Here is a 143,294-nt window from a genome sequence, read left to right on the forward strand (position 1 = left end):
GTTATCGCGTACTTTTGTTTTCCGTAGTTACCTTGCTCAGTTTCAGTGCCACAGTTGCTGTCGAGTTTCATGAATTCTGAACTAAGTGAGTGTACCTAATTTAGTGTCACAAAGTATAAGTAGGTACTATTACGTATGTACCTACATCATAGCACCAACAGTAAGTATTTGTTTGAGTGTAATTAAATCGCTAAAAGAATATCTTTGTTCAATTTGCATTTCAATTTATAGATCTTATGCTGAATCGTAGATCGTAGGTTGGCATGACGTATTTTCTTAAGAAAATCTGAGCCTTCGTTTTATTGTACTTTATAGTGTAAATTATAATAAAATAGGCATCTTCCTCATTCATTTATAATTTCGAGAAATTGATGTCGTCATGGAGGTATTTATTTGCACTTGTGCACAATATTGTTTAATAACTCAACCACTGACATCATATCCCGAATATTGTGATTGTCTAATACAAAAAAAAATAAGAACACTTCTACCCCTAGGTAAAGAAGAAATATGTAGCTCTTTGTATTTTTTGTCTACACTGTTATCTACTGAACAAAACATACCGTTTGTGTAACAATTAAACTTAAAAACTACAATAACGATTTCAAAAATTCTGTCACCCGTAGAATTTTACTTAGGTACGTATAACTATAAAAGGTTTAAAAGTAAGTAAATATGAAAAATGCTAAGAAATGGAAGTCTGAAGAACTAGACGGGGAATTATTTTAAGGCCAAGTGGGGCTGGTGGGAACCTAAAGGTTTTGCATCACGCTATTTATTAGTTAGCACATTGATATAGGCACTGCCATCTCCCAGCGATGTTGTTGAGCGATGTGTGATGTGTGATCCATGCAGTAGCTAGACAGTGGAAGTTTCATTATGTGTGACATCGTAAAACATATTATAAATATAAATATGACACAAAATAGCAGCTAGGTATAATAAATAAATATTTTATCCTCAGAGCTTTCCTAGTTAGCTACTAAAAGTTTTATTTGGTGTAGTAAGTATAATAAATATTGTCTAACACACAAAGAAATATCATTATAATTATTTTTAATTGAATGTTCTGTTATTTAAATATGAATTTCAAATTAATTTGAAACACAAATGAAATAAAATGCCTGTTATGAATATAAATCCAAAGGTTCTTCTGATTCCGCCATAGCAATTAGAAAATCCATCAAAGACACCCATAAAACTGAATAAATATTATGTAATTAATTCATAAGTGCTCTATAAAGGTGCCATAAACACGAGGAATTCCACGGTCGTGATCGTGAACCGCAGTCAGGTTTCCACGTCCATTGCTCGCTAACCTCCGTCATGATATACAAACAGGTGAAGTTACCAAGCAATGTGCATCGAATCGCTGTTAGTGAGTTTTTAATAAGAATATAAGTTTATAGGTGACCTGCGGAGGTAGGCATTGTAACACGTGTTTGATATAAAACCATTAGTTGTTGGTACAAAAAGTGGTTCTTTTCCCGGTAATTGAGAGTCAGGGCGGCGGGTCGGAGCTCAAGCTCGCTGCACTGTCATACTGTCATTAGCGATGCGATAGCACTATAATGTACACTTGGAGAAACAAACAATAGACGTAAAATTTACAATTATGGGTGCAGTTTTAACCCTAACTGAAATGATGATATATTAAAATTGATAGCTGGAGGGTAAGTCATGCTGCTTCGTGGTATTGGTACGAGTAATTTACCGATTTCTCGCGGTGGAACCTGCGCAATAGCAGGGTGAATCCTTTTACAACGATGACGTCAAGCTAAGAAGTAGATTGATCATAAAATCCAAGAAAATCACCAGTTATGTTAAATAATTCGAATCTGCAACTCATGGAAAGCGGTTACCCGCTCTGTGGCACGCCGAGTGGCTTTGAAGCCATGAAGATGTTTCAGTATGCAAAATTGTAACTCTACGTACTTACAATAAACAAAGGATGCTAAGGGGATGCCTTAGTAGGAATTTTAAAATAATATGTGTTCCAATCAAACTTATCCATTTGATCAGTAGCTTCTATCAAAGAACACACATAGTAGCATGACTGGTCATTAGAATAATATACGAGTGTAAACTAATTAAAATGTATCTTAGATCTACTATACGGCTATAACATCATTTTATTGAATAAAAAATGCTTGCGAAAATGATCAAATCAAACCTGAAATGAGAAAAAAGCAGTTGCTTGATGACGCACGTAGCAGCGGCGGTGGCGGCGGTGGCGGCGGCGGCGCAGGCTTGGGCGTCGGAGGCTCGACTGTTGATCACAATCACAATCTACATGAAAACAAAAACACTGCTAATATTTTGGAAAAAAACAATTAGAACGTCATTGAAAATAAGTATTGAGGGAGAAAAAATAAAGTTTTTTAAATAGTACAGTTTTGTACTCATCAAATAACGCATTCTTTCGAATTTAATTGTATTGGTGTAAAAATTACAAATATGTATCATATTCTTCAATATAAACGTGAAATAATGAAACAGATAATTAACCCACTTGATCATATTACGCATATTCCTCAATTTAAATATTGTCCATAATAAACTTAAAGCTTCCTTGTTTGTAGTGAATGAACTTTCTTGCATTTCGACCGGGGCTGAAGAACAAGTTATGGAAAGAGAGAAATGAGTGCGACGTACGTTGTCGCTTGTACCTCGTGCGTCATCCACAGAGGAATGTTTCAGCCTGAGTTGTCATGGTTTTACCACCCCAATTACGTTGATTTATTCACATAACCTTTACAGGTTGGCTAGAAGACAATGCCTGTTGTATGCACTAAAGTTTATGTTTTACAAGAAACACATTAGCACCTTCTATTGCTTACCTACTTTTGTTTCGAACGTGGGTGCCGTCCAGCCCCTTATTTACCTTATCAGATTACCTTAGGTGGCTTACAGGTGGTAGTTAGTGATTGTATGAGGTAGGCCGAGGAGAGTACGTGACGATACTTGGGAGTGGCTTATGTCCAGCAATGAACGATAATTTGCCAATGATCTTCTCAGTGTGTAGGTGACAAACGCTAGGGCTGAAATAAGGCTTTTCACCCCTGAAAAGGATAAACCAGTCAAAATATTTAGTTGTTAGTCGCTGACTGTCGAGAATGCCCTGCATGTGCCTACCTATAAGGTACAGGAACGTTGATCATTCCAGGAGGCTCCGTTCACGCATATGCATCATGTTGATAATGACTGCTTAGCTGCCTACGCAGTATAACTTTGAAATCCTGAAGTGAAGGCATACGGAAGTTTCTTTCCTATCTATATAGAGCCGAAGATCCTGGGCCCCGATCAAGCCAGACCTATTTGTTTTATTTAATGTTGAAAATGCGTTCTCAATTTTCTTACTTTTATGAAAACACATTGTTTATGTACTTACTTACTAGAAAAAATAAATTAACGAACAAAAAAGTTTTCTTTGTACGCATTACTATATAATGATAAAAATTACAATGAAAAGCTACAGAATTTAAAGAAAAATAGATGTATTATTTCATATATCTACACTACACCGTGATACCGAATAACCGGAAAGATGAATAGCCTAACTGAACTTTCCTAAACCAGCGCTAGATAACAGCAGCGGTTGTGGTGTTCTTACGGCACATAAAAAAATCGCATGAGAAAACTGAATTAGCGATTAGTGCCACGTTCCGTATGCTAATGAGGGGTGGGTCCGCGGCGGTCGCAGGTTCGAATCCAGTCTCCTGCGTCACTGAGATGTAACGAACACCAACAAAAAATAACATCCGATAATCGCCAGACGAAAGACGGGTGCGGCGCGAGACACGAGCGCGGGCGGGCAAGGACTGTGCTGAGACTGGTGAAGGCTTCGATAGGATGTAATGATACTCAGTAAAGTTCAAAATAAATAAGATATCTTGATGGTGGAATGTAAGTAGGTAGGTATTTTGAATTTGTTTAGTATTATTGTTATTTTTAGGCACACTATCAGAGACGTCATAGGTACATTTTCTTTATATTTCCAAAAATACTCACTGCTGTTAATGAAAAAATAATGGTAAACTGATCTAATCAATTAAACTGTTTCTAGGTAAAATACATAAATAATTAAACATAAATCAAAACAACCATCGGTGTTTGCGTCGTCTTAAAAGTCGCACATAAACTTTTAATCAGATTAATAATTTCACTACAATGAGAAATTTATTGAAAGAAGCTACCTCAATGTTTATTACCTGGTTCATACCATCCTCCCTCCACCGACCGCTCGTCGCTCTCACTTGCACCACACGTGAAATCAGTTCTTCACGCCGGTTATATAGGATATCTCCCCCGTGGCGGCCGCAGTAACTAAACACAACCCGCGCGCGCACACTGCGCTGACACGGAACAGACACGACACGGGACAGACACGACACGGCTCCGACACGCCACGGCCGCGCCGCTAGTGTAGTGCACTGTGAGGACCAGGGACACAAGTGACTTGGATGTGTTCAGTGTGTGCCCAAAACTGAAGTTTTGAAGTTTCAGCTGTTTTTGTTTTTTTTTGGGTATGTTTTTTTGTTTTTTTATTTTTTTGTTGCTTATCTTTTTTAAGCAAGGGGGAATTGTTTTGGTGACGTTGATTAAAATTTAATTAACATAATATTATTAATAAAAATAAAATGGTTACTACCCTCATGCCGATTGATAATAAAATTATGCCTGTCACTATTTCACAAAAATATAGAAAACAATAGCCAACAAACTTTAATTTTATTTATATTAGGTACATAAACGTATTAATAAAATTAATTTATTATTTACTAGCTTATAAAATAATTGTTGTTACTACGGGAAACAGAAATTAGAATAACAGGTCTACTAGGTGTAGCTAGTTCAAATATTTAAAATAACAAAGCCACAAATATCTCAATAATAGGTCGAGGACGGAGTGATCATTTTACTTTAAATTTTAATGCTATGTATTTAAATAAAACATAAAAACCTTCGCATATGAATTTGTCTAAATTATAAAAGCCTCACATTGTAACTAAAATTCAGTGTTATCGCTAATAGACGGAGATAATATACATTATATTTTCTAAAATTAAACACATAAGTACTGTGACGAAACTGCAAAGATTCAACTGAAGGTGTCAGTAACATCTATTTATCTACTCGCTGGTATCAAGCACCTGGTATCAGTGAACGATTACATTTTAAACGTGAATGCACACGTGCTTGCATGCCTCTCTTAGGGCTGACTTTCATATTAACACTATTGCTCTTTAATTATTACAATTTGACATACATTGCTCAGAAACTTCACAATGTTTTATACCAATAAATAACAAAAGGATGCACGCCGAGCGATGGACGTTGAACTGTGGTAGTGAGGCGTGATGTCGGCTGCGGGAGACTCAGCCCTGAGCGTTGTTTGTGGAAGGCACACGTCCGACCGGCGGCGGCGCGGAGGTCACGATCACCTACATCTCTATGATGCCCTAGTACTCATGCAATATATACATAGAAATATTTAAATTAATATTTACACCTTCAATTACCTTTATAAGTTACTGTACGAGTAACTGCCTTTATTTTCAAGTGGTAGAAGCTCTGATTCAATACCATTAGTTCCTTTTTCTTAAACTGTGGTGCCATAAAATTTGGTAAGGATAAAATTCTAGTCATACACAGTCATGATCCACGATTTTGGATGGCCCGAAAACGATCGATATTGCGCTTAGCTCTGTTCACCGGGGCATCCGTCCCATTCGGTTTTGAGATATCAGAGTGATGGAACAGAGAGTGCTCATTTCATTAAATCTACCTAAGTGTTACTCAACGACAATTCAGCTAATAGCCAGTAGCCATAGTCAAGTTATGCTTAAGTTGTCGTTATAATGTATTGTGTTAGCCACTGTAATCAAAATTTCAATCAAAACAATTATTAGCAGCTGTGCTGGAAATTCGGTCCAGAACACATTACTAGGTATACCTATTTATTCATGAACCGAAGTAACGGTGAAAAATATGCCATTTCACGAAAGCTCATCTTTAACTTAAGTAAGATAGAAAAATGAACTTTCATGAAATGGCATAAATTAACTAAAATGTAAATTTTCAAGTATTTTTTCAATGATAAGATATTACAACCTAATTAGTTTATGTAAACAAACATTCATTTCTAATTCTTGTATCTAATTACAAACGTCTAATGAGTGATAGTGAGTACCCAAATACCCATATGTATACATTCATAATGACAAAGCTGTTAGATTTGAGCGAATGATTCTAATAATTATAATACATAAAAATATTACTAATTATAAATAGCACGATGACAAACTCTAATATACTTTAGGGTCAATATAAACAATCAATTACTTTTAAAACAGAGTAAACTTTCTTATTTTTCTAGAACCCTAGGCAGGAATATAATGAGATGCATAATGTAGTGTATTTTTGATGGGATTTATTGACTATCCGATTTTCATAAAACTAGACAAGTAGACAGTATATAGTTGAGCCTTAATTGTTTGAGCCAGTAACTAATTATGAAATTACAACCTTAGATTTATCTTTGTCTTGTTATCACTATGTCAACACCCCGTTTGCAACCAGCCGTAACATACACATAACAATATAACTAATTACGTTATAGTTTCACTCAAATAAAATTGTATTTATATTAAATGCTCCAGCAGCACCGTGGTGCTACTCAGAACACTGAACACACTCAGTCATAGAAGGAGTCATTATTCATACAAATAAGGACCTGATTGTTGTCAACGATATATTATGTTTGTTTAATTTATTATAATGCTGATATCATACTTACTTAGAATACAACGAAAACCGCAAACTTTAAACACAAGGTTATTTTAATTTTACATTCCACTAAATATGTATATTCATAGGTACTGCCATAAATACGAACACTAATTTAATTTCTAAAAGTACTTGTAGGTATAATCTATTTGTATACATATTAAATTAAAAAATAAAACATGTAAACATAGGTACTTATACCTAACAACATCCAAATAATTCTGAATACATGAGTAATTAACTTACGTATATTCCATTTCAAATACTTATATAGTTTAGTAGTAAGTACCTATAAGATCTATGATTATCCTGGAACAAAATAATATGTAAGAACAGAATAAAAAATACAAATAATACGAATCATACAAATCAAATAATTTAATTCTAGTAAGTGATTCATTCAAATTCGATTCCCGGCTGGGGCAGATATTTGTTTAAAGACAGATATTTGTACTCGGGTCTTGGGTGTTGATATTTATATTTAGTATCTATCTATCTATGTATTTGTGTAGATATATCAGCTGTCTGACACCCATAACACAGGTTCTGCCTAGCTTGGGGTCGGATGGCCGTGTGTGAGATGTCCCCACATATTTATTTTATATTTTATTTATTTAAATAACAATCTAAGCCAATTCCACTCTCAAAATATTTAAGTACTTATGTGTAAAAAACAGGATGAAAGGACAGGAGGAAGGATAGAGAAGAATCTCAATTTCCACGGAAACACTTGAAAGCGCGTGGGCATATTTACTTATAAATAATTAATACACTAAATAGAAAAACCCCTGTATTTATATTCGTTTAAATTCTTATTAACACCTCAAAAATTCTGCTTAGTCATATACATACATGTATACAATGTTAAGGATCTCTTACGTATGACTAACTGTTCATATTTTTTGCAAATATACATATAATTATTACGAGGATTATACAGCATTAGTGAATTATTTTTTTAGTTTATTATTTTATTATTATAATTGTTGTGTAATTACTTAACGGTTTTAACTTTTTACTCATAATACGTAATATTTGAGGTACTTACCTGATAAGAATAGTTAAAACAGCGTTCAAATCATATTGGCCATATTTTGACCACTGCTGGTTAAAGTATTAATCGACTGACTGTTTTTATCAGCCTATTTATTTTATTTTATTTTATTTATTTCTTAATCAACTTAAAATTAAATCACTAAATATTACATAAACATTTTATAGAAATATCTTCACATCTAAAATATTTTTTCATGTTGCTATTCTCAAAGCAAGAAAAATATAATTATATTTTCGGGATATGTACCTATTCATTTTTTTTTCGTTTTCAGTATCTATAAATATTACAATATTATGAAGGATGATAATAGGAATGAGGCGTATAAACTAATATAAATATTGATAAGTAAATAAAGATAACAAACATTTATAAACATTTTATCTTATAAGTATACTACATGAATAAATAGATCTTGAAATTAAAATATCAAGGACTATTCACGAATTTAATATAATTGCATTTACTAAGCCTAGGCTAAGTATTCATTATCTATATCGTATAGACTGGCTGCGTGCGCGCATCATCACAACTCTGCATACCAGGCGTAGGCAAGTCTACGTCTGATATAACAATGTCCAAGGTTACCGCTAAGCGTATTTACACATCAACTCAAACACAATTAAAAGTCAGCATTTTATTGCTAATGAAGCTAAAGCAAACAGTGAATCAATATTGAATCGGATATCCGCGGGCCTTCCCTTAAAGTTTGCAGAGAAGATTAGCTTTGTGCAGTGTTCATACGGCGCACTCCGGCCGGCGTCATCTACTGTGACCTTCCAGACTCGACCTCACATCCTGTGTCTCCAGTCCCCATCCATCTAGTGATGTGCAGCGATCACAGATGTACTGACTCTCTGCGAACTGTTTCGAGTTTCGCGCCATGACTAAACTTATATCGCTTGAGATACAAAACATTCTCCTTTCTTGTGATTTGTGTTATTGAATCCGAATGGCGAATTATAATTTTATTATAATTTTACTGTACAACTTTATTAAAAGTTCAGTGATACATTGATTTTATTCATAGTTATTTGATAATATTGGTTCAGTCACTTCCAGATAAATTAAAGAAACTCGCACAAAATTTCCCATGCGATGTGTTCTTCACTGTACCACGTGGAATAATTATAAATCCTATATCATGAGGTACTTCAAAATGTCATTGTAATAATTCATAACGCAAATTGTTGGTCCCATAGATTCGTACTTCATTAGGTTTTTTTTTTAACTATTAGTAGGTGTAAGATTATATTTAAATAACCGGCTTCTTTACACGTGCAAGAATTTAAGCTTTGACAAAGTAATTAAACATTTTAAATTATGCGCACTTATTACCCTCACTTATTCATGGGTTTTTTTGTTTATTTATCAATCTAGGCACCACATAAACGATAGCTAGAATGAATCTTGTAATAACTGAAGTAAATACCATCATAGGTAGGTATGTAAGGGACTTTAGTACTATTTAAAATCATTATCATATATCAAGTATATTTTTTACTACACATGGTGTCCAACTGTCCATTAATTATACGTATTGAGTGAGTAAGTGTAATGTAGTAGATAAAAAAATAGAGCGTTTGAGCCACTGTGACCCGCAGACGTGACCCCGCGGCCGCAATCAAGTGTCCGAAATAATAGAAGTAGAGACATCGCCACCACAACACGACGTAGTAACGAAGAACTGAAGGACCGAGCAAAAAAATATCTAACTTTAAACACTTACTAAATAAGATTCATTTATACATACATATACATAATATTATGTTCAATTCTAATGGTATATCATGGGAAAAAATTGGTAGTTCAGATGGAAAAAAATGGTTGATCCCACATAACCTAGGCGTTAGATTTATACTTACATAAAATCTTGTAACTAATTCGTTTAATGTAAATTATATCACGTTGAAGTTAATACCTGCTTATTATAACAGATCTACACTGAAGGGGAAAGGTTAGTTAATCACTCAATGTGATTACAATCACTGAGCCTTTTTTCTAACATAAAACATGTGACTGTATATAGCCACCAGCAACTTTGTAGTTAATAACAAAAACTGGAAGTTTTCTGCATAATTGCACAGTTCAAACTGTGAGCTGAAACAAAAACAATATTGTTTACAATGTTATTAAAATGACATTAGGTACATTATGTACTTACTAAGCAAAAAGCAGAACTATACCTGTGTCACTTACAAAGAAGATAAACCGTAGGAAAAACTTAAAAGTTATGGGAAAATAATCGTACACTTCCATTGCAATTATTTTCATTGTAACTAATGATGAATTCATTTTATTACACCTAATTATTGTTGTTCTTAAGTAACATTATAATTATTTTTTGCTACATCAAAGAGGATCATGTTTAGTTAACTGCATTTACATAAGAATGGGTAATAATTCTATGGTTCCATGTTTATGAACTCGTACACTGTGCATGGGATTCCCATTTTCGAAGACGTTATCCGCATAGACGTAGCTACGACCAGCCGAAGGTCCCGGGTTCGATTCCTGGCCGGGCAGATATTTTTTCAAAGATAGGTATTTGCACTAGGGTCTAGGCTAGGGTGTTGATATGCAATTTGTGAAAATATAATAATCACATGTATCAACATAATAATTATTATTATTTATTATTGTTTACTGTGCTCTAATAGTAGCCAGAGAGAAAGAGAGATAATCCGATGATGCAGTTTGAGTAAAATGATGTAATTAACTTGTAAATATTTGTTTCAGATGTGTAATAGCTAGAAGCAGACGTCACGATGACCATACAACGGATGTCCAGTAAGGGACGGATCTCCATCGTCAAAATACAGAATTTTACTATAGAGAGGAGACGTAAGTTACTTCTTTTATATAACTCCTGAAAGTATCTAATCAAAAGTAGACTATGGGACAGATATTTATGAAATTACCACATTTAATTGGTCTCCATGAGTGAGTTCATTTTGACACTATGATGCTATAATGAGCTGCACCATTGAAAATAATTCTGTCTATCTTTTGACTGTGTTCAGCCCTCACAAAAATTTTCATCATCATCATCACAAGCCTGGAATCTTCCATTTCTGGACATATTTTCACAATTTACTGAACATTTCAGAGTCGGTGATCCCGCTGGTGTACGGCACGCTTCTCCTCGTGGTGGCCGTCGTCATGGCAACCGTCAGCCCGCTCGAGCGGATCACCAACTGGGTAAGAAAATCTTCAAACGTTCATCGTTCATCTGTTAATTTGATTAATAATATATGGACAAGATGGTGTATCACGAAAACAAAGCCAAAAAGCTGTGAATTGTAAATTGTATGTAAAAACATTATCAGTTCAACAAAATAAGAGCTGAGTGGTTTTTTTTTTTTTTTTGTAAATGTACCTCCGGCGCACCCTGACCCTAGACCCGTTCTATTGTTCTTCTGTTACCGTAGAACCAGTCTACAATACCATGTATGAAACACAACGCTACGCCACATATTTCGATAACTTGAAGCAATTATCTTTGTACGTATCAATAAAATAATTGAGAATCAGGTTCATCACTTTTTGTCTTGGCATCAATGTTTCCTCATGGGTTCAATAATTTACATTAATAATTAGTTCTTATAGAAACATCTAAAAAATACCTTCTTACGTTCATCATACTGCGTGCGTACATCATACACCATGATTTTTTTTTCTCCGTGTCTTGAACTTGACCTCCCTTGAAGCCTCCGCCGCCGCCGCCGCCGCCGCCGCCGCCGCCGCTCGGTGTTCGACACTCGATAGATAAAAGGTCCTATGCAAATGGAAACGCATTTTTGGTGTAAACAGTCCCACAAGGCCGGCGAGCGCCAACAGGACATTGCCCAATTTCAAACTCGTTATTTCACTTCAATGATGTATTTAGATGACGTTATTGGAAGTCCGCTTCTTTGTATGATATAATTTGAAAAATTAAGCCGATTTTGCTATTTAGCATAATGTTATAATCTGATAGGAAAACTAACGAATATGTATGCATACATTATTTTTTTTTTAATTTTTAAGTAGTTTTAGTGACGCACGGCGCCGGCGACCCAGATCCATCAGTTTAGGACGAAACGGTTTCTAGTTTTCTTATTTATTTAAATTATTTTCCAACGGCGTACATTATATTAAAATCCGCATTCTAACAGTTAAAATAAATACTAGGTATCTCATTCATATAAAAAATGCGAAAGGTTGTCTCCTACTTTCATGTGGCACACGCAGTGGGGTGCCGGTTATTTTAAATCCTTCGCAAAAAGGGGGAGCTAGGTTTTGTAAGTTCCTAATTTCCACATTCAATATTTTCTTAGCGATGATAAACTCGCTACCTAAAGTTAATATAAATTATTAATAATGAAGTCAAAGTAGGTCAGTTTCATTGTTTGGAAACTGCTAGAAATAGATATTATAATAAATATTGTTATTGCACTGTAGGATGTTTGTGGTGACCTAACTTCATTGCCAACTTATCGGCAACATAACGGTTATTAGGTTGACTTACTTTTGACATTTTGATAAAAATACTCGCGGTACTTACATCTATTGTAAAATAGGAATACCGAATGAGGTCGATGAGATTTGGCGACAATCACTCGGCTTTTCTGGATAATTATCATCATTATAAATTTCTGAATTTGGTATACACTAACTTACTAGGTACATAGTGGGTCATTTAATTTGTACTGAAGGAAACATGAATAATTAATCTTCGTCAATACGCAAAATATCGAAGTATCTATTTGGTAGAAGTAGGTACTTTTATAGAATTTAATAAATTATTACAAGGTCTTAGAACTCTATGAATTAAGTACGTAAATGTACAACGTGAAATTTTAATAATAAGTTTTAGTAAAAAAATATTCTCCTATTGTTAATTGAATATTACTACATCTTCTTGGCTAGGTTAACAAATTACAGTGTATGGACCAATAAGACGATGGCAAATGATGATTGATTGGATTTAAATCGTAATTAATGTTTGTTTACAATCGTACGGAGGGCGTACTTTTCATTCGTAATTAAAAGCACGTTATCACAAAGAAATAAACGGAAATGTCGCAACTAAAAAGGAATTGAGAATGCGCGAGTTATGCTGATGTTGTGAATGGACCACACTGAGGCAACCACTATTTAAATTGAAACCCTCCATTCATGTAAATCACGTTTCAGTCACGTGTGGGTCTATGTACCTGGGGTTCACTGACCCTTGTGATGTGCAACCAGCAGAGTGACAGCTAAGCTAGGTACTTGCATGTGCAGATAGATCTAATAATTACATGTTGTCCGAGTAAAAGTGAACTTTTTAACGGGGACAATTTTGCAAGCCATGAAATCGGGAAGTGTGTTTACTGGGTCAGCTATGTGGACAAGCGTGTCTCGTGCACAGCCTGGGGGGTTACTTTAGCTTGACTAAAAGGAGAAACAAGTGCTTCAGCGAGAGTCGTGGTTCGCTAAGTAGTGATCCCAAACTTCGTTGTTCGTAAGATAGAGTGGCCCTCCTAGGCAGCAACGTGCGGCTCCCCTCACTACTGCGAAACGCGCACTTATTCCCGATCGGCGGCGGCCGCAACTACCAGTAATGCAAGTTTAGATCGCCTTTCGTTTATTGCGACGTGCACTATGTGATGTAATGTCTATTACGCTGAGAGAAGATTGCGAACTGCAGTTGGTTCTTGCGAGTGCTATATAGGTTTACGAGCGCGAGCGCGTCCTTAGCCAATGCAGCGTGGATTAGCGAGTGGTGACATTTGTCACACGATAGAAACATGTTTATTTTAGCGGCGAGGCTGCGGCGGCGGCGGCGGCAGACATTGATGCCCCTGCGAGGTGACTGAGAGGTAAATGTATCCAAAAATAACGCACTGACCGTAGGCAGGTATATTTGCCAAATGACGGGCCGTCAGTTATCCTGAGTTTTAATTGGATATCATTTGCAAACCTCACGATGATGCACAGAAGGTCAAAATAGTAAAAGCAACTTTGTATTTTTGAATGTTGCAACATCTATGGGTTGTTGTGATTAGCGTGTACATATAAATGCACTCTTGTTATTTTCCAGCTGTAAGCAAACGTATTAATTTTGACTGTATTTTTGACATTTGTAATTTTGTTGATCTCTGGCGGGTTAATTAATGTTTAACATCAGTTCTGCTCTGTACTAGTGGTATCTAAGTCAAGGTCTATTAAATGTTTAGTAATTCTACTAAGTATTGGGTTTATCGCACCACGTTGGTTTGAGATAATTATGCTCATAACATGCTATTTAAATTATCTAAACACGCCGCCATGACATTGAGACGCATTGATTGAGTAATCCTTTCTTCTGAATGGAGTCTGCACCCAGATTAGTCGAGACAAACATATTTACTTGATCCATCCGGCAACAACAATGTCTGTAGTATCTAGAAGCATTCCTTTTATTAATTGTGTAAACAGGAAGATTACATAATTAGTATCAAATATAATTAGGTTAAGTAGTTAACTTCAGTTGTCAATTATTATTACTTTCAAATGATTATTTTTATTTATAAATTGTAGGTATGTTTAAAATCTTAATTGACGTCCAGACTACGGCAAATATCGGCACTATTTCACACAAGCATTACGAGGCAGGCAGTCACTTGTGTGTTTACAATACAATATCGACTGCGATTTGCCAATGTTGGTCGCGTATTGTTGATTTTGTACATATTTTGCAAACGATAGGTATAGAGTTGGTTTCCTGCAGAGAGAGCCTTCGTGTGCTGATGTGTGTGTGTGAGAGAGTATATCTGTATGTGTGTGTGTGTGTCACGAGTCACCTGGCACTGGCAGTAAACAAGGTCCAGCCCATCCTGAGTGGAATCACTAATCCGCTAGATCTCCTTTGATCTTCTAATGATCTACTAATAAGCTCGCTCAGTCATTCGCTGCGGCTCTGAATTCACTTGTGATATTCCATTGATGTTTTGTCACGTGTTTTTCTAGTTTATTATTGCAATTCGATTAAATTTATGTGAATATTTAACGTGAATACATTATTGGCGGAAATAAATTAATTGTCCTCCAGAAACTGATTATTATCAGAAGTTCCTAATATGAGTTCTTTATATAATTTTGTGAGTAAGTAGATATAGAGGTAGATAGTATTATAGGATGCAGATTTAAAGTGATGAATATTTATAGCACGACGCGGTAATGGACATCCCTGGCAAACACCTTCCTCGCGTCATTTTCCTGTCGTTTACCTACATTATGTGACTCGGAAACCCATCTCCATCCAAAAACTATCTAAGCCATAATCATCTACACTCGAAATATAGCTAGGACGAGTTTTGGTAAAAGAACACACAAGGACAGCAACCAATAAAATTCTAAGGTCCTATTGCAAAAATCCGGGACTGTTTTGACTTGAGTACTGTCGCAGGTTTTTGCGATGCGACGTCGCAACGCAGTTTTGTGTACACAAGCCCTTAACCCCTGTCATGTGTACTTGTGCAATGTTCCATCAGCTTTCCAAACAAATGAATTGCCAGATTTGCCCTAAACTACATCTCTGAACAACAAAGTACCTTCACCGCCAATCCTAACCCCCAGTGTCCCTAGCCCGCAGCCACCAAACTTTTTCTCCAAACAAATAGGTACAAACCTTCTTCCCCAAACCTAACCTCCAGTCTCCTTTCAGTACCTGCGAGTCTCCGAGGGTTCGTTCGTGTACCGCATGTGGCAGAACCCCACGTACGACCTGTACTGCGACGTGTACATCTACAACTACACCAACATCCCCGCCTTCCTCGCCGGCGACGACGCCGTGCTCAAGATGACGGAGGTCGGACCCTTCCGGTACAAGTGAGTACTTTTCAACTGGTTATTGGACCAGCTGGTTTTTACTGTAAGGATAGAGATGAGTACAGAAGTTAACTGGCGATTGGACCAGCTTGTATTTAATGTAAAGAATAGAGATCTGATACATAAATGTTGAATATACCTAATAGCAGGTAATTCTTTCACCGTGGTGACAAACTCTTGTCCAGCTCTAGGGTTTGCCATTGCCACTAACACGCTAAGGATAAAAAGGGCAGAAAAGTACTTGAACTCTAAAGACTCAATTTAACTGTCCTATCTGATGGCCAGACGATGAACGAGTTATGCCAATGACAAAGTCCTGTGGCGCTTCTTCCTCACACCCTGTGTCCAGTAGTGGACGATTGCTAATGATTACGCTCTCTTCTACCTTCTATCCACCAACTAACATCACCCATCTCTCCCCAGTGAGAAGAGAACCAACCGCAACATGTCCATAGACCACGAGTCGGGGCGCCTGCGCATGACGCCGCACATCAACCTCACGTTCCTGCCGCACGAGTCCGTGGCGCACACCAAGGACGTCTACCTCAACGTGCCCAACATCGCGCTCATTGTGAGTATACGTTGAAGCTATTCAGAGATGATGAATATTAGAGTAGATCTCGAGAACCCATTTGAGAAGTCCTCGAGAGATCTCAAGGATGTGCAATTATAGATAGGTAGACAAAAGAGGATGGATAAAGAAGGCCAAAAACTGCTGATGAATAAATACCAAGTGTATCTTCGAATGACAACAGCACTATATAATGTAAAATAATATTTCAAAATAACATGATGAATGAAACTTTGTTATCGCACCTCGCCGTAGTTATGTCTTTAATCATTGAATTTGTCTAGCTCAAGTCAAAAGTCGTAATCTTAAAAGTAAACACCTAATGCTTGTTGTAACCTCGTTGTTAATAAGTTTACTTAATAATGTGGATGGAGGTTATCGTGTGTTTATAATGGGCATCGGAAACAACTGAAGACCCGCGGCGCCAAACAACGGCTGCTATCCAGAGATTTGGTTAGAAAAATGTTATTAGTTATTAGACAACAGATTATCACTTCAGTATAATAATAATAACCCTCACTCCTACTTCATTCCATTACGAATGAATCTGACCAATAATGATTATTGGAATTAAATAAATTTGGAATCTGTGAAACATCTGAAGATTCGACATTATAAACCACTTTTTTATTTACTTATTAATATTTAAAATGAATGTCAGTATAAGTTGAAAATTAATTTTCATGATTATACCCTGACTAACTGTTGCTAATAGAACATCCGCCACTGTAGATACCTTATCACATCACTAGGTAATAATTATTCACAAAATTCTTCTCCGTTGAAACATGAAAGGTTATCGTAATAATTAGTAGACATAGCGCAATTTCATCAATGATCAAGCCGAAAGAGGATAAATCCTGCCCTTCATAAATATAACAAATACCTACTATGTATGTACCTTCTACATTATAAAAAGATATATAGGTATACAACATTTCTATAATAAAATACAGTCATAATCACTAAAATTTTTTTATACCCTTTGTTGAGTAATGCATAAATAAGCCATCGGGAACTTTAAACAGCGTCAGTGGTGGAAGCATTGATAAAATGCCACTACTTTGTACATACGAGTATTATTTATTTATTACATAGTTCCGGAATTCAACTGACTTACTCTACTTTCTACCAAAATAATTTTCAGTTTTATCTTATCTGTTGTATGTTATTTTTCTTCCGTTACTGGGTAAATGTGTTGAAATAGGGTTCGCAGTATCAATCTTCTGTTTTTAATTAATGACAGCAGTATTTTAATTACATTGAAGATGGCATTATACATCGTAAAAAATACATATTTTTATACTGCATAATTTTAACTATATACATAGCTTGTCTATAGTAAATTGCCTTCTAGAGTAATCTATTCACGCGACCTTGCCATAGCTTCGTCTAGCAGGCCAATGCTTCGTCCTACCAAAACTTTATGCAGCAACTTTCAAATCTGCCCTTTAGTGGGTCAAGAATTAGATAATCGCAGTTTGGCCAGATGCAGTAATAGGCCACAAACTGGCTCGGGCTCGAGGGTGATGGTCTAAGGACATGGGAAGGCCGCCGTTTCCGTTGCTACTTGTTATGTCATTGGCTCTAGATATTCGAGAGTTGTTTATGATTGTTTTGCCTTCATTTGGTGTTGCTGTTTTTATTTTAGCATGATTTATATTTTTCTGCAATAATAACCAATCTTGCAGTTTTTTTCTCATTAATTAATTGAATGAACTTTATGTATTTATAGACAAATACTATGAATATGATACTATGTTAACAATAGATGCAGTAAATATAAGCAAAAGAGTAATTACGGTAACAATAAACAGTATCGATACTTTGCTAATGGCCGCTATCAACTAATTATTTTTAAACTCGAAGTCAATAACATTGGCAGTGGAGCAGTGGCAAGTCACACAGACATGACATGTGCAATCAATAAACACTGTCCACTACTCTGATAATACTACGGCCAATGAGTAACACTTCATTACGAATCGAACGAACTTTTATCAGTAAGGGAAGATATTATGTAAGAAATAAAACAAGATTTATATGACAAGATCTTGCTGTGTTATATGTCATGTATTAGTTGTATACATACATATATGTATACTTTACTTGATGAAACTAAAACTGTCGGCAAGTAAAACGCTAAAGAACAAATAACCATTACACAAAAGTAATTAAAACGTAAAACACTTATTCATATTAGATCATTTTAATCACACACGACCACATTCCAAAACCCAAAACCAAAGGCCTTCCACCATAACTACATCAATATTGAGAAATAGCTGTTACTCTATCCGTTCAAGTTCATTGACTTTTAGACCTTCTTAGTTCATTTTTATTTTATCTTATATTGCTTCCCTCAGACCAACAACGCGTTGGATTTTTGGACCTAATTCATCTTCATTTGTTTTTATGTGATCGTCTTTTGTTCCATCCAGGCTATCAGCACGTTAGCTGCGGACAAGCTCGGCTACATCGCGAACCTCGGCGCCTACTACTCCATCTCCGCGACCGGCTCCAAGCTGTTCCTCAACATCACGGCGCAGGAGTACCTGTGGGGCTACCAGGACCCCATCGTCACCATCGCCAACCGCTTCCTGCCCGGCTGGATCGACTTCGGCAAGATCGGCATCATGGATCGGGTGAGGATTTATTAATTTTTTGGACATTTTCGTTACCTAGTGTTCTTCACAAGAAAAAACTTTGGCAAATACCTATCATGCTTTTTATAATTTAACCTAACCTAAATGATCTAAACGGTATACCTATCTAACCAGTTCAAATGTTTGTTTCAGTTTTACGGTCAGAAGATGCTGGGTACAGAGGTGCAGATCCGGGACACGCACAGAAGGTTCGAGATCGAGACGTGGGACGGCTCGGCCGGGCTCGTGGAACAGGGGTTCAAGGATTTAAACACTAGGTAAATATACATCATTACTAATTATTATCTGTAAACGTAAGCTAATTACTTGGTACCAAGTTTAGAACATTAACATTAGTTGTTTTTTGTTGTTTTTCGATAGTAACAAAGTGCCAGTTTATTCAAGCTACTAATTTCATTTAGTTTCATAAAAAAACATGAGCATGTATGTTAAGTTTTCATTGGCGTCATAAACAGATTCCGGTGTAAATTTTTGCAATTCTAAGCAAAAAAATATGAAGCCTGTTCTCATGTTAATAAATAAATATGAGGTTTAGGAACCTGATTTTATGATATGGCATATTAATGAAGCAAATAAACTAAAGACGAAACTCGTACCTACCTCACGTCATCATCATCGGTCTCGCACCAAATCCAACAACATTTCGCAATCAACGTGTTTTTAATAGATAATACGGTTACGTTCTATACCGTATTATCTATTGCTTATACTTGGTGCCAGCTGAATAGCTTTTGAACGTAACGTAAATACTGTCCTGTTCAAAGTCCAATAGATTAACCGATTGTTACGTTGTTCCCAGTTCGCTGTGCAACACCATCAAGGGTTCGTTCGAGGGCCTGATGTTCTCCCCGAAGGTGTTCGAGGACAAGGAGATCCGCCTCTTCAGGAAGCAGGCGTGCCGGGTGTTCCCCTTCGTCTACCAGAAGGACATGATGACCGATTCCGGATTCACTATTCAAAGGTACTTTAATATTATATTTATCTGCAGAGCTATTATGTGCTACATTAGATAGACTAAGGCGGAAGCTAATTTCTGGTAAAATATTATTGTATAGACATCTCGCTGGAGTTAAAATTATGAATATTTTATTAAATACGACTAAATCTATATTTCTTTTCCAGATTCCAAATGGAGCGCCATGCTTTCAACAACACTTCCCCTTACGCCTGTAAATGTACCGAAAACTGTCTGCCTAATGGCTTCGTAGACATCAGCTCTTGCTATTATGGTAAGATATCTAATTATATGTATTGCAAAAAACATACTATAAATAGGATAATCATTACTGCAGTCGGTTTTTCTGATCTGCTCGATGCTAATTAATTGTTTATTTTCGATTCATAATTGTACATTATTTTACACTCACGGGAAAAGACAAAGTTCCATCAAGTTTTTCATTGCTCGTGAGTGTGTTTATAATGTTGATGTGAGTGTCTAACAGTGCAATATGGTTGCAGGTTTTCCTATCACGCTATCTAAGCCGCACTTCATCGACGTAGATCCCGCACAGAAGCTGCACTTCGAGGGCATGACCCCCGAGCCGGAGAAGCACGAGTCCCGCCTGGATATTGAACCGGTGAGCATCCATATCATGATGATGACGATGATCTCTCCTGACCATTTCCGGTCAACGAAGCTCGCAGTTACGTTGACCGAAGCTCGCACTTACATACACTCCTCATGATTCTACAATAGACCAATGGGTCTTTTCTCCAGTACAAATAATTTTATAAAAATGATTCATTCTCATGCATCCAAAAAGGATTCTTAATTCCTGCTTGTTAAGCAGTATCCTATTGGTAGAATATCTAGAAATTTCGAGCATTAACTAATGTACAGTTAACAATTTGCAGAACACGGGAGTGCCCCTGTCGCTTCAGTCCAACATCCAGGTGAATATCGCGGTGCGCACCAACGCCGGCAACCCCATCACCAAGCCGCTCAAGGACAAGGTCATGCCGCTCATGTGGGTCTCTCTGGTACGTACCAACCGAGTACCACTCAAAACTACTGAATAAATATCTCACACACGACCATCCGACCTCAAAGTAGGCATAGCCTGTGATATGGGTATCGGACAGCTGATATATCTACACAAATACATAGAAAGATACATATTAATATTAACACCCAAGACCCGACATATTTGTAATATTTGTCTTTAAACAACCGGGAATCGAACTCGGGACCTTCGGCATATCAGTCAGGGTCACTAACCACTACACCATTCGACCGTCAAACGCTACGATACTACGCTTCTTCTTGCCATTAGCTACAATAACGAAGATAGGTACCCAACAGGACTTTGAGCCGCAATTTAAAACACGTTCGATCTACATGACAAGACTGTAGAAATTTGCATAAAGATTTAAGAACATAATTTTTCAACTTGATCTTTGGCATCGTCTGACAACGTTTTATTGTTAGAACAACACGGTGCATTGACGCAAATTTCAATGGAAATTACCATACTACTGTGAAAACCCCCTTTTGGCTATTGTTGTTTATTTTTTATTTGTTGTTCCAGTACTGTCGGGAGGCGCCGCCCGAGGTGCTATCGCTGCTGCGGCTGCGCTTCGTGATCGCGCCCCCGCTCGTCATCACCGCCACCGTCCTGCTGTTCCTCGCCGGGGCCGTACTCGGAGCCCAGGGATTCTACCGCCTCCTGAGACCCAAGTACCGCCTGATAGAACCCGAGGTTGTCCCCAAACCCAGAAGGAGGAAGAGCAGCATCGCCATCAACATGTCTGATAACAAGGCATTCAAGGATGATGACGACATGGCTAAGGAAGCCGTCTCGCTGCTCGCCATCAGAGAAGAAGACTCAGATTTACCTGATCTAATACTTACTGATTGAGGCCCTTCTTCTGGACAACCAGGTTTTCTATCGATGGATAAAGCGGTGTCAGTGATGATTTACAAATTAACCTATTATTATACTAAAACATCAACTACCTATAAGAAATTAAGGTTACCTGTACATTATACGAGCAAATATTGCCTATAGGATACGACTTAGTTAGTCATGTAATTATATCTTGATTCAATGATATGAAACCTAAAGTCTCTAAGGATCAATCAAAGCTTTTATGATTTTCTAATAACAACGTGGATGGTAGTTTACCTGTTCATTCTCAAAATAGTTGATCCTTGGATACTTTTGATTGCCCTCTATTAAATGTCATTGCCAGTTAGTTAGATAGGTACTTGTTCTTATTGGTGATTGAAATCGTTTTACTCTTGATTACTATGCCCAGCAAGTGCATAGTAGCTGTTATAATAATACACACAACTATTTGCTCAACATTATGCTCTCTCGTCCATTTCCATTTGAATATGAGTCTTCAATATTTGAAGTCATTGCTCAAATACTATTAAGATTATTGTTAATTTATTTGTAATTTAAGAAGTATTCTTCTTTAGGGTAAGATATAGTCCTAATTTCGAATGTCTTTTCTTATTAGTGTACATAGTAGAAGCTCATTGTTCGAATCTCGCGGGTCGAGTGTTAGCTAGACGTACTAGAGTTACCTACAAGTTACCGTAATTTTGGTACAAACTGAAAAGTTTGTTGTTATCCTTTGATAGTTAGTAATTGAATATTACTCGTAAAGGTGTGTCAAGGGCTTGGTTTCCAAACAAAATTTAGTAGAATGAATAAATATTGCCGTAAATGATTACTTCCTAAAGCTCACACATTTGTTTGGAAGCCGGCGCGTCCTGACAGTCGACTATTGACTCGAGCTTTCGCTAAACTGAGAGGACGTTACTGAAAGTGATGCTAAATTGTAACGAATACGTTCCAAATGTGATATTATTATTAGTTATTAGTACTTAGTGTCTAGTAGGGTGAACACTATTCTTCAGCACATTGAAGATGTGTTTTTGTAAATAAAATTTTGAACATATCGAATCTACTCTTTAGATATAGATGTATGTAATAAGAAATGGTGTAAAAAGTACAAGAGCCCAAAAGGGGGGTTGAACGTATGCACTTCAGTTCCACAATGAGCCACAATCACAAGTGGATGCGTCCACGAATGTTACACAAATATCGTTGTACCGATCATTTTATTTACATTGTTTCCTGAAGAATTATTACCATTTAGATTTTCTACGAATATAAACTGTTTGTAACCGAAATAATCCAATAAACAATACATTGAATAGGCGAAAGTACATAGAAATGTGCAAGTGTGCATTGAATTATGATTAAAATAAAAGAAATGAATAAAATGTGGGATATTGTTATGTATACTGTGGTACATTAATGTGTAATTGTTTTGTAAATAGATGTAATATAATTTATATTAAATTTTATTGTGAATGAAACATTTCAATTAAATTACTTTTATACGATTTAAAAGATGTATTTTATTTTCTGTGTTCCAAACATAACATTAACATAATATTAATCACAGTTTGTTGAGTAACTTAATTAATATTTAAAGCAATCATCAATAATAAATTAATAACAATATACTCTATGATAAAATAGGTATTTAACAGTCTACGGAAATTCGGTACTAACTTATTAAAAAGACTAGAAATAATATTTACAAAAATGGTAATGTGGTTGCTTAATTCTATAGGTAATACTAACAATTTAAATTAATACATCAACAATTAAAATACTAGGTACATAATAGTAACATGGGTAACACTATACATAGATATTTTAAAAATACAATGCAGTCCTACTTGTTGAGTTGGTATTTATGTCGATTCTGAAGGCACAATTTCTATTTTAATGCTGTCAAAACCTTAATTGTTTGTTTATAATAAAACTTGACTCTTCTTGAAGATGTAAATTTTCGCTGCCAAAATTTTATAGTTTGACACCTCTAAGATTAGAATTTGAGCATTGTCCTTAGTTTTTATAATCATTAATTATTTGTAGAAATGTAAGTAAGAAACACTACTACCAGAGCACAGGCATGAATGAATGATTAAATAATTCTTCATCTTGCTATCTTAAATATGTTTTTAACATAGATTAAACTGACTTAAAATTCATAGAAATGTTGCAGATACGCGTATTAGTTAGTCGTTTCGTCGATGTATGTAGTTAGTTGCAGGCACCAGCACAGACCACTCACTGCGCCTGAAGTATAGGTATATCGAGTGTTAGTAATGTTCTTGTAACACTTGCTATATCCACATGTTCTCATTAACTTGGTAAGAGTAAGAAAACGTTTGTCATACACGTTATTACGCACATTTAGGCACCTAATATGTATGTTTATAATATATATTATACAAATCCTTATGGAATCCTTTCCAAATGGTAGAAGCTAAGCCAACCTACATCCTCAGTCACTATCAGCTGTAGATCCAGCTGCCTTAGCATGCAAGTTATTACACCATTCGAATGTTGGCGAGTAAACGAGATAGTCGTCACTCAGCGGTAGCGGCAACGCATCGCTTAAATTTTCGTTGATTATCACTGCTCGTGGCGCACTCTCGTGAAGGCCCTCTGTACCACTATGGTACCTTAGGACAACGACATTACTGCTCGAACGGCCAAAAACCTACAATAAACCTAATCTAGACCCTCTGGTTAGTCAATATCCTCATACATATGGTGGTGGATCCAGGCGACGTAGTGGCGCACGTTGGTGTAGACGTCGGGCACGCCGGCGCGCGCGCAGCCCGAGCCGAACGAGGTGAGCCCGCGCAGCTCCCAGCGCCCGCCCGCGCGGCACTGCAGCGGCCCGCCGCTGTCGCCCTGGAATGTTTGAGAACCACAGATATTATATTCGTGATCACGGAAGAATAGTAATAATGTGATTTTAGTGAGATAGACAATTCTTTATTGCACACAAACAGAAATTACAAAAGGGAAATGCACAACACAATTAGTGGCTTATTACTAAGTGTAATTTCTTCCAGACTACCTCGGAGGAGAGATTATACAAGAAATTGAGGTACGGAAAGAAACACTGCTGAATTTAATTTTGGAAACGCACCAATGAAGCTTCACCCTAAGGATTAAAAGCATTTTGAGTATACGCTGAGTCATGGGAATATCAGTGCTAAGTGTGTTTAGTTTCATTATTTCGTTAGAAAAGTAGTTTAGTCGGTATTTAGTTAAGTATGTCCAATATAGTTCTTACAGTCAAATACTGAAAATTTCATTTACTTACAACCTACTTGAACCTACGTTACTAAATGGGTAACATAGTAGATTCGTATTTCGATGCTGATACAATTAAAATACCAGTACCGATGAAAGATAAAATATCTTCATCTAAATTAATTGGAACAGCCGATGCTATCGCAGATCCCATCGTCTCATCGGAAGTTGTAACAATCAATTATGAAGTACCTATACAGTTCTACAACTCAATTTAGAAAGTAGGTACGTATGACAAGCAAATCTATAATCTACTCAAAATGGTTCCGACAATAAAATTCGTATTTTTATTTGGATTCTTCAGTGACTCGGATTATTACATAGTTACAGCGGTAGAAAACTTCATGTAAACCTGCTGCTAGTGCTCAATTTACTCACTAAACTACTGAAATGTGAAACATCTTCAGTTTTGTTGCACTATGCTTGTGGTTGTGACTTTTTAAAGCTATTAGTTAACTATATTTTTATGAATGAGTGTCGTGCTCTTACCACACAAGCGCCGGTGCTCCCATCAGTGCTGCCGGCGCACAGATGTCCGTCGTTGAGCGGCAACGTGAGGGCGTAGCGGTCGCGGCACGCGCGCAGCGGCAGCACCGGCACCTCGGCCTCCAACAGCACGCTCGTGAGGTTCCCGTCCGTCTGCTGCCGCCCCCACCCCGTCGCGTAGCACTCCTCCTTCACGTCCACCCCATTCGTCTCCTCAATAAACGGGTCTATCTCCTCACCAAACGCTAGCTTCTTATCACTACGCTCAGTCACCGAGTTCCTTTTGTCTTTAGCTATCTTGTTCTTAATAAGTTTCACTACACTGTCTAAGCTGGCACTGTCGTACACTATGTCACTGTGCTTGCGTTCACTGTCACGTTTCACATCCTCAGTCTTTCTGTCTGTTTGTTTGTGGGAGTCGCTGTTGACCCGGACGTTGTATCTCATGTTTTTGTTCTTCTTGTTGAAGAACCCTGAGAACACAGTCTTCGTGAGGTTATTTAACTTCTCAAGGTATTTTAATGCGCTGTCGGGGTCGGGTTTAGGTGGCCTGGCGGGGCGGCGCCGGGTGGTGGTCTCCGGCTGCTGCAGGCGCATGTAGAAGGCGGAGGACTGGTCCAGCGCCGGCGCCGGCTCGTACGGCGGGAGGCAGATCGTGCGGATGCGGCTGCTCGGGCTCACGTCCGCCGGCTTCGTCATCTTCATGAGAGCTGGAATGTTAGAATAGAGAGTGTGAATGCAAAGTCAATCATACAATAAAATTATAAAGGTATCAAGAATCCAGAAAGGCAGAAGGTTCCTCAGTAGCTTTACTGTCACCGTGGCATAATTGAAATACTTATTAGGCAATCTGATTATAATGGTTTTCTGATCCATGCTTATATATATACATAAAAAGGTAAAGTTGAATCGTCACTCGAGTTGTCTCCTCACGAGCACTCTGATGCTGCAACTGGTGTGAACAAAGCACTATAGAATTTAACAAACCCCTCCTATCGATGTCACGCTAGTAGTGGTGGAAGCGCTGTTGCAGCACGACGCGCTCGATGGGCACGAAGGCGTCGCCACTGATGCTAATGAAACTGATAATGTAAAGGAAGATAAATCTCCTCATGCCGGTAGTCTAAATCGACGATCTCGATGGGCACAAAGGCGCCGCCACTGATGCTGACACTGATGAAGACAACGCACCAGAGACTTATAATAACAATGATATTCACACTCCTCATACCGATGTCATGCTGGTAGTGGTGGAAGCGGTGGTGCAGCACGACGCTCGATGTCTCTTCTAGAGCAACTTATTGATGCTTATGCAGCTGAGGTAGACAAAGCTGTAGTACTATAGCAACCCCTGATGCTGATGAAAAATTATTTAAAATTATGCAGATGACAATAATAATAGTATAAACAACACTGCTCGTACCGATGTCATGCTGGTAGTGGTGGAATCGTTGGTGCAGCACGACGCTCGATGTCTCCTTTAGACCAACCTACTGACCCTGATGAAACAGAAGAAGACTGTACTGAACACTCCTCATACCGATGTAGCCCAAGTCGACGCGCTCGATGGGCACAAAGGCGCCGCCACTGATGAAGACAACGCACCAGAAACTGATAACAACAACAAAGATAACACCCCTCATACCGATGTCATGCTGGTAGTGGTGGAAGCGCTGGTGCAGGACCACTCGCTCGATGGGCACGAAGGCGCCGCGCTGCTCCGCGCGGTCCCACTCGCCCAGCACCGCCGTCCACAGCGCCGGCACCGGCAGGTTGAACAGCTCACTGGGAGAAGAAGAGGGAGAAGGAGTTAGTTGCAAGATGGTGGAGTGAAAACCTATGTTACACATATATCCTAAGCACTAGGTACCAATCGCTTTTTCAACATCACCAAAGGTTAACTGGTAGAAAATGCTGCTAGCATTAAGTTCGCCTTTGTACCAATTTATTTTGTGCAATAAAGAATTTAATAATAATAATACAGGGTGTAAATGACATGCTCCCGAAAACACTGAAACTACGTGATCTACTGGTCAAACTGAACAACTTTCCCCAAGAAACATACCCTGGGTAATAAGCTTTTTTTCGATTGCACATACAAAGTTAGATACCTAATTACCTACTGTAGGGAAAAATGTTCAATTTGATCAGTAGATCATGTCGTTGTTTTAGTTTTCGGGAGCATATCATTTACACCCTGTAGGTAAAGTACAAAGGGACAGAAAATACAAAGGTTATCATCACTACAGGACTTGGATCTCCCCCAAAACAGTTTTTGCTAGAATCTCCACGCTTGACAGGCGTGTTGGAGATATCCGAGATATCACACTGCACACGTTTAACACCCATGACCCCAGAACAAATTGAGAGTATTGAAGAACGCAAACTTCAGCAAGTTACCAGTAAAAGGATCCGCTCCAGTGCCCTATCATAATGATGTACTGTCATGTTTTGTAGGACCTACATATTTAGATAGTGTAATTTATATAGTGACTCGGTGAAATACATACATGTGAGTGTACTACTCTGGTGTATTTACTCTGTATTAATATCACTCACTTGTGCACGCAGTGTGCGGTGGTAAGCAGCCAGCGCGGGTGCACGAGCACGGCGCCGCACCAGTGGCCAATCAGACCGAAGTTCGGGTGCAGCAGCTGCAGCGACACCTGTACAGAACACCAATCAACATCCTCGGTCATTGTCATAGGCCAATTGGATCCCATGGCTATAAAAATCAATACTATAAGTTGCTTACTGCCTCTAGAGCAATTAGACTAAAACCTATCACTATTCACTATCTCCATCTAGGTCTACCTATAAGTACTGTGAAATTGTGCATTGGAGCACGCGTGTGGTTCAACTTGATATTTTGGACTAGGCCAGTACTTCCTAGTAACCTCTATTACCTATAGATCTGATATTATTATGACTTTTATTAAGCTTGAATTTAAACTCCTGATGTTATAGGCTAGTGACCAAATTTCATCTGTGAGCCGTTACACTAAAACAGACGTAAAACACGTAAAAATTATGTAGCTGAGTTCACTTCATAAAATTCTTAACTTACAGTGGAACCCAACATAATTAGTGAAACTTTCAGTAATTGAATTAGTCATAAAGATCACATCGCACTCAGCGGTCGCTGCAACCGCAGACATCATATTATTATCTTGTTACTCGAAAGGGAAATTATTTCCACCGTACAGACGAGGAGTCTTTAAACTCAACAGACTAAACCGACTTTATTCAAGGGATTTGATGAGTTAATTTTATTATAGTACTTACTAGCCATTTTTATGATCCCTTGAAAATACGTTGATAAATTACTTACATAAAATGTATCGTTAATTTGTATTAGAAAGTTTAAAGATTCGTTGTATTAATGACACATAAATGTGATGGAATTGCAAAATAGGCATGCGAGTACTTCCACATAGGTCTGTTTAAAAACTGAATACATCGGTTGCTTTCTTATCCATTTCACTATGTTTTCGACCTTGGATTCCAAAAAAATACATAGAGAATCAGTCTTAAATGACTACGTAATGTGCCAATGCATGTCCAGTGTCCACTACTAGTGTCAGTCATCATGTTTCTCGCCAGGTAATACATGCGTTGCATTTTATGTTTAAGACCACACTTCTATCTCTTGCTTTCCTAATGCCAAAAACTCACTAGACTTAATGATTTCTGGTTGAGACGAACGCTGTCATAGCAAACATAGTACCACAGAAAAAAAAGAAGTAAGAAGCTCCATACAGGGTGAGTCTGGTCTCGTGAATATCCAAAGGTATAACATAAGTTAGTCAGAAAGAAGAGCTCTGTGGCCTACTATCGAATGTGCATCTACGAAAGACTCACCCCGTATAGCACCAGAAAGCAATTATGCCTAGTTAAGGCAACTACAAGTAGACTCCAACCAACAGAGAAGTTGACTAATCACTGACCTGCCAAGGCCAGGCTCCTCTCTTAGACTCCCTGCCCCGGATGATGCGCAGCTGGCCGGGGCTGCGGTCGCGCTGGCCGGGGCTCCGGTCCCGCGGCTGCCGCGTGTGCCGCCGCAAGGGGACTCCGCACTCTGGAATGTAGAGAGGAACAGTTGTTAGTGGTGGTCGTAGGTCTACCTGGGTTACCATTCTTGATCATTAGGAAATACATATTTTTGTTTGAAGATGACCTCAGTAGACAGTCGTCTTTAGATGGACGCAGGCCCCGGCGCGGAGCACCCGAAACAGAGCCGAATCTCCTAATTCAATATACAGGAAATTTAACAGGAGACGAGATAGAAGACTTGATCGATAATTATATGAACTTTCAGGTGAGTATGGTGATGAAGAACGAAGATTCAAGACTAAGTTGACATACAGCACGAAAAGATATTACAACAGTAGCCAATTATAGATACAGGTAATTGATACGTAATAATAAAAGTGTAAATTCGTCAACACGAAGAAAACAACACGAATGATTTTGTCAATTGGTGCAGCGATAATTCCCCAATGACACAGTAGATCATGATCGCAATACTTATAATGTAAAAATTACATATCGCTAATACAGACATAATAACACATCGTCGAGCGGAAATAATCGATCCGACACGCGAGCGACGCCGTGTTGGCCACATGCCTGGCCACACACGGCCAATATTTGATCAACATATCATTTATTCCAATGAACACCTCTTCCTTGTTCCCTGCTAATAAAGTTATAGAATCTAATTATTTGCATGGCTACACATATGTATAACATATAAGTAATTGATAACTTGTTGTTAAGTCACAATTTATTGCTTGAATTAATTCCGTTTTTATGCACATCGTCGGTTGGAACTGCGGTTTATAAAAACGGTTTCTATAAAAACCTGACACTGAAGACCACACACTACGCGGCAACAATAACTTTATAGACCAGTTTACGGTTTCAAGAAAAAGTCTCACGATTTAAATTAGACAAACAATGCGGTTTAGACTGTTAAACCTTTGACAAAGTGCATTAAAACCAACATAAAGATGGTTATCGTTTACTTGTTCGCTTGCCCTTGTACAGCTTACAATTACCTACAGGGCTCATTAAAATATATTACTTATCATACATAAATCTTATGTTCTACTGAAATAAAAGTTACAGTATTGTTTTAACACATATTTTTCCACAGTATTAAATTATATCTTTAGCACTTCAATTACTGCGAAGTCGTTGGAGTAAACAATAAATTTACTTCAGAACGCTTTGATTGTCGCCACGATCCGACCACGTTCAGGAAGTATTGCGCCCGCGCAGCCGCCGCCGCCCAGGACTGCTCTGACATTTATAAGCATCATAAATAAAACCATAGAAATACAACTTTTTACCTGTTTATAAATATAAGGATCAATGTTGAGTGTTACAAAGTTCTACCATGTCACATTATTACTAACATATTAGATTAAGTTTAAAAACAATGCACATATGGAATTATTTGAAGGAGATGAAAGCCCAAAATCTGATCACATCGAGAACCCAGGATAGAATATCCTGGCGCCGAAGTACGGGAGGCCCGACCCCAGCTGAACTGGGAAGAGGGCAGGAGAAAGAAGAAGAAGCACATATGGAATAATTTCTGAAAATAAATGATTTATTATTAATATTATATTACTATGGCCAGGAAAGCCATGATTAACCTTAGGAATCGTTTTGGTAAACCAAAGTAGGCCCCTCGCTGTGGCGCTACACGCTGCAGTTTTCACTTTCTTTACAGATATTTATTGTAGCGCGAGCCCGGCCCCCGCCGCCCGTACGTACGGGATTCCATTGATATAATATTTTACAATATTCTGTGCCTATATCTAGAGTAACACCTATATAATACCTACAGATGATAAAGTAATAATAATAGTAGTAAGTAGGTACAATTATAATAGTATAAATATAAAGTAATAGATGCTATTCACCTTTTTTAATACACTCGCGGGCATTGAAAACGTTCCACTCACAAAATTCCGACACCATAGTACCATATTTTTCAAATATTTAATTTAAAATTGTAACAAAATATTATCGTTTTTATTTTGTCATATCCTGATGCTCTGTTAAATGTAATCTAAATTTGCAGGAGGCGTTATTAAGCTAGCTTAATAACCTTTTCCGATTAGGAATAATTTTGTGCTTTTCTCAGTGGAACGATTTCATTGCCCGTGAGTGTATAAAGTGTTCGTATATTTATTTACACTCACGAGCTATTAAAAAGTTCCAGTGACATATGGAACGTCAGGTGGAACAGTTGGTTGTTGTGGGTGGTTTTTCATTGCACGTAAGTGTATTAGTGGTAAGATATCCTTGAAATTTTTATTAGCTATCTATGCAATAAATACTTAATAGTTTCTTGTAAAAAAAACACACTCATCTATTCTAGGTATATATATTATATCTCATTGGTCCGGCCACAGTCCATATCCTAGAGCTACAAATTAACATTTTCCATCTGAAGTGCTCTTGTACAAACACAGGAGCGTAATGTTTGCCAATTACTCCTCGTTGTGTTTGCTCGCAGGTTCACTGTTTGCCGTTTCACTCTACTTATGGAAGCAAGATTGTGCTTATATGAATATTAAGTTTATTGAATTTCACACCCAATTGCCATTTTTTGTGCTACGATTTTGCATTGAACTTGTTTCATAATTGCTAAGTGGTAACACTTACTTTTTCTCAATTAGACTATTCAGGTACTTGCTACAATAATGTAAAAAACAATCAAAATTAGCTAAAATTCAACAAAAATGGTCCAAAGACTAGTCCCTGAGGTACACCCTACTTCCTATAGAGAGACATTCTGGCTGCGGTTGCACATGCAGTCACTGACCTCATCAGAGCCTCTATACACTAATGACATTACTTTCTCCCTTAGCTTAATACTTATTGCATAGACGTTATAATCAAAGGTCGATCATTGCATAAGAAACATTTGTCAGTTATGTTATGTCAGAACGTGAGTTATTGTTTTTACGTGGGGAAGATACCATCATTATCACAAATTGCTTTATTACAGAACATAAAAGTCAATATATTTCATGGCGTAATGCCATATGATTAGTGTACAATGTTTGGTTGAGATTTAACAACTTATAGTTATGGCGATCCAATAACTTCAGCCGGGATGAATTATTATCATACTAATTATTAATACGGAATTTCCGGAGTTCTAAATTTAATGAGATAAACTACCTGCAAACGATATATCCGTAGATAATCGTTTCCGTAGATATAAACTCTATATAACACAGTCATAATGATTTACTGTCGAGAGCAGTAATCAGCTCAATATCGCAAAGTAGACAAGACTTGAAGCAATGCACTGTAATGAAATCTGAAGTTATACTAACTATTTGTGCTCAAGTTACGATACCATTAAATGTGGAATGTAGTTGAGCTGTCTCAGATTATAACTATTGAGCTACTTTGTACTATCTTGAATTACCGGACATAGTGGAGGTTAGCATAGTACGAAAATAAGGATACAATATTGTTTTAGATTAGACAAACAAAGAATACTAGAATTGAATGTTCATGATATAGATACTAAATAATGTAAATTAAAAAGGGCAATGAAAATTTAAAATGAAGAAACTTAAAATCAATTAATATTCATGGAACTCGTTGCACAAACAAAACAATATTTGTCTATCTCCATTGTTTCCTAATAAGCAAATGAAAAGACAAGTGAAGCAGACTTTACAACAAGCGTTGTGTGTTGTTGAGTGTTGTCGGTGCTTGTTATCAGTATGTCATCTAGATTGGCCGCCCGGCTGTCCGTCACGACGGCTGATTGGACAACGCTAACAACCGCTGTGATTATTGTTTGGTTATTGGTCCAGTGAATTACGAGCCCCGAGCAGTGATGTAGTTACGAAATTTTTATTTTGAAAGTTACGATGATGAGATGGAATGTTCGTAAGTAAGTTTGAAGTTTGAGCAAACATACAAATTTTATTTATACAATATACTTTATTTGCACCAACAACAAAAATGACAAAAACAAAAACTTTAAAATAAAACAGTTCAAAGAGGCTGCCTTATCGCTTATAGTAATCCCTACCAGACTCTAATAAAATATTTTTCTAACTTAGTTTATATAATTTTTTGAATATTTAGATTTTATTATGCTCGTGCGTTGGTTTTTAGTCCTTTATTTTAGTCCAATTAAATAATTATATAAGTTTTTGTTTGCCTTATTGTTCTATCAATAATGGTTGCACACGACTTAGCATGTTTCCCTCAGGTTCACTTTCATTTCCCCGCACGCGGTGCCCCGGCTCCCGCGGGCTATACTAGTGTTTCCATTTTCGTCCTTTGCGATGAATTTACTATTTCCATTACAGTCGTGACATTATGATTAAAACTATTGGTCTTGTTTTCACAATAATTTTGTATGAGTTTATTAAAATGTATCTTAATCATGTTGATATATTATCATTTAAGAATTAACTGAAACTTTGGTATACAATATAATCTTTTGTTTTTTAATCTGATTACTACCTACATGATGATAGTCTCTCGCTAATAAGATAAGCATCTAAATTATCTTCAACATAATGGTATCAGCTTCTGCACTACACGGAAGGTTGCTCGGGGTCGCGTGACCCGCGCGATGAGCAGTCGGGGTCAGCTGTCACCAGCAGCGCCGGCTTTCCCTCCGCCTGACGTGGCGCCTCATTACTTCAGTACTATCATCCTCGTCATCTAATTAGCTTGTTTGTAAGTACCAAAAGTAGCGGCTTTACTGAACGTCGTTATCGTTCTTGATTTGCAAGTAGTAAGAGGTTGTAGTTGATAAGATTTAGGTTGTCTTCCACTGAATCATTTGTCAACTGGCTACTGTGAAACTGGCGCGCGTAAAACGAAAAGGTTAGAGAAGCAGTTTAATATAGACCGAGGGAAATATAACATAATAAATTAAACAATAAATAAGTTAAAACCAACTACCTGAGTCAAAATATTATAACGTTTAAACACAAAACTAAGTGTTTATCACAATCTATTACAAATAATATAAGTGCCATTGATTGGACGCATCACACGGTCAATTGAATCACAATGTCTGAATCAGGCGCCTCTGTCGTCCATCTCTGTTGGTGTCTGTCGAGCGACGATGTCGGGGTGATCCATCATCGTCGGAATTCGCCTTCGATCGTAAACAACATGGAGGCGATAGCTGATCGACAGAATTACTGTCGTAATTAGTTTTGGTTTTCATTTTGTTATTGCTAACTCGTTATCATGTCAATAATGAGTTCGTTAATCTGCGCACTATTTTCATTGAAGCTGTGTGGGGTAATATTTATTTATAGTTATTAAAAAAAGGTAAGCAATACACTTGCATGTATGTAATAATTAGCAAATAAGAATTAGAACAATCAAATTGTAAACTCCAAAACCGGATACAGTAGATTAATGAATCAATACATATCGTCGAAGATGAAGTAACGTTGCATCACAGAGTAGCATATTTCGTAACGAGCCGTGACGAGACTCACAGACTATAATTATGGTGAACACAGATCATAGTAATTATGCTGTTCTCTGCGGTGAACTACATAGTGTAGCACATGGCTACTGCTTCTTGTACTAGTTTTAAACCTCATACTATATAATTGATAAATATTAGTTAATTGAACAATTACCTATGTATATTCAAAATACGCACTTTTACCTTAGTAACTAAAACCGAAATTTCTAATAAAATTCATTACCAACAAGCACCTAAAAGTCATACCATTACAAACTTGCAATATCTCTTATAATGTATGCACACGCCTTCCTTCCTAACCCTTACCCTTCAAACGAGAGCCCTCTGAACCTTCGTGGTCCCACGTGCGGTACTTCCGGCCGCAAGAAAGTACTGCCGAGTTACGCCACCGCCAGACGTAATACTAGTAATTACTTTTACAAAAACTCTTTGACAAAAGCTATTGAGCGATTCGTCGCTCGATTTTCTTTTGTTCGACGGAATTTTTCTTTTTGGGCGATTTCACTTCCTTTGTCGCTAATTTGGAGTATTGTGCCGCCGATTTGTAAAATTAAACGCCTTTAATAACCGCTGGTGACTTATTTGAAGAGTTATGGTTGATGGTTTGTTTGCTGACACCTCCATCGTTATGTTGATGGCATTTTCTGTCTGTTAAATAATGGCTTTTAGCTTTTACTTGCATTTCTAATTACTCAATGTTTCTTATTTAAATTATTCATTCTAATCCATTTTTACTACCTAGGTACTATGTAATATAGAATTAAAATATAAAAGTAATTAAGTATTGGGCAAGTAAGTAAGTATTAAGTAAGAAAGAAAAATATAAAAAACACAGACAGCTTTCAAACACCATCTTACTGTCATCAAGTTGTCACCCAAACATAATTCGTTACGATTCGATCAAAACATGTCAATCATTCCTCTTAACGACAAATGAAGTGTTAAAAGCCTAAGTGAGTTTGCTCTGAGCTTGTCGTAGTTACGTAAAGGTGTCGCAAGGCCGGGCCGGGGCGGCGGCGGCGGCGGCGGTGGCGGCGGGCACGTCCGGAAACGCGCAGGAATGTGTTTTCTCCATAGAGCCACGGCGCTGGCGTTGCGGGCGTTGCGGGGCGGGCGGGGAGGTGCGGGGAGGGCGGGCGGCGGGAAGGACTTATTTACTCTATTTGGACGCGTCACGTTACGCAACTGTACGAACTGCTGACTGTTTTGTCATGCTCAGCACGAGCTGCAGGGTTCGACCAAGTATTGCGAAACTAAACAAAAAGTTGGTAACTATGAGATAGGTGAAATGAATTCAGAAGGTGTCATCACAGCCATCGTGGACAATGCCTACATATAAAAAATATAAATATGTAGTTTAGATACTTATTTGAACTCCACTTACTTATTTTATTACAAAAAACAAAAGTAATGGATATATGCGAAAGAATAAGAACACTAAAATGGAACTGGGCAGGGCACGTATGTAGAATGGAAAATAATAGATGGACAAAGAGAAGAGACTAACCGAATGGCTACCAAGAGATGGAGTGAGAAAGAGAGGCAGACCAAGGAAAAGATGGGAAGATACCTTTAGAGAGAGATGCGGGCAGACTTGGAGACGACAAGCCAGGGACAGGGTCACGTGGAGGAGGTTAGGGGAGGCCTACGCCGAAGAGGCGACTTCCATAATTACAAAATAATTAGTATGGCCTATAGTTAATTGAATGAATGTTTATCTAATTTAATTTAATAACTAAATTGTGATTAAATGATATGTACTTACTTAATGAAATAAATGAATTTATATTTAGTAAGAATTGTATAAATAAAAAAAGAATGTTGTAATAATTGTAAATAATTGTAATACCTATATGTATAATGAAATTGTATTGTATTGTCTGAATTTAATTTTTAATTGTGAAATAAATTTATAAGTGCGAATTGATTATAGCATGATATTAAGTGTGATTTACTTGTAACATGAGGGCCATAATACTCTAACTTGTTAATTTAATGTTAATATTTTATGGTAGAAATAAAGGCTTTTTTATTTTTATTTTTATTTTTATTTTATTTACTTATTTTATTACATATACATACTTAGATCACAAACTACATTATTCAAGAAATTTATTCCAATACAGTCAGTCAATAAGCCATAAGATAAGATTCTTAGAATCAGTAACAAGTGAAACCATCTCGCTATGAGATTATCTGCAGGTGAGAAGTATTCAATGACAAACACACACACACTCACTCACTCACTCACTCCCATTAGCTCTTACTAATTACCGTATTCACTGCGCTTCATTTGTTACTCAGTGTGTACGTGTTCAATAGTGTATTGTTACATAATGCTACCATTCATAGTAAACTATCAATTTAGTTATTTTTCATTTATAGTGTAGTAAATATTATGCACAATATGTAAACTGTATTATGTGTATTTTTTTTTAATATTTTTAATAGAATATTTATTATCATGCTCGCCTGATTTTTATCATTAGAGAATAACTGAAAATTTTAATAAATTAGGTACCTAAATATTGTAAATTAAGCATAGATGGGTCTAATTTTTATTTATATTTTATGTACCTACTGGTAGATACAAAGGTTCAATACAATAATGTGCTGGTGGCGGGGCGGGCGGGGCGCGGCGGCGGAGCCTCCGCTTTAATCACGTTGAATGTCAGCTCTATCGCAAATCAAATCGATATGAAAATGATCGTAAGTCAGAATAATCGATAATTGTATTCAGTCGGCGGCGGCGGCGGCGGCGGCGGCGGTAATCCGAGCCACTTTCACTCTCAAGGGTCTAGGTTCGGTGCCTGGCAGATCGAGCGATACGCCGGAAGGGGTTCATGACTCTATTATTTGCTTTGAGCGGATTTAGTTCTCTGTTGTTGCAGCAGTAGGGACAGACTCGTGACACGATATTAAAGGCTAGTCCGAATGAAACTGTAGGGAACTGGTATCAATTATTATTAAATTTCGATCTTAGTTTTAAAACTTTATTATATTATACATATTTACTTAAGTAATAAAATGTACAAACAGGTTACCGCAGGAGGTTCAGGGAGCAAAAAGTAAAAGGGTGTGAAATAAAAGAAATCTAAAATAACCGTTGTAAACATTAATTTTAGTTCAGTCTTGCTTCAAAAATAATAAACGCGTCGAAGTAAAGAAAGCGCAGGATGTTCGTTGAATTCTTTTGTATCGCAGTCACTACGCTCGCTACTAAAGAATTCAACGTGCGCGCGATATTCAAGTTCTGATGTTTGATGGTGGGATAAATCATTATTATTGTTGAACTACCTACATCTATATAAAAGTGTGATTTATTGCTCCATCTATTTAAATTATATCAATAAATGACATGACTTGATCTCCGTGAAGGTCATACTATGACTGCAGCATTGTTTCACTTTTGATTTCTTGTCAAAGCTTCACTGTTTTCTCTTTCAATTTCATTTTAATTGGAATACGTGAGCGTGGAGCGGATTGTGAATAATCCAATTAGCTATTCTCAGAGATTAGATTTGGCACTAATTTGTAAAACTAGAAGTGACTTTAGAAAACAACTATTTAGATATTGAAGCAAGATGAGCCTTGATCAGTTATGTAAACTAATCTGATCTTTATCTAGCTACTATTGACGGAACTAGATGAAATAAAATAGAGGTAGTTCTTTATAATAAATAACCAAATAGCTATATAAAATTCTATTGAATATAAATGCAAACAGATATTTTTGGTTCCCATCTTAATTCAAAATCCGTAATCAAGATACTGATACCTATATCATAATTATGTGTATATTAGAAAAAATGCAATACAGCAGTTTCTGCAAGTTTATATAGTGTATATAATATAATGTTAGCTATTTATATTCCAGATCTAGATTTGGTATAAAGTAACGTTTGTGTACTGAGTGCAGTGACGCAACCAGCCCCCATATCGCTCGCATGTTGCTGTCAGCGGAACCCATAATTTCTCCTCTCGAGTATAATACTTACTGCACTAATGCGTGTTACAGAAGAAAATAATAACAATTGTTGTTTCTCTGCAATTTCTCATGTTTTGCTCGACACCGCTGAAAAACGGGGAACACCATATTGTCTTTGGATTTGTATTGATTTTTCCGGTTCATAAAGTACGGGTCTTGTACCTATGTGTGACAAACAATCTATGAACAATTCTCGCATAGTAAATAAGTACATTCGTATGTTTTGACTTAAATTGACTAATACGTTAAGTTTTACTGTAAACTATAATAAAATAATAATTAAAAAAATTAAAAAACCGACTTCAAAAACCACTAAAATGTAAGAAATAATTTAAGGTTTACACAAATTCTACTCGTATGAGACAGTACAAATATACCTAAGCAGGAACTGTTCTTTTTTGATGTTGGTGCGGTGACAAAGTAATCTGAAGAAATATGGCACCAACTTCAAAAAAGAACAGTTCCTGCTTAGGTATATTTGTACTGTCTCATACGAGTAGAATTTGTGTGAACCTTAAATTATTTCTTACATTTTAGTGGTTTTTGAAGTCGGTTTTTTAATTTTTTTAATTATTATTTTATTTAATAGTTTTTAGTTTATTTGTAATAATTTTCAATCAAAAGTAAGGTGCAAATGATACCAAAAAGTCCTACTAATCAATACGAATCATTCAAGCCTAAACACGAAGTAGTTGCTATATACCGTTGAGGAGTTCCCCTGACTGCCTTCCGTTTCCATCATCAGATCAGCTCAAGGTCACCATCATATTTTTTTGTTATAAGAACTATATTTACGTTCTTAATTTCATTAGAATCGGTTAATATGTGCCCAAAATGGAAATTCATACCCTGTTTTTACCCCTTTACCCACCCTTGGGGGTGAGATAAAATTCTGAAAAAAAAATGGGACCACCTGGGAGCTCAACCCAATACAACAAAAAAAGAATTTTCAAAATCGGTTCATAAACGGCGGAGTAATCGGTGAACATACATAAAAAAAAATATAAAAAAAAAAAAAAAGATCCCGACGAATTGAGAACCTCCTCCTTTTTTTGAAGTCGGTTAAAAAATGATTTAATTAACTAAACGTTTTGTGTTAAAAAATAACAAAATACATAAATACTTAATTTAAAATTAATTATGATTATATGAAATTATCATAATAATAATAATTGGGTACAATGATGTAGGATACAATGTTGTGTTACACATTTCAATTTCTATTGCTTTAGAGTTGGTTACCATGTAGAAACATGTCAGTTGTATGCGATAAGATTTTTCTTAAAGGCAACGGTGGCGGGAAGCGACAGTGATGTCGAGGAGAATGCTGGATGATAGTGAACGTTATCACTCACTTATAGCACCAGCTATCGCATATAGTAGAAGAACAACTGCGTTTTAAGCTGATACATTGTAATATTTATCACACGTAAAGTAGGTAGGTAAATCGCAAAATATTAATGTTCACCAAAAAAACGGCGTAACACACAAAAATTGTGGTGATTTTCAAATTCGTGTATTTTAGTTATTGTATTGAAGTTTTTATAATTTAGTTGACAATTGTGATCAAGATTACAACACTTTCGATAGATATGATAGTTATCCAATAACACAGAAATCTCACCTACAAGCGATGAGGAAATGGAGATCTCACTCATCGATCGATTGTCTCGCGGAAAAAACTACTTCGATCAGTTTTCTTTAATTAGAATAGGTGATAGTTATTGTGATTGAAGAGTCGACGCGAATTCACACAAATATTAATTGATTGGTATTGTTCAATAATGCAAATGAAACTTAAGGTTTCCATAATTTTGCATTACTTTGGATCGAACTTAAGAATAAATTTAATAATGTCAAAGCTGAATAGATTGGAATAGTTACTTTATTAATTATGATTCTAACACCTGCTCTATCAAATTATGTATTAAAATATTGGTTACCAAATTACTGAATATTAAATTTAGACTCGCATCTGTACAAAATGTTGCTATACGATGTATGACCATAATATTTAACAATTCAAAAAGCATCAAAATAAGAGTATAGCAAAGAAACAAAATAGAATTCAAAAACATGAATGGAAAACGCTATCGAAAGTTAATTGAATAACAAGAAACGTAACGCACACACCAATGAAAACGAAGACGCACGTCGAAGTTACAAAGAGAAGGATGCTGGCAATAAAATATATAAGACTAAATTAGATTTGCTGTTGTCCGTTGATAGTGGCCGTTTCACCTAGACTGTTTAATTTATAACAAGGCGGTAGACAACGTGTGTTCACTTTCCCGAGTGGAGTAAGTAAGTAGGTACCTACTCGCGCGACAATCGGCCGCAGTTACGTATTTTAGCAGTACATTGCTATACACTTCAACATTGTTACGTAAATTAATTAAATATCAGCAGCTTTAGAAAATGTAAAGTGCCTTACAAGATTCCAATCTATTTGAACTCATAGGATACCAGCGAGCTTTTCCTGCTGCCTACATTTTTTGTGCATCATGAATTTTATGCTGATTTTGCAAAGCAAAGCTCTGCATTCAGTCACTCACGGGCAATGAAAAAGATCCACTCACAAGATGCCGACACCAGGCGACCCTAAATTTTTGAATCATTTAATTTAAAATTTTAATAGAATATAATTGTTTTTAGTTGGTATATCCTGATGCACTGTTACATTATAAATGTATTTCAATGTTGCGGAATGCGTCACTAAGCTAGCCATTTCCGTTTAGGAGTAATTTGGTGCTTTTCTCAGTGGAACCTTTTCATTGCCCGTGAGTTTACTTTGTTAATTCATTCACTATCTTAATTTACATAACATAAATACGAATCTAGATTCTAGTCTAGTCTACGCGGCTGGTGGCGAGGGCGCCCGCCAGCTCCTGTCATGTCATGTTGTCGGGGGCGAAATAAACAAACCTGCCTGCGGATATCGTGGCGGTTGCCTCGGGAACTACTATGTTCATAGGGAGTGCAGTTTACATCACATTAACTTCTGCTGCTTTCGCTTTCAGATTCTACAAGTGCACTGCGTCTGTTTGTTATGTATCGCTTTAACGTAACTAACAGTAGTTGTAATAATGTATAATTAGATGTAGGTATTGTATTTTATTTGAAAATAATTCAGTGGTTCAAGCTAGGATTTGGATAGGACCGCAACCTGTAGAATGAATGGAAGGGACTCTTTTGGAAATCTACGGATGGCTCACTGCTTAACACGCAGACAAGTTGCAAACGGGATATTGATTTAAAATTGTACTAGCATGGACTTCCCAACGGCACCTTATTAACCAATAATCAAATTATTGAACGAATTACAATATCTATATGAATAATTTCAATTTCAAATTAATACTTCATACATTCATACTTGCGATAATGTTCCGAGTGATCTCTTACAGATAATTACCTACTAAACATTATACACCAACGAGAGTCAATCACGTGCTTACCGAGGCGGGTCCGACGGCTTCACTTCATTCATTATTTGCGGACGCTCATACTTGACGTTATTTATGAATGAAGTCTTTTATGTCCGCATAAATTAATAGTGCAGTAACATTATAATTATCATTATACCCAATATTATCGAATTGCTGTTTAAATTTCATACTAGTTCAGGAGATAAATACCAATATACAGAAGCGAATTGTGATTGCATCTGATGTAGGTAGGTAATAAACTGTTGATAATGAACATAAACTGTTAATTGCTTTGTTCTTTGAGTAGTCCATAGCTATGTACAAAGTGCAGTAGTTTCGCAACAATGCGGAGGCTCTCGGGCAAAGGCTCTGTTATCGATCTATCGTAATCGTCCCATTACGGCAAGGCTTCGCTCGGAAAGTTAGGGAAAACCTATTATTTCTACAGAGAAAGTGATTTTGATCGAGCGTTATAGAATTATGATTTAAAGCAGTAATCGGTTCGGATTTGCGCGCACCGACGGAAATGAATAAAAAATAAACACTTGTAAGTACTCGCCGTGATATAACAACTATTGAGTAATAGATCCATTTGGCGTGTCAAAGCAATAAAATTAATTGCTCATGAAAAGACTATAAACGCTGAGAGTCTATCTCTGCTGAATGGGCCGGAAATGCAAGTTGTCGGTAAATGTCACGATTTGTTAGATAACACGAGAAGTGATCATCGAGTGGACGAGTGGTGACAAGTGTCGATGTCGATGAGTGGCGCTGATTGATGCTGCGAGAGTTCCGCAAACACACCCATGTAAATCCAGTCTTGTTTTGTGATTGAACTACACATTATTTACATTTATTATACAAATTGTGTAAGACATAATTATTTATATCGGAATACAAAATTTCTCATGCACATTTCAGTATGTTCCTACACAAAAGCTATTTTAGTGTTGTTTGGATAGAAAAAGTAAACTCATAAGTTTGATAAAATAATAAATTTATTGTTTTTTTAAGAAACTCACGAGCGTTGAAAAAGTTCATGTGAGATAATATCGTAATTGTAACTCTTAATTGCCCGTGAGTGTAATATTTATAAATCAAATAAGTAATCAAGACAATAATAAATGTAAGGACAATGCTCATCACATAAACAAATGCATGTACACATTAGAAGAACAAGGACACGACTCACCTCTCTGGCTGTACCCCTCAGCGCTGGCCAGCAGCAGACAGCAGGCCAGCGCCCGCAGCACCGCGCCCGAGCGAGCCATGACCGCGACTAGGCGGCCATCACCAGCCACACACACTCATTACTATTACAACATGAACGCAGCTATTAATCAATACGACACAACCGCTAAAATTGCATGTAAATTTTTCGCGCCATCCGCCGACTTTTTTCTTCTTTTTCGCGTGCGGCCAGCGACTGCAGCGGGGAAACGTCCGCTTGTCACAGTACCCGAATTAGAAATGAGTTTGAAAAAAGAACGGATCGCGCGTGCGACTGTTATTATTGACAAACGATAGTGTTTTTACTTTTTTCCGCCGTCGTCGAGCGGGGGAGCCGCATCCCCACTGGGAACTGCGGCGCGCAACCATTCGCGTTTCCTTTCACGTCACGAGCGACACCGGAACTAGGCGGTAAACATTGTAATTACCTATATACTTGTACTTACTGAAATTGGCGGTTTTAACGTTAAAGAGGGAATTAAATAGGTGTTAAATGTTATTTACCGAATTACTTACCACCTTTCTAAATCATTGGTATCAAACAAAATGTCCGTATGAGTAAAAGAATGCTAGGTTTTGCAATTGGCATATATTGTTTCTAAGCAACGGTACAGGTGTTTATAACTTACTAAGTACCTAATAACTAAATGATAAAACATTACTTTTTAAAATGTACGAGTAAGCAAAGCACCCAAGGTGTTTATCCCCTGCACTTCGTTTGCAGAGAGTGAAATGATCGGCTTTGCGTAGTGCACGCAGTCGCTTGGCGGCAGCCGAGCGAACTACACGTTATGTATTACGATAACGATGGTTCAGATACTATGAATATAAAGTAGGTAGTAGTTACTGAAAGAAAACAAATTACAATAATTGCTCTAATCAAGCAGGGACATATAAATCTACGTGTTCATCATTAACAGTGCGTCTATGAAGCCAGTGGTGCCCGCCATTCCAATTCTGATGCAGGCTGTCAGTTACACAAGTCATAAATCTGAATGTGTGTAAAATACAATGATCTCTACAACCTTTGATCAACTAGTACGTAGGTACTTCATCATCATCATAATCTCAGTCATAGGTCGACTGCTGAACATAGGCCTTCCCCAAGGTTTTCCACCTCGTCCGATCGGAGGCGGCCCGCATCCAGCGCTTCCCCGCGTACTTGAATATATCGTCCGTCCAACTCCAACGGGGGGCCGCCCAACGCTGCGCTTGGCGGTACGTGGCCTCCATTAGAGAACTATTCTGCTCCACCGACCATCAGTACTGACATCGTTTGGTAATCTCAATTCTGAAATCCTGAAAAAAAATATTTTTTTAAACAAGGTTCTTTTCATGATAGGTCGTGCGTTATTGATAGCTTCATATAAGATGTAGGTAAATAATTTAGTTTTTTTTATTCTTCAAGTTGTGGGCTTTAATCAGTGAAATATATATATATATATATATATATATATATACACACTTATATATGTAGCACATGCTGAGTCTGAACCATTTCGCTATCACTGTGCACGACATGGAGATTGGCAACCATAAAATATTGTTTATTTATTATTTAATGTATAAGCTGTGTACCTACCTAATTTGTATTGTTATGTGATTTTCCATGTTGTGTATTCTTGAAGGCGAATAAACTATTTCTTTCTTTCTTTTCTTTCTTCTGAAATTCCCTAACTTTTACAATAGGATAGTAAAGTCACCGAAATAAATTCCTTTCAGACATTGAAATTACAATTATTTCTTTTAAGTTTCAACTCAATTTACTACTTACAACTGTTTTAAAGTTGCATGATAAACTTTGTTCAATAATGATCTTCGGAAAGTTCACTAATAAAATAGCATCCCGTTCTTGGTATAGAATATAAAAACCTCAACAACGCCATCTCTACTTAAATAAATGTACCTACCTCTAAATCTTTCATACAGCGCCATCCATATTTATAGATCTGTACTAAGATATCCACATCAACTTCCTTCGGATTTATATCTGCTAGTGAACACCACACTCAACAGATGGCGTAAGTTTAGTTTTTTTGCCAACTGCATTTTATTTCCTTCTCTGTCTAACATGACAAACTTTGTCAAGCGAGAAAGAGACGGTTGTTGTCGTGTCAATGTAACGTAACGTAAACATGTCAGTGAGCGCGCGGGGTCCACGCAGGCGGGTTATGTGCCGATCAAGTTCTATTGAACTTTAAGTGACATTTATCAAAGTAATAAAGAAAAAATCGTAATAATACTAGAAGTAATCATTCAGTGCATAGTAATTTAGTTATATTAAGTGAAAGTGAATGTTTTCTGTGTTAAATCTGAGTGAAGTTGCAAAGAACTTGAATGAATAACGGTATTGTATTTGGCTCGTGAACTTTAGCTGTGAAGTCTGGTTTTGTATGAAATTTCGAAGACACACCTTCAGGCTTTTGTTGAAGTCCTTTTGTGTCGCTGCTATTGTCGACTGCCAGCGAGAGGAGTGCCAGTATGCTCCTCCATGTGTGATTTCGGTCCGGTCCCACCGAACGGTAAGTTGGGCTTGCCGCTTGCTTAATTTATGCATACCTACATATACCTACCTACTTTGGTATTTTAACAGCTTGCATTGATCAGCTCTTAGCTTCACGTGACACCTTACTAACTGTTAATAATAATAATAATAATAAAAACACTAACAAACTTAACCCACATCTTTCATTTAACCAGCTAATATTCCACACCTTCCTCAAACACGACAACGGTAAATCATAATCCCTATAGACCTGCGTGCGTTTACGCAGAACTCGACACATCATTACGCACAATAATTCCAATAACAGTATTGTAAAATTTCTTTGACACTTCAGTACCTGAGGCTGTGCTCTGATTGGTGGAGCGAGGTGAAGCAACGTCCTTGCAGGCTCCGCTCTCCGCGGATTGTCACGTCCCGGGCCGGTTAGGAAATTACTAAATGATTCATACTCACCAGATCTTGCATATTGATTATTGACTGCTAGGAAGACATCTAAATGTCTTTTGTAGCAATCGTAGACGTAACATCAGTATGATAATAATATCAGTCTGATAATTGCATCTAACTTATTGAAAAGTATCGAAAGTATTTAAGTTCTTTCTGAGGAATCTATTCAGTGTCTGCAAAAGTCTGCTTCGGCAACATTCTTCCACTCAATCTTGCATAATTGGACCCTATAAGGTTCTAGTTTCCTAATGTATGAAATGTACGTAGTGTAGAGCCTCCGGCAGTTATCTAGTTATCGTTTGATTTGTAGGTAAGTTAGGGATAATGTAGATATGTGTGCAATATAGGAATATCTTATAGTAGGTACCTTCCAATGAGACTGAAAACTGATAATAATGAGTGAGTGACCACTCATAAATTGGGTAATTGACATGAAATAAGATCTACGAATAATTCAGTGAGCTTACACCGATTCATAACCACTCAATACTTATAAACAATAAAATCTTTATATGTAAAAATTTGGCAAAGTTTGGTACAGTACAAGTAGGTTTTATCAAATTTAATTTTATGAAATAACTCCCGTAAAGTTTTTGCTATGAATACGTTGGCACCGTGAATGACAGCGGCGCGGGACCGGTTCAACATCACATCATAGCAGGTTCCCGTCTCTCCATACGCAGTGAACCAGAAGTACCTACCTACCTACATAATAGTACCCGCATTACTTTTTTTCTGGATCGAGTGTAATAGTCTGCATGGGGGCACTTGAGTAGAATGCGCGTAATGGCAGTGTTAACATAAATTGTGATTTGTCGGTCGCACTTTGAGAAACCGTTCTTACCTAGTACACTGTCATTGTAAAGTTATCTCTGTCAATAAGTTTATATACAAATGCTTATAATTCCGAAAATCACCGTTTTATTAGACAATTTCAAAATTCAGGAAACTAGGTCGCAAATTTAATAACTATAAACAATTATTTCCGCTTTCTTCTCCACTCTGATACATCGCGGATTCTTACATTCAAAACGCATTTTCTGAAGCTAACAGTGCTATCGAGACCTGTGTAATGGTTTTGTCATAATAATAGTTTAACTTGGCCTGATTGGTTTCCTCAACGGAAATTATAAACCTCATCCAAGCATCCTCACACGGTGTATCCATATGTGAATACGCTCTCATGAACTCATGACGAAGTCCGTTTATTAGTAGAGTTGGAGATTTTAGCATATTTTAAATAAATAGTAGACTCAGCTTTATGTTTTATATCCTCAATCAAGAGGTTTTGTTCAATTAAGTTGGTCCCTGTAAAGCTATCTCGTAAGCTTACACAATCTCGCGATAGCTAGTTCCTAGGTAATACATAACGTTCTGATAGTTTAGAACTTATTACGTCTATAAAATACTTGTTCAAATCATTAGCGAAGACATTTTCTCGTTAAAAGTTACCATTACGTACGTAATTTGGGAAATAATTATGATTCAGATACTTGTTATCGTCGCATCAAAAATTCTTGAGAAAGTACCTATTTAATAAGATGTAGAAACATGGGATTATTTTTTTATGAAAATAGACTTGCACTAGATAAAATTCAGCTCACAGTTTTTTTTAGTTGTGGCTCTACATAAATTATCCCATAAGTTCTTCAGTAAGTATATAAATAGCGTAAAAGAAAAAAAACTACAGATACTTTGTCTGGCTTACTAAATTAAGGATTGTGAACCGTTTTTGTTAAGTTGGTGATTTGATACAGTGTTAAAATTTAGAAGAGTTTCCTAATACTGCAGTGGCAGTGGGCGTTTCATAAAAGTATTTCAATTGCACGAGACAAGACAAGTCGCGCTCCACGTCAAGGACGTCGACATTCTGAACAATCTAATCAATCTTACCAGTCACATACTGAGTCTAGCCAGACTGCCAAACATACACTCTTATTCCTATGTTAGTAAACACATATTCCCAGATATCTAGCCTGATCATAGAGCATTAGTGAACAGCTTGTTTACAAATTAATATTACTACCCGAAAAACCGGTAAATAATTGAATAAATAGTGCAGTACAGAAAACACATGAACATGAATAATACACATTTCTCGTACATAAATGAAATTAGCCAGCGGGGAGGTAGTTGCTCCTATTACTAGTCGTATCTACGAGAGATGCAATGTCTCGATTGTCTGAAGCCTATTCCGCAAACCGGTCAGAGAGAGGTGACCCCGATGATAGACCCGCCCTTGTGGAGCCGAACACAATGCCACACCAGGATGTCAGAGTCATACTATTACTGCATAGCAGAATGGGTCCAAATGGTAAACTTATGATATGAGAACCTTTAAACTGACTGAGAATGTTTAATCTAACCAATGAAGTTCTACCCATCTCACGGATTCAAATAAAAGCAATTGATTAGTTTCTCATAATAATTCTAGGTATATGTTGATTAAATATCACCTTCCTCATACTGTCCAGACTTTATAAGAGTTCACACACAATGTATCGGTGGGGTGGTACCTACTTAACCAAAATAATATGAATGATGGTATCATCAATATTTAAAAATAAAATAAACGGAACATAATATCCGCAAAGATAATTTTGTAAAAAAATCATTGAGCTGCAGTGAAAAATTTAAGATACTGCAACTTGCACTATTGGAGTCGGTTTTAAAGTAAAACGGTATACAACCTCCCACCAGAATCTCCAACCCTCTGTCCTCGGCCTTCCTCATCCAGCCACAGGCCACAACTCTTACTTGTCTGAGATCTTCAGCCCAACGACGAGCCAAATATATAATTATTATATTTATTATTATTTAGTATATTATTGAGAACTATTTTAGTAATCCCATGCAGAGGTAGTCGTCATAATAACGACAACATGACTTCATTTTCGTGCCATACTGCTGTGAACTATAGAGACACAGCAACTACTTGGAGGCCGCGAGTGCGCTACTTCTGACGCACAGATTCGGTCCACAATCATTTAGATCTTGGTCACGGCTTGTAACCACTAAATTACGTTACACATTTTCATAATGGAACGTAGGTTTTTAAAGGAAATTTTATATTTATAGTCTTTAAATTAACTTCGTGACTTGTAGGTACATTCGTTAAATAACTCTGTATGTTTTGCCCAGATTCCTTATTGTACTATGTATTTTCACAATATACCTACCTCACAATAGAATTATTTCACAGTTTAGCATCTCCGGACGAGTGTGTGCAATCAATTCGCTAGTTTCCCTTTTCCATTCTTCTTTCACACGTATGCGAGTATTTGGTTCTCATGAGCGGCGTGTTACCAAATATTTTCGCTTAATTAAAAGCACGAGTCCAAAATAGTCTACTAGATAAATTGTTACCTACTAGGATTGCGGATTCACTGCAAATGTTTGTAAAGTTATTTATGATTATACTGAACTGTTGAATAATGTCCATAATCGCATTACGCGTAAGTAGGCAGTGGGCCCGCACGCCATGCTGTTGCATCTGAACATGCAAGTGCTACAGAGCCGGCACAGTCGCTTGGAATAGTAGAAAATAACCCACAAAAAACTGCAAAAGTTGATATAATATGCGAAATTTTCATAAATACTTTATATTAATGAAATAATTAGGTTTATATTTTAACAAGTTGTGAGATATTCCGTAGTTGTAGACACAGCGGAGGAGGGCTACAAAATGCTACTACTACTATAAATATACGCTCACTGTAAGTAGTTTAATTATTTTTTTATTTTCAGTACAAAATAACTCAGTCAATTGAGAATTAGGTATCAACCTAAGTTACAGTTCCACATTACGGTATGAGCTGTCACATCTTCGATCCATGCTGGCCTGGGTTGCTCTTTCATCTACTTATTTCTGTGAAAATAGTAATAAATTAATTAAACTGGATGAGTTCGAAATGCAATGCATGCGTTAGGTAACGTATCAAATAATCATGAAATTATGCATAACTTACATAACGTAACATGTGTACGTTATAGCGAGCTATAAAGCACTGTTTACCAAAAACACTTTAACTCAATGTTAAATAATCTCGATTACATTGTGGTATTCACCGTTTCTAGTTGTAGTTCAATACCAATAAATACTTTATGGAGCAAAACCATAAAATTGAATATTTTTGGTAAGTATGGTATTGAAAGATTAGACCTTTGCCAGAACCAGAAAATTATAAAATTGTCGACCCGTCACGATCTTGACATTACTCAACATTGACTAATTATGTAGATGCTATTAATTACTAACAATTACAATTCTAGTTTGAGGTAATTGGTCAGGCAATTCAAGAAGTAGCTAAAAATATGTACAAATATAATGATGTTTCTGGATTTCTTTGGCAATTTCCATCAACACTTAACATACACCTGAAAGACCAACCACAGAGAATAGAATAGAATACGTTACGAATGGTTATTATTTTACTGGCTATTTCATACAAAAACCATCCCAATGACTGTATAATAAAGCCTCAACTCAGTAGTGAGTATCTGGCACTCAATATCAGCGATCAGCGACCCTGGGGTGTTAACACACAGTAGCCCAGTTCCCACAATTGTGCGGGTCTCTCCACTACCAGGTATACACAGTATACACGCTGTTGCTTCAATGGCTGATTCGTGTACGGATTGTGAAGTTATTGCCTTTTCTGTACGCATTTTTGTGTTGGTTTGTTGGCTGCTTGCTAAAAAAAAACGTAGCACAGTATGCATGAGATTAATGATAAAAATGTTCATGAGGGTGACCCCACACAGAATGTCAAAACCCTCAAAATGAGACGCAAGTTAATCAAATATGGGGTTTAAAAATTCATTCTTTTACTAGTGACAAGGTTACGAAAAAATGTATACTAATAAAATATCTGTTATTTAACTTTAACAAGTGTAAATTTAAAGGAAAAATCTAAACAAGGAGATAGACTGAAATAAAGGTTGATAGTGCAAGTAACTGGCCAATAAGAATAAATAAGTTAAGTTCAAACAAACTTTATGTAGGTCACTGTGTCACTGGCTACTAAGAATTTTAACTACTTACAAAAATAAAATAACAATTAAAAAAATTAAAAAACCGACTTCAAAAAACCACTAAAATGTAAGAAATAATTTAAGGTTTTCACAAATTCTACTCGTATGTGACAGTACAAATATACCTAAGCAGGAATTGTTCTTTTTTGATGTTGGTGCGGTGACAAAGTAATCTAAAGAAATATGGCACCAACTTAAAAAAAGAACAGTTCCTGCTTAGGTATATTGTACTGTCACATACGAGTAGAATTTGTGAAAACCTTAAATTATTTCTTCTCCTCCTTTTTTTGAAGTCGGTTAAAAAAATGCTGTTATTTAAAAAAACAAATAGAAAACAATCTATGGATTTAGACATCATTTCTGGCGTTAATTTCTGTATTAGATTTAGTAACATGAAATAAAATTGTGCAATGTTAATTTAACTGTGTGTTCATGTCACTTATAGGTAGCAGTTTCGGTAAGTGAACTATTCACAAACTACATCGTATTTTTTTCCAAAATTTCAATCTTTACTTTGAAACAAAAAATGGTATGTAGTTATTTTAGTCGACAATGAGTTAGCAATTAGCACAGTTTGCCGGTCAAGAGTCGGTAGTTCAGTGCCGTTGTGGCTCATCGTCCGTTACATGTGTATGGAATTAACATGTGCCGTTACCTTCTTTTACCTATTTTTAAACTAAATGTATGTATATGTGCCACCACAGTTCTGTATGTCAACCGTAGGTTCGGTCAACCGACTGATCTGCCACCAGAAGAACCGCTTCAAATCTAACATCTTTTTTGCTTTACAATAAGAGCAATGTAGGTAATTTTATTTGACTAATCTTATTATGAATGACAACACTTCTTTTTCTTTTCCTATGATTTATTTAAAATAAAAAGGACATAAATTTTATCTACCTATGAATGAACGTATTAGATTACTTACATTTATTGTGTTTACCTCTATATTACATTAAGTATAATGAACACGGAAATGTATGAATATGCCGCCTACAGTGCGACTTCCAAAGAAGCACAAAAACCCTAGTTCTGATTCCTCGTGACACGGAGTCGTGCGGGAAGCAAGCATTGTGTGAGTGTCTGCACCATACGAAGAACTTTATCAATTTAAAAGCAAATCGTATACAATAAGGACCTCGATGCCTTTAATTTATTTAACTTTGCCTTAATATATAAGACTAATAAGTTATTTACTTTTAATGAGACCAGTGAAGCACTTAGGTACTTACATTTTGTTGAAGCCTACATAGTTGGAACATTTTAATAAATTCAATTAGGTAGTAATGAGTATAAAAATTAAATATACTCGATATACCATGGTGATTAAATGTGTAAGTACTTTGAAGTCCGTTCTCTCTCTACGATGCGTCCAACGTCCATACATCCTCGTTTATCTAATCGTGAAATAAACCCAAGTTTGTGCAAAACCCGCCTTTCTCACGGGAGCAACTCGAAACAAAGCAATTAACTTACACTTAAAAAATCACGATGTGTGTCGTTTCGTGACGTAACTAAGTGAAATATATCAGTTGTGTAACGCCGCCATTGTTGGATCAAAGTTGCAGAGTTGAGACACGCTTCGAGATAAAATACTTGTTAATCCGAGTCTGGGAATATCGCGGATTGTTAAAATATTCGTACTTGACATTTTACAGTTTAAAACAATGCATGTTTGAATAGTAGCAAAAAAGTCTTGTACCTGACTAACTACTGCGGTTGTTACTTTATAGTAAGTATACTTTAGTTCCGTTCATTATATCATTATATAGATAAAGCTGCTTGTTGATAACACAAAAGCTTTATGCAATATTATCCAACACAAAGAGTCCTGCAATAATAAATTGGTCTATAATCGGCATTGACATTAGAAATCCAGCAGTAAGTTAGTGATCGTTGACCGTTCTCTATTTGGAGGTCGATCTAATAGCGCTTTTAGTCATGCTCTTTAGGTTGTTTGGTCTTGGGACCACAATCCATCATGTATTTTTGAATGGTAACTTACTCTAGCATGACCTCTAATCTTACATTAACCTGAACAAATTTCCAGTAAATTGTTCAAGCTAATGTTGTACGGTGGTGATAGATGGGGATCGCTTTGCTTGTTTCTACTACATACCCATGTACAGATAATGGCAACATACAAGATAGTTCAAAACAACTATGTAAGTATGTGATAGCTAACGGCAATAACAAGATGCAATGCTCATAGACCATGAAGGTAATCTGACGCCTCCCGTGTGACCCGCCGCTGACCCGCACGCTAATGTGATCAACGCATCCGCTCATCCACTGATACACACATCTCTGACATGCAATGCTACTAATTGGCAAACTTCATTAAAGAAATACTACGGTGTAGGACATAACTCATCTCATATTTGTGCAATAAAGTATTAAACAAATAAATAAAATAACTTAAAATTCATAACCTGACAAAAATATCATGGAAATGGAATCGAAGGATCTGATAAACCTTGCTGACAATCAAACCTAGTTGATAGAGATTACCTGAGTTCGATGATGGTTGATTGAATAATGGGCCCGCGACCTCTGTTCCCCGTCTCAGCTGACCTTTACCTTTAATCATGTTTATGAGTAGAATACCTTAATAGCTATACCTAATTGCCTCTGTCCTGTTTAATACAACTAGTGCGTATAATGTCTCCTGCAATAAAGTATTAACAATCATCAACGATAGGGGACTGTCAAAAGCAATAGAAGAAGGTACCCTCATTCCCTCATCATAGTTATTGCACTGTTTGTGGAGTTTAGGGGGAAATAAATTACAGAACAAATATTTTTATAACAGTTTCATTAAAATTTATAACATTTATAAATAGATAAGACATGAAGCATTTCACACATCTATGTATAGCTCAGACAAATGTATAGTAATCTAATGTTGGTACAGAATTCTGTCATGCGAAACATAATGTAAACAAGATGCATTTAAACTGCTGTTTACCCATAATAAAAAATTGAAATATGAGGGATGCAAAGGTCATCGATAATAATAATGGAGTATTAATGTACGGTGGCCTGCGCCTAAAAGTATACAGGCGGAGTTTTTAAAATAGCGATCCCTGATGATGAAGGGACCAGCTACATCTGTTATAAATCCGGGGACGTGTTGTGTGTGATGTGTGTGGCAGTGGTGTTTATATGGATGTGCTTGAGCAGGATGTGAGCTTGATATCGCTATTTTGAAAACTCCGCCTGTATACTTTTAGGCGCAGGCCACCGTACATAGTTTTTAATCAATCCAATACTTAGAGAGGCATCACACACTCTTGATAGGTAATTAATTTTCCATGGGAAAACAACAATCTATGAAAGTTGATGTTGTAATTAGTTTATTTATACTTAACTAATTATTTTTGGCACATGAATAACCAATATAAAAATATAGTTACAGGCTTACTGTAAATTAAAATCTGATTAATAATGTTTATATTAACATTTAGTTTGTTTGTTTCAGTAGCGCCGCGATGGAGCTGCGATGGGCAGCGGCGTGCGTGCTGTGCGCGCTGCTCGCCACCACCACAGGTAAATACTAATACCTACTATATTATGTATAATAATAGGAGTGTAAATACTACTATGTATATGGGGACAGGAAGACGGAAGGTGGTCAAAGGCGGTCACAGAATGGTGGCCTAGATACGGTCGAAGAGCTGTTGGCAGACCACCTGCTAGATGGTCCGATGACATCATCATTTAGCATTTGCATGAAAATTGGCTTGCAAAAATAAGTCACCAACAGACTATTTTGGGGGTAAACGCAACAAGAGGCAGCTCTAGAGGTAGATAGTAGGTAGATAATAATATTATGATCTTGCTGCCAGTGATCTGATCTGTTTAATCGGTCACAATAGTGTTTGGGCAAAGCATGACAAAAGTGTGTAAAAATATTGAATGTTTCATTTGAAACAATGACCATCGAAACAATCTGCTAATGCAAGTACATGATATATTTTTCTAGAGAATGTATAAATTGACACACCGTTACAATAAACTCAGAAATTCCCCAAAAGTGGAAAGCAAAAACGTCTACGAACAAATAACAGGGTTCTTTGTAGTCCGGCGGCGGAGCGGTAACCTCTCATTATCACAAAATACTCGATTGTTCACGATCACTTCACGATGGACGTGGCATTGTTGTCTTATTGGACGCTAACAGTCTTTCCAGAACAAAATTTGAATGTTTCATCTACTTATAATAGGTATGTTATCAAATTATCTACTTTCTATGTAAAATGTTATATTTGTTTAGCTCTATAGCTTGTAGCTTGTACCTTATTTTCTTACTTAGAAAGTAACTTATTGTTAACAGTATCTTATTGTTATCTAACTTCGCCTACTTCCTACCTAGTCCTAAACACTGACGGGCACGAGAAGAGGTGATAAAAGTTTTACGTACAACCCTTTTTCGCGGAACCCTTTAATATTGAGTACTACTTAACCGATACACGGCTATAATAATAACTCTAACTCTCAATTCCAGGGGAGACCAACCTGCCGCCGGAGTTCCGCAAGGACATGAACAACCTGGCGGTGTCGGAGCTGACGCCGCCCGGGACCGTGGTTTACCGCCTGCAGGGCAGCGACCCCGAAGGAGGTCCGGTGAGTCACACGTCTTCATCATCACGACTATTCACGACCCATCACGTCCCCACTGCTAGGGCACGGGGCTCTTTCCAATGAAGGAAAGGTTTAGGCCTAGTCCACTACGCTGGTCTAGTGCGGGTTGATGGACAAACATCTCTAACCTAAAACCCTGATTACACCTACCGAGCAGAGTGAGGAGACAGTGTTCGTGGCCGAGCACTCGGTCCATTGCTAGCCGTTCATTGGTTGAGGATCGGCGGAGGATACTGTCTCGCCATTGTACTCGGTAGGTGCAATTAGGGTATAACAAATTATCTCGGAATGCTATACTAAGGAGCTCTAATATGCTGTATACGTGTGCTTGTAAAACGTATGAGCCTTTTTTTAGAACTGATGCATTATTTATTTACAGGGCTGATAGGCCATATTCTTGCCATATTGTATGGGGGTCAACTCTCAATGTATTAACTTGTAAAAGTCTCATAATTACTATCAACAATAAATAAATTATAGTCCCCAGCACGACATAATTTATTGCTTTCCACGACACATTGTTTCCGTCCAAGTAGGCCTGAGACGTTGTCTGTGACGTCAGTGCTTGCCCCCACATGGGCTGCATATCCCACCGGTGTCATTGTTCATGTTCATTGTTCATGTTGTTTGTTTGTTTGTCTGTTGCAGATCAAGTACGGGCTGGTGGGAACTGACAAGTTCTCCGTAGATCCTGAAACAGGCGATGTTACTCTAGTCAAACCTTTAGATAAAGAAGTAAGTGATGTTCTATTAAAGGCCTTAATTTATTAAAAAAGTACTATTTACTACCGAGATTTTGTAAATACCTAATGGGTAGACGTTTAGTTAATCTGCTATGATAAAACACGGAAGGTAAAAAAGTTTCGACGAGATATTTCGCAATGTAGAATGACTCCTAAAACATCTGCGCAGACGCCTATATAAAAAATATACATTTATCATGTATCTTTTTACCTTATTTGAGCGTGTTAGCAGAAAGAAATCTTAGATGTTGATTTTTGTCATCTTTAAACGTAACACAAATACCTATCAAACGTCCCGTTTCTCCCACAGAGTGAAGAGACGATAAAGTTCCTGGTGTCGATCGAGGACGCGGTCCCGGGCTCCAGCAACAACCTGGTGCAGGTGCCCGCCGCCGTCATCGTGCTCGACGAGAACGACAACGCGCCCCAATTCCTCAATGTACGTAGCAGAGACAGAATTGTGAGCTTTTACTGACCAAGCTTGTGCTGAGAGAACGTGCCGTCCGAAGCACGGTAACGCCCAGAAAACAACCACTTGAAATGGGGGGTGACCGTCCCATGATCAGTTACGATCACTGAAGCTAGATTGACTACGGACGCTTTAGCTCGACTACGGACTCTTCTTACGGATGATTATTAATGTTATAAGAAATATCAAATTAATTAAAAAAAATATTTTCGTTATTCCCATTAGTTATATAATAGGTATATGAATTTTATTAAAACTAAACAATAACATAATAATATTATTATTTCAGGGTCCCTACGAAGTGGATGTGCCAGAAGACGAGGCAGTGGGTCGCACGATCCTGCACGACATACTAGTGGAAGACAAAGACTCCGTCGGAGACAACCTGGAAGTCACGTGCGTCGCCAACCAACAGGTAATATCACAGGGACTACAAGTTTAGTAATCCACAAAGAGCATGACAAAATCATTATGTCGTGTCATGACTCGTGAAAGAGGCATATAGCAAACAAGACTTTCTTTACTTCTAATCTGTCACGGTTTATGATTCATACCAAAAACCTCAAAAAACCTGTTCCTTCTGCTAACAGTATTTTTTTTCAAAACGCTAAATTTATTTTTAATATTACCTATATGACCCCCTCTCCCCATCAGTGGTCGTCAGCATGTGACATGTTCGAGCTAGTGGCGCTGCAGTCGTCGTCGCACCGCTACTCCGGCGCGCTGGTGCTGCGGCGGCCGCTGGACTATGAGCAGCAGCAGTACTACCAGTTCCAGCTCACGGCTTCTGTGAGTAGCATCATCATCGGAAACATCAGGTCGTAATGTTGCTGGATATTGACCTCTGGCAAAGAGCATCACAACACTTTTACATCGACCTTCCCCATCCAGCCACTACCGGCCATCTATCGTTGGCCCAACACACCAGAGGGCTTCGCACGCTGTGCTTGCCTGTTTAAAAGCCATGTCGGTAGCTTCATATACATAGCGTCTGTGAGAATAGATTACATAATACACAAACGGTGCTCGAAAGAAGCGACAGGCTAATCTTTTCATCACAGTGACAAATCCTGGTCATGTTTTAGTATTTTTATTTATACACTATACCACCTATTTCTATGGCTTTTGTAATTACTTTATCCTTCCAAGTCTTCTTATTTTCTCCCAAGCCAATAACCAACCCCTTACCCCCCTAGGACGGCTCCCTCAACTCCTCAGTCCACGTAGAAGTAAAAGTAGTGGACGTGCAGAACCGCCCGCCCGTGTTCAGCGGCTCTCTGAACGCGGCGCTGGCGGAGGACGCGGCGGTGGGCACGCTGGCGCTGACCGTGCGCGCGAGGGACGGGGATCGCGCCGTGCCCCGGAATGTGGTCGTCGAGCTGGTTAATAGTGAGTTTTTTAGTTCATATCATAACCACAGTAATCATCAGCTTGAGATATGTAGGTAGGTATTACGACTTTCCTACGGAACACCACAACCACCATCAGCTCTGTCCCAGTCAGATGTCTTCAGGCTGACCAATCAGGATATAGATTGATTAATAATCTGTTTTTTTTTGTTCAAACCTTGTAATACAAAATTTGTCGAGAATGAGCATCTTCGACCTGACACTTTTTCGGTTTACTTATATGACTTTTGAAAGGAATTAAACATATTATAATTATAATTATTATTTATCGGTGGTTGCTTAGAACGTCTTCGGTCACTTTCTCTATTCTCATCAAGTTTACCTCATTTCCTGTCGTTCCAGATCCGCTGGACTTCTTCCTGCTGAACCAGGAGACGGGCGAGCTGAAGACCGCCAAGCCGCTGGACCGCGAGGCGCTGCCCGACCCCAGCTCCCCGCTCAACCTCACCGTCCGGGTATGTTCCAAGTGTTTATGTTTACCTGGTAGCTATAGTTTGCATCCTGGTCATAATTATGGTCATCTGTATGTATGCTCCTCTGCTTACATAACACAGAAGTACATAAATAATTAGTACTTTGTTTTTGGGGTCATCAGGGCTATGCTCAATCGATGGGTTAATCAATAATTACATAATTCTTCTATTTAATTTAACTAATTTGTTCTCATGTATGTTTCAGGCTACAGAAGTAGTAAACGGGCAGCCCTACATAAGCAACCAGACATCTTCTTTGGCGACCGTCACCATCACTATCAAGGTAATTGAATGAAGAAAACCTTTATCATTCTTAATTCTTTTCTATTTTTGGAAATTCTTCTTGACTTATTTGTGGAAACCGTTCTAATAACCAATCTCGCCATCCAAGGGACCTAACTTCTGCCAACTTTACGTTTAGTACCTAATAATAAACGCTCAATGTTGATTGTAGTGAGAAGAAATGGCGATTTGGCTGTAGGAACCTTCCATGTCAATGCTATTTTGATATAATTTCTCATTCTGTTTGTGTTTCGTTCCTACAGGACGTGAACGACGAGCCGCCCCGCTTCAGCCAGAAGGAGTACCACGTGTCGGTGCCGGAGAGCCTGCCGCCGCACACGCCGCTGCCCCGCCTCGACATGCTCGTCACTGACACTGACGTCGTGAGTACTATCATATTAAATAATTTATAATAATAATAAATGGTTTTGTCACCATGGTGAAAGGATTATGATATGTGAGGGGGATATTGAAAGAAGAGTGAAAGCGGGAAATAAAGTAAATGGGGCCTTGCACTCTTTCATGAGGAGTCAAAACGTGTCTCAAAAGGCTCGTTTGGCTGTTCATGGGGGAGTGTTGGTACCTACACTAATGTATGGAAGTGAAAGCTGGGTCTGGCAGAAGAAGAATGAAAGTAGGGTAAATGCTGTTGAGATGCGCTCTCTAAGAAGTATGTGTGGACTGAAACTGAATGATAGGATAAGGAATAGTGTTATAAGAGATAGAGTTGGAGTAAAAGAAGACGTAGTGACCAAAATTGAAAAGGAAATGTTGAGATGGTTTGGTCACATTGAAAGGATGGATGAAAGAAGACTGACGAAAGAAATTTATTGTGCGGAGATGTATGGTTGTGTCGGTAGACGACGTCCTAGGCGAAAGTATGTCGACCAGATAGGCGACATACTCAAGAAGAGCCAAATTAGGAGTTTCCGAAACCGACGTGCGTGTATGAAGAGACTTATGAATGCGGAGGAAGCGAAAGAAGTATGTCAGGATCGTGGCACGTGGAGATGCATAGTCTCTGCCTACCCCTCTGGGAGACAGGCGTGAGCATATGTATGTATGTATGATGTGAAAGGATTAGCCAGTCTGAATCAGTGCACCCGTCCGACGTGTATAAAGAACTGTCGAAGCATCACTTCACTTCTTTCGTGCACCATTTATAGCTGTATACTCACATAATTTCCACATCCATGCAGGGTCTAAACTCGGTATTCTTCGTGCGCGTGGCGGGGTCAGAGCATCGTTTTGTGGCGGAGCCGGGGCGGGGCGCGGGGGGCGCGGCCGGCAGCGCGCGCGCACAGCTGCGGTTGAACTCCTCGCTTGACTATGAAGACCCTAACCAGAGGAAGTTTATACTTGAGGTAATTTTATACACCATACAGCTAAACTTCTCTCAACCAACGCCACTATACCCTGTTTTCAGCCGGCCTCATCCAGCCACGTACTAGTTACTACTAGCTATTTGTCTAAGGTCGTCAGTCCTGTGGGCCAGAGAGTGTTGTATTACCTTACTGGACATCGATTCTTTGTTCAATTTGCAGATTTTACTTATGTGTTTGTAGCCTTTATAATTATGTCTGATTGTAGCTCAATTTGAATGGCATCCACAGATTTTTGAGGTATATTTTCAGTGACCAATCAATCAACCGATTCATGTCCACAATGTCGCAGGTGATAGCGGAAGAGCTGCACACGTCCCCGGCGCTACATTCATCCGCGTCAGTGATCGTGACGGTGACGGACGTGAACGACAACGCGCCGCAGTTCGCGGACGATGACGTCACCGTGGTCGTGAGCGAGACCGCGCCGCCCGGCGTCATCGCCAATATTACCGCTACTGATCGGGATAGTGGACGGTATGTACTCTGATAGCTTTAGAAATAGCCGTTGTTTAGGTGGCTATTGGTATTTTAAGAACTTTTAACGATTGAATCATCAAAGTCAGTACCCCATAGGATGGGGATCGTGACCATCATCAGTCAATGTCAGCATTGAGGTTGGGCCGGGACAGTGTCCTCCAGGTGCTCCTGTCTGCAGCAGTGTGTAGAGCTTCGTGCAGGCGGAGTTGCAGATATGATTGGGTTTGGTCACACCATCTTGCAGGAGCACGACCCCTTCGTCTTTTTCCCTCCACTTTACCCATCAAAATGTGTTTTTCAAGGGATTCTGGGCCAATGCAATATGCCCAAGAAATTTCAGCATGCGGGATCGGCATATATCAGACAGGCGCACAGTGATTTTGAGCTCATTCAGGATTGATTTATTCCGTCTGAAGGCTGTCCATGGTATGCGCAACATACCATGGACATATTGAAGGTACCATTAACTATTGAAGGCACCATTAAAATAAACACAATAGAGTTCCTACCAACCAGGCGATTTAAGTTGGCCCCTGGTCAACAAGAAACAGGGTTCAAGCTAAGTGCGCCCTAGAAAGTTACTATAATTAGTTATGCAACATCAGGTTCTTGTCGGCCATGTATGTACCAAGTTAGCTCGCCCGGGTAGTAAGTATTTATGGACATTTCAATTGCGATATTTTTAAACTTTGTGTTCACCTCAGTCCATTTATATTGGTCAAAACCCCTAAACTCAGGGCACCAATTCATACCTCTCTCCCCTCAGTTTCGGCACATCCGGCCTGGTCTACCAGCTATGGGGCGCGGGCTCGGAGCTGTTCACCGTGGAGCCCCGCACCGGCGCCGTGTCGGTCGCGCCCTGCGCCCGCCCCGGGCACGCGCCGTGTCTGGACCACGAGGCGCAGAAAGACTACTTCTTGCATTATAAGGTTAGACATCACTGTATAGAAACGGGAGTGAATTGACTTATTTGCAATAGGTACTAGGTTAACGTCGCTATCAAGGTTTCTTTGAACAACTTTTTTTTGGTAATTTCCAAAACTTATTGTATTAAAGTTATTCAGAATCAAAATAACACCCTGGGTCATCCTCTTTCGGCTTACTATACGATAATTTTTTTCAATACCCTGTTTATTTATTTACTTTCATAACTTATACCTACCTCTAAGAAAAACATAATTATCAGTGTTATTAACAGATGTTGTCTATCTTTAGGCGACGGACGACGACGGCGCGGGACAGTCAACCGTGATCTCGCTCCACGTTCGCGTCACTGACGGCAACGACAACCCACCAGTGTTCGCCACGCCCGTCTACAGGGCCTCCATCGACGAGGATGCCGTCAAGTTCGAACCTGAACTACAGGTAACCAACACAGATTATCTACAGTGACCTCGAGGGCGCAGTGTGGTCAACAAATGTAACTATAGACAGTTAAACAACACTTCTAAAACAAATACTACCTACGTATTAAATATTATATCTTTTTCAACATGTAATGTAGACCCTATTATCATCTTAATTTTCACCTATTAAAAAAGCTGATAGCTTAAATTAGTTATTTTCCGAATTAACCCTCTACTGCATGAATTATGAAGGGATTGAGATAAAAATTATTTTTTACTTGAATATCGTTTAATAAGGGATAATAACAAAATTTTTAAGTAAAAAAAAAATTTAGCTACTTTATTTTAGAAAAAAAAATTAGGAGCCAGAAATGGCTTCGTATGCACTGGTACTTGGTATATCTGTGCCATTTATGGCTTCCCATGCACTACATAGACAGATATCAGTTTTTGTGAAAATATTTAATATAATTAATTTTCTGATTAGACATACCAAAACTATAAACTTTTTATAATTGGATTGAAAAATGGTTAATTCTGTTTGTTGCTATCAAATTCAAACACAGCTAAAGCAGGTCCTCATCTCTACAGGTACAGTTAAACGTTTTTTTTTGGATGGCCCAGGAGATTCGTGTCTACCTGTAAGATTGTCTGTTCTGCTAGCATTTGATAACATTGAGGAGTCTCCCTTGCCATCTATCCTGGGATATGGTAGCTGGACTACTGCAGGAGGCAAATAAATACTATCACAATTCCTGAATTGCTTTATTACAGCTCTTTTTTCGGATCAGCAATTTATCATTGACAAATTATTATTAAATCAGAACAAATATATATATTTAAATAATACAAGTAAATTTAGTTAATTAGGAAATTTTAAATTTTGTAAAATAAGTCATTAGTGAAATTACGTAAGGAGTCAACATCAGGTTTTGAATTTTTTTAGGTATAAATAAGCGAAGTATTTGTTCTGAAAAGATAGGTTAAAAATCTAGTTAGAGTGCATAGGAAGCCATTTCTGGCATAAATATTATAGCCTCAACGCATAGGAAGCCAGAAATGGCTTTCTCAGATAATTGAGAAAATAAGATATATAAAACTAATAATAATTAATTAATTGACAAGTTCCAGAAAATATAAGGTATGCACAAAAGGAAAACATTTTTTTTACTACTAACAACGTACTTTTTATATTTTTTGCAGAATTTCAAAGTTTCAGAAAAATCACATTCACAGAAAGCAATCATTGCACCTGAGATAAGGTGCGATTATATTCGCAGATGACACATACCATGGACAAAAAAAATATGTTTATATAAACAAAGAAGTGACTAAAAGTATATAAGATATCATTTTTTAAATATTTTTTTTGGTTGGGGTAGAATAAAATATTAAATTCCAAGAGCCATTTATGGCTTCGTATGAAGTAAAGGGTTAATAAACCCTCCCAAAGTTTTTTCCATTGTTCAACGTTCATAAATCATCAGGTGCAAGCCCGCGACGTGGACGAAACATCTGAGATCCGCTACAGCATCGTGTCTCCGGAAGACTCCCCGTTCTGGGTGGACCTGCTGACGGGCCGGCTCGGGGTCAGGCCCGACCAGCGCGTCGCCGTCGAAGGGGACCACAACAAGATCGTGCTCACGGTCATGGTAAGTTGTCTTGATGTGTTAGAAGGTGGACTTTAAAGGTCTGGGTAAGAAGGTACTGAATAAAAATGTTCTTGTTTAAATGTTCTATAAGCGCGAAGCCTTTATTGTTTCGAGATTCCCTAAAATTTTATTATGCTTCACTATGAATGTGATTTCATGTCACTTCACATATTACGAGTTTCAATATTATTGTGATTAATTTCTGACTGTCCTGCCCATCTACGGTCCAGGCATCAGACGGCGTGTTCAACGCGACGTGTGAAGTAGAGATCTCAGTGCGCGACGTCAACAACCACGCGCCCGCCTTCGACGCAGCTAACTACACCGCGCTGGTGTCTGAGGACACTCCCATTGGTAAGCAATGCTTCATCATGGAAGCTTTTGACTCCAAAAATTTTAAGTTATTCTTGTTTTTCAAGAGTATTCTCAGAAAACTCTCGACTACTGCAAAATTTCCTCATTAAAAACCTTTTTCCAAGGAATGCCGTCATACTGTAGCTGTTACAGGATATCTCGATTACTAGCGGTTTGAAACCTTCCCAATGATCATTGCGCTTAAATCCTCTCACCTAGCTCAACAATCTCATCACCCTTCCCCAGGAACGTCAATAGCATCAGTATCAGCCCACGACCTGGACTCCGGAGTCAACTCGGAGCTAGTGCTGGCGCTGCGGCGCGGCGCGCACCACGCCTTCTCGCTGGACGACGACGGGACGGTCCGTGTGGCTGATAGACTGGACTATGACGTGCGGGATACTTATCATGTGATCATTGAGGCCGCTGATAAGGGTCAGTGTTTCTATGTTACTATTGTAAATCCGCTGTAGTGCTTAAGAGTTCCACAAGTCGCTTTATACCCTGCTTTCTGAATTTCTCAGTCAATGACTAAGATATAGGTAGTATGTACTAACGTTCGTGTTTTAGAGAACTTCTTCTGTACCAATTATATACTATATACTTCGCCAAAACTCAGGAATTGACGCGGTTTTGATTTCAGGAATGCCAAGCTTGACTGGAACTACGGAGTTGACAATAAACGTGATAAATGTCAACGATAAGAAACCCTCCTTCACTCCTCCTATACAAAGAGCTGAGGTATGTAATGATAATAAGAAAGAATCAGCGTCTATTATGACAATTTATTATTTTAATCGTTTTACTCATAGTAAGGTAATTTCTGTATTTTTAATTATATTTTTTGGTCAGGTATCCGCTGATGCTGAAGTGGGCACATTCGTTCATAACTTGGTGGCTGTGGATCCCGACACGACCAGTATTGAGGATCTGAAGTACGAACTCGCCACCGACAGACAAATCATAGCTGTTGATAATAATGGAAAAGAGGTAAAGTCAATGAACACATCATTCAAAGCAAGTGCTAGATAGGTAGTAGTTATATCCTGGCACTGACAGTTATGTCCCCACAAATCAAGATCTTTCACCTTATAACAAACCAGCCAGATTCGTAATTCTGCAAAATAGCATGCAGACACAAACACTAATCTCTTTTTCCTGATGGTCGTCTTTTCGTAACTTTCAAGACTGCTCCAAATAAGATCGCAATCTCTTTGAATTTGGAATAACCTTTTTAACCCCCCTAACGTTCCGTCCACAGGTATCAGACGAGGGTATATTCGGGGGCTGGTTCTCCGTCTCCCCCAACGGCTCAGTGTGGGTGTCTCGGGCGCCGGACCGCGCGCGCGCCGCCGTGGTCACGCTGCCTGTAGCTGTCACGGATACTGCCGCGCCCAGCGTGCAGCGCGCTGATGGTTAGTATGGTTCTAAAAGGATTGGACGAAGGATGAGATGGATGTGAATATTTAGATTTACATTAGAGAGATTGGTACCTGAGGACCTAATTAAAGGATACCTATCTCAAAGCACATGTTGGTAGTTTTAAGATTTGCTATGTGATATTTTATGCACTCTGATCCAGCAAGGTCTACATCTTGTTATCGTGTTGTAAGCTGCTGCAGCTTACGTTTTAGCTGGATGACGTTTGTCACTCAATGGTGAAGGGTAAACCAGTCAGATTACTTGTCAGTAACTTACTCATCTGATGCATATTTTATTTGTTAATCCCCAGGCGAGCTCATAATAACGATAGTGGATGTTAACCGCCACGCGCCTCAGTTCTCTCAAGCCGTCTACCGGGAGACGGTGGTAGAGGAGCAGCCGGCCGGCACTGCGTTGAACACCTACGCGCCGCGCGACCAGGACACCGGCATCGCAGCTGTGGTGATAGACCCGCCGAGCCCATACTTCGTCATTGATAATGTTACTGGTGAGATTTGATTATGTGTCATGTATTTTATGGATGAAATAGATTTAACTGTTATATTGTTATGAGCTTTTTATCAAATGCAAATTAGATGTAGAACGTTCAACTGCCTATATTGGAATGCTGCACATATCACACCAGAAAACTCCAGTTTTTGTTCAATGTTCCTAAAATGCTTTATCTTTTTCCAGGCCTGGTAAAAACAGCGCAACGCATCGACTACGAGAAACTGCAGCACATAAACTTCACCCTTATCGCGTACGACTCAGGGGTGCCGCAGCGGTCGTCGTCTGCCGAGGTTCTGGTGTCGGTCGTGAACGCCAATGATGAAGACCCTGTGTTCACGGCCGCCAGCTATGAGGGCGTGGTCAGAGAGAACAGCGATGTTGGGACGCCCGTGCTTATTGTTATGGCTAAGGACGCTGATCTGGGTAAGACGGCTTGTACTTATCTTTCCACTGACAGTGTATTTGTTGATGACCAGCTTTCTGTCCATCTACCACAAAGTATTCAACTATCTTTCCATTCCAGGAGAGTTCGGAGAAGTATCCTACCACCTGTCAGGCAACCAGTCGTCATTGTTCAGCATCGATAGCTCCGGCGCCATCACGGTGGCGGCGCCCATCGACCGCGAGCTCACCAGCGACATCTACCTGCGAGTGGTGGCTGAGGACCAGGCGCCTAAGGACATCAGGAGGTCTTCTACTGCCCCTGTGAGTATTGGAGCCAGCTGCTTCCAGACCGCTATTGCTGTACTTTTATCGTACCGTGCTATCATCATAAGCCCATATTCACGCTCGGTCTTCCTCATCCAGCCACTACCGGCTACCTGTTTAAGGTCATCTGTCCAGCATGCTGGGTGGCGACCCACGCTAACCTTGCCTATACGTGACATTACAACCCCAGTTCCAAGATGTCCATACTTATCTGCCTCTCCAACCCCCACAGATCCACATAAAAGTGCTGGACGAGAACGACAACGCGCCGGCGTTCACGCAGCAGGTGTACCGCGCCACCATCGCGGAGAACCTGCGCGTGTCGCCTCCTGCCGCCATACTGCAGTTGTTGGCTGAAGATAAGGATGAGGGGGCTGCGGGCACCGTCACGTACAGGATCGAGGACCAGAGCGAAGCAGGTGAGATGCGAGTCTGAAATGGTTCGTCCACAGAGTTGACCCATGAACTGTTAAGCTGCATACAGACCGGGCCAACGAACGCCAACTGTTATATCAACTATGGACATTTATCATACATAATACAGGGCAGATTGCAGCAACGAAGGTCAACGAAACCCGTTCGTCGGCGTTCGTTGGGCCGGTCTGTACGCAGCTTTAGCCCACAGAATGTTCCGCCCAACGAACATTTCACCCACAAAGTATGTACTTCGTTGGTTATATGGCTTTGGATAAAACGCCACATTATCCCAATGAGATGCAGGGGGAGATAAGGTACAAGGATTCCGGAATATCATAGTCCACAATACCTATTTCTAGTAAAACTTTGATGCTCTATGAGATTACATGCGTTCTAACCTCTTACATTCCATTCCCGCAGGAGTATTCACAGTAGACGAATCAACTGGCATCCTGTACCCAGCCAAGCCTGTAACAGGCGACCGCAGCTACGAGGTGACGGTGTCGGCGTCAGACGGCGCGCACTCGGTCGCCGCCGCCGTGCACGTGTCCGTCACGCGGGTTAATAAACACAGCCCCGTCATCTTGCAGCCGCCGCCCATGCTGGAGGTCAAGCCGGTCAGTGGAGTTGCCATTTTCATCCTGTTCAAATCGGTTTTTTTAAAACGACTCTTTTAATGATGACCTACTTTCTGGTCAGGTCTGGTGATAAGTAGAAACGGAATTTCCTGATGTAAAATTTCAACAAAATCAAACCCTGCTTTGCTACCCGTAGTCGAGCGGGCTTCAGTGATCGTAACTGATTACTGAGGTTAAGCAACAACTGGCACGGTCGGCCATTGGATGGGTGACCGATGTCAAGTAGTTCTTTTCTGGACGCTTCCGAGCTTCGGAAAAAAAACCCTTCCTTCATTGGAAGGAGGACCGTGGCCCAGCAGTGGGGACGTGATGGGTCGCGATGATATGCCTAATATGCTCTAAGACTATGCCTATACCTAGGTACCCACTTTCGTGGGAACCTTCTTACCCAACTCTCACCCTGACACACCATTTCATCTTACCTTCTCTCAACCAGGAGCAAGCACAACCGGACTCTCTCCTGACGACGGTGCAGGCCACGGACGCGGACGGCGGCGACAACGGGCGCGTGTCGTACTTCCTGCGGCTGGACGACCGCAACGTGGCGGAGACGCCCGAGTTCACCCTCGACCAGCTCACGGGCGAGCTGAGGGCTCGTGTGGCGCTGGATAGGGAACATGGACCTTATCAGGTGAGGAGGATGGCTGTAATTATTTTAATTTTTATTGTATGGGAACGCCCGCGCAGATGGCAATGAGACTGGCCGCCATGATGAGAATTTTTTATGGAACACCAGAGGGGCAAAGGGTCTCTGCGAACACAGTACATTTAGTACGTTTAGACTCGTTCCATCACTTTCCAGCTAAATCTAGCCGCTCGGTCTCTTCTTCCAGAACAGGTAGGGAAGCTGATCACGGCTGGATGAACAAGGCTAAAGAGAGAGTATTGTGGCACTTCTTGGGAGGGGTATATTATGTCCACACGTGGACGATTAAACGACAATGAATAAACTTTTTCCCTCTGACTCCTTCCAGCTAGTACTAGTAGCCTCGGACCACGGCTCGCCGGCGCGGTTCGAGACGCTGCGCGTAGTCTCCCTGACGGTGGCCGGCGGGGACGAGCACGCGCCCGCCTTCCCGCAGACCAGCTACGAGCTGATCGTGCCGGAGAACCTGCCGCCGGGGGTCATTGTCGGTGAGGGGAAATTTATACTATTGACTATAATTGGCTATTGGTTAATCATTTTACTAAGTACTTGTTAGATACAGCTGCTGTGTAGTTATGAAGAAATGGTGTATGGTGGTGATGCATTAGACCAGCTAGTCAAGTAATAGATAATGGACTATCAACGTGTCATCACCTGATGCTATTCTTATAAGCTCATCATTTCACCACCCTAGACCAGAAGGGGTTGCACAGGGGGGCGCAATTAAGACATGACAATTTAAGTGGTCTCCAGCCATTGAGCCATTTGAGTGAGCGTGCTAGCCCTTCAGCTCTAGTGTTTGTCATCGAAAAGCTTATATTATTATGTCAAAGGCATTCAATCTAACAGCAGCAATGCCTCATCCCCAGGTTCCCTAAAAGCCACAGACAAGGACGCGGGCGCGCACGGCACTGTGTACTACCACATCCTTGAGGGGAACCACGACGGCGCGTTCACGCTGGACCGCACGCAGGGGCTGCTGAGGACCAACGCCACTTTTGACAGGTTACACCGCGCTTACTTTGTTGGGGTAGACGAGTTCTCGAGGGGAGACCACGAACAGGCAAACAAAGCGTGGAACGCCCTCCTGCCCGCTGGACCAACGACTTTAGGAGTGCAGTCGGTAGTGGCTGGATGAGGAAGGCCGAGGACCGAGTGTTGACGCTCCTTGAGAGAGACCTATATCCAGCACTGGATGATTATTGGCTGATGATGATGATGATGATGATGATGATGATGATGATGATGATGATGATGATGATGATGATGATGATGATGATGATGATGATGATGATGATGATGATATTTTGTTGAAAATATACTTCGTATGGGCGACTACCCACATTCACATCAGTAGCGTTACAAGTTGTGCAATGACATGATCATTATTGGCTAGGTTTGTCGATGTCCTACAAAGTTTTCGGAGGCCTTCGGGGACACGACTACGAAATAAGTATCTAAGTGGGTACTCCGCTTAAGTTTGAACAAGCTTTTGGAAACAGTAACATAATACATATATTTATAGCATCCAGTTTAAGCTTCAGTCGGTTTCAAGTATCAGAAAATCCCTGGAAAATATAGCTTGCAAAAAATACCAATTGAAACGATTTACCTATCATATTCCAGAGAGCAACAATCTGAATACACGCTAACAGTATACGCGAGCAACAACCCGATCCTGGAGCGAGCGGCGGCCATCTTGAACTCCATCGACAAGCACGAGAACGGCTCGGAGCTGGCGGGCGCGGCCAGCGTCGCCGCCGTACGGGTCAGAGTCATGGATGAGAATGATAATGCGCCCAGGTTCCTCAACAAGGTTTACTATGCTGGTAAGAACACTAATCTATGTACTAACTATTCAAATTTCTCCCTTTTTGGACTTCTCCAAAGACTATGTTAGATTCTGACTTCGGTCTTCTTATAAAAAGAATCACTACAACACGATACAGGTATAATGTCACCGTCATGAAATAATTATCTGCGTAGGATATGATGTCTAGCCTTCCTAACCGCTACCTGCTAAATCCTTCATTGTTTAAATCGTCTTTTTCATGCGAGACCTGTTAAAATGCCATCTAACCTTCTTGCCAGGCGTGAAGCACACAGCCAAGATCAACGAGGCCATCACCTCCGTGATCGCCATCGACGAGGACTTCGCGGAGAATGGCACCCTGATGTACCTGGTGGCCGCGTCCAACCTGTACAAGTTCGGCGAGAGCACGCCGGCCGGCAGCATCGTGCCCTCGCCCTTCAACATCACGCAGGAAGGTAGGAAGGATCTATAAGTTATTTTCTATAGTTTTAAGGCCCTATACAAAAAGAAACCTGGCTAAAGCTGGTTACCTGCGCCGATCTGCTAGTTTCATACAATTTCCGAACCAGGGCTGATTTTCTTTCTGTGTTGGGCGTAGGTAATTATTATCGAAAGTGATGTGTATGTAAAGGTTTTGACGTGTACCTATATGTTATCGATGATGGCGAGTTATAGCGAATTATTTAAGCAATTGTCTTCTGGAATTAAGATTCCTCTAAGAAGGTCATTTCCTCATTCAAAATTGATGGATTTTATTTTTGAACTTCTTGCTTCGTCGCAATAAAATATTATTCGGCTTGGTTCGTGGTTACCGGTTTCTTAGATCCTCACCATCAGCCTATATCAGTCAACTGCTCGACGTACACCTCTCCCAAAACACGCTACTATATGCATACGTATTCGCATGCAATAACAACCAGCCACTTTTCGCAACTTTTTGTAAATGAAAGGTACACAATTGCCTATTGGTAAATGAAAGGTATACAAGCTAATCCTTCCTCAGTTTACCACCCATGTTCCTTGTCTCCAGGAGTGCTGATGACGGCGACGTTCATGGCGGAGTACCGCGGCGACCGCTTCGTGCTGGACGTGCTGGCGCAGGAGGTGGCGCCGCCGCACCGCCGCGCCGTGGCACAGGTCTATGTGAGTATGACTTTAGTCATAAGTATACAGGAGGCCAGCGTGGTGGACTAGGCCTAAACCCTTCCTTCATTGGAAGGAGACCCAAGCCCCAGCAGTGGAGAGGTGAAGGTTCTATGATGATGATACAAAACAAAAGCTGACTAAGGCCTCCCCATGCTTATTTCACACGTCTCTGTTATCGACCACCTGACGCCGATCCGGCAAAAGTCTGTCCATGTCGTCCCGCCGGCCTTTAGTCATATACAGAAAAAAATGCTGGCTACCTGCGCCGATCTGTCAGCTTCACACTCTGGCCGAACCAGCGCTGATTGGGAAAACTACAGTAAAAGCTATTGGCGCTGTAAACAAGCCTTTTTTTCTGTATAGGTACTTACGGCCTTACGCATTACAGGCAACAGTCTGTTAAACATCAGAAAGACCCCCTCCAATAAACTAAGTCACTCGCTTGAATACTGATTGTAGAAATTGACGGAATTTATAGTTTCTGCCAAGAATATATCTTATTATTATTAGCGCAAGAGACTATCGTTAGGGATATCAACAATTACTGCATCTGACAAAACACTTTTATCTTTTGAACAGGTATGCGATTCTGTTCTGTCCGGTACTTCATCTTCTCCCAAGCATCCCCAATACTCTATCCTCGCTCTTCCACTTACCATTTGCCGTACTTCCAGGTGTGGGTGCTGGACAGTTCGTCGCTGATCCGCATGGTGGTGTCCCGCAGCTGCGTCAGCGTGGGCGCGCCGGCGCTGGGCGCGGGGGGCACGGGGGGCGCGGCGGCAGGGGGGCAGGGCGTGGTGACGTCACGGCTGGGCGCGGCCGCCAACGCGTTGCTCGTGCCGGTGCATGCCAAGCACTATGTACACTCGGACACGCTGTATCAGGATTGGTGAGACAAACTCTTGTATTGTTGTACCTTAGTTATAATTTTATTGGGATTGGACAGGGAACAGTCTCATATAAAAAAACGTCTCTCTCCCACTACTAGGTGTTTCATAGCGTGCCATTGTAATAGCATTTTTCCGATTTCGAGTTTTTGTAATGCACATAGCTTTAAGTTAAAGATTGGCTAAACCAAAAACAAATGAAGAGTTCAGTGAATAACCTTGTCTATTTATTTCGCATTGTGGTAACGTCTTCTTCTTCGAAGAAATCTTGATATTAAAGATGATATCTCGTCTAAAATATATTTTTTTTAATTAAAAAAAAAATTGTATCTCCAAGACTCATGGTAGTATCTCTGTCTCCCTTCCCCACAGGTGTGAGGTCCACCTCCAAGCCGTAGACCCGGGCTCGCTGCAGCTGCTGCCCGCGCCGGCGGTGCTGCGCCGCATCGACGCCCAGTACGACGCTCTCAGGGACCTGTACCAGGAGTATGGCGTGGAGACGCTGATAGCCAACAGTGATGATAGTAAAGGTACCCCCCCCCTCCCCCCCTCCCTCCGTGGACCCGGGCACTCTGCAGGTGCTGCGCCGCATCGACGCCCAGTACGACGCGCTCAGAGACCTTTACCAGGAGTATGGGGTCGAGACGCTGATCGCTAATAGTGATGATAGTAAAGGTACCAACCTCCCTTTGTGTCCTTGTGTTGTACTTCAAATAAAATTAAACTTGTGTGCTGCTCGGGCCATATCAAAGAACAAAAATGGTTAATAATTCTCGGACTAAGACCGTATGGGAAATTTATTTATGAGCTCTTACTTTAGTATGGTTATTTTTCCCGCGCTTATCAGCGCTAGTTCGGCAGAGTATAGAAAAATAAGCGCTTACAAGTTTCCAAATTTCTTTCTGTATACTTACCTACGGCCTTACTTTCTAAAATTCTAGGCATAAAATAATAGAATGCTCAATTTGCGCATCTCGATGCACTCATTATTCATCCCTTATTTAACAAATTGCCCCCTATTAGAAAGAAGTATTCAAAAAGAACTGCAAAAAACTATGCCTTGAACCTTAGGATGCAATGCACGAAGAAAAACTATGTATTTCAGGGAACCTAAGAGTGATGAATTGGCTTAGAGAACTAAATAATAAATAATGTGTGTCTGTGCAGGGCCTGCGAGCTTCGACCCGGCGCTGGCGGCGCTGATCGCGCTTCTGCTGGTGCTGTTCACCGGCGTCGTCACCTTCGTCGTGGTCTGCGCCTGCCTCAAGCACTGGTATGATATCATCATCAGCTAAAGATCAGCGGCTGGACATAAGTCTAAGGAGCACTACCATTAACGTCCATTATCTAGCTAGATAATGAATGGCATTTCTCGTTAGTGTGGCCCCAGCATAACCCACTTGGAATGTTTTATTTTTTACTGAAAAATGTGTAGCCATTTTTCGGCGAAGAGAAGTGGCAATATGGGTGCTAATTTGTTATGATTGGATTTGTTACTGACTATTATCAGAATTTCGCATGTTGAGCTGACGACTGTACAAGATTAAATTGACCTCCACTCTACACCTACAATCTAAACCGCCATTAACCATCAACCGCTGACCTACAGGGTGATATCGCCGCCGTCCCTGCAGTCCAGCAAGGGCGACAGCCTGGCACGGCGCCGCATCCTGGAGGAGCTGGCCACCACCGAGAACCCGCTGTGGCTGGAGAGCAAGCTGCGGCCCTACGAGGAACAGGAGCTCAGCATGAACGTGTTCGCCGACCAGTTGGCCGACCAGTTGGCCGACACGCTGCCTGATGCCACGGTCAGTCATATAGAAACATCTCACCTTATCAGCATCATCTATGAGCGGTTGTCTCCACAGGCGAGAGAAGCCATCGCGACGAGACACGATGCGACGAATGGTTGCGAGGACGCGAGAAACGTCACAATCACAAAATCGCTGGGATTCTCTCGCCTGTCGCCCTCGTTACTAAGACTCATTGCTGCAATCTCACATGAAGCTTGCTCCATTAAGTTGATGAATCAGAGACTTCTAGAACCTAATCTTTCGCGATTTCATAAACCGTGGGTTGTTCTATTGCAGGTGGACAACACATACGCCACCATCCAGACGCGGCGGCTCGGGGACTATGCCACGCTCGGGGAGGACTCGCCCACCGGCTTCCAGGTTAGAACATAGTTACATCTGCTACGAACTACTGTGTAAATCATTAAAATTATCATCATAAAAATAAGCACCAAAGTGGGCCAAGTTTCCATAACGATTCACTACATGAACATGGGATATGAGCCTCCTCCATAACAAAACATAATTGCACGTCAAACAGCAGAGTCCCTCACGCAATGCTAACCTCTGTGTATCCTCCAGGGCAGCACATTCAAGCCGCCGACGCCCACGACGCCGGAGCCGCCGCCGCGACCCTCCGCCATGCACTCGCCCTGGTCAGTCACTGCATCATGTCCCTGGTTATTTATATTTATAGCCATTATACCTACTGTCTCATCATTTATTTACTTACCAATATCATTATCTCTTATCATTGCATGTTGCGCTGTGAATAGGCATCTCCCAAGAGGGATGATCACGGTTTTCATTCGACCTTTTATTCCGTAACCACCTGTCTCACTTTAATTAATTTTTTCGTCGCACCAACGCGCTTGATAAACAACATGACTGTACAAAGTGTACATCGCTTAGAGTAGTTGGAACTCTACAACCCTTCATAATCGCCCATTCACTTTACTGCCCCACTTGATTTGGGTAAGTATAGCCTCTAGTATAGTTAACGTTATCTTATTTTTTATTTACAGATTGATTGACACCACTGTTGGATGAAGAATCAAGTTTGTAAATATAAACTCTCCAGATAGTTATGGATACTTGCATGTTGGCCATGTATCTAAACAGTAGTAAATCCCTTTTTTCCATTGAACTTATATTACTGTAATATTAGTTCAATGTTTATTTTATGAAAGTCCCGTGTGGCAAATATTGAAGAGTGTTTATGTATGTGTAAGAGTGTCTTCCATTCCATTTCCTTACAATGATCTATTGAGATTTGTTATCTTTGAATTTCTTTATTTGGTATTCTTACAGCTGGAGCTGGCTTTACATTCCAAACTTATAATAATTATCTGGAAACAGTATTATTTTATTACGTAATTATTTTCTTTCTATTTTAATGTAGATACATTGACAACGTCCAAGACTCATTTTTACAAAACTACCTAATGTTCGCTAATACGTTTAATATACCTAACTTAAATAATTGTGATGAAATGTATGCAATTATCTTAAACTTAATGAAATGACTCTATTTGAATCTCATTTTCTTAGCCAATTTGAAATTAAATTATTTTAATATACTTACCGTTATATTGCCATACATTGTATATTGTACAAAGTGTCTGTACAAAAGTATATCTAAATATTTAGGGCCCATTCCAACAACTTCATTATTAAACCGATAGTGTGTAGGATCAATTTTACGACAGAGTTTTAACCTTAGAAGAATAAATCGTTCAGAATTAAGTACCTTCTACATTTACGTTTTTCTACCGTTAAAACCTGTAGTGTATCATTATATTCATTCTACTAAAAGTTTCATTATCCTCATGATCCTTTTGTTCACAAAGTTGACTGAAAAGGCCCCTAAGTTTTATTTATTTAGCTAGCAATTAAGTTTAACCTTAGTCCTTAATTTTCTAAGCTTAGTTGTAGATACTGAAATAGTCAATATTGAATTGTTCTTAATGTGTAAATAAAAAGACTTGGTACTATGTTTTATACCTAAAGTATTATGAAAACATCGAATTACAAATAAAGAAAGTTTTCAATAATTTGTGTTTCATATTTATTCCTGTATCAAGAGCATTTTAGTTTATGAAGGTCTGTTACAATACATTTAGTTTCCTCGTTGTTTGCGTTCACAACACTGATTTTCTTTTTGTAGCACTTGTGTAGTGAGTCCGTCACTCTCCGGACTCCTTCTAGGAAGTTCGAGAACACTCCATCGAGGCATTCCTCGAAGCTTCGGATCGAAGTTTCAAATTGAGACGAAAAGTCAGTTTGTGCTATTTGTAACATTTCCAAAAGTCGAGCGATCGTGTTGTCGTAGTTGTCTTTTTGCATCTGAAATTAATATCAAGTAAGTATAAATATAAACGCTATAAACTGTATTTTCTTGTATTGAAATAACGAAGTAATTGGAACTGACTGTATCGATAAAGAATACTCACATAGTCTACAAGGCATGTATCTGCACCTTTCTTATCTTTTGGATTATTTTCTTTGCACAGCCGGTGCAGATATTTGAAGCCTTTTCTCCATTTCCGAGTCTGTAAACGTCATTTAATTGGTAAAAAATCATCCATCATTACCTACATAACATAAAATTTAATGTTCATTTTCTTACAAACTAACCTCTTTGATTATCTGTCTGACTGCATTTCTCTTATCCATGACCTCACTTTCTGCCTTCTCGATACACGGACCCTCTTGTTTATCATAAACCGTTTCCAATTCGTTTATTTTACTCTTTTTGGCACTCAAACAATCAGCCCACTGAAACAGAGGTTCCTGCTGTTACAAGATTACATAAATTATTGGATGAGCGGAAGATACGTGGTTTTACCGTCTAACTTGTTCATCATCTACATCTGTATGTTTATAAGTACGAGTTCTACAGGTTTTGTTGTATCTAAATCGCTAAGAAGCTCATTAGTCCAAAGGCGTTGTTGGACCCCAGGTATTTTCCGAACGGATTTGTTACAAGCGCACGCGTCTCCATTAACGTGCTTCTCATCTACCTACGATCAGCTGCATCAGTAGCTACACTTCTGTACCTTGTCAAAGTGACAAACCGTCAATGTTTCAATGAATGGATAGGCGGTTTCAGATTGACAAGGTACAAAAGTATATAGCTACTATGCATCTCACGTACCTTGTCATTCTGTACTTCCCCGAAGCTGGTGTTGGCGTGCAGCACTCGTTGAAGCCGGCGGGCAGCCAGCCCCCGCACCAGGCGCCCCCGCAGCGCCGCCGCCGCCGCCCGCGAGCTGGTCCTATCTTCCCGCTCTGCCACTAACACCGCGTCCAGGCGTCGGGAGTAGGACGCCACTAGCTCTGCTGCTGATGGGGGACGGGGTGGCTGGATGGAGATTAGGGAGTGTTCATTGTTGGAAGGTAGAGAAGCCTGCATAGAAACCTGACCCCCATAGAGTGACATTGCTATTGAAAAGGGGTCAGGTTTCTTTGAAGCTAACTATAGAACGTAGCGTTGCATACGCAGCAAGGCCCAAGAGAAGCCAGGCCAGAGCTCAACTTGCTGGCCACCGACAGAGTATAATGGAAGCGACTAGTACCTCTGTCCTCGGAAAACTAAAAAAAAGCTTTTTTTGTCCTTGTGTCAGGGTTCAATGAATACATCTTGGGAATCCTAAAAGTAGGTAAGTACTTGGGTATGGAAATAAAATTAGCATTATCATCTGCCGATAGTTTCCGCTGATGGACCTTGGCTTTGACTTTTATCACGTAGCTGCCCAAGTTCAGAGAGCTAAACAGAGGGCTTATACTTATCTCGATTATTTATCTCTCTTACGTGTCTAAGAACAGTGTTTATATACTACATATTGATTATGATGTATAGAACCAACAAGTTAATGACAGAGTGTCATACCTGATTGACCTGCGCAGTGGCTCCATACAGCATCAGGCCCACGATCACTGCAGCTCCAATCAACATGATAGTATCAGCACACAGTGCACAGACAAACAGACTCGATTGACATTCACATCTCGTGTCGAGTAACCGCCGGTTATCGCCGCACTAATCGATACCAATATTCATATGCAGCTTAGCTCAAGGGCTTGTGATTAGTGCGGTATGGTCAGAATAAAATATGGACTAGGTACAGTCAACACCAAAAGTTGAAACTATAATTAATTACAAAAACATATTTTATTTCTCCATTAGCATTTCTTGATTCATTATTCAGTACGTACCTATTAAATTCATCGGTCTTTGGCAATCAATGATTAAATTTCAGCCTGTATAAAGTAGTATGGGTCATAAGGAAAGTGTACAGTTATTCAATAAGAAATAAATTCTAATTACTTAGTATACTTAAATTACTTATTGTTCGATGCAAATCCTAATTAGTTCTCTGAATGCAATCTGTACAGATAAGCTGGGGTCGCCTGTGTTATACATTATAGCCGGTCGGTGTCGGTGCGGTTAATACGGTGAACATTTTCTGATTGCGATCTGAAGATTACGTTAATTACTTTAAACGATAAATAAGTACAGGAATGTGAAAATAACCGTTATATTCAATATTACAATATAATAGTCTACATACCCAACTACTAAATAAGCAAATACATGATAAAAAAGCTACTAGATAGCTTGTTTGGTAGATAGGTTTTCAGGTAGAGTAATTGGGTTCTGTAATTAACTAGAGGCCTATTTTTACTCGAATGACGAAGGAGGAGGGTAATGTTTTTCTTTAACAATAATATATTGGTATTGAATACAGTGAACAACAAAAAAGCAGATGGTTGTTACAAATGTTTTATTACAAAAAAAAAAATTTATAATAATAATATTAACAACATTTTTATGTTAAAATAAATAATAAAATACGAAACAAAATTGTACTAAATTATGACAACATAGTTATATTTATTACAATATTTATTTGTCGGCGATCTAACGTCGTTAGTAGGTACTATCACAGTATAGCGATGAATATTATTTATTAGACGACCGAATGGCGTAGTGGTTAGTGACCCTGACTACTGAGCCGAAGGTCCCGGGTTCGATTCCCGGCTGGGGCAGATATTTGTTTAAAAACACGAATATTTGTTCTCAGGTCTTGGATGTGCCCGTAAAATGGCAATAGGCCCGCCCCCTATTACATTGGGACTAACATAACACTCTGGCGAAAAGTGGGTGCAGCAATGCACCTCTGCCTACCCCGCAAGGGAGTACATTAGTACAAGGCGTGAGTGCGTGTTTTTTTTTTTTTTTTTTTTTTATTATTTATACTATAATAAAAAGCATTTCTATAAGATATTATTATTAAAGGTAACATGTCGAATACTGCTGTAGAGGAAACCTAAATATTATTGTAAGTAATGGTTTAACGTATTTTGTTTTCTTCTACAAGGAAAGATTTCAGATTATCATAATTATTAGAGATATGGGAAAAATCTAATAATGTAATTTAGTGTCACAGATGACGAACATTTATAAATATCCTTTGTCTGCTATCAATTTGGAATTTGGTGCAAATAACCTCGTCCTTTCATCAAGGTTAATAAAACAAACGAACTAGGTATCGAAATTTCTAAATTTATGTACAGTCTGTCATGGAATATGACTCGCCAATCAATAACTAACAAATTACCTAACATTCTTCATTTTAATAAATAGCCAATCATTCGTCATATTAAGATCCTGTTTCACAATGTCTGAATAATAGTTATTTGTGGGATAAACTTTGGAACTCTGTAAAATTATGTTATAGACAGTGAGTGCCAGCATGGTTTTTATCACAGAGATAACTTTTATACAGTGATGGTGGAACAGGTATTAAGTCGTCACTCAATCGCATTATCTTTACACCTTATAATATCTGATAGTTTCGGATTCACATCAATTCGAAAATAGAATAAGTATTTAAGTTAAAGATTGAACTCCATCGCGGTTGTATAAGTATTATTATGGCAGCGGAAAAGCTTAACATTGCTTACGCACTAAGGCACCAACCAACATCAAATACTTAGGTACTAAGTACTTACTATAAAATTTCGCTCGAACATATTCGTTTATTACTAAATTACCAATTTACTCAACATTTCATTACAATAATACGTTTTCCAAAGGTTTTTCATCACCGGTAACGCGTTAGAAAAACAATCAAAACAGTAGGATAAAGCATACGTAAAGTTACCGAAACCCAGAAGGTTACTCGATGTTACGAGAAGAAGCAGCCAACCAGTACGAATAATGCAACGAGACAAAGTCGTGGCGTGGCTAACGCAGCAGCTCTCCTAAACTCTTAATTTCGTAAGCTAGACTAACCCTCCTGCAGGGCTACTCTTTCATAACGAAATACAAAGTTACAGAGAGCTTCCGACACCGGCTACCACTCTCCAAAACATGTATTTCTACAATCAAGAGCAGCCTCTTATACGGAAAATATTAGTAGCATTCTTAAAACCGGTGCTGTTGCTGTAATATTCCACCATGCCCTACCCCTCAGCCCTACACTTGCGCATCTCCTCCACAGCTTCACTGGCCCGGCGCGCGGCGGCGCGGCGCGTGGCGTGCAGCTTGCGGCGCGCGTGCGTGGCGAGGTCGCGGAAGCAGCGCCGTGCGTGCAGCAGGTCCTCACGCGCGCGGGACAGCTCGCCGTATGCGTGGCGCCGCCAGCGGGAGACCTTGGGAGTCGTCTGGGGAGGGACAGGTTTGATCATGAGAATCAAGAGGAGAATTAATATGTGGTTTCCATCATCTAAGGATGAAGCTTTAGATATCTCATCCACCCTTAGTATTTGACTGGCTATTGTGGTGGCCGAATGACGAATTGACGATCATACTAATAGTGATGATGATTCTTATTGAACATTCCTTTAAACTTTAAACTAAACGATCATTAGTTAATATAGAGGAACTTACTTCGCAGTGAATTCCACAATTGCTGACTGCTCGTTCACACTTCTTGATATACTCTTCACTCTGAAACATTCATAGTTAAGTAAATTTATTTTAATTCAAATGTAATTTTCTGTTCCAAGTCTCATAACTATGAGCTATGATGAGTGCCATGACTAAATAAATTTGGACTACACCGTCTTGTCAATAAAACTCGACATCAGGGTATCAAGTTTGCTAAGGAATGGCGGCACAGTTGTGTGTCGGCAGCATGGGTTTCGCACTGTAGGTATTCCTTAGCAGACTAGCGGCCCAGATAGCTTTGAAAATACGGTGTGATCGTAGCCATAAATTAGTCAACTAGGTATAATAATATCTTGCTCGTACCTTGTTGAGATGCATCCTGAGCACGACCATGTGTCCCAGCAGGAACTTGTGGTGGTTCTCGGCGCTGAAGGAGGCGGCGCGCTGCGCGTCGTATTGCAGCCGCTGCAGCCGCGCCGTCAGCGACGCGCGACAGGTCGCCGGCTGCGAGGGGCGGGGGAGTGAGTGACTAGCGACAGGTCGCCGGTTGCGGGGGGCGGGGGGGGGTTAGTGACGAGCGGCAGGTCGCCGGCTGCGGGGGGCGGGGGGAGTTAGTTAGCTTAGTACATGACTTTCTCCATTCGTAGCTCTGGCCAACCATCAGATGACTTCAAAATTTTTCTCATACATGTCCTCCCGGCACAAGAAACTGTGGGCCAAATTCACGGGTTGCATAGAAATCTAAGTTTTATTAAACTACGATTTCATTAATCACGATTGCCGATTTCGTCTAACTGCGTTTAGGGTAACCTGAAATTCATCAACGACGCCCTCCTGCCCGCTGGACTGACGACCTTAGGCGGGTGGCGGGTAGTGATTGGATGAGGAAGGCCGAGGACCGAGTGTTGTGGCGCTCCTTGGGAGAGGCCTATGTCCAGCAGTGGATGATTATTGGCTGATGATGATGAAATTCATCGGTGCAATTTTAATCTCGTTTACGTCACCGGTGTTTCAGCTACAGACGAGCCAGCAACACTGAAATGCGTTTAGTTATTGCGTCGCGCCGTACATACTTTTTGCGTATTTTGATTTCGAGCAATGGAGTAACAAAACGTTTTGACACATTATAAAACAAAAAAAATAATATAATATGTCGTTGTCAAAGCGTTGTTATTTGCTCAGTGGTTTGTTTATGACGTTTGACAATGACAGCTTTCTATAACTGCGTTTAGCAACGCTAACTGGCCAATTTCCTGTAGTCCCGTTGTCCCGATTCTACGGACTTTAGGACTTTTTCCATCGTCTCAATGAGCAATAAATAAAAATATGAGAGGTATGAATGTTCAAAAGGGTAGAGTAGTTGCGGAATCTCTCATTGGTTGACTGATTTAGAATAAGCCAATGAGAGTTTTGCTATATTTGCTTTTGTTTCGCGGCAGTATTTCGTCGTGCCGTTAGCGCGGCTGTCCAATTTCAAAACACAGTAAGGCGCTTACTCAAAATGCGTTATTTTATTAACTGTGACAACGTTGACTCTTTTCCACTCCCGGCCACACCACCTATTTTACTTTTACTCATTCCAACATGACTTACCCTTAATAAATTTAGTCAGATAAATTTCCTTCAAACAATTTTACATCGAGGTTGTTTTGTACTAAAATAGCAATAACTTTTTTGTTAATTGAAACAATAGCAACGTTTTATACCATTTTGGAAACTGCATTAAATGAGCAATTTATTCAAATAGGGTGCCAGGTTTGCGTGGTATATTTTTTTTACAGTATGTAGAGTCAAAGTTGTTAATAAAAAAATACGATTACCTTTTATGACTTTGAAAACCGTGTTTTTTTTAAACATACAGCATTACTCGATATTTTTTATGACTGCGATCAATAGCAGGGCTATACAGGGTGATGCAACACCAAAACAAATTCTAACAATATGGATTTTTGTACCGGCGGCACGCAAAAAACTGATCCAAGGTGTCGATTTTCAGCAAATTTATAAAAGTGTCAATATCTCGAAAATTATCGAGATTTTACTAAGGTCATATTGTGATATTCTGGCCTCTCATGAGCTGACCTATCAGCCCTTTAAGGGATGACGTTGACTTTTGGGACACCCTGTATATACTTAGGTTAGGTTAGGTAAAGATTAGGGATGGTATATGGTATGGTATAGTTGAGTGGCCGCTAGGCCGTCTAACCATCAAGCCAAGTACCCATCACCATGGTAGTAATATGCATAACTAGCTCACCACTAGCTGGTTTAAGTCAAGACTTTACTGTTGCTAGGGGTGAGCTATGACTCATTCACTGGAGGGAGTATTGTACCAGGAGAGCAGGCAACACCAGAAGGGCTAGTACGGCGCGCATTTAAGACGTGACAAAAGTTTTGCATCGCCCTCACTCACATCGGGCAGCCTCAAGAGTGAGCGCGACGGAGAACTTTTGTCACGTCTTATTAGCGCCCTGTTCTAGAGGGCCAGCACGCGTAGCACAGTATGGCTGCGACAAGATATAAATGACAGCTAGTTGCAACAAATTGTGTGATACCAGTTGTCCTCACAAACGCTAACATGGCCAACACGAAATAATCACTACAAGATGTGAGTTACAATTTTGACAGCGAGATTGGAAGATTTGTCTTATTTCCTAACATGGGTGTACCAATTTGTCCACACTTGTCTCAGTTTGACATTTGTTTAGGTAGCATTTTATCACTCAAATTCGAAGGTGGTGATAACATGTGACACAAATTATTATTTATTTAGTTTTTGTTAATTTCATCCTTGCTCTACAAGAAGAGATGCAGGAAAGGAAAATTACTATAATACTTATAGGGAGGATGATCCGGGACTCTAATAACCCGTTGAAAATGCTTTAAAAACAACATTTGTCAAAACACACATCCTCTTTTTATTTGACTAAAATTATATATCATATTACTTATATGTAGCGGTGTTAGCTCAGACGGGTAAGCGCCCGCCCCTCACGGAAGAGATGTGGATTCAAATCCTGTCGCTGACATGTGCTAATAAGTTAGATAGATAGACATTAATTTGTTCCACTTAAACATTTCTACACTTAAATTAAGAGGCGAAAAGTGTGTGTTGAAGCAGACCAACAGGGAAGCAACTCTGCGCATATGTTTGCCCATAGGAACAAACCACAGATTTTCAGTTGTCTCCCATACTTATACTTTAAGTTTGCCTATTCACGTCAAAGTATGTAGGTTATGAAGTGGCTAATTGAATAGTTTGAATGCTAAATATAGAGTTCACGAAATGTAAATAATATAAACTGTACATTGAATACATCTGGCACACCGGGCAGTCAGCGACTCATTCTAATCCTTCACCACAGCGACAAACCCTAGTCAGGCTTTATGATTTATCAACAACACGTGAACAACACACTAACTGAGATGAAGTGGCTAATTGAATAGTTTGAATGCTAAATGTGGAGTTCATGAAGTGTAAATCATATAAACTGTACATTGAATACATCCGGCACACCGGGTAGTCAGCAACTAATCCTTTCACTACAGTGACAAACCCTAGTCAGGCTTTATTATTTATCAACTACACACTAACTATAAAAAAATAAGTGGGTATGCTAGCATGTACTTACAACTATTTTAAATGGTTATAAAAATATAATATTTTCTTTAGGTAAGTAAAACATTTATTAAACTTTTAATTAATAAATTATAAAAAGTATACTATTTCACACACCATAAAAGCATATTAGGTATTCTTAGTTATCAACTATCACAATAATCAGTGTGATGGTTCTCATAGGATCAAATGGGTCTCATAGTATGTATGCCAAGTTTTTCAACTTTTTCAGTTCGGTGCCGCTCCAGTTCATTGTTTCACCACAAGGTTGCTAATGTCATCTGACCATCATTCAGCACCACCATTCACCATTCAGGTGGTTTCTGCCAACAAGAGCTCTCCAACCGTGTCTAGGGCATCAATTTCTGACCGGTTTTGACCATCTTCCGTCTTGCCTACAAGCCAATTTCAATGTTCTGTAACAAACAAAAATGTTTCATTAGATTTTAGTTATACTTATGAACTAAGATTATGACTCCTATTGTCCTCTTCATCATCATCATAACCCATCACGTCCCCACTGCTGGGGTAGGGGTTTCCTTCCAATGAAGGAAGGGTTTAGGCCTAGCCGACCAAGTAGTGCCATGTGAAAAAAGTTTTTTGAGTTGTTTTGTGTGCATATGCCCAATTATAATAACATGTCACGGGTACTGGCACTTACCTACTGTTTTTTTCCTCCCATTGATTATATAAATATTATTCAGTCAGGCCGTGGGACAAGCATCGAAGATGATATTCTGCGCCCGTCAGGATCCTGCCCGGGCTTTTTTCTCAAGGCCTTCTAGCTCCTGGGTCCGGGTAGACAGTGGGTGGGTCATCAGTCAGGTGGCATGCTGTTTTTGTTCTTCGTCTCAGGGATCCGATGCATCAACGGCTGCCGATAGCAGGAGCTCCCATGGAATCTGAGCGTACTTGGTCGGGAGCAAGCTTGGTCGTATATCATTTGATGAGACGATGTCCAAGAAACTCAATAAAGTAGTTTAATGAGCCAATATGAATCCATGGGGTAGCGCAAAGCAAAGTAATATTACCAAAATAATACACTCGAAACTCTCGAAAGCACCAGTCAAAATTTTCTTCAAGTTTGACGTTTGGTGACATTTTAATTGTCAAAAAACCATAGATAATACAAACAACAACCACAAATGAGAGGTTTTCGGAAAAAAATAACATTTGAAAAACTTATTTGCACAGAGCAGAAAAGTTACAGTGTCACTGGGACTAATGCCGAATCACACAAATAAAACGAGTCCCATGTACACCCTATGCTATCATTTAAGACTGATATCAAAAAGTGACTCAATTTAATCAGTCACTTCACATGTTGTCTTTTTTTTTTTAAGTCGCTGACCCGTGACATTTAACTCTTATTGAACGTTAATTTTTTTTATGGTAGATGTATACCGGGTGATTGGAAAGTCGATGTATTCCTTTAAATGGGTTATAGACGAAGGCATTTCCAGTCGATTGAACCCCATAATGCACTATCCGAAAGTCAACCATTTCTGAGTTATTTAAGTTTCAAGTTTTTTTAGGTTTTTGCCAAAATGTATATTTTAAAACAATTTTTTTAAAATAATAACCATTTTTTTAGTACTTTTTTGATTTTTTTTGATTAGTGACACCTTAGCCAACTAATAATTATCATTAAATGCGCAAAATTTAACTTAATTTAGACACAGTGCTTCAAAATAGATGAAACATTAAGAAACTGTTACGAAAGGTGAAAACAAAAATGCTGAATTAAAAAAGAATTTTATCTGAAAAAATTTCAGGCACTACAGCTTAAAAACATATTCAATTTATCATTCAAGCTCATTCAAGCTTTAAAATGACATATTCCAATCTTAAATCGATTAAGGTATGACCCAGATATAGCCAAAACAACCACATAGGCGGACAAATCTCAGTAGGGAAACGAACAAGATTTGTTCCAATTTTAAGGTAAAAGTTCTTATAACTGGACTTTGTAGAGCTCTGAACCGTTTACTAATTATTGTTCTCCGATAGCACGGTTCCTCAGAAGTGTCCGTAGTCGAGCTGGCTTCATTGATCGTAACTGATCACCGAGGTTAAGCTACAACTGGCACGGTCAGCCATTGGATGGGTGACCGATTTCAAGTGTTTTTTTCTGGACGCTTCCGTGCTTCGGACGGCACGTTAGGCCGTGGGACCCGGTTGCTGCTTCAGCAGCAGTCGTTAAGTCTAGTCAGAGGCCTTCAGGCGGCTCGAAAACATCTGATAGTCGGGTTGCCCACTTACCCGACAACTCTCTCAGCACAAGCTTGCTTGTGTTGGGGTCCACAAACCCGCACTAGGCCAGCGTGGTGGACTAGGCCTAAACGCTTCCTTCATTGGAAGGAGACCCGTGCCCCAGCAGTGGGGACGTGATGGGTCGATGATGATGATGATGATGACGGTTCCTCAAAAGCACAGATCGACGATAAGGTTGCTTTACCGAAATAATGCTTGTCCGATAACACGGTTAGCCTAAAGTACTTTTCAGTAGGTTCAGAGCTCTACAAAGTCTAGTTATAGGAGTTTTTACCTTAAAATTGGAACAAATCTTGTTCGTTTCCATACTGAGATTTGTCCGCTTATGTGGTTGTTTTGGCTATATCTTGGTCATACCATAATCGATTTTACATTGGCATATGTCATTTTAAAGCTTATAAATTGTCAATTTTTTAAAGCTGTAGTGCCTGAATTTTGTTCAGTTAAAATTCTTTTTTAATTCAGCATTTTTGTTTTCACCTTTCGTAACATTTTCTTAATGTTTCACGTATTTTGAAGCACTGTGTCTAAATTAAGGTAAATTTTGCACATTTAATGATTATAATTAGTAGGCTAAGGTGTTACTAATCCAAAACAATCAAAAAAGTATTAAATAAATGGAAATTATTTTAAAAATTTTGTTTTAAGACATAAATTTTGGCAAAAACCTAAAAAAACTTAAAACTTAAATAACTCAGAAATGGTTGACTTTCGGATAGTGCATTATGGGGTTCAATCGACTGTAAATGCCTTCGTCTATAACCCATTTAAAGGAATACATCGACTTACCAATCACCCTGTATATGTCGCAGGCATCTGGTTTAATCTCCTGTTTGATTGAACCGCTAGCCCGTTCATTGGGTGACGCTATTCAGTTGTACGACTAGGCCGAACGTTGATTGTACAAGCGTCACAAAACGTCCAACTAGTTAGCGGACTTAAAATCAGTCAGGTGGTGAATAAAACAAATATGGCGTCTAACAGCGAACAGCTGACACAAAAAGCACTTGTATTGTTATTCTTTGCAAATAAATTAGCTTTAAAGTGCGTTATTTATGTTAAAATAGTGTGACAACATGGATTTACCTATTATAACACCGCCGGCGGCGGATAGTTTCAAAGAAAAAAATGTTCTGAAACTGGATAATTATAAACAACAATATCAAGGTACGTTTATTGTTATTGTTTAGTAAATTTGTGAGATGAGAGCTTTGTGACAAAGTCTTTTTGTTGACTCTTGTCTGGTCATGTTCATCCTAACCAGACATTATAAAGTTGCTATACCATCCCATTTAACGACTTCGATGAATAACGTTCAGTCAAGACGTTGGACGTTACAGTCAACCACTTGACGAGTTGTTCTTTAGTCATTCAACTGAGTAGCGTCATCCAATGAACGGGCTAGCGGTTCAATCAAACAGGAAATTAAACCAGATGCCTGCGACATATACACAACATTTAGAGTCACTAAAAATAATAATTAGTATGCATTTTGCATAATTTAAAAACCTATAATTTATTCCGGTTAGAGTTCTTGCGCAACCTGCACAAACACGTTAGAACCAGTTAGGTCTTGTTACTACCTGACGAAATACCAAATTTCATTGCGTCATCACCATAAATAACTAAATTATGGCAGTTTGAAAATTTTGATTTTTTAGGTCGAATTGTACTTATTTAGGTATGGTTAGGTTAGCGTTAGGTTCGGTTGGTTAGGGTTGGTTGGTTTACACCACTACTACTAAGTTAGACCCTTGTAATATATTATTACAAAGGTCTTAAAATTAAAAATGAATAAATTGCATAAATTAGAAAGCATGCTAAATACCATACCACCCACTTAAAGGTGAAGGTCTTGACCTCGATAAAACAAGAAAACAGATGCATGCATAAAAAGTGGTACCGGACACGACGAGCGGTATAAAAGGTGCGGGCATTTGAGTGAAAAAGTATTCAGTGTTCAATCCTCATGGAATTAACACCAGTGTACTACGGTTATCACATTGTAACCAATCTTGATATAAGTTTATATCTATCACCAAGTGACTTACAAGATGAGCGACCAACAATCATCGGACGAAGAGGTGTTCGAGGCGAGTCAGATGTCACCGAAGGTCCAGGAGGAAGCAGACAAAGCGGTCCCTATTCAGACCCAGACTCCCAAGACGTCTGTGGAGCGCACGAGCGACGAAGGAGCACCGAAGAAGAGGAGACGTCTAGATATGAACAAAGAAGGGGCAACCTCGACGGAGAATCCATTGATGAAATTAGCTGCTCTTTATTTACGCGAAGAAAAACTGGACCCAAAGTTAACCGCCGAACTCCTTGGAAAGTCATCAGTTTTCATTCAGGAACGAGAAACAATTACTACCATCTCGTGTATATTTCTACTAATAAAAGCTGGGCCAACAGTTAGCTTGGCAAAATTATTAAAACAGACCAATTTATTCCCAATTGACAAGCTGCGCACTTAAAAGTTCTCTTATCCGCTTCTGTGAGAACGTTTCGTAGTGTCTTACGATTATCGCAGGGAGCAAGGTACTCAAGTAGATGAGTAAGACATGTAATTTTCCTACACATAAATTGGTCTGTTTAATAAAGATTTTTTATATATATACACGAGATGGTAGTGATTGTTTCTCGTTCCTGAATGAAAACTGATGACTTTCCAAGGAGTTCGGCGGTTAACTTTGGGTACAGTTTTTCTTCGCGTAAATAAAGAGCAGCTGATTTCATCAATGGATTCGCCGTCGAAGTTGCCCCTCCTTTGTTCATATCTATGTAGACGTCTCCTCTTCTTCGGTGCTCCTTCGTCGCTCGTGCGCTCCACAGACGTCTTGGGAGTCTGGGTCTGAATAGGGACCACTTTGTCTGCTTCCTCCTGGACCTTCGGTGACATCTGACTCGCCTCGAACACCTCTTCGTCCGATGATTGTTGGTCGCTCATCTTGTAAGTCACTTGGTGATAAATATAAACTTATATCAAGATTGGTTACAATGTGATAACCGTAGTACACTGGTGTTAATTCCATGAGGATTGAACACTGAATACTTTTTCACTCAAATGCCCGCACCTTTTATACCGCTCGTCGTGTCCGGTACCACTTTTTATGCATGCATCTGTATCTGGGGGCACGGCAGTGCCCCCACTAAGTCGAGCAAAAAGCGGCACGGCCGTACCATCCTTTTCTTGAAGCAATTCAGGCCATTTTCGACCCCCTGTAACTTCGTTGTGGATAAAACTAGAAGACTGAATTTTCAATAACCATGCAGACATTGTAAAGACACGGTATATTTTAAATTTCATTCAATTTGAACCAGTAGTTTAAGAATTATAACGGGTCAAAGTTTCTTAATTTTGTCACTGACTCACTCACTCACCGATCATAAAAATTCTAAGGCACTTCTAGCAGACCTAGAAGCTTCAAATTTGGAATATAAGTAGTGTTTGTTGTATGGACCAAGGAAAAACTAAAATATTTGGGGGCACGGTAGTGCCCCCACCAACTCGAGGAAATTTTTTTCAATTTTGGTCCAGTTTTCTAGATAGGTAGGTACATAACTGCTTAAATAATTTCATAATCACATAATTATCTGGGGGCACGGTAGTGCCCTCACCAAGTAAATATAGGCGCACGGTAGTGCCCCTGCCAAATCGAGCAAAAATTCCCGTCATGCAAATTAAATCCGCAAAGGATGGATTGCCTACCTACGGACAAAGCACATCAGCCTACCAGTGCTACCACTTATAGTAAAATTTTCTTAATGTAAGTACCATGAACTTTGTGTATTGGAAACTATGGTTGAAATTTAATTAGGGCAATTTCATGCAGTACGAAGTATCAAAGTTACGTTTATTCATTACGTACATTACGTAGCCAAAAATAATGATTCTTGATTCTTACCTTAAGTTTGCGATTTATGTAGGTAGGCAACCTACCAAACTAAGTTAACGCACCTACGTACCTAGAAGGTACCGAAAAGAAAAAAAAAGTAGAACTGTCTACACTACAAAATACAAAAAGAAATGAGATCCCGTCAAAAACAATACTTGTCAAAAAAAACCAAGTCTCGTAACTCAGTTGTTCTACGGTAAAAAGTTGTGAGATCCATGTAATACCAAGTCTTAGCCACGCACGCATCTCAATCTTAAAAATATTTAATGTTTTATATAAATATATTGACTTGGTCATCGCACTAAATAATTTAATTAACACGTGTTTCCATGCGATGGCCGAGTCTTAAATTCGTACTTCGAAATAATTAGCAAACTAAAATATAATTTAATGTAACGGGTTGGGGCGCTGTGAGCTGAAACACAGGTTAACACCTAGTTGAGCAGCAGATGCTACTTACTTGCCATTGTTGTACACATGTTGTTCATAAAATATTAGCTAATAAGCATAGCAACATCCGTAACTCTTCTGATAACACATTAGACCTGGTTTTCAGCAATTTTCCTTTAGAACTACATACATCTTCCGACAACCCTCTTATAATGGAAGACGTTTTTCATCCATCCTTATTACTAGAAGCCACTGACATTTCTTCTACTCCTCTTCAATCAAATGTAATCACCAAACATAAATTCTTTAAAGGAGATTATAGTTCTATTATAAAATATCTTAATGATATACCTTGGAGGGAAATACTGAGCACTGAATCGGTAGATAAAGACGTTCAAATACTGTACGATCACCTTTATAAGTGTATTGACGAATTCGTGCCGAAAGTGTCCACTTACAAACCTAATACCTATCCTGTTTGGTACACCAGTGCTTTATTAACCCGCCAGTGGTGACGTCAATTTGACTTACATCGTTGGTGACGCCGGTCTCACGCACCGGGATTTTCAAACTTATTTTTTTTACATAATTGACTACACATGCTACCCAAAATTAGTTTAATTTTAAAGATAAGTACTTGTTTGACAATAAAACAAAGCATTATCATAAATCACGGCTCGTTTATTAGTCCTTTCACGATGGTACTTAGAACACTTAATATTTAGATAAATTTTCACCTATCATCTTAAAAAATTAAAAATACAACAATGATGTAATTTTTTATAACTAAATCTGCCTTTTATAGTTTTATAACACTACGAACTTCATAAGAAATAACAAAAATTGTTATACTTCTACCAAAAAAATAATTAAAAAATACACTAAAAGTCATTGTTCCTTCACAGCCAAACAGTCTCTGCAAGACGGCACTATAAATGTTCGTGACACAAATATTTCTTACATTTTGTGACAAATGTATTTTGTTATTCTGTTTATTTCACCATCCAAATTCATAACATTGACCATTCCTTGAAGGTCCAGCTGTCTCCGTCTTCATTTTCAAGGACATGCTGAAACTAGCTGATATTACTATAAAAACTTGTTGAAATCTATAAAGTACTTATATTTGTATATATACCTACAAATATTTATTAAAAATAGTTCAATCATGAAAAATATAATAACAAAACCAAAATATAGTAAAGAAAAATAAAAAAATAAATGAAAAATTTAAAAAATACCTTTAAATCTGACATAGTCGGTGACCCCGGTCTCACGCACCGGGTTGGCGCCAAAACTCCGAAACCTGCGCACGAGTCATCGTCGCAGGGTGGACTGACGATGGGGGATGGGAAATGAGGCAGCTACCCGAAACCACAACAAAAAAAGATGGCTAATAAGAAAGTTATTCGACTTTTTCAAACCACCCGGTCTCACAGACATATACGTCACCACTGGCGGGTTAAGAATAATAAAAGAGAAATCCAAAGCCCATGCTCGCTGGAAACGTTTTAAAAATAGATTAGACTACAACGAATTTGCTCTGCTCCGAAAGAGACAACGTAAAATCGAAGTCGAATGTAAAAATAAATATATCCGTGAAATGGAAATTAATATAAAGAAAAATTCTAAATGCTTTTGGTCTTTTATAAAAAATATGCGAAATAGCCCTAGGTTCCCTAAAGTCGTAACATTCAGAGACAAAAAGTATACGGAAGGCCCAGATATCTGTGGTGCATTTAATAGCTTTTTCTATAGTGTGTTTGTTGAGGGTGCTGACAGCTACCCGGATATTCAGTTACCCCCACCACAAATGGGATCCAGTTCACCATGTCATTCACTATCATTAACTCACGACGAAATAACTAAATGTCTAAAGTCCCTTGATATCCATACAGGTGCTGGAAGTGATTGCATACCCCCAGTTTTTATTGTTAGGAGTCTACCAGCAATAGTGACTCCCCTTTATATTATTTTAAATAGGTCTCTAAAAGAAGGTATTTTCCCAATCAAGTGGAAAGAAGCTTACATTTCCCCCATTCATAAAAAAAGGATCGAAACTCAAAGTAGACCACTATAGGCCAATATCCAAGTTGAATATTTTTGGGAAAATATTTGAAAAATTGGTGTATGGTAGTCTTTACACATCCCTGTCCCGCAGTATACCTACGGAGCAACACGGGTTTTTACAAGGTCGATCAACAACAACAAATCTGTCTCTATTCATGAATTTCGTTCACAAAGCAATGGATGATCATAGCCAAGTTGACGTGGTGTACACAGACTTCGAAAAGGCTTTCGATCGTGTGGACCACGTCATACTGCTGCGTAAGTTACAGCACCTTGGCATACACGGCGATCTCCTTCGATGGGTGGAGTCATACCTCTCAAACAGATCTCAGGCAGTTGTCGTGGGAGGTTACAAATCTGACTTTGTGCAAATCCCCTCCGGAGTTCCCCAGGGATCTCATTTAGGGCCACTCTTTTACAACGTCTATCTGTACGATATCTACACATGCTTTTTACACTCGAAATTCCTTATGTACGCAGATGACACAAAGATTTTCTTGGACATTAAAACTGAAGCTAACTGTCATAACTTACAGGCCGATTTGAATCGATTGTCAGTATACTACGAAACAAATAGGATTAAAGTCAATGTTGATAAATGTCAAACTATATCATTTTCTCGTAAACGTGCCCCGATTAAATTTCCTTATAGCCTACAAAATACTATTATAGACAAAACAGATTTGGTGAGAGATTTAGGTGTATACTTCGACAGTAAACTATTAATGGATCAACACATAGATATAATCACAGACAAAGCTTACAAAAACTTTTTTACGTCCCTACTGTGCGTACAAACTACGCCTCAAACTGTGTAAATTTTAGATTACCAAATACTTACAATAATAAATTCTCTGTAGTAGATATCTTCCACTTGTCTAAAAATGCTTTTAAAAACCAAATAATCACCATATTAAATAGCAAATTATAACCATACGAACTCCTGAAATCCAATCAAATTCACCCGGTGAATGTAACCTCTCCCTTATACTCTTATCAATTTGTAATTAAGTATAAGTTAAATTTAGACTCCACCGACAATCAATCTTACTACCTACTTAAATACTTTATTAACTGTATAACTGTGAGTGTAATTATTTATCCAGTGAATCTTTATTTATCAGTCTACCTATGTATATATTATTGTGTACTACCTATTTATGTGTATGCCTTCACATCTGCTTATGTATATATAATATAGTATATATATTTGTGTACTAAGGATGTACCTACCTAATAATTCACTTTTATTAATAATGACACACACACACTCACACACACACACACTCACACACACACACACATACACATACACACACACACACGAACACACACACAAAACATGTCTGCTTTTGTAACCTGAATAATTACCTAGTTTAAGTTCTAGTTCTAATAAATTACTATATATTAAGTTAACATAGTAAAATCCATTAATGGCCTTATTTATAAACAATGTTAGCAAACTATGTTAATTAAGATGCTGTGGATTTCTGTTAATAAATAAAAAAAAAAAAAAAAAAAAAAAAACCTGGGCTTTGTTATACGAGCATGTGGGCCTATCAAAGATATTGACAGTATCAAAATGGTATATAACGCCTATGTCCGTAGCATTCTCGAATATGCCTCCTGTATCTGGACTCCCCAGTATATCACGTACGATCATCAAATAGAAAGGATCCAGAAAAAGTTTACTAACCATCTTAACTACAAGTCCCGGAAGTATTTTGATTCCTATGAGAGTAGCTGTGATCACTTCAATATGCAGACCCTTAATAATCGTCGTATCGTATCGGATATGATGTTCCTTCACGACGTGCTGCGCAGCCGCGTGGACTGCCCGCCGCTGCTGCGGGAGGTGGGGCTGGCGGCGCCCGCGCGCCGCACGCGCCACACTCCGCTGCTGCATGTTCCGCTTTGTCGGACTAACTACGCACAGAACACGGTGTTGACTAGAATTACCCGGACATATAATAAACACTTCAGTGAATTATACTTATTTGACCTTTCCAAACCGTCCTTTAAAAACAAAGTTAACTCTCTTGTGAGCAGAAAATTATAGATTACCTATAATGCATATTATGTACCTAATGTATGGATAAAGTAGTTATATGTTATATTGCATTTATTTATATATATATTTTTATAAAAATCATATTATATAATATTTACCCCCCCCCCTTTCCCACCTATCCTATAAGCAAGCTGCGATTAATTTTACCTAACCTATGTTTGTAACTAGTAATTAAAAGAATAAGATGTAAAACCTAGGCACGTAGTACCTACACTAATTTGTTAAATTAAAATCCTAACTAATATTATAAATGCGAAAGTAACTGTGTCTGTCTGTCTGTCTGTCTGTCTGTCTGTCTGTCTGTCTGTTACTCTTTCACGCCAAAACTACTGAACGGATTTGAATGAAATTTGGTATACATACGGTCTAGACCCTGGGAAAGAACATAGGCTACTTTTTATCCCGGAATTCCCACGGAAAAACTTTTTAAGGCGAAGCGAAGCGCGCGGGAACAGCTAGTTAATAATAAAACTAACTTCTACACATAATATATAAGTACAGTAATATTAGAGGAAATCTGTAATTGGCCTTACTGTTATGTTTTTACCTTGTATTTGTACCATTGTAACGCTGTTGATTTTCCTAAATAAATAAATAAATAAATAAATAAGGTAAGTTTTAAGAAATGTATCTTTTTGGAAGTAAATAAATTATTAAATTAGCTGAAGGAGGCGGCGCGCTGCGCGTCGTACTGCAGCCGCTGCAGCCGCGCCGTCAGCGACGCGCGACAGGTCGCCGGCTGCGGGGGGCGGGGGGAGTTAGTGACGAGCGACAGGTCGCCGGCTGCGGGAGACGGGGGGAGTTAGTTACGCGCGACAGGTCGCCGGCTGCGGGGGGTGGGGGGAGTTAGTGACGAGCGACAGGTCGCCGGCTGCGGGGGGCGGGGGGAGTTAGTACAGGCCTCTGCAGAGATACCTGACTACCCTTTACAGCACTGAGATTGGTCAGGTAACAAATAAGTAAGAGAAAAGGTGACATTAGAAATTTCAGACGCTATATTATTTAACCCTACTAAAAATAAACATCATTTTCATTGAGTTATAATGATTTTATGTATAGACTAATGGTCTTTCTATATGGTTTTATAATAGATATTTATCTGCACTGCAGACTATGAAATTCATTTTACTTTATGATAAAAAAGAGTATAATAAATTAACCACATAAATCAATTCAACGAAAACAGCAAGAAATGAGCTGTCGAAGTAAATCCATTCTATTTATATATCATACTCGTAACTTTGACAGTTGTTTAACAGAATCAATTTTAATGCGGAGAATCAGTAAGTACATGTGCAGTTGAGCGACACGAGAGCGACATGTGAGCGACACCGGCGCTGGCAGTTAAACAAACAGTTGCACATTACCGCTGCACCTTCAGCTCTAGAACTAGATCTGGAGCAAGGCCTAGGAACCTACTGGAGCCACCAGGTATTATCTCGGTCATAAAACAATATTCGACGGTCATAAACCTGTAAATACTCCGGGACATAAAGACGGCAGTTCGTCAGGCGTCGGTGTCGCAGGAAGCATTGAGTTGAGGAGTTGTCGTGACGTGACGTCACCACATACCACAAATATCGATGAGGTGGACATGAGATGAGGGAGTGTGGCTAAGAAATGAGCGATAGTTAAGAGGACTTGCTCGTCCATACAAAAAGAGAAAACGTTTTACTACCTCTAAATATTATCCAATTTCCATGACTTTTAGTATGTTATTGACACAAGGAATAACTAGGTTTATAGCTTTTTCTTTTTTCGAAATTTTGTATAGGTTCAAAGTTATAGGCACCTAAAATAACGTAATTTTTGTGTGTTGAATCAAGCCGTTGGTTGAATAATAACAATGTATTTTTTTTAAAAAGCGAAACCTATAAACCTAGAATATATTATGCTGAAGCGATTGACACCAAAATCAAAAAGATTGGTTGATATTTAGTTAGTGTAAAACGTTTTCTCCCGAAACTAGAATTTCATTATGAAAAGTAACTATTGTCAGTCGCGTGCTGCAGTGCATCTCTATCGCACCCGTTCCGGGGGCATAAGAGCGCAAGTGATAACAAACCTTTTCCTAAATACCTATTTCGCTAGAATCGTGAAGGTATACTCTCCTTTTAAGTTAATATATTTGTTTTTTAGCACGTTTTATTTTGCATTTTGCTACAAATTGAAGAATTTTTTACTTATTTCCCGCTCAAAAACATACTAGTAAGATCATAAGATAAATATTTACGATACAACATAACGATGTTGTTGCCTGATGAATGAAGCTATGGTTGCCATAAAGGTAACCATTGCGGATATCATTTTCCTAAATGGACATACTAACGACGCAAACCAAACTAATAATTTGCTATGCAGAGCGGCTGTCCAGTTTCAAAACACAGTAACAGCCAAGAGACAAAATGTTCAGGAGAGCCAAAAAACGTTTTTGTCCCTTCATTTCAATGCCCTGGTAAAACTATGATACATATCTAAACGAATGTAAGCTTAAAAGAACCGGCAGAACCTAGGCTTTACATACAATACTATTTCATTTAAATATGACTAATATTGTTGCTGTAATGCACAAAAGAAAACACTAACTAGGTTTTAAATGGTTTTCTCACCCTAAAACCGCCCTCACTGACCATTTTATAACCTAGTAAGAGCCATTATTGTGTAATTTAAGACAAGTAAAGTATATTTAAATTGCAATAATAACGTAATAATTTATATGTTTTTTATTTTTTTATATGTTTTGGATCCTTCACATAATATAAATCAAATTTTGCAGCACTTTTACACGACCGCACTAAGTAATAGCTGAAATACCGGCATATTTTTAAGTTTTATCTAAATGAACCAAATCGCCATATTAAGAAGGCATGTCTGACACGAACATTATTTATGGCTGCCTTAAATTAGACAATATTTCCTAAATTTTGAGCTTAAACTAGTTTACAATGTTTGAGTTTTTTTTGATTTATGCAAAATAGGGCTAGTAGAAAGGTTCTGACGAGAAAGGTCTCTATGGCTTTTATAAAGAAGACAAAATTTCCTTATGTTCTACTTTTAATTCACCCCTCTAGGTCTCATTGGTTCAAAGATACAGGTTCTGAAATATCTGATATTTTTTCGAAAAAAGTTTTGTAATAACGTATGCCATTTGTGACTTACTAAAATTAACGGGCAAAAATTTACCTTTGCTGACCATTTCAAAACCTAGTAAGCGCCATTGACAATTTTAAAACCTAGTAAGTCATTTTCACTTACTGTGTTTTAAAATGGTTGGTGGCTCTTACTGTGTTTTAAAATGTTTTTCGTGGCATTTTTGATTTCGCAGGGTGGAGTTACTAGGTTTTTAGAAATTTTATTTTCGTTTCTAAGCCGTTTTTTGATATTCTGACAATGCAGGAATGTGCGGAATCGCCTAAAATAATGTATAAATCAAAGACCCGTTTTTTTAAAAAGTTGGCGCTTACTGTGTTTTGAAATTGGACAGCCGAGAGTTTCTCGTGCATTCCGTGGCCCCAGCCGGCGTCCTTCATGCGCAGGGTTCATTTGACCTGACATTGAGCTGAAACTTTCAGTCACAGCTACATACTGCCGCCGCCGCCGCCGCCACCGCCGCCGCGTGGTATTTATAATGGCGATGGCGAAAGTCCGGATGTTTGTCCGATGCGATCCATCGATCGACTCTACGTCCTGTGACGTGAGTCCACGTGCTGACGTCACGACATTGTACCGAGTGTGTTCACACAAGTGAAGAGTGACCTTCCGCTGCAGACGGTTATCTACTGATGCATTTTTTTGTAGATTATTACCTCATTAACATTCATTTTGCAGTCAAATATTTTCAGTAGTTTCCAACTGTGTAGACAACGTGTTTAGTTTTGTAATGATTTACGAACATTTCAGTTTATGAGTCTTGCGATGTTGCATTTTTAGTACGAGTAAGTCTCGCTTCAAATGGTTTTGATACTTGCTCTAAATTATGTAAATGCTGTCATTCGATATATTGTAAATTGTAATCAATTGTAAAGAATGATACGGTGTACAATATTATCTGTGACATCATCTTACATTGTTTTATTAAATTCATCAATAAATCAAAAGGCTATGAAGCAATAAATATATTATGGATACCTATAAGTCAATAATTGATCACATACTGATACATTTGTTTTCATAAATTAGTCGCAGTAGCGTTTTCTTTGGCATTTGACATATTTTCATGGACGTCATGAAAGTGAGCTGAAACTAATGCTGGTAAGTATACTAAAATTAGATGTGTCTTTAATATACGTTTCAATTTATTAAATTTAAAACCTCTGTTTTATTTATTACACTAATCAAACTACATAACTAAGCTTAACCTTAGTTAGGTACTCTAAAAGCATAGATGCATCAGTACCGACAGCACAATGGGCATTAGTGTCAGCAGCGACCGCGGCGACCGCCACGAGCCATTGTCGGGAGGCGAGGAAGCGAAGCGGGACCGAGATGCTCACACCAGGACACGGTCACGGCATGAGCGACGATCTAAGAGCCAGGAGTGCTGGAGGACCTTCGCAGGGGTCGAGTGTGGCCCCGGGGCCCTTCGAGACACACTACTGCTTTCAGTTAGGTAGCCACTGTGCAGACTAGGTACAATTTATAGCAAGAAAGATGGCTTCTATTATATTAAGCGGCTCACGACGATTACGTGATAGCGATGGATAGCCATAGTTTTATAAAAGTTAGGAAATATGAGATAATAGACCGCTAGTCTAAAAATGTTTTCAAGCATGAAATCTCGGACAGACACAAGATGTGTGTATGGTGTTTACATATTCATGCGTTCAAATAGTACAAGTCTAACAGCGCTCGTAATTACGAAGGAGCGGTGATTGCGGCCAGCCCTTACTAACCTATTATTAACATCGTAATAGTTATCTTTATGAATTACGCATGGAATTTCTTACTGCTTCTATGCATAATTTTTATTGATTTATCTCGACTGAATAATTTAATATCTTGTCGTCTATCAATCAATTTAATTGCATGAATTATTGGCATGTTAAGTTTCACGTTGCAGTACTTGACTAATCTGAGCCCTAATCTATCAACACGGCTACTCACATTATAGCAATTCATACTAATCTTGATCGCAACCAATTACATCCGGTCCTTTGTCCAGTAGATATTAAGTTACACCTAGGTTTAATATAATTGTGGTTAGGATGCTACCTAATTCTGTCTTTGAAAAAGCAATTTCTCTTAATTAGCGAAGTTCAATAATAAACGAGAGTTCGACATGTTTCATTAACATTGAACGCTGCGGCTCGATAGAGTCAAGGCGACTCGACAAGCGGTGGGGTGACCACCACTGCACCAGCATGGCGGGAAACTGCGGACCAAACCTCATCGACTTTTTAAAATTTTATATTGATGAAATTATATGTTCAGAGAGTTCGGACACAACTAACTAGATAACGTACCCTCTTTATCCCGCTAGACTGATCACCGTATGACCTTAGACAAGCAGCTGGTACTAGATATACCTAGCTGGATGAAAAGGCTAAGGCCAAAGCATTATTCTGACTGTATTTGGGAGATGGCTATTGCCAATGTCAAGTGTAGGCTGATAGTAAAGAAAAGAAGGACTCCAGTTTCATAATCTACAATAGGAACTTAATAAGTTTTATTATTCTACATTAAATAAAATCGTGTCCCAAATGTCCCTGTTATGATGGAGCACGTCCCCTGGCAGCGCGGCGGGCGCGGCGGCTGCCAGCGACTAATGCGCGGAGATCGACACTCACTCACTCACCCGCTACAGCGTGACGGATGTTCTACACACGTTATTGTGCAAATACCGAGCATTTAGGTGAGCGAGCATGTGGGCTCCTCCTAGTGAGCAATGGCTACTGGGGTAGAAAGGTTTCAAGACAGTCCTTCGTTTACAACAGCTTAGGCTGTACAGCATAAGAATGATCTGTGTTTGACCGAAAATCTTTATTGTCTACGGCACATGTTGACTTGGTGCCTTTTTGATGCTTTGCGGAGAAACCCTTCAACGGTTACCATTTGTTTTTTATCCACGACAAAATAAATGTTTCTTTATCGTTAAGTTCCACCCGTAGTTCTACAGCCATATACACGGAGTATTAATGCCTTAGGAGGAATACTTTGAGAAATAAATACATATAATTAGTATCAACATTCAGAATTTTCAACACACTGTATATGCATAGCACTATTTCGATAGTCGATACCGTTGTGATGTGTTCATCGGCAACGCGACAGCAATGCGAATCACAATTATTTTGGCTTCACTCGAGCGTCTTCCGAGAAATATCACCTGTTCCATTGAGAATGTTATAATTGTACTAGGTCTTTCTTTATCAATGAAATATCTTACTAGTAGATGGGTAGGTAGGTATATACATTATGCATGCGGCTCATCTTCTGAAGAAGTTCCCTAACTATCTATTGATAATATTGACGTAAATTCAATACCTATGTTATGTTATTATTAATAATATTAAATAAATGTTAACAAGCGGTACCACTTTGATCGTTAAAGTAAATAAAGTATGCTTTTATAATTATCACTTATTATTTTATCGCACCACGACAGTGTTGCTAACGACTACCACTACAGTCCGTGCCATATCCATAAGTCAGTCAGGTTTTTAGTAAGTATTAAATTCACCAGAGACCTACTATATACCCCCGCGATTATCAAAACTTCATGCATGAAAATTCTTGTTTACAGCAGCCCTTTTCCAATGGTTACCTGTAACATTGGAAGCGTCCGCAACATTCATGCACCAACAACAAACATTTGCAACCTGTGTGCTATCAATTTGGTTACCGTTATCGATGCAACATGCCTGGCCATTTATTGTGCGAGTATTATTTGAATGTCATGCGATAGTGTGCGGCGCGGCCGGCGGCGCCGCGGCGGTCGTAAACACGAGGGTCAGGGGTCAGCGCAGACAGCCGGCCCGTGCCCCCGGCGCCGCTAACCGTGCCCCCGGGCCGCTGGCTGTGCCCCCACCTCGCTAGCTGTGCCCCCGCCCCCGCTAGCTAAGCCCCGCTAATGTGCCGACGCACTCGGGATGCATCTGGCGCCGCTATCTCGCGATGTGGCGCATTACCTCTGTGCTCCGGTAATCCTCGCTATCGTCACAGATAGCGCGCACTCGCGGCGCGTCGAGTGCACGGGGAACTGGGTTACTGTGGCGCGATCCACGCATACCTACGTGCACCAGACTTTGTATTGCGTGAGTTTTACTCCAAATAGCAGAGCTTTAGAATAGAGATATAATGCCAAAACAACAAAGGAAAATATATACTTGAAAGCCTCCCCAAGTCTTGCGGACGTACTTATGCAATGTCCAAGTATTGATGATTGAATTACCGCACGGGCTCTTTGCTCAATGATGGACTTCCCATGTTGTCTGTAATGGGCCATTAGATTGGTAGTATTGGTGCATTAGATGGAGGCTAATCGCGCGCTCGCATGTCGCGAGGTTCGTACCTCCGTAACGATGCATCGCTGTATCTGCTGCGATTCCTATCTGTTTATTACCACTTAGCCATTATTTGCATGTATCTGCATATATATATTTGTATCATTTCTCCGGCTGTAACCGAGAAAGCACCAATGCATTGAATACCTATGAAGGAGCCCTAAGTATTCGCGACGCAGTGATCTGAATTCACTCTAGATACCTAGCGCTGGCAAATGCTTCACAGTACTTAGTTGAATCCTAATCTAGGTTATAACGTGTGCTGCATTTTGGTGTTATACTTATTGATCTTGTTTACAGCTTGTCGCTCACGTCCGTAGGTACAAACCCTAGTTACCCTACACGTGCCCCCTGGGTGGTGCTAACGAGTGACAACGCCGAATGTCGGGCGGCGGTAAATCGACCCGACCTCCTCTCCGAGCAGAGGCGGCGATCTCCCGCCGTAAAAAAGGAGAATCACCAACACGCCTGCCAAGCGCGGTGATTATGGCAAATACACCTCCTAATGATGGAAAAAACAAAGCCCCGGCCCCCAGTCCCCGGCAGCCCCGCTATCCCGGACTCCGGTAGCGGTCACGGTAACGGCGGGGCAGGGGGTGCGAAGAATCTCCGGCAGAGAGTCGGCTACCAGCCCAACCGACCCTTGCACCTGGCAACATATAACGCACGGACACTGAGGGAAGACGTGAAGATAGAGGAGCTGGAAGAGGAAATCAGCAAGTTAAAATGGGACATTATAGGGTTATCCGAAGTCCGACGAGAGGGAGAGGATACGGAAATTCTCCAGTCCGGAAACTTGCTGTACCACCGGGAGGGCGACCAACTGTCCCAAGGGGGTGTCGGGTTCATCGTCAACAAGTCCCTCGTCAACAACATCGTTGAAATCGGAAGTGTGTCGACACGGGTTGCGTACCTCATCCTGAGAATATCTAAACGATACTCAATGAAGGTCATACAGGTTTACGCACCCACATCTAAGCACACCGATGATGAGGTCGAACTTGCGTATGAAGACGTATCGTCTGCCCTGCGTAAGTTCACTACTCATTTCACGGTGGTGATGGGAGACTTTAACGCGAAACTCGGAAAACAAGAAGGCGGCGAGACGAAAGTGGGGTCACATGGATTTGGAGTCAGGAACCATCGTGGGCAAATGCTGGCTGACTTCTTGGAGAAGGAGGGCCTCTATATGATGAACTCCTTCTACAAGAAGAAGCCACAAAGGAAGTGGACGTGGATTAGCCCCGATGGGAAGACTAAAAACGAGATCGACTTCATATTGACGGATAAGAAGCACATATTCAATGATGTCTCAGTGATCAGTAGGGTTAAGACCGGCAGCGATCACCGACTCGTAAGAGGCACTTTGAATATAAACTGCAAAATAGAACGCTCCCGTCTAATGAAGTCCACGCTCCGTCCTACTCCTGCTCAAATCCAGGATCCCGAAAGCTTTCAGTCTGAGCTTTGCGACCGCCTGATATGTTTAGAGAATTGCGTTACAGTTGACGATTTAAATAATAGGTTTGTGGAAACTGTCCGAGAAGTAGGATCGAAATATTTTTCGTCCCGAACCAACCGAGGACCTCAAAAACTCTCAGATGGGACTCTGAGTCTCATAAGAGAACGGAGAGAAATGAGGTTGCAGTCTTCAGTTGATATGGTCGAATACAGACGTCTAAACAGACAGATCGCCAAAACAAGACGTTGCGATATGAGACGCTACAATTGCAAGCGCATTCAAGACGCAATAGAGCAAAACAAGGGCTCCAAAGTCTTTGCTAGAGATCGATCTGTTCGGCAGACTCTGTTGACCCAACTGAAGACCGACACTGGCAACACCGTTTCATCAGTGCCCGAAATTCTGGGAGAAATTGAGAGATTCTACGGACAGTTATACACCACAACACAAAACCCTATTACCAGCGGTGCTCACGACAGCCGAGCGCCACTCACCCGACACTATACCGAAGATATTCCGGACGTCAGTCTAGACGAGATTAGTATAGCTCTCAAACAGCTAAAAAACAACAAAGCTCCGGGAGATGATGGAATAACGACAGAACTTCTGAAAGCCGGCGGTAGACCGATTTTAATAGCACTTCGGAGGCTGTTTAATTCCGTCATACTCGAAGGCACAAGCCCGGAGGCATGGAGCAGAAGTGTAGTGACTTTGTTCTTCAAGAAAGGCAACAAAGCCCTATTGAAGAATTATAGACCCATTGCACTTCTGAGCCATGTGTACAAGCTGTTTTCGAGAGTTATTACGAATCGTCTCGAGCAAAGACTCGACGACTTCCAGTCACCCGAACAAGCCGGGTTCCGAAAAGGCTATAGTACCATAGATCACATACACACGCTTCGGCAGGTTATACAGAAGACCGAGGAGTATAATCTACCTTTATGTCTAGCGTTTGTGGACTATGAGAAAGCCTTTGATTCTATTGAGCTCTGGGCGATGCTTCAATCCCTTCAGCGGTGCCATATAGACTATCGCTATATCGAGGTGTTGAGATGTATGTACAATGCTGCCACAATGTCAGTTCGATTACACGAACATAGCACAAAACCGATCCAGTTGCAAAGGGGCGTGAGACAGGGAGATGTTATTTCTCCGAAACTGTTCACCTGTGCACTGGAAGATGTTTTTAAGCTTGTAGAGTGGAAAAGACTGGGCATTAACGTCAATGGCGAATATATCTCTCATCTACGATTTGCTGATGACATAGTTATTATGGCGGAAACGCTGGAGGAGTTAGGCGAAATGCTCACAGACCTCAATGATGCCTCTAAACAAGTTGGGCTGAAAATGAACATGGACAAGACAAAGGTCATGTCAAACGAACATGTTTCATCATCGCCCGTAACTGTAGGAGGTGTCACCATCGAAGTTGTTGATCAGTATCCCTACCTAGGACAAGTGATCCGATTAGGAAAATCCAACTTCGATAAAGAGGTAGCTCGTAGAATCCAACTCGGATGGGCAGCGTTCGGGAAATTACGACACATCTTCACTGAAAACATACCTCAGTGTCTGAAAACAAAAGTTTTCAATCAGTGCGTGTTGCCAGTGATGACTTACGGAGCCGAGACGTGGTGCTTCACCAAAGGGCTTATCCACAAGCTCAGAGTTGCTCAGCGTGCTATGGAAAGGGCTATGTTAGGCGTGTCCCTGCGAGATAGGATTCGTAATGAAGAAATCCGCAGGAGAACTAAAGTTACCGACATAGCCAAAAGGATTAGCACGCTGAAGTGGCAATGGGCTGGCCACGTAGCCCGCAGAGCCGACGACCGCTGGAGTAGAAAGGTTCTGGAGTGGAGACCCCGTGTCGGCAAACGGCGTGTCGGTCGCCCCCCAACCCGTTGGTCTGATGATCTGCGGAAGGTAGCGGGAAGCCGCTGGATGCAGATGGCGGGTGACCGTTTGGGGTGGCGATCGTTAGGAGAGGCCTATGTCCAACAGTGGACTACGGAAGGCTGAGAGAGAGAGAGAGAGAGAGACTTATTGATCATTCTCTTTATGGCTACGGTTGTAAGGTTGCTTTTAATGCGAAAGCTAGACAAGTTGTCGATCAATTGCGTGCACATTCTTCGCATTACACGCCCCACATGGGACGGTATCTGCGGATCGCATCTGCAATTGTGCACTCGACTCGGAGCGCTTTGATTCCCGACAGCGGCGAGTAAACACTACTCACTAATTACAGACCGCATTGCAAATTCTAATTGAGAGGAGCTTATTATTTATTAGGGTTAACTCTTGAACGTTTATGTTTATTGAAAGCATTGTGATGTACTGAATAGATTTTCAAACAAAAATCTTATCACAAATCGTTGTTTATACGATAAGCACCAATTTTTTTAATCCTTCCAAAGTTTTTACTGTGAAAGACCCCCATGATCCCCACCTTACCAAACCCAACCCAACCATCTGTTCCAAACCAACACTCTACTCACCGCACTGTCATACTCGCGGCCGATCCCTCGCACCACCTCCTCCTTGAAGCCGGTCATGTTGGCGAAGAAGGTCTTGAGGTCGCCGCCGGTGCGCGCGGAGTACTCGGTGTACAGCAGCAGCGCCTCGGCCTGGGTGTCTCGGAGTCGGGCGCGCAGCTCCACGCTGGACCGCTGCTCCACCGCCTCCGCCGAGCCCGCCTCCGACACCTCCACCTCCACCCACGGGGACGAGGGCTGGAAGGAGAAGAAAAGATTGTATGTGAATTGAAAGACAGAATGCTACTGAGGGCTGCCTGATAATAAGAGACCTATGTGACTTGCTGGGTACTTGACTGAAGGAAGGTGGAAGTAAAGGTTTAAGAGAGGAATGCCAAGAAAGACGTGGATGGTTGGCGTGAAAGAAAATGTGATAGAGTGTGGAGTGAATGAAAGTATGACTGGCGATAGGGTAAAATTACGTGTCATGACGGGAAAAGCTGACCGTAAACCAGGAGGAGGCTAGAGAGACGAAGAAGAAGAAGAGAAACTTAAATAGAGAAGCTTACAATTTAAGGAACAAATTTGGTAATAACCTTAATTATTTAGATAATAACAATAAAAGAAACACACATTAGTAAATTATTTTTATCGATTACCGAAGTTTGCAAATTAAACTTAAGACAATGATGCAACAACAGATCCATGACAAATTGATTGTCTTCATATTTCAGAACACGGAAACAATCAAATTAATGAAGGTATAGTTTTAATTAATTTGCAAATTCAGTAAAATAACAAATAAATTGGTGTTATTAATCTTTGATATTATTGATCTGTGTGACAGATCGACATTAAGTGCAGTCGGAGCTATTAGTGCTGACATCATGACTGCAGTTGTAACGTAGTACGTCGGTAAGTGAAGTACTTACTAATTTAACGAGCGCGCAGAGTAATGTCAACCAAACATACGCAGGTCACTTCCTACTGCAGCAATCTACTTGTTAATAGATATAATATGTATCTTATCAGCACTCATCGCTTTTATTTATATGACAGGCTAATTGATTACAGTATACTATCCACTTAATAAATTATAACAGTTCAATCATCTCACATTCAAATCAATGCTCTTTTAAGTTTATGCAAGTTTTAACTTGAAAAATTTATGAGAATTATGAAGTTTGTATTAAAGATCTTTGTTAAACAAACATCTATTATTTTAGTGCTGACAACCTAGCTCTAAACATTGAACATTCCTATGACCTAGGGGTGTTAAAACACACGAAACTTTTATGTATCCTTTATGACGTCATCATAATAATGTTTTACTGTTTCTTCATGACTGTACACCGGTGCACCTCGCCAGAAGATCTGACCCCTCGCTGCCTACTAAATTCGAAGGCCCAAGGGTCAGACTCAGCAAGTCTAGTTATTGAAGAACTAGACTCAGGCATATGCTATGTATTTGAGATATTTTTGAAACTAGATTTTTTTATCGGCCTTGTCCCGAGGAATTTAGCAATAAACTCTATGATCCGTTGACGATCGTTAGCTATGTTGTTTAGTACATGTTAGCTAGGTAGTATAATATAAAAAATAAGTAGGTAGGTACATACATGTTAAATTATTAAGTAGGTATAATCCATATTTTGGTAATTCCATCGAAAACATTATTGTGAGTATTACTGCCAATACTTCGAAGGCTGTAAATTTAACGGCATGGGATTACAGTAAAAAACAGGTGTCATAATGTTTTATCCAATCTGATTTAACAATTAGCTCAAACAGATTATGGAAAGCACCTGTTAAAAATAATTAAAATCCTAGAGAAGCGATGTGTAAGGTTCAGTACCTACTCGTACCTTCGCTAATAGGTACACCTTCATATCTTATCTTGGTAGAAACTTGACCTTAGTGTTATTTTTACCGCTACTTATATGGGTCAGGCTGCTGTTACATGTAACATGATCGTTTACAGCAGAGGCTAGCCACCTCTCTATTCTCTATCTATCAAAATTATTCATAAGCAGTAGAGTATTTTTGAAGTACAAAATTACGGGTACGAAGTATATCTTACTTAGGAAAGCAAAATATAAATGGATTTTCCATTATAAATATTTTATGTTGTCTCTCGAAATGACTTATTTAACGACATAATTTTAAACTGATCGACAGTTTAACAACAGTTTATTGTCTATGCATGACTTCATATTTCAAGTACATGTTGTGTTGTTGTGAAGTGTGCATTTACATGTTGTGTACAGTTTGATGAGTAGTGCACATACTGCAGGCGACACCCGCCGCGGTCACCTCCAGCCTGCCCTCATCATCACGTCATCATCATTGTCATCACATCATCACGGGTGGAGTGGCGGCTTCATCATCCGTGAACGCTCGAGCATATTGATTTAGTGGGTTATTCATGTTTTTGGAATGCAACTCTTATCGCGGTATTTTAAAATGCAATCTGGATGAATCTGATAAGCGATGCACTTGTGTACTCGTAGTACGTATAGTTGCACATTATATACGCTAATCTCTTTTAAGTATATTAATAGGTAGATTGCAAATAAAAATGACGAATCGTTCTATATTTGACTATGATCTGATCTACAGATTAATAAAAAAACTGAATGCAAATACATAGATCTAAATTTCATTACATGCAGGGTACAGGTATCTATATTATTACTTATTTACTTATTTCAAGTAGTTTAACTAATATTAAGATGATACTCGAAATGAGTGGATTGTAAATACATAGGTACAATTACTTTATTTAAACAACAGAAGGTGTTATTATTATACGTATCTATTGTAATGTGGTAAATTAAACATAGCGATGCCGATGTCGCGTAGGTGCTCTATCAGAATTTTTATTTCTACTTCAATTAAAATTAAGACTTTTGTTAGAATATCTTAACCTCTAGAGACCCAGACACCTCATACGATGACATAATGTAGAGACCCACGACAGGTTTCAGATAAAGCTGCAGTTTGCAGCCGCCGAAAACTCTCTGTCTCTGAAATATACTGTCGAGTACCATTAAAAATACTCATGTTATATTTCTGAAAATAGGCTCTGCAGCACCTACTTGAGAGCTGTATTGACCAAGTGACTAACGTTTCTGCTAGATTTGCATTTTAATTGTAAACTTATTTTTACTATCCTAGAATCTATTACTATTATAATAATAAATTGCAGACCTTGCTCAAATTGACTCATCGTACATAGGTAGGTACCTACCAACATACGTTTCACAATATTTTTTCTGTTTGTGATTTCCGTTCCTGAAATCTTTTTTTTTAACGATTGAAAAATATTCCAATATTTTATGTATTGGCTAGGTTATATTCACGTAGTTTTCAGTATTTCTTGAACTACTGAAAACACAGTTTGTTCAGGTTCAACAAACAACGCCGTGATTACAAACACAAACGTTATCTCCCATTGTTTACTATAAGCTGTGCAAGTATTTCAGTACTTACGGCAAATACTCCAAATTAACATAACCAAAGATACAAATAAATTCCAAGACACTTCTCATTCAGAAATACTTTTTCACTCTTACAGCCACGGAAAACTTTTTGTCACCAGCCAGACATTCCACCGAGCCATCACCAACACTTCAAAGAGGTTGTACATGTGTCCTCACATTTAGTAAATAGGTTTTAATTTAATTTATTTTTAAATAAATAAACAAATGAAGAGCAGACCTGCGCGGAGACGGCAGCCAGCGCCGCGAGCGTGAGCACCGCGCGTAGCATCGTCGCGCACTGACGACCACACGACGACGGCCGGCGACCTGACTACCGCGGCACAGCTAGATGCACTACGGGATGCACCGGGTAGTCACACTCTCACGAGACTACTGCTTCTGGCACTCACAACACAAGATGCATGAACAGCACTGAACACGCGACCAGCTCCTGCAGTCGTCGGCCTGCAGATGTGACTAGCGGGGGCGGGATTGCAGGCCTTTGTATGTGCTGGGTAGTTTGGATGGAAGGTGTGTTCACACGTCATGTTCTTTGATCTACGACTAATGAAGGCCATTCGATGGTCTGAAGCGCTTGTAAACCTGAGTGATGTGTGATTCAAAATTGGTTACTAAAATAGGTACCACCTACTTATATTTTTATTTTAAATTAAAACCTTATAATTAACTGTATAATTATGTAATTATACTTAAAGTAATAAAATAATGATACATTAAATTCTCTACTGTATAAAGTTGCTTAAGTATTCCTAATAACTTAGTACGAAGATAAGACAGACCCTCCAAGCCCGAAAATGTGCGATTTTCAACAGGTTTATAATTACATGTAGACAATCACGCTTTTATTATGAAATTACCATAAAATTTGATTCCAATAACAAACTGCCAGCACACGTTGTTAATTTGCGTAGACAAACAGATTTGTGTACTTGCGGATGAGTGCTCGCATTCTCGGAATGTCTTCGCGATAAAGAGATTGTCATCATAGACACTATGTATCACACAGTTTGTTTTAATAGAAAAATGTATAATTATCGGTATCTAATAATTATTATAGCTCTCATAGTCTTCTCACCTAAGTTTCTTGGTGACAAATACCAGAGTCAGATTAGGTGTCGGTCGCCTGCCTATGACCTACGATGCACCAGACGAATGCTACCGTTGATAAATAAATTGATGATACTCGTAGTCTGGGACCAGGGAGGCTTTATGACCCAGGTACTGTAATTAGTGGATGTTCTATGAATATATTATGAAAAATAAATTTACTTTATATACGAATAATAACTTTTTTAAAATAAGAATAATAACTTTTTATGACACAGACACTGTCTTAGTACATTTATTGGGTCACGCATATTTCACACATTACTGTTTCAGTGCTGACTAAGTACCTACAACGTTTCACCTGCCTGCAACAACTGTGAGTCATCGAAGATAATCATTATCACAATATGTCTGTAACACATTTAGAACGGTTATATACATCCTTACTGAATTTTATATCTAGCCCTCAATATTTACTACAAATCATCATCATTACAAAAATCATCATTAAATCAGCTAACACTGCTTGCCACGGATCTGTCGCAGCGAGAATGTTTGAATGTTACCACAATTGAAAGAAATTCATCAAATAACAACTGAATTGTCACTAAGCAGGACTTAAGTTCATACATGGTTAATTTATTCAGGAGAAACCAATCTTTTTTCATCAAGATCTAAGATCTGAAGTGCTACAGTTTTAGAGAATGCTTTACCTATGCGTCTAGATTTTGTTTGCTTTTAGAGACAACATGACAATTATATTTTTATTAAAATAAGCACTAAAGAACATAACTGTATAAAGGTAAAAGTGTAATGAACAGCAACAATAGGTTCCAGTGCCAGAGAATGCGGAGTTTCTTAACATTAAAACTTGGACAACAATACTTTTACGATAATTTCTAGTCATAACTCTTATTATGTTTTCATCTAGTCATAGATCAATTTAGTTATTTTAGAGCTGACGTTTGCATTGTTCAAATAGCAAACTGTTTGTTTATATTATTATTGTACTGGACACGTGCTGGTATTTGTGACTCTCTGACTAAACTCAAGAAATTCAATAAGCATCAATTATTACTGGATGCAGCGGGGCACGTACTGTTCGTTGCATAGTTGCACCGCCCGCCGTTATAAACGCTACTGAAAAAAACCGGCCAAGTGCGAGTCGGGCTCGCGCACAAAGGGTTCCGTAGCAGCAAATAAAATAACTTAACCAAAATTACAGTTAAATCAACCTATCTCAAAAACTATAAGAGATACTTTGATCAAACCAAAAATCGTTGAAAGAGTTAATTAGCATGCATCACCTCTATTTTTTTTAGAATTTTATACCCCGTAGTTATAAAAATAGAGGGGGGGGGACATACTTTTTACGACTTTGAGAGCTGATATCTCAAAAACCGTTCACTTTAAGAAAAATGTTTTTTAGAAAACTTTATATCATTTTAAAAGACCTTTCCATTGATACCCCACACGGGTATGTACATCGAAAAAAAAATTCATCCCTCAGTTACATGTATGGGGGGCCCCACCCCCAATTCTTTTTTTTACTATTTAGTGTCATATTTTTGTAGCGGTTCATACAACACATATTATCATCAAATTTCATCACTGTAGTACTTATAGTTTCCGAGTAAATCGGCTGTGACAGACGGACAGACGGACAGACGGACAGACGGACATGACGAAACTATAAGGGTTCCGTTTTTGCCATTTTGGCTACGGAACCCTAAAAACGGATCTAATTATCAGTGCATCTTGTAAAACCTACAACAATACTATTATTATTTATGGCACATACAAAAGGAACACTTTATGCTTAAATAATTTCACTCAAACATACCTACGAACTTGTGGAAAGTGGACTGAAACACTAGCTGGTGATGATGATTGAAGGCAGGTGTATGCTAACTGGCCTCGATGTGCGCTGTGAACAATATTATTATTTTTTCTTTTTAAACTGTAAGTACATGTCATTGTAGGTAAATTAAAACATCTAAAACTGAAAATATGTAGTTTGTGTTAAATGTTATTGCACCTTATTTCAATGATTTTCACAGTATTTATAACGAACAATAATATCGGTTCAAGAGAAGCATGTATGACTGTATGTAAAACCTACGTCTACAGGTTGCGAATTCTTCAGCACCGAATCACCTCGCGTCACGGACCGTTTACTACTTTGTGCTGAAATTAAATTAATCTGAAAGTTTATTAATAATTTTACGAATTGCGTCATTTTCATCTAACAGCTACCAGAATGTATATAGTTAACAGAGGTTAAAAACCCAATAAAACTCAGAAATTAATACATTTATGTAAATCAAAAAGTTTCATTCATACAAAGGTTGTCTGGTAGAGATTGCTACAGCAATAAGGCCGTCTTTTTGTAGTGTTTGTATTTTGAAGTTTTATTTTTGTATATTTTCTGTTTTTCTGTTGGTGCAAATAAAGAGGATTGTATTGTATGTATAACCATGAAAAATCGCATTTCCACTCGTTCTACTTCTCAGTAGACACGGCAGAAGCCTGTAGGTATGTGTTCAGCTGCCTCCTGCGACGAACAACCTCGCCTCGCGATGGACACCACATTGTGCATTGTGCCGCGTCGCCGTGTCATCTGTCTGTGGTAAAACAGTGCCCCGCGGCTACTATACTGTTCATCTTACATGATGAATATAGACAGCTTCTACACCCAGCCAGCAGATTCTTGGTTTAAAATACATCACTGTATTCAACATACATATGCATTCAACTGCTGTCTTCTAGGTGTTTTGAGGCTTACGACATGATTATTTTGTATTACAAATACACACACGGGCAATGAAAAGATACCACTAATAAAAACACCAAATTACCCCTAAGCGGAAAAAGCTAGCTTAATGGCGCCTTTTGTAAGATTGAAGTATAATAGAGCATCAGGATTTTACCAACTAAAACCGATAACATTTTGTAACTTTTTTAAATTAAATGAAAACATTGGGGTCGTTTGGTGTCGGCATTTTGTGAGTGTAACTTTTTCATTGCCCTTGAGTGTATAAATACGTAAATAAAAAAACTAAGTTATAAATAAACCTGATGGTCCACTCGAATGGGACCTTAGTGAATATCTCCAAAGCCTAACTAAATCCCTTCCTAAGCTTGGACCATTTCCTATCACGCATTTCCATTGCATTTTGGTGGGTACCTCTCGATTTCTAGATGTAAGTAAATACAAAGGAAATGATTACTCAGGATATCTCCTTAACTGTGAAAGCGTGTTTAGCGTGTAATGTTTTACACTGTACATACATTCAAGGACTCATTGGTACATTTCAGGGGTGGGATTTAAACCCGCATACCTGGCTTGGAAGGTGCTTACTCGACTGAGCTGCCACAGCTCCACTTGAAAATTATTTTCAATAATAAGTAGAGCTACATACCTATTATGTGTTAGAATAAAATAATGTATGCAGTGCTTTGAAGGTAAATAAAGTAGGTAATTTTAAAATAATAACAATAATTATTGGCATATCCTTACGAGGTATTGTTGTGGCGCGCCGCCGCGGGCTGGCAGCGGCGATGGCGGATTAGATAGGTAGGTAAAATTATTGTGTCTAGGTCCGCTCTGACACGTTCACGAACTAACTATGTATTTGTTTCCATTATAATACAATAAGTGCATCAGGAATATTTGTTTCCATAATAATACAATAAGTGCATCAGGAAATTACTAGATTTGTTTATGTAGGTAAGAATATGGCATGAACTCTAATCTATTTTTGTAATGGATGTGCAAAATTTCGTATGTATGTATGTGTAAATGTGTACTTATACACCTAGGCCTAAAATAACGAGTGTAGAATTCACTTTTTTCCGTTCAAAACTATAAAATAGGTACTTAGACTACTTAGCTTAATGCAACTACCTAGTACTTTATTATTTCCAATGAACATCCTGAAAAGATTGTAAATACATTATTAACCACCCACTCAATCTCCCTAAACAAAGAAGTGATAAGCGCATTATAATGAGTAATAATGTAATCTAATCTGAAGTAGGCCCTTGAGTGAGAGCGAGACTGAGCCCAGTAGTGGAGCAGGCGCACGGGTCACTCCAGCTTACGAGGAACGAAGATTGAAGCGCAGCTGAATATCTCGTTGCATTAAATGTACTGATTGCATGCCAGCTCTCCTTCGTTGGGTTTTTCTAAAGTGGAGTAGCCCTCCAGAGCTGGAGAGGCACTTCAGCCGCACGTGAGTCACATGACTCGGCCGTCCCTGCTGCTTGTCTAACGGGAGCTCTCGTGGAGACTCTGCAAGCAGCGAGTTTACTCTAGTTAGATATTTACTTAAACCAATAAGAACATTCTTTATATTTGAAATCTAGGTACCCATTTATGAGGTATTCTAATAGGTAGGGCACACATAAGCTTATAACCAATTAGAATTAGACCGGAAATATAATAGTCAGTTGTTCCGTTTCATATAAGTAATTTGTCTAATAAGGAACTTCAGGCAGTGTAACTAAACCGTATACTACTTATTAGCAATTACGAGGTACGATACAGACGTGAGTGTGTGGAGCAGACGCGTGGTGACGCCATGACCACGGGCTATTAAACGGTTGTATGGGTCGTTAGATATAATCTGAATCTAATGCATAATGCTTAGATTGCCTAGCGCCCGACTTAGGGTTACCAAACGAATCAAAATATAACTAATTAACGAGCGTACATACGATGGTTCAACTTAGACTTGGGATGGATCTTGGCAATCATTGCTACAACCGGGAAAGGAATTGTTTATTTTAACTTCCTATGAAATTAAAATAGTTCGACATCCCTGACGGCACACGTGTAATCGTTCCATCCGCTGTTTATGAGCAAGGACTATAGGTTTAGGTTACTGTGGTATGAGGAACTTAAGTGTTCCTCTATGTAACTGCTGGACCAGAATAGTCTCAGAAATATAAAAAATATTACTTATGTTTATAATATTCAACTACAGTAGGTAATACAATACAACATATTATAACATTTTAAGTAAAGATAAACAAAAACCTATGGTGGCGCTGAGAAAAACCTTTTCCTATTTCCTTTATCTTATGAAGGAAATAGGAAATTCCAGTTATGATATATGAATTAGGTGTCCATATTACCTAGTTGAACTTTAGTTATTTGTTGGTGTTGATGCCGATGATGATCAGGATCAATTAACGCAACCAGTAGCGGCATCTACCATCGGACACCTGAACGCGTTAGTGAAACCGTGCGCCATGCCTTTGGTTCAATGTTGAGAGCGTAAGCCGCGAGGGCGGTTCATCATATTTAAGAGCAACACTAGGTGGCGCTTAAATAATTTTATAACCAGACTATAGCGAATCAAAAAAGGGTTGTGTGTTTGTCCAAACATTACTATGAATACACTTTATTTCGCTAGAATTATTTTAAAACCACCAGATTACAACCTCGACCTGCGAGTACAAGGACCAAGAACTGCCGGAGCAGTCGTAGTTTGCACATTCCTATCAGTTTTATTTATTTATTTATGCCTGTTAGTAACTTATAAAACCATATAGGTAGTTTAGGTAGGTATAGGTTATAACATCCAAATTACAATATTAAAAGATAGCTACATTACTTAAATAGACATGCGATTAAATTATTATATAATTAATTAATTGTGCTATTCATTATTTAATTTCATTTTCGATTAAATTATTAAATAGTATTTCAATCATGATTAAATATTAAAATTCTATCATAATTCATAATAATACCCCAGATCACTGTGTTCTAAGTTTGCGCACTGGAAAGCACAAGATTTAATTTCAATAGAGTGCCGGCCTGATGCCCAACAGATTCAACGCCGCGGACCCAATATCAGAGATGCTGAATGAATCGATAAATAAAATAATGATTTGACCCAGTTCCATCATTCCATCACAGACGTAAGAGTAATTAAATAAAAAGCCGCCGCCCGCCATCGCCGGATCATTAGCTCGTTAATTCGGTAGCGCGTATCATAATGTCGTAACTTGTAATTTATATTTTTTCATGTCAATATCCCTGATTCTTTAGATGTCACTCTTGATGTTTGGGCACAATGCGAGCGGCGGGCGCGGCGGGGGCGTCATTGTGTCCGTACATTAGGTTCCGCTCAGAATGTGGGACTCCTGCAGTTTTATTATCCGCGCTCGCGAGTGTGAAATTAAGTTAACTTAAGTTTTTTTGGGTTTAAATTAACTTTCGATTTAAATTATTTAGTAATCGATTTAGTACATTAAGAGCATATATACCTACAGAACTATAAATTGACACAACGATGAATATAAAAATTGCAAATACTTACAGTGTAAGCATGTAAGATTAAGATAAACAATTTAAAAAAGTTAAAGTATTTATAAATGACCGTTTCAAAAGTGTGGGAGCCTCATGAACGGCGGCGACACACGGAGGCTGTGGCGGCGGGTGATGGCGACGCATCAAGCGATGATTACTTAATCAAGTCACTGAGGGCTCGGAAGTCTTGGCAGAGCACAGGACCACGCAAAACAGAAGTGACGAGAGTCTGAAACGTATAGTATTATGAGTTACATTACTTAGGAAGAAATAATAATGACTTAATATACTTAGTAAAAACAATAAAAAAAAACATTAAATGGTCCCTAGTAAGTGACAAAATAATACACAGGCAACAGTCGCAAATACATGTACAAAATGGACGTACACCGACCTTCCAATTGAAAAGCCGATCTTGAGTTTAAACGGTACTAATGAACAGAATCTTATTTAGATGAATTTGTTCGATCATTTTCCTGTAAGCTCCCCGTGTCCGCCACTGCTCGCGGCTGCCTGTGCGCGCCGCCGCCGCCGCCGCCGCCGCCGCCGCAGTGTCAATATTTGCACACTCATCTTGTTGCGCCGCGTAATGTCTTCATTTCAAACACTTCAGCCGCCGCCGCCGCCGCCGCCGCCGCCGCTAATGTCATTTTAAGCAACCAGGTATCCTCAAAATGTATGTTTAAAGTAATGTCTTTATTCGCGGACATACAAATTAAGTACAAGCTTCTGAATCTTCTAACAAGATCTCGTTATCGTTGTAAAAGTGTGTGCGGCCATAATACAATGTATAACTTTATAGGTATTATTTTTAATTTTGTTTTTTTATGTAAAGTGTTTAAAAAATCATGAAAACAACCACAATAGTAAGTACAATGTTATTTTAAGGAAATGACATGAAATTCTAGCAAATAACATAAAAAACTACATCTTGTTACTGTCTCCGTCACTGCTGAGGCCGCAGTGGGCGTGCAACATCAATCGTATCGAAAGTTTGACGAAAGCGAAATGGATCGCCATTTTTTTTCGCAAATCAATCAGCACGTTTTTTGTAGCCCTGACGATGCGTCGCAGCGGGGGCGGGGGCAGCGCCACCGCGCGCCGCGGGGGCGCCACCGTACACGCGTCACGGGAAATTGCACATTTGTGAGTTACACCACTATTGATACGAGGCTGACACTCCGGAATGTTACAATCTGATTGATATGGAGTATGGAGGCGTTGGCGCGCGACTGAACTGTTGTTCTTGGAACATTGCAAAAAAATATCTTGCAAAAACGAGCGATACGAATTACAAGATAAAATATGTTTACTTATACGTATAGATTTTTATAAAGCTTTACCAAACCATACTAGGAAATGCAGAATTAATGCTAAAGGCTTTCTACCAGTCAATCTGCAGGAGGATACCTTTATTTACAAATAATACCTAGCTAGGTACATAAAAATATTGCTTTGAATTTCGAATTGCTGGTCCAAATTTTTCGAAATTCCTTACTTGTCCTTATTTTCTCATAATTTATAAAGTAATATTAAAATCAACAATTTCAGGAAAGACTAGTAGCGGTAGCTTATTTATGTTTTCAAACGTTGTTTTTCGAATCGGCCTATGACAATACTTCAATCCAAGAGTTTGTTAAATCAACATAATCCGAGCAAATATTTGAAAAAAAAAGTGGGAGATCGCCCACATGTTGCCGAGGGTCAACCCTTTATTTATCTACGGAACGTTTAGGATCCATTATAATATTTAATGCTAAATAAACAAGGCACTTATGTCCCGAAATGACTTCATCCAGTCAACGTTTAAGGTAATCAGTTAAATGGTTGACTCTGATATTCGGGCTCACTATTATTTAGTTAATTCCGACTCGGGGTGCGGACTTCCAACAATCAGAGCGAAGGGGTTGAATGGATAATAATAATTGAAAATGGGTTCAGTATAGTCTGTAGAGACAAGCCTTATATAGCCCTGCATCTAGGTAATTAGTGTTTCTACAGCAACCAAAATATGCTGCAGCGTCCCAGAAAATAATTTGTATATTTAGGTACATGGAATCACTCAAAACGATTCACGTTGATTCGATTTAACGATACTATTCACTTCGATTCACTGTAGTGAGTTCGATACACAAAGTTCTGCAACAAAAATTATATGAGAAAACTTCTATGCCGATCTCCCTTTGTAATGAGCTGCATTTTTGAGTTCTGCTTTATACTTCTGTTTATTAAATACCTATCTACTACTAATTCTGTATGAAATGTGTGAGCGTGTGTCCTGGGGACAGTCCCCACGCATCCCCACAAGGTAACGGCTAGTCCGCTGTCGGCAGTTCGCGCTTATTTATGTAAATGAACGAATCTCTCCCCCCGCGGGACCTTTGATCCCAACAACTAACATTAAAAAATATTACTTTTTTTACCCTGTTCGTCATTAGCGGTAACTCTTACACTGTGTTTGGATTAGAACGATTTCTGATTTTGTAAATAGCCAATTTCATCCTTTTTTTTCTTGCGCCTTTTAAGAGAGGATTTACGATTTCATACAATGATGATTACTGGAGGTAAGGGATGATTTTTAGGGTGTATTAAGCTTAACCCTTTTACAGGCAATGGCTGAAATATTGCCACTGTACCCACTTGAAACTTTATGCTATAGGTCGAAAATCAAAATAAGTACATTTATTGTTTTAATTAAATATCTAGGTGTTATCCTTGACAGGAACCTCAATTTTCACAAACACATACAAAACTTAAGCTGTAAAGTACGGAGGTTAATTTTTGTTTTCAAAATTTTAAGACACGTTGCTGATTCAACCCTTTTAAAACAAATTTATCTAGCTCTTTGTGAATCTCTGCTTAGGTATTGTATTTCTAGTTGGGGAGGTGCAAACAAAACGGCATTTTTAACCTTAGAACGAGCACAAAGGGCCGTATTAAAAGTATGCACTTTTAAACCATTTTATTATCCTACGTCGAAATTATATAATTATTGCGAGGTGTTAACAGTCAGACAAATATTCATTCTTACAGTAATTCTGTCACAGCATAAAACACTATTTTATAATAAAGATTTTATTGAAAATAAACGTAGAAATGACAAAGTATGCACGACCGTTTTAACCCGTACTAAATTTATGCAAAACTTTTTTATCTTTTTAGGACCTTATCTATACAATAAATCAAATAAATTTTTAGGAATTTACTCAAAAACTCATCTTGAATGTAAAAAACTATTGAGAAATTGGCTACTGTCGCTAAATTATGAGGAGACTGAAACCCTCTTAACTATTGTTAAATGAACAAAATGAGAACTTTGAAAGTTAAATTTTTAAAAAATTCTTATTATATCACAGGTACTATTTTTAAAATTTATAAAAATAACCTTAGTCTATAATGAATTATAGTATTAAATTCTAAATTTATTTATTATAGTTTTAAATTCTAAATTTGCATTATATATACTCTAGTATTCTTACACAAATAATGTTATATAATAATGTACATAATTATAAGCGTATTTATAATCGTACAATATTTTAGGGAAGAGCATCTACTCATCCTAAGCTACAGGTTTTCCACCTATTTAGGGAGTAGAGACTTGACCCTTGTTCTACTATATAATTGTATAACAAGAATGTAAGATTGTTTTTGAAATAAAGATTATGATTTATGATTTTATGATTTAACTTTTCTGCCTTACAAAGGGTTAACAAGTGGATAGGATATTAAACTCCCAATAATTAACATCATCAACAGTCGGTAATGGTCCAGTGCTGGACTCATTGATTAGTTAATGATGCCTTATTATTAAATTGCTAATTTATATATTATAACCTGACTAATACTTTAATAATGGAATATTATATAACTAACCTAAAGATTGCATGTGCATGTTTAATACTTACATAAGTACATAGTGTACATACATCTACATAGTATTTGCATAGGGTTTTTTATTATTTAAGTAGATAATAGACTATTTAATGTTTTTGTTTGAGCAATGAATGTTTACTTAATCATTATGTTTGACTATGACCCGGACCCGACACACCTACTGTCTATGGTCTAATAATGCAACCGTTATATTCGAACGGATTTCGATCAAAAAAATATCCATCGGAAGCCCATTATTAGAGTCACAAAAACAAACAGAACTCATCAATTATAGTTCAGCCTTATTACTATTTCCAATAACGGCAAGGATTTAAATGGGCATAGTCCACTGCGGCCTTCTGGTGGGTTCCTAGAAAAAGCATCGAGTAGAAAGTTGCTGCGTAGTTGCATAGGTGCAGTGTGTAAGTACTTAGTAAATTAAACTCACATAAATTTAAAAAATCATAGCTGTAGTTGTAGTATAGTAAATTAGTATACTAATTACCATTTTTTTTTGAGTTTTAGTTAATTTGCACTTTCAGTTATATCGGTAAATTGCGAGATAAATGCCTGTTGCCAATTCTATTTATTATTCGTTTTAAAATGTTTCTGATGAAGACGATGTCGATAACGAATAACTAAGTATATTCTGAAGAAAAAAAAAATGTATTTCCATTTTCATTTACCTACTGACCAACTTCTTCGATACTTGCCCAATTTCCAGATTTGTTTTTCAGTACCTAATAGTAATATCCGCAATAAATTTCTAGGTAGTGGATTGTACGGTGTACTTGTGGAGATTGTATCCGTTATTTAATTTCCGCCGAAGTGTCCATAATCCAAACAAAAGCGTTAAATTTGACACAGCCAACGTATATTTTTTACAATCTTTATTTACAAGTTTTTCACGATACATCTGTTATTTCCTTAAAACGGCTAAAGGAATCGATGATCGTTTTAATATCCTGTAGAGAGCAATATCCCCCCGCCCCCCTCGTGCCCCCCCGTGCCCCCGTGCCCCCTGCGCCCGCGCACGTGTCGCGCGCGCGTACTACTAACAATACGCTTTTTTGCGATTCCACATTCAAATGATAGCACTACCGACTAATGAATCCTCCGTCCCTCCCGCTCGCTCCCGCGGCGCCCTGGCGGGTGCGACAGGGAAGCAGCGCGACAGTTGGGCGCGCATGGCGTCTGCCGCTACCATATGTTGCCGTTTTGAGGTTTCGAAAATTACCGCTCGCTCGCCCGAAATGGCAATTTGTCTGTTTTTACGTGAAACTGTTTGGTCTATTCATTATTGAGGGACAGTTTGACAATCGAAGCGACATTGTATGAAGCGTCCAGTTGACCGTGCGCCTGCTCATCCGCCGTCATTCATATTTACAATGTATTCCACCAACTTGCCTCGTCCTTGGTCGGTAATCATCTGTTACTGAGAAAATAATCATAATCATGAATATAAAAAATGAAAGAAAATATAAATAGATAAGTAGGTACTTCAGTAAAACGTCTTTCAATAATGCATACCTACACAAGTATACAAAAAGACAACGTTTACTTGTCTTTAGAAAATTGCGAATGATCTTTCAAGCTCTTTGGAGCGGTGTAAAGTCGCAAAAGTACATTTAATAGGTGAAAATAAGCTATATAACTTTAAGTAAGGTAATTTTGGCCAGAACATTGAAAATATCAGTAACAAGTCCAGAGTACGCGTTATATTTAAACAGTATTTAATAGACTTTCACAAATGTGGTGCGCGTATGAGCCCATACAATTTATACCATGTTAGCAGTAGTAGACTGTTTTTTCACAGAATATTCTAGTATAAAGTAGGAAACAGACCGACTCGCTCGGGGCTGTCTGGCGCGGCGGCGGCGATACGGCACTTTATTGCCGAGGAAACAAATAAATTTTCCTATTTTTTCTGCTAATCTACTGTCGTTAATTTGTCCTAATAACTCGGGTTTTAGCGAAAACGATAAAAAAGACCATTCAGTTCCGCTTTTTTACAAAACATTAACGAAGAGTCGTTTGTCCTAAGGGTAGTTTTTTTAAATAAAATATGACGTCGCTTGTAGTTGATATGATTTTCGTGAATTTTCTAACAATAATCTCATAGGTATTATGTTTTTGTAACAGTTACTTCAGCCATTCCATGTCATACCTAAGTTACAGGAGAGTGCTAAATTATTTAATTTTAGGGAATAAATCACACTAGTTCAGTAAACTTTGTTTTTTTTCGGAATACTTATTGTGATATTTGGGATGCCTACAAATAATTTAAAATATAAAATATTTTTTTAGTATATTAACAATATACAATTATTTTAGTTTTTTAGTACTGTAAGTGGCAGCAGCCTGATACAATATTATTTTTGTCTGTTTTAATTAGGTTTAAAATTTACGTTATGATATAGAAATTTCAACTTTTTAAAGAGTTAAAAGTCAAAACTCGTAATATGTTTCAAAGTTAATTTTAACCTTATTGTAGATTTTTTAATACTGTATATGAATTTGATGGTTTCTCTTTGTTATTATTATTATAAATTCTTTATTGCACATTAAAAAAATTGTAAAAAGGCGAACTTAATGCTAGTAGCATTCTCTACCAGTTAACCTTGTTTGTTATATTTTTCAACCACAAACTAGAATGGTCAACGAAAGTTTTACACCTTTGAATGGTACGTATCGTTTATAAATCAGGTTCCGCCATCAACCGGCAGCTAAAAGCTCAAAACTATTAAAAACGACAATTAAGATGTCCATCTCCTCCTGAAGCAGCTCGCGGCGACACTCGACGACACAAAGCGACTGTAAGTTATTGCTGCTCCTGTACACATAGCACCTCCGGGCCTGACGGGACACAACGACGCAACTCACTCTACAGAACATTTACGAATACGCACCTTATACACAGAGGGGCAGAGGTGATGGGGCAATATCAGGTAGACGGATGAAGGGGAACCGATAAGGCCATTGTCGCGCTAAATGCTCGCGAGTGTCGTCCCCGGCCGGCGGCGCGGCGCGTGGACACAATAAATCCAATTTTATGGGTCGCCGCTTGAAGATACGAGTAGTGGGAAAGTGAATGGTCACTCTTTAAGATAATGTAAGAAATCAGTTAACATAATGTCGATGCTACGGACATAAATTAGGACGACATCATTGAAGCGCTTGAGCATGGCTTAATTCCGGAAGAGACTGACGATGGCAATAGATGATTAGAGAACCTATTAAATTGAGACTAAAGTAACAATGGCAAAGAATGCTATTTTGAATGGTAAAAAATACGTCAATCAATCAATATTCGTTATTGATAGCCACGTCTTGGTGGTGCAATGTAACCGCTAAACACTTTCGGCGTCCCAGCGACCGCGGACATCACAACAGTGACGAAAAAAACAGAATTTGCAAGAGAAAAAAAACACAAAGCGCACCCATCGATTTATCGCTCTATTGAATTCCTGAACTGTTGTTGCTTAAATACCATTTTAATCATAGGTTCTAGTTGCACCTAGTAATTAAGTGGTTGCCAAATGATGTTACTGTCGGCTTCCTTCGTGTAGTATGTGAGAGTGCGGCGGGCGGGCCGACACTCCCACGAGATCTATGGATTTTAATAAAATTTATTTCAATTTTAAAAGCTCAGCCTAATGGACTCCATTTTCCTTAATTATAATCATTTAATCGTTTGCGATTAAGATGCCAGTTTGGTTTTTTGATTAAGTGAAGTATTAATTACGAGTATAATAAATTTCAGTGCACTTTTAATAATTACATTCACGTGATTTCATGTCACGTCATGGCCTAGTCCTTAAAAATTCATAAGTATTATCGACAAATCCAACATCCAACATCCAAATCGAAATCGAAATCCAAATCCATATGAAGTGTCGTTTTAAAAGAAAGCAAATTCGGCAGCTATACGAATGATTTAACATCAAAGACATTGTATCGACAAATTGTTCAGGAGTATCTTCAAAAATAAGTCATAAATCGCCCCCCGGCCCCGCCCGCGGCCGCATGATATACCGCGCGAGTTTTTGCGCCGTCCAAAGAGGCCACGGGTCAATTTATGTTTTTATTTAGAGCGGCGCGCGGGTGGCAGGACTCGCAATACCATCATCAATTAGGTCCGGCCATAGACTAATAGTCTATGGTCCGGCAGACCGCGCCGCGCAGGGCAGGGTTACTGCATGCACTTCAACCCTCTAATCTATTCTATTCTATTCTCGTAGGGGGTGAAGTTCCTGTACGTGGCTCTCTCGAGTGGAACCTTTGTACATATCGCCTTGATTTCAGCTCAGCCAGCCTAGCTCCCGAGTAAACTGGAGCAGCAAGCCTGGGTGTTGGAATAGCTGAGATAGGCGCCACACTTCAACCCTCTGAAGCATTTACTTATCATTATCATTGTGGGCACTCGTCATAGTGTCTCGCACTCTTTGCGAGACACTATGTCGAGTTCTTTCAGAAGGGCTAGTACGGGGCGCATTTAAGACGTGACAAGAGTTTTGCATCGCGCTCACTCACATCGCGCAGCCTCAAGAGCGAGCGCGACGGAGAACTCTTGTCACGTCTTAATAGCGCCCTGTGCTACAGGGCCAGGATTCCAGTAGTAAATCAAACATTAGATATTTCGAGTACGGACAAAGGTTAATCCTTATTATACACGCACACGTACCTACTTTATTATATAGATCATTATACCTAACGATCTTACTAAATTTAAAGAATAGACAGGAAGTTCTAATGCGAAACATAATGGTAGTTATTAGAGTAAATTAATTTAAATTGCAGGGCTCTTTCTATTTAGTAAGTTGTGGTTCGATGCAGAACTGTAACGTTGTCATCAAGTGAGCAGTGTGCATGCGGGTCGCATGCGGCGAACTGGCTGATGATGCCAGGGATCCGCAGGAATATTTCATTCTAAACATGTTATATTTTAAAATGAAATATGACTGTGACTCCCTAATCGAAAATCTATTACTATTTATTTATTTATTTTATTAGGATATTGTAGGTTTTTTTTATAACTGAAGATCTTTATTACACCAGAAACAACAACGTTACAGGGACTGCTGTAGCTTGTAGGTACTAAACAGGCACCTATTTAAACTATCTATTCCTTTTTTGGCATTACACAATCGGAAAAGTTGACCTCGTTACCTATGTCTATTTTAGTATTTTTCAAGTTAAAAACAATATAATATGGTATAGCTAGTTATCACACTCTCCTTAAATTGAAATGGAATCAAAATAATAAATTATCCAGAGGTTTGCGTTCTTGGCCTCGCCAATTCTGCGAAATCACAACCTCTACAACATAATGTCAGTATAAATAGCGCCTTTATCAAATTGAATTAGAGGATGGTCATTAGAATTGGCGAGCGGCATTAGGCGGACCGCAAACTAGAAGATTGCAGGCCGCCGCACGCCCGCTAAGTATCGCTAATTTGATAAATTCACCACGACTACGACACACACACACTTGGAAACATGTTTTTTGAGTTTATGACAGTTGCTGAACTTAGTTGACTGTTCAAAAAACTTGCAGTTTGCGATCTACCTGTTATATTTTTACATCTACTTTCCATAGTTGGCCAATAGCCACGAGCAGTGCTCAGCCAAAGTTTAAGTAATATTTAATAAAATTTTTAGAAATCATGCATTGTACTTAACTTATTATAACGGTTTACGTAATTATAACATGGCCAATCCAAATCTCCATTATAAAACCCCATTGGGTCCATATTTATCTCGAGGCGTTCACTTTCACGCATGTTTCCAGTCCACAAGGAGTCAGGTAGCCTCTGCCCACTGATCGCTAATGTCCGCATTAGAACGGTATTAGGGCAATAAGTGTCAGGCGAATGTTCCGCATGAGCTGGAGGTTTCGCAGGACATATTTATAACTCTATCGCGTCTGTCGAGGAGCCGAGCCGCGGCCCGCAGCGCGCCCTGAGGCCACGGGGGTGCACCGTGACATATTGCATTATGAGTGCGAACTAGGAAAAAAGTTAGATCGGCGTAGCCAAAAGGTTTGAGTTTCTATAAGTATCTTTAGAGTTAATGTGCGTGAGATAGATAGAACTGTGGATCAAATGGGTTAATAATTACGATTGCACAAGAATTGTATGATTTTAACGAGTGCGGGGTGAAATTGTTTAATTTTTAACACTCTTAATAATAGTAGCGTCACAGAATAATAACTAGTACCAGGTAGCGTGTATATTATTGTGGTATAGCTAAGTACTAAAGTTGTAAGAAGATTATGCACTTGTAATGTTGTTAGTAAGTACATATTTTATTTAGTAAATAAACACCCCAAATTGGTAGTGGAGTGGCTCAGCAGTAAACAATAACTTCCTGCGCGAGGGTCATCGATGAGCTTCCGACGACGACGCGGGGGAGGGTGGGGGGAAGGGAGGAGGGAGGCAGGCTTCGCGGGCGGAAGTGCCGACTTTGTACGACATCGCCTTCCGGGTATGTACATTGTTATGAAAAACATATTTATACGATGAGTGTATGGTTTTGATACTTTTATACATTAATGGGATAAAAACTATTTACCAAAGACGTGAAAAGTCAATATCCAGTAGGTAAACTTACCGAAAAGCAATCTTAAGGAAATGCATGAGATCATGCCTTGATTCTGTAGAATATTTCTCCTCAGAAGACCTCCTCAATGCCAACCAGAGGGACGTGGCGGTCCACTGGGCCGCGCAAGTGTGACGAACAAAAAAGAAGATATTTTGTGAGTTGTACCCTGAAAATCGATTAATACGTAAAGCAATACATACATAGATGTTGCAAAACTGGTATTAAGCCAAAAGGGACTGACAAGGAGGTCATTCCGATCAACTTTTTTTACACTTTTTATACGTTAATATTTTTTTCCGTATTGTATTTTTATGTTTATAACCAAGTACATTTGTTGTTTAAAGTAAAAATAGTAGGTAAAAAATATAAAGTATCAAGTGCCAATAATCCTTGCCAATACTCGACCGGACGAGGCTCGCGCGGAGATCGCTTCCACTTGTCAGCTCCGGAGCTTCCGATGCGGTCAGCGACGGAAGAAGCAATGTGACAACAATTACTACTCAAATACCCAAGCACCCATGCAAATTTTTAGAGGGTTTTGCTACTAGGAAATTTGAAGTATTTTAAAGTCTTTATACTTATATGGAATACTTAGATCAGTTCACGAGAGTATGAGTTATGGTCATAATAATAAAATAATCGGTTATAAAATACGTACCAGCTACATCATACTTATATTCACTATAAGTACCTACAGTTTAACTAGACATGCGGCGTGTGCATAATACCTAGGTACTTAGGCATCGACTAAGTGGCAGCTCGAAGGCTAGGTGGGAACTCTTTATTTAAATTTGTTTTTATATGGCATTTTCTCTCTTTACTACAGTTAAAACCTCCTCCTGTAGGTTGGCTGATTGAAAGTTATTTACGCATTAAGCCCACGTTTTGTACACGTACCTTTCTTTATATAAATAATAATAAAACTAAGCACATTCAAATTTAATAATACATATTTGTGTTGTTCGCCAACACGCGCCAAGTGGGGAGATTATGGCAATAACGCTCTTCCTTAGACATGAAGGAGGCCTAGGTAAGTACTACAGTGTATTGTGTACGGGCTGTGTGCTTGTGTTTGGCTCTAGAACTGCACCGTACTCGCGACAGCTGGTGGTCAGGTGTAAGCTCTCTGATATCACCATATATTTTTTAACAAATGCACAATCTGTAGGTCGGTGGTCCTCGACTGTTAGACGCAGCCCCCGCGACCCACATGTGGAGAAGCCTTACGAGCCCCGCAACTGTCTGAGTCCCCGCCCCCGCCCCCCGCGACCCCTGGCCCCCGGCCCCCACTGCCCCACTCCAGCGACCTCTGATCCAGATGTCACACTTTTTATGCAAATCTCAGCTCCCGCGCTAATTACCCGCGTAATTGCACAATTAAATGTACTCGTTTTTGTAAAGAGGTTAAGATAAAAGTGTTCGGTATTGATTTTCGTGTGAATTTTTTGACACATGTGGTGACTGGGTGCAAAATGCGCATGAGAAATTAAGATAAAATCATTGGGTTGCTTCTTGCAGCTGATAAGTAAAGTTCTGTTAAGTTTCAGAAAAAACATATTTTCCTATGATGTCTTAAGGAAATCAATCAGCATTTAGTTAGGTCAGTTAACACATTATTTGATTATATAGAGGTCAATTTCTGGATTAAAAGTATACACAGATAATTATACATATTTTATGTGCCTTATCTCGTTACAGACTAACCACGAAACAAAAGACAATCATGACTGATGCCACACTCGCTGACCGCGGACACTAAACAACAAAACCGCAGGACAATCCACACCGTATGGACGAGGTTAATTAAACTATCAAGCTTAATGAAGTGAGCTTAAAAATCACTGTTTAAATTAACAATACTGATCATTTACTACATGTCTATTTACAACATTTAAAAGGGGTTTCGTTCATAAAGTATATTCATAATGTTTATAACTTACATCGAAGATAACAATCATAATGTATATTGACCTAGGTGTAACTAGGTATGTTCATCAGCTGGTCGGGAAGCCCCGCGCGCCACTGCCCCAGTGCCACCGTCCCGGCAGCCGTCACCCGTCACCGCGACGCCACCTAGCGGCGGTCACCCAGCACCTAGCGGCGGCGGCGGCGGCGCGGCGCGTCCTCAACTGGAACTGATTGCGCCACACGCGACGCTGCCTAATTGGTGGAAAATCGGATCAGGTTTGTCCAATAAACCTGCGGTATGCTCCATGGGAACTTTGATTTAATAGTCAGTAACTTTATTAACATAAACACATTAGGTATCGCGACTACCGTGCTACAGATAGTAGCTTCCAATTTGATCAGCAAAATTATGGCTTTAGAATATTAGATGTTATAAAATTATAAACAAACACCAGTTTTAATCCCGATGAAATATACTTTTATAATGCTTATCAGATTAATATTTAGTACTGGAACCTTATAAATTTCATGTCGCACGAATAGGAAATGTTAAATTTGTAATATCCTTTAATAAAAACTGGACAAATTGCCGTCGTGAAAGCTCGTGTTTTTGCCGCCCCAGTCTCCCACACTCCGCACTGGCTGTGGTTGTGGGAACATGTTTTTTGTTTATTTTTTCCTTCGCTCCACAGAAGTCATTACCATAGATAAAGAGACGGAAGAGTTCCGACCAGCATCCGGCGATGATTCAGGATACACGGACATAATATAGCTTTATTACTTTGTAATGGAAAAAACTGATTCAATAATTTTGTTATCTGGATAATCACCTTCTGGGTTAACAATGGTAATTATTTTCTCTAAATACTTAAACTACCGATTTACCTATAAAGTACCTTTTTGCACAATTTTGGAAGGATATGAAAAACTAGGTTTAAAGTAATTCATATTGTGTAACCTAGCGCAGGGCGGACAGATCAGTTTTAAAAGCACTTGCAACTTTACTGATGCAACGCGTTGAACTCTTTTGTATGGCAAAATAGGCATCATGTTGTATGTTTGTGTTTTCTACAAAATGCGTGCATTTTATAATTTTAATAAAAGTCTGTATTTAATGTAAACTATTAACTGTGTGCTTACCTAATATGAGTACTACTTTATAATCAATTAATTTAAAAATCTGTGAGTGTGAACTTTTAAATTATGGCAAATAAAAAAATACATAAATGCTGTCAATAGAAGGGGCAGCTAAAATAGGCAAAAAATACGGTCTTATGAAAAACTGTAAAGTGTCCAATTCAAGGCGCCAAAATGCCCACCACCCTTTCGACACGGTCACTTATAAATTACCCAAAAAAGTTAAAAAATATAAAATTGAGCACCACTTCATGTCTATCTCTAGCCATAAAAGTAATTAAGCAAAATTAAGTTATAGCCTATCGAGAGCGCGGCCACCCAAATGTTTGAAAAAAGTGTGTTAAAAGCGTCTTTTATAGGAAGGAAGCTCTTTATGCTGCGCCGAAATATGACTTGCAATTTTTTAAATTGACGTAAAAAAGGTAAAGAAGTCTCGCCCGCGGCGTGACTCGGCAGCGCCTAACGAGCGCCTGATGGGTTCATCGCGACCGCGACACTCACACTGAGCTGCTGAGGCTGCGGCGACCAGCAACACAAGAAGCTGACAAGAATCTGTTGTCAAAGGTCAGGTTGTACACTTTGTGTGGAGTGTCGAAAAATTCATATTTTAGAATTAAATCTTGTAGTGATAGAAGAAGTTGACTTATGTATACTAAGGAGGCTTCCACAGTGGACACCAGAGAAGGCTGAAAATATGAATGATCCAATGCTAAAACATACCTTCAAGTTAATATGTAATTATTCATTTGTATTTGAATTTTATATAAAAACGTCAGTTCTGCGCTAAATGGTGACGAATCAAGTGGCCTGCGGGGCGCACAGTGAGGGCCCTCGACCGGGTTCAATTATCTACTACACGTCTACATTGCTGCAACGTAAAGGCAAAGGCTATAGCCATGTTTAAATATTCGCCAAATTGTCAGATTCATTTAAAAATTATCGCACAAAAAACATGATTTATGTGTGGGACTTAGTTTAAAATATGAATAACACCAACATCTATCAAGACCTCAACAGTGAAATTCATGAACAATGAAGCAGATTCACCGGATATCAAACTTACAATAAAACTATTTAATACTGTTAAAAGAATCACAAAGCACAGTTTAGCCGCTATCAGGCACATTTGGCACAAGGGGGTCCCACAGGGCACAAAGGGTTCTAGACAAAGGGCGCGGTCACTGAAAGGCACAAATGAATAAAGCCTGCTGCGCCGCACAATGTGACCACATATTCGCTTATTGTGGGTTCAAAGAGTTGCTGAGAGGTGGTCTCTATGATTAATTAGTTTGCGCATTTCTAATCAATTTGGTTTCCGGGACAATCCTATAGTCGAGGAAAGTACGTGAAACACTTTTTTATTGTGTATAGTGGTACATATTATTATATATTAAAATCAAACTGCTTTATCAATTTTAAACCAGAATGAAATACATATTCAATGAGCTATCCTCTATCCCATGCTGCGCAAAATACTTGAATCTTAGTATCTCTATTAATATTATTGCATTTCATACATAAAATTTAAAGTTATTGGTGTAAAAAGTGTGGCTAAGGATGACTTGGAGAGACCCCCGCTGTGGACAGTCCGCATTTACGTGATATACGCAATCATTAGAGCATGGGAACCAGCGTGTGAGGCCCTCTAATATTATATGTTTTGTGTTTTATGTTGATACACTTTTTTTGGTCTTTTGTGTAACCAAATCGTTTGTAGGAACTAACATAATACTTGCTTATTGGGCGGACAAAAAGCACCTTTGTCACCGAAAAGACAACCAGGGTTTTAATGTAGGATAATATAGCTAATAATAAATAGCTACTAAATTATGGTATCAGTGTCGGTGCTGGTGTCGCTGCTCCGCCCCGCACTGTCCTCGCGTCCTCGAGGGTCGGGGTTCGAGGCCGGATGCGACAGTTCACGTGAATCGTAGACCAATCAAAACAAATCCGTTTATAAGTAAAGAGCCAGCCCCCGCCGGCCCCGCGCTTAATCAACTCAACCCGACCATGTGTTTAGATCATAATGACCGACGCACATCCTCAAGGGGTTGAAGATACACTCGAATATATTGATAAAACAACCTTTTTATATGAGGAAAGTTTTATAACACTGCGTAGAATCACTTCCTGTATCATTTTCGTGTTGTTTCCCGCCAGATGACGTCCCAACCTGGCGCGGCATCTGTCGCCGCACGTGCACGGGAGGCTTTCATTAGACGAGCAGAGCTCCGGCGCGGTGGGGACGTTGTGTAGCGAGAATTCAGCAAATTGGGTTGAATTAACCGCAACACGGAGCAGGAGGACCCGTGCCTCCACGAGGCTGCAGGAGGCTAGCTCAGAGACGTGTAACACAAAGCGTATGCATGCGCGGGCAGCAGGCGCTGACCGGGCAGCCGCCCGCTGCGATGTCACCCGCACTTTCTCAGCCCACTCGATCTCTTATTTTATTCGCACAGATTCTGCGAGAAATAGGTATGTTACAAAAAAATAAGAATGATCTGTACGTGTGATGATGCCAAAATATTCATAATATCGGACAGTTAAAGGCTGGTAAAGTTTTTTTCTTTTAGGGACCTCCGACAAGCATAATTATGGGAGAAATTCACAAATTATCAAGTTTGTCCCTGGATGTCCCTCGGCATTTTTTGACGAAATTCCAAATATTTTTGAATACTTATCCCAAAAATGATCAATTTAGTTAAACACCTGAGTAAAGTGTCATAATTTTAGCCGCGCAAAGACAAAAGAGTGTAGTTACCCCGCGGCCTGCGTGCCTCGCGCCGCCGCCCCCGCGGCATGACATACATGACACATGTCATTTGTGAGGTTTTCAGAACTTGCCTTCAGCAGTAAGCCCCGCGTCCTCCGAGCCCCACGAGACCGCAGTACCTCAATGTAGTACGTACGTACCTAACTAGCACGGGCCAACTGTCAGCAACATCGCCAAGCAAGTCACATGCCCTGCGCACCGTGTTTTCGCAGGCTGTGCTTCTTATGAGCCTTATGTATGACCGAAGGCAATCAATACAGTTATTATAATTTTTGGTTTTGAGTTTTTCACACTCATCATCATCATCATATTTCGCTTCTCAATATTCAGACATTTCCGAGAAAATAATGATAATTATTTTTTAAAATTCACGCTATTCAAACAGGATTCGTTTGAGTGACCAATTATAACTAATCAGCGGGGTCCTCAAGACATGTAACGGTGTGATTTTGAACACTTTTGTAGTAATTTCCGTCGCGGGATCGAACCCGGGACCGGCTGCAGTGAGCGCCGCAGCACGCGACTTCTCGCCTTTTACAATTATTTACATTACGGTGCCGTCAAATCATATTTTCTCATAACATTTAATAACAACATACGACGTGTACAGGATGATATTTAAGTTTTGATTTCTAGTGATATAAAAATTTAAAATAAAACTGCAATACTAAGGGCTTTCTATGTTTAAAACCCAAGACTAGCCCGTTTCTATATTGTAAAGAAGAGTTACACGGTGAATATGTATGTATCTCTACATATCCTACCTAGTCTTTATCTTTATCATATGGATAAAGGCGAAAGTTTATTAGTGTGGGGTTAGCGGACACCCTGGATTAACACATTGGCTACTTTTTATCCCGGAATTCGCACGTGAAAACATTTTAATGCGAAGCGTAGCTCTCGGAAACAGCTAGTAGGTATATAAATAAGCTTTATTTATTTCAAAGAAAAGGTACATATTGTCTTAAGATTAATTTTAACACTAGTAATTTTTGTAAATACATTTTAGAATATAATGGCCGCTTCCGTCACCTATACTAGGATAACCTGTGTTATAGGCGACGGTCCTTTCCATTAAAAACAATTGTGACTTGGAACTATTGTTATATGAGTGCGTACACACCTAAATCTAGACAAAGACAAAGGAGGATGGGCAAAAATATATGGGAGCTGGGACCACCCTCCAATAGCAATAAGACCAACATCGCTGGATACGTCCCGTCAATAAGTTGGATATGAAGCTGGATACGTTAAGCCCAAGAGATAGTAACTGTTGTAGGTAATTTAATATATTTTACCATAACATAGCAAAATGTGTCTGCTGATACACTGCCTCCATTATTCCTTATTGTCACTCACATCATAGTGAGTCGGACACCCTGTATCAAGTAATGAAGTTAATGTGGTTCGTTAAAGTGTTGACTTAGTGCCGCAGCAGCCGACCAATCAGAGGCCTCAGTTCCACGTATCAACGCCACACCAGCTCCGTAATCACACCACTCTGCACTTACTAACTTGCCGACGGTAATTTACAGTTACGTCCTTATGCCAGTTCGTCTTCATGCCGGTAAGTCCTGTGACCGCTCCGACAGGCAAGTGTTTGTAAATCTTCGGGAACAGAACGCCGTAAATCACAATGACGCGTTAAAAACGGATAAATCATTCCACTCGCTCATTGATAAAAAAGTACAGGAGCTTACTCAGAAGGTCTTAAGTTTTTTTTACACATTTTAGTATTACAACTGTATGAATTGGGCGTCATATGATGTTCTTACTTATGTAGTTACTGCGTGCTTCAGAATTTAAGAATAATGAATGACGAGATTCAAAAATATGAATATTTTCTCTATCATAGATATAATATAGAGATATTAATAGATATATAAGGAAAAAGTTGAAAAGATGCTCGAGGAGTTTCTTTCGCCATTTCTTTCCTTCTCAATGACGGGGCCTTTGTGAAATGGTGGTAGATGACTATCGACAAATAATTGTAAAATTTTACGTCGATTAAACCATTTGAATTTGAATTTGAATTTATCACGCGCGACTCCGGTCTTTATTTATTTATTTATTTAAGGTGAGTTATTCGCTTGCTTGAGGAATATTTTCAGCATCTGTGAAATATTTTCAGGTTTTTGTAAGCGGTTAAAACATTGCTGTATTGAGAATGTACAATAATTGGATGAGAGATTTTACCATAATCGCTACATACAGAAGATACGTTACCCTACAGACCTACGTGAAAAACTTAAAAATAAAAACCGTGGTAGCCTACTTTCAAAGAATTATAAAATATTTAACTTCATAATTTAAACGTACGTAAAAATGGTGTGCAGATTGTCAGGTCCTATAGTTATGCTGGTGTGTATGTCGCTGCTGCCTGTGTACATTGTATCGCGGGTCGCTGTTTGCTCGTCGTCGCGGGTTGTTTGTCGCGAGCGCGGCGCCGGCAGAGGTGCCTAACTTGGAGAGATATTTTCATTTGATAAAATATTATGTGGTTGCGTGAAAATTTAAAGCGTGATCTTCTAACCACCAGTGCCTCAAATCAGGCCACTGTATTAATTAATTTAAAATACACGTGAAACATAGATTATGCAGTTAAAAACTTTGTTTAACATGAGTTTTGTGCTGTTTTGTCTGTTGTTAGACTGTTCCTGCTGCACTTAATGAATATTCTATAGTATAATAATTTTAGCAATAAAAGAACATACAAAGATTGCACTGAGATACATAGACACCAATACTTTACCAATAAATATTTTGCTGCAGTTATAAAATAGCAAAAGGCAACCTAATGTTGGCGACCCCGGCGGCGCGGCGGCACGAGCCCTCGCTTTGTCCTGCTAATTGGTTTTTGTACAAACTGTGACGTCACGAGGGGAGGGGGGGGAGTGTCCATCTGCCGACCTCACTGCTTGTTTTGTGTGCTCTGTGTGCGCGATACATAGTGATGCAGTACAGACCCGCGGCTATTGTAATAGTTTCATAATTATACTCATAATTGTTGAATAAAGTTTAGCAACACATGGTACGTTCACTCATAGGATGGGTGACACATTTCAAGTGGTTGTTTTCTGGACGCTTCCGTGCTTCGGACGATACGTTAAGCCGTGGTTCTCGTTAGAGGCCTTCTGGAAGCTTCAAAACCTTTGACAGTCGGGTTACCCACTATGCCCACTTACCCGACAACTCTCTCCTCTTTCATGTATTGGAGTCTATCAAATCACATTAGGCCAGCTTGGTGGACTAGACCTAAACCCTTCCTTCATTGGAGAGAGACCCGTACCCTAAGTGGGTTGTAATTATAATGATGATACACACACAAACAGTATTGGGCCAAGCTACTCCATCCAGGCATATTATTTATTATAATGTCATACCATCATACCAGTTCTATATAACTATAACTATTCCATTATAATTTTTAAATGGCATAAGTACCTCAGAGATAATAGGAATTGTAGTCAATAATGATGAATGACTAATCAGCAATCAAACAAGCAGTCATCGGTCACGCCTGACTAGTGACGGCCCGCACCATCCTCAGACCAATCAGGAAGGTCACTCTATCTTGTCAAAAAACCAACGAGCGGGAGCTGTTATGCAATCGCTCCGTTTTACAACCGAAACTTAATATTTCATAAGCTGGAGTAGCCAGGCAGGGGTCAGACATTGGGCTGGCTAGCTGCGGGCGGCTGGGGGAAGCTGCTCTCTGCAGTAAGCCCCCTCCTCTCCTCCTCCGCGTCGCGTGCGGCGTCCACGTGCGTACGCGCATTGTTTTTATGATAATTAGTAATTGAGCTCATCAAATAGCTATTCCGAGCTAGCTAATCATGGCTGGGGGCAGGCGAGTGGGGTGGTTATTGATTTTTGAACTCAAATTGGGGTAAGTGGCTAGTTGATCAGAGTTCAGACATCAATATTCAAATGAATAACTGATGCTTCTACTATTTATTTTTCACCCTCCCATAATAATTATATTATGATACCTACTCAGGTTACGTATTAATCTAGTTCAAATACTTCATAGTTAAAAAAATATCATAATTGGGAATATTATGCCCACATTATTAAACCAAATCCTAAATTATTGTATGCAAAAAAAATATATTAAGTTCCTTTCCTATATATCAGACAAAAGTCATACAATTTTAGTAAAATACGCTCGCATTACAGCGTGGTAGGTTAACAATAGATCTAGGTATACAAAGTTCGAACAAACACAACCTCCCTCACTAAATTGATAGTAACTTTTCAATTAACTGTCAATAAAGTGATCGTTAAGGCCCGTCCACATATTGATCAATGCACATCGTATGTACTCGTCATCGCGAACATTAGGGGGCGTGCACATTAGTGCCGGCTCATTGGCTTCCTCGCTGACATGTGTGCACTGCTCATTACATTACTATTCGTCACAGTTTAAGTACTTTGTATACTTAAAATACGAGTACATACCTAATTAGGTATGTCATACTTTCGACAGATAGTCGAGTTTCCTGTTGTGGTTTTTACTGGGACCTGAATTGGTCAACTTATATCTGGAAAGAGCTACAGAACAGTAAATATAAATATACCTGTCGGTCCGAAGACGGTGCTCTCTCATATACCTTCCTACTGAAAAAATACACTGAATAATCATGCAGCATCCATTCATTATTTTTAAATAAGAAAGTAGACCAGGTACTTCATTAAAATTGAACTGTAAAGTAAATTTTTACCTTATAACAATTGTATTACTATAATTTGTATATATAGCTTAAAACTAAAAATAATAAAACATATTTGCTAACGCAAAATATACTAAGCAATGAAATATAAATTCAAAATAAACAAATAACAATGATTATGAAAGTGAAAAGCAACGGAATTCGGTTCAGCAACGGAACTCGAGCACCGTGACGGCGCGTGCGGCGGCGGCGGCGGCGGCGGCGGCGGCGGCGGCGGCGCACCCTCCGTATTCAAATTAACAAAACATTACCCTGTATTCCGAAACAATTATTTTATTCGCGTCAATGGAAAAAAAAACACCCTTTCAAAACGATGACCACCCAATCTTCCCCTTCCGAACTGGCTTCTATTTCTGAACATATACGGTTTAGTTTCACTTGTTTCCCTCATTTTTGCTTAGTACGTTTTGTATATATGTACAAATGAAAATAGAGTAAAAAGGTGGCACGCGCCCCGAGCCGTCTTCACTGGAGCGCCCAGTAGGGATGGGACACGCGACATACCCTTAAATGGACATTTATTCAGGGCTTTTCACGTAGGTACTTTCTTATACTTAAATACTAAATTTCCTGTTACATACTTACATATAGGTACAACAAGATTTTAATTCGACACTATTCACGTCTTAATTTTTCTACGGTACACAAGTGCGAAATTGAAATCTGACACTGCGAAAAGGAGACAGCGTTTATTATTATAATAATATATTTGGTATTTATGATTATTTTTATAATAAGCATATGTTTTATGATAAGAGCTCAGTTTATAAGACCGATGATGGCACTAAGTAGGTCGTCTTCGCCCTGGAGAGTCCCATCCCTACGAGCGGAGTGAAGCGCAGGTGCGCCCCGACCCCCTGTACCCCCCTCCCCGCGCGTGTGCCCACCCCAAAGCACCTGGACGCAGATCTCACTGCAGATACTCCACGATTTATGAGTAGATTACTGCGGCGACCCGCGCCCTGGTCCGAGCGGCGTGACGACCAGCGGTGACCGCGGCCAGGCGTGATGACCAGGTGCCCGCGGACAGGTATGATGGCCAGGCCTGACGAGGACAAAGCTCATGCAGGCGCCAGCTCTAGGCAGCTAAGTGGAATCCTTACAATGGAATTATTTAAGATACGAGCTGATCATCGCTTCTGCAGACTGTAAGCGTCTCTCAAAGACCCGCGGCTAACTGATTAAATTGACGATTTAGTTAACTAGAAGTTACAAAGTTTACAGGGTCCTCTCGAGAACCCTTTACCCACTACAACATCATCCCAGTTATTAACCATAATTACCTCTAGCAAATTCCATCATTGCTGATGCTCTAGAAGAGCTAGATTGGCATATCCATAACAATACATTGTAAAAATTCAATATCGTTATAAAACATTGATCGTTAATTTTCCTCGCGTATGTACTGTGCCGGAGGTCGTCGTGGGTCCGTCTGACAGACAGACAGACAGACATATCCGACAAGGGACTCAGGGATCGGACAACATGAAAGAGTGGAACCTTTTCTACAAAACTGACCTATGCTCGATAACAAGGTGTTAAATGCTGAAATATATACCTATAGTTAACCTCGTGGCTATGAGCTATACAACTTTACTTAAGACTGAATGTAAAACAAACACAGAGAAAGAACCACAAGGTCACCGAGGAGATAATACAGACAGTAGTGAGGTTCTCACGAATACAGCCTGTGTACCGTTACAATACAACAATGTCACTACAAGTCAATACGGAGGTCGCTCCCGCGCCGCCTGTGGCTCCCTCCGAGAGGCTTTGTGGCGCAAGGACGGACCCATTACCTTTTGTGATCAGCTCACATTGATCTCCATGCCGCCGCCGCAGACCCAGGGCGTCACTCTATATGACACCAAACGAAGTTTCGGAGCGAGCCACGACTCTGTCTCGTTGTAATAAACGTGCCGATGGCATGAAAGCTCTCGTTCGTTTGTTTTTCGTCAGTATAGAGTAACCCCCCTGCGACTTGCTCCTCGCAGTGGTTCCTTTCATCTGTGAATGTTCCTGCATTGTGGAGACAATCGTCGCTACTTAAAACACGCTTCTTTTAAACATTTTTATTGAAATACATGGTTCCTTTTAGGAATAAAAATATAATTTTGGTCTCCGTTTTCACGGTCACACCGCAGGGAGAGAGGCGCCTAACCACAAACTTTCTTCGTTAAGTATGTAAGTAGGTACTTAAATTTTGTCCTTTGATGAATATCATCTTGTTACCGACACAATGCACGGAGGACCGAGGATGGTAAATGATAATAAGCATGTTTTAAGAACATCAATAATAAATAACGGTATCAGTAAAAAGAGCAACAATAATTAAACTTCCCTGTTACTATTTTTATTATTAAGTACATTTAATCATGACATTTATCCAGAAGTCGTGAAAAAATTCCTGTTCTGGGGAAACAAGCAAAATAAGAAAAATATCGAAGAGCGGTCAGCTTACTGCAATTATTCGCAAGTTGAAGAAGAATATCCGTTTACTAACAATGAAGAGTAACACGTCATAAGTGCTCATATACATAATACGGAGAGACGGCCCCGGATGCAGTAGGTACAGTTCACAAAGAGACCCGCGTCCCCCGCTAATGCCACGCTGCGGTCGGAGAGATGCGTTCTTTAATTGTGGTTGCAGTAATCGGTGAACATTTAAGCTCACCTCCAAACCATGATTACTACTCGGTGTTTTCTCAACAAAACATTATTTGTGAGGAACCAGTAATTATTGTGTTTTAGGGACTGAATTAAACGCTCCGAGAATACATAGCGCAAAGGGGATTCAATGAACTGTCAATGCCGACTCGGATACACCTGACTTTCCAAACACAATCAGATTATACGCCACCGAGGCAACGAACTTTAATTTAGTGTTCAGCCGCTGGCCGTCTAATCCAGCAGTGGTGGCGCGATCACCCTCGCTAATGACCGCTTTGAACCGATGCACTATACGCAGTCCATTCCTTAAGTCCGCTACATAACAATGTAGCTTATAATATCATACATTATTTCTTAATGGCCCGAATTGTATTTTGAAAGCATAGTTTAGCGTGCCTGGCCCTGGCGGCTGGTTAGCGTCAATCACGGGCGGACTGGCGCAAAATTCCGTTTTTCTTTGAAGTTCGATCGATTTATCGAAATCATTCAATTAATCCGACCATTTGGCTAATTCGCCTACTTTCAGATTAAGCGGTAGCACGGGATCATGCTGCACGCAGGCTGCGCGGCCGAGTTGCGGAGCGCGACACGGCGCGGCGCTCTCCCTCACTCTCTACAGAAGGCCATCGCTCCGTCCCGCTCCCTCCCACGAGGCGGGTGGCCGCAGATTGTTCTGGACTGCATTTGTCGCTGGAAGGTGAAGCTTCCTACAAATTAGCAAACAGTTGGAGCTCTGCAGAGTACCACGCAAGTCAGTGAATACAAACTGTTACAGTTGAAGTAGAGACGATTGCTTACTTAAGTCGCTGGAGTCGCAGCTATATACCTAATGGACCTCCTTAAATATTTACTCCAGTTTAGTCTTTCCAATTTATGTGTGTCAGCATGTAAGTAAAGTAAAGTAAGTAAAAATGTTTATTTCCTTTAAAAATATACAAGAGATGGTGAATGTACTGACACTAATATGTGATACTATTATACTCGTAATATCTTAGGGTAGATCAATACTTGGACGAGATTGTATATAAGTTATTTATCTGGTCATAAATGAATATGGATAGTTGGATACCGATGATGTGCTTCCCACTATTTCACATCTCGCATGCACGCTGTCTCGTGAGTCCACTGTACTGGCGGCGCTCTGCCGCTGCTGACGCTAAGCAGACAGCGGCCGC

At 39.1% G+C, this 143,294-nt stretch overlaps 5 protein-coding genes across 7 annotated transcripts; 2 read left to right on the forward strand and 3 right to left on the reverse strand.

Annotated features, from left to right (window-relative positions):
* Positions 1-4,305: 4,305 nt before the first annotated feature.
* On the forward strand, positions 4,306-23,283 carry LOC105393564 (scavenger receptor class B member 1). Its single transcript, XM_038119915.2, has 12 exons — positions 4,306-4,526; positions 10,583-10,687; positions 10,953-11,044; positions 15,516-15,679; positions 16,103-16,250; positions 18,692-18,895; positions 19,049-19,173; positions 19,716-19,877; positions 20,039-20,145; positions 20,375-20,493; positions 20,771-20,896; positions 21,445-23,283. Exons 2-12 carry the CDS (start codon positions 10,612-10,614, stop codon positions 21,772-21,774), a joined length of 1,653 nt encoding a protein of 550 aa, XP_037975843.1. The 5' UTR covers positions 4,306-4,526; positions 10,583-10,611; the 3' UTR covers positions 21,775-23,283.
* A 926-nt stretch (positions 23,284-24,209) lies between these two features.
* On the reverse strand, positions 24,210-44,017 carry LOC105393563 (transmembrane protease serine 2). The gene is made up of 6 exons (XM_038119796.2): positions 43,653-44,017; positions 29,487-29,617; positions 28,099-28,205; positions 27,185-27,324; positions 25,543-26,249; positions 24,210-24,645 (listed from the first exon to the last, which is right to left on the reverse strand). The coding sequence occupies exons 1-6, from the start codon at positions 43,729-43,731 to the stop codon at positions 24,478-24,480; spliced, it is 1,332 nt and encodes a 443-aa protein (XP_037975724.1). The 5' UTR covers positions 43,732-44,017; the 3' UTR covers positions 24,210-24,477.
* Positions 44,018-45,839: 1,822 nt separating this feature from the next.
* Positions 45,840-76,083, forward strand: LOC105393562 (cadherin-87A). Of its 3 annotated transcripts, none has more exons than XM_048621719.1 (39): positions 45,840-46,212; positions 55,159-55,226; positions 56,185-56,303; positions 56,970-57,056; positions 57,375-57,503; positions 57,823-57,948; positions 58,188-58,322; positions 58,730-58,922; positions 59,285-59,397; positions 59,621-59,698; positions 59,961-60,080; positions 60,897-61,061; positions 61,372-61,556; positions 62,326-62,488; positions 62,775-62,924; positions 64,393-64,557; positions 64,788-64,911; positions 65,158-65,346; positions 65,555-65,652; positions 65,764-65,901; positions 66,173-66,326; positions 66,644-66,841; positions 67,030-67,269; positions 67,370-67,551; positions 67,787-67,973; positions 68,392-68,588; positions 69,046-69,240; positions 69,584-69,743; positions 70,125-70,260; positions 70,882-71,084; positions 71,347-71,523; positions 72,099-72,211; positions 72,889-73,103; positions 73,474-73,631; positions 74,269-74,374; positions 74,711-74,909; positions 75,192-75,275; positions 75,477-75,550; positions 75,920-76,081. In XM_048621719.1, coding segments are annotated over exons 2-39 (5,514 nt in total). In that variant the 5' UTR covers positions 45,840-46,212; positions 55,159-55,168; the 3' UTR covers positions 75,921-76,081. The 3 variants fall into 3 exon arrangements, with proteins under 3 accessions (XP_048477676.1, XP_048477677.1, XP_048477678.1); XM_048621720.1 differs by having other exon boundaries at positions 55,162-55,226; XM_048621721.1 differs by lacking the exon at positions 75,477-75,550 and having other exon boundaries at positions 75,920-76,083.
* Positions 76,084-76,934: 851 nt separating this feature from the next.
* Positions 76,935-78,329, reverse strand: LOC105393557. Its single transcript, XM_048621722.1, has 4 exons — positions 78,052-78,329; positions 77,532-77,672; positions 77,348-77,446; positions 76,935-77,240 (listed from the first exon to the last, which is right to left on the reverse strand). The coding sequence occupies exons 1-4, from the start codon at positions 78,307-78,309 to the stop codon at positions 76,974-76,976; spliced, it is 765 nt and encodes a 254-aa protein (XP_048477679.1). The 5' UTR covers positions 78,310-78,329; the 3' UTR covers positions 76,935-76,973.
* Positions 78,330-80,991: 2,662 nt separating this feature from the next.
* LOC105393244 lies at positions 80,992-111,417 on the reverse strand. The gene is made up of 5 exons (XM_048621656.1): positions 111,268-111,417; positions 107,572-107,805; positions 82,156-82,296; positions 81,793-81,852; positions 80,992-81,566 (listed from the first exon to the last, which is right to left on the reverse strand). The coding sequence occupies exons 1-5, from the start codon at positions 111,316-111,318 to the stop codon at positions 81,366-81,368; spliced, it is 687 nt and encodes a 228-aa protein (XP_048477613.1). The 5' UTR covers positions 111,319-111,417; the 3' UTR covers positions 80,992-81,365.
* Between the last annotated feature and the right edge of the window lie 31,877 nt (positions 111,418-143,294).

Source organism: Plutella xylostella, chromosome 6 (genome assembly GCF_932276165.1).
Source record: "Plutella xylostella chromosome 6, ilPluXylo3.1, whole genome shotgun sequence".
In the NCBI taxonomy this organism is placed as follows: Eukaryota; Metazoa; Arthropoda; class Insecta; order Lepidoptera; family Plutellidae; genus Plutella; species Plutella xylostella.

Excerpts from the sequence above, each read along its gene's own strand:
- LOC105393564 (XM_038119915.2), top strand. The coding sequence starts at position 10,612 with ATGACCATACAACGGATGTCCAGTAAGGGACGGATCTCCATCGTCAAA. Across the intron at positions 19,174-19,715 it reads TTCAAGGATTTAAACACTAG|TTCGCTGTGCAACACCATCA; the intron begins GTAAATATACAT and ends CGTTGTTCCCAG. Across the intron at positions 20,146-20,374 it reads CATCAGCTCTTGCTATTATG|GTTTTCCTATCACGCTATCT; the intron begins GTAAGATATCTA and ends ATATGGTTGCAG.
- LOC105393563 (XM_038119796.2), bottom strand. The coding sequence starts at position 43,731 with ATGGCTCGCTCGGGCGCGGTGCTGCGGGCGCTGGCCTGCTGTCTGCTG. Across the intron at positions 27,325-28,098 it reads ACCGCACACTGCGTGCACAA|TGAGCTGTTCAACCTGCCGG; the intron begins GTGAGTGATATT and ends TTCTTCTCCCAG. Across the intron at positions 26,250-27,184 it reads CCACTACCAGCATGACATCG|CTCTCATGAAGATGACGAAG; the intron begins GTATGAGGGGTG and ends CTAACATTCCAG.
- LOC105393562 (XM_048621719.1), top strand. The coding sequence starts at position 55,169 with ATGGAGCTGCGATGGGCAGCGGCGTGCGTGCTGTGCGCGCTGCTCGCC. Across the intron at positions 72,212-72,888 it reads GCGCCGTGGCACAGGTCTAT|GTGTGGGTGCTGGACAGTTC; the intron begins GTGAGTATGACT and ends CCGTACTTCCAG. Across the intron at positions 74,375-74,710 it reads TGCGCCTGCCTCAAGCACTG|GGTGATATCGCCGCCGTCCC; the intron begins GTATGATATCAT and ends GCTGACCTACAG.
- LOC105393557 (XM_048621722.1), bottom strand. The coding sequence starts at position 78,309 with ATGCAGGCTTCTCTACCTTCCAACAATGAACACTCCCTAATCTCCATC. Across the intron at positions 77,447-77,531 it reads TCAGACAGATAATCAAAGAG|ACTCGGAAATGGAGAAAAGG; the intron begins GTTAGTTTGTAA and ends TGACGTTTACAG. Across the intron at positions 77,241-77,347 it reads ATACATGCCTTGTAGACTAT|ATGCAAAAAGACAACTACGA; the intron begins GTGAGTATTCTT and ends TATTAATTTCAG.
- LOC105393244 (XM_048621656.1), bottom strand. The coding sequence starts at position 111,318 with ATGCTACGCGCGGTGCTCACGCTCGCGGCGCTGGCTGCCGTCTCCGCG. Across the intron at positions 107,806-111,267 it reads TGGCTGCCGTCTCCGCGCAG|CCCTCGTCCCCGTGGGTGGA; the intron begins GTCTGCTCTTCA and ends TTCTCCTTCCAG. Across the intron at positions 82,297-107,571 it reads GCCGCGAGTATGACAGTGCG|CCGGCGACCTGTCGCGCGTC; the intron begins GTGAGTAGAGTG and ends CGCCCCTCGCAG.